At 42.5% G+C, this 144,179-nt stretch overlaps 7 protein-coding genes across 19 annotated transcripts; 5 read left to right on the forward strand and 2 right to left on the reverse strand.

Annotated features, from left to right (window-relative positions):
- The first annotated feature begins 12,689 nt into the window (after positions 1 to 12,689).
- Positions 12,690 to 51,844, forward strand: palmdb (palmdelphin b). Of its 2 annotated transcripts, XM_024000175.2 has the most exons (8): positions 12,690 to 12,908; positions 25,696 to 25,747; positions 27,436 to 27,516; positions 29,180 to 29,310; positions 37,806 to 37,920; positions 48,855 to 50,967; positions 51,101 to 51,192; positions 51,324 to 51,844. In XM_024000175.2, the coding sequence occupies exons 2-8, from the start codon at positions 25,703 to 25,705 to the stop codon at positions 51,402 to 51,404; spliced, it is 2,658 nt and encodes an 885-aa protein (XP_023855943.1). In that variant the 5' UTR covers positions 12,690 to 12,908; positions 25,696 to 25,702; the 3' UTR covers positions 51,405 to 51,844. The 2 variants fall into 2 exon arrangements, with proteins under 2 accessions (XP_023855943.1, XP_023855944.1); XM_024000176.2 differs by lacking the exons at positions 12,690 to 12,908; positions 25,696 to 25,747; positions 27,436 to 27,516; positions 29,180 to 29,310; positions 37,806 to 37,920 and adding an exon at positions 42,945 to 43,025.
- LOC111973036 (palmdelphin) lies at positions 38,162 to 40,777 on the forward strand. 2 transcript variants are annotated; one of them, XM_024000181.2, is made up of 3 exons: positions 38,162 to 38,570; positions 38,700 to 38,837; positions 39,455 to 40,777. In XM_024000181.2, the coding sequence occupies exons 2-3, from the start codon at positions 38,735 to 38,737 to the stop codon at positions 40,675 to 40,677; spliced, it is 1,326 nt and encodes a 441-aa protein (XP_023855949.1). In that variant the 5' UTR covers positions 38,162 to 38,570; positions 38,700 to 38,734; the 3' UTR covers positions 40,678 to 40,777. The 2 variants fall into 2 exon arrangements, with proteins under 2 accessions (XP_023855949.1, XP_070302796.1); XM_070446695.1 differs by lacking the exon at positions 38,162 to 38,570 and having other exon boundaries at positions 38,648 to 38,837.
- A 641-nt stretch (positions 51,845 to 52,485) lies between the features above and the next one.
- frrs1b (ferric-chelate reductase 1b) lies at positions 52,486 to 79,878 on the reverse strand. 4 transcript variants are annotated; one of them, XM_024000180.2, is made up of 17 exons: positions 79,817 to 79,878; positions 79,585 to 79,633; positions 58,442 to 58,643; positions 57,933 to 58,087; positions 57,589 to 57,683; positions 57,226 to 57,379; positions 56,847 to 57,029; positions 56,557 to 56,655; positions 56,221 to 56,371; positions 55,684 to 55,797; positions 55,374 to 55,489; positions 55,081 to 55,167; positions 54,124 to 54,221; positions 53,946 to 54,004; positions 53,596 to 53,739; positions 52,965 to 53,032; positions 52,486 to 52,864 (listed from the first exon to the last, which is right to left on the reverse strand). In XM_024000180.2, the coding sequence occupies exons 3-17, from the start codon at positions 58,641 to 58,643 to the stop codon at positions 52,772 to 52,774; spliced, it is 1,818 nt and encodes a 605-aa protein (XP_023855948.1). In that variant the 5' UTR covers positions 79,585 to 79,633; positions 79,817 to 79,878; the 3' UTR covers positions 52,486 to 52,771. The 4 variants fall into 4 exon arrangements, with proteins under 4 accessions (XP_023855948.1, XP_023855946.1, XP_023855947.1 ...); XM_024000178.2 differs by lacking the exons at positions 79,585 to 79,633; positions 79,817 to 79,878 and adding an exon at positions 78,938 to 79,015; XM_024000179.2 differs by lacking the exons at positions 79,585 to 79,633; positions 79,817 to 79,878 and adding an exon at positions 73,480 to 73,570.
- On the forward strand, positions 79,312 to 103,214 carry LOC111973033 (glycogen debranching enzyme). Of its 2 annotated transcripts, none has more exons than XM_024000174.2 (32): positions 79,312 to 79,400; positions 79,893 to 80,046; positions 81,124 to 81,334; positions 82,015 to 82,184; positions 83,230 to 83,433; positions 85,782 to 85,963; positions 86,117 to 86,228; positions 86,474 to 86,600; positions 87,335 to 87,678; positions 88,222 to 88,409; positions 90,374 to 90,497; positions 91,623 to 91,786; positions 92,703 to 92,804; positions 92,996 to 93,151; positions 93,508 to 93,658; positions 93,861 to 93,985; positions 94,307 to 94,419; positions 94,606 to 94,740; positions 94,956 to 95,086; positions 95,320 to 95,456; positions 95,752 to 95,885; positions 96,072 to 96,247; positions 96,437 to 96,539; positions 96,754 to 96,979; positions 97,292 to 97,403; positions 97,511 to 97,646; positions 97,816 to 97,928; positions 98,147 to 98,358; positions 98,724 to 98,821; positions 99,642 to 99,729; positions 102,453 to 102,586; positions 102,752 to 103,214. In XM_024000174.2, exons 2-32 carry the CDS (start codon positions 79,965 to 79,967, stop codon positions 102,867 to 102,869), a joined length of 4,608 nt encoding a protein of 1,535 aa, XP_023855942.1. In that variant the 5' UTR covers positions 79,312 to 79,400; positions 79,893 to 79,964; the 3' UTR covers positions 102,870 to 103,214. The 2 variants fall into 2 exon arrangements, with proteins under 2 accessions (XP_023855942.1, XP_023855939.1); XM_024000171.2 differs by lacking the exon at positions 90,374 to 90,497 and adding an exon at positions 91,033 to 91,156.
- Positions 103,215 to 106,929: 3,715 nt separating this feature from the next.
- On the forward strand, positions 106,930 to 115,287 carry LOC111973038 (putative ferric-chelate reductase 1). Of its 6 annotated transcripts, none has more exons than XM_024000185.1 (16): positions 106,930 to 106,980; positions 107,490 to 107,673; positions 107,854 to 107,987; positions 109,304 to 109,401; positions 109,609 to 109,768; positions 109,942 to 110,136; positions 110,390 to 110,491; positions 110,709 to 110,853; positions 112,241 to 112,348; positions 112,468 to 112,580; positions 113,943 to 114,029; positions 114,224 to 114,315; positions 114,412 to 114,470; positions 114,598 to 114,735; positions 114,817 to 114,842; positions 114,966 to 115,287. In XM_024000185.1, the coding sequence occupies exons 2-16, from the start codon at positions 107,490 to 107,492 to the stop codon at positions 115,050 to 115,052; spliced, it is 1,728 nt and encodes a 575-aa protein (XP_023855953.1). In that variant the 5' UTR covers positions 106,930 to 106,980; the 3' UTR covers positions 115,053 to 115,287. The 6 variants fall into 6 exon arrangements, with proteins under 6 accessions (XP_023855953.1, XP_023855952.1, XP_070302797.1 ...); XM_024000184.1 differs by having other exon boundaries at positions 106,944 to 107,018; XM_070446696.1 differs by having other exon boundaries at positions 106,944 to 107,018; positions 109,307 to 109,401.
- A 187-nt stretch (positions 115,288 to 115,474) lies between these two features.
- Positions 115,475 to 118,130, forward strand: eif1b (eukaryotic translation initiation factor 1B). Of its 2 annotated transcripts, none has more exons than XM_024000187.2 (4): positions 115,475 to 115,673; positions 116,220 to 116,383; positions 117,057 to 117,158; positions 117,947 to 118,130. In XM_024000187.2, the coding sequence occupies exons 1-4, from the start codon at positions 115,643 to 115,645 to the stop codon at positions 117,989 to 117,991; spliced, it is 342 nt and encodes a 113-aa protein (XP_023855955.1). In that variant the 5' UTR covers positions 115,475 to 115,642; the 3' UTR covers positions 117,992 to 118,130. The 2 variants fall into 2 exon arrangements, with proteins under 2 accessions (XP_023855955.1, XP_023855956.1); XM_024000188.2 differs by having other exon boundaries at positions 115,492 to 115,673; positions 117,951 to 118,130.
- An 18,489-nt stretch (positions 118,131 to 136,619) lies between these two features.
- neurod6a (neuronal differentiation 6a) lies at positions 136,620 to 140,056 on the reverse strand. The gene is made up of 2 exons (XM_023999467.2): positions 139,880 to 140,056; positions 136,620 to 139,398 (listed from the first exon to the last, which is right to left on the reverse strand). Exon 2 carries the CDS (start codon positions 139,392 to 139,394, stop codon positions 138,324 to 138,326), a length of 1,071 nt encoding a protein of 356 aa, XP_023855235.1. The 5' UTR covers positions 139,395 to 139,398; positions 139,880 to 140,056; the 3' UTR covers positions 136,620 to 138,323.
- Positions 140,057 to 144,179: the final 4,123 nt, after the last annotated feature.

A 144,179-nucleotide genomic window follows, 5' to 3' on the forward strand; every position in this document is an offset into this window, starting at 1 on the left:
TGATCAAAACAATCTTGAAGCGTGGATTCTGATTGGTCAGACCACCATTGAATAGTCCTTAGCACGGGTACTTCCCGTTTGAATTTCTGCCTACAGGAACGGAGGAGCAAAATGGAAGGGGAGGGCCTTGTAGGCCGTGGCAGTGGTCGAGTGTTTTAGCAGCGCGAGTACTACAGTTAATATGTTGATAGAACTTTGGTAGCGTTTTCCTCAAATTTGTTTTGAATATGAACACTCACGCACGTGCAGACAAACTAACACACACAAACAGACACACAGGTCCCTAATTAATTGTGTTGGCTGTAGCAGGGAGACTGTGCCAGAGCTCTCTATCTGACTCAGCACCAACAGGCCGGAGATGAGATGGCATGAGATGGGATTGGATGAGAGGACAGGACAGAAGGGGGGAGGAGAGGAGGGGAGTGGATTCCAAATCTGACTGGACCTGTCACACTTCAGTGAGCCTGACCCCATTCACCCTCTCTCTTTCTCTCTCTCACCCTCTGACTTTCGTCCTCTGGTCTCTCCCTTCCAATCTCCCATTCCTCTCTCCCTTTTCTCTCTCTGCCACCTTCTTCTCCATGTTCCTCTCTTCCCCTCGTTCTCTCTGCTTCTTCTCCTGCAGCATTCCTCATCTCCCTTTCTCTCTCTGCCTCTCTCTCTCCCATTTTCCCTCTCTCCATTGCTTCTCTCTGCCTTCTCTCTCCATTTCTCTCTGCCTCTCTCTCTCCCATTTGCTCTCTTTCTAATTATTCTACGTCATCCTGTTCCACGTTCTCTATCACTTCTCCCACTTTCACGTCTCCTCTTTCTCTCTCTCTCTCTCCTCTCTCTCTCTCCTCTCTCTCTCTCTCTCTCCTCTCTTCTCTCTCTCTCTCTCCCTCTTATCGGCCTTTTCTCTCTCTCTCGTTCTTACCCCTCTCTTCTCTCTCTTCCTCTCTCTCTCTCTCTCTCTCTCTCTCTCTCTCTCTCTCTCTCTCCCTCCTCCCCTCTCTCTCTCTCTCCTCTCTCTGCTCTCTCTCCTCTCTCTCTTCCTCTCTCTCTCTCTCTCTCTCTCTCTCTCTCCTCTTCACAGTAGTATGTCACCTGACATTTTATTCTGCACTAAACAAACCCACTCTGTTGCAGGCAGTGTGCACCTGACATTTCTTTCTGTAGAGCCAAACCTTTCTCCAATTAGCAACACAACACAACACCCTTTGTTTGTGTGAGATGGCTGAACAAATGCATTTCTGCTGCCACTGACAAGCCTGTCAAGTCTCCTGACTACACCCATCTAGCAGGACTGTTCAGAGGTAAAAATTGCTTTGACGACAAGTTCGACCTTCACTTGTTGTTCCGACACTCTCTGTCATTTGGGGTTTAGTCTGTGAGAGGTGCGTGAGACAAGAAAGCAGAGTGGGAGTAGATGAGAGAAAGGTGGGAGAGAGGAGAGAGGGGTGGAAGAGGAAGCAGGGTGGCAGAGAGAAGAGATGAAAGGAGAGAGTTGGAGAGATGAGAGGAGAGAGGTGGAAAAGAGGAAGAGGAGAGAAGGTGGAAGAGAGGAGATGAGAGAGATGGTAGAGAGAGAGGAGAGAGGAGAGGTGAGAGGAGATGAGATGAGAGAGGTGGGAGAGGGGAGAGGAGAAGAGGAGAGGAGAGAGGACAGGGAGAGGGTGGAAGAGATGAGAGAGGAGAGAAGTGGCAGAGAGTAGAGGAGAGATGAAGTCATCAGTGTGTGAAAAACTGCAGCCTCCATACTGTAGCTCTCCTCTCCACTCCCTCTCCTCTCCTCCCCTCCCGTCTCCTCTCCTCCTTCTCTCTCTCCTCTCCTCTCCTCTCCTCTCCTCTCCCTTCCTCTCCTCTCCTCTCCTCTCCTCTCCTCTCCTCTCCCTCCTCTCCTCTCCCTCTCTCCTCTCCTCTCTCCTCTCCTCTCCTCTCCTCTCCTCTACTCTACTCTACTCTACTCTCCTCTTCTCCCCTTACCTCTCCTGTCCTCCCCTCCCCTCCTGTCCCCTTCTCCTCTTCTTCTGCTCGTATCTCCTCTCCTCTCCTCCCCTTCCCTCCCCTCTTCTCCGCTCCCCCTCTTCTCTCCTTTCCTCCCTCACTGTAAACTGTTTACATCAGATCAGAGGCTCTGACTGTATCCTTTTGGATATACTGCCATCTGGGTTTATATTGTATCAGTCCTGAAATGATGCACTGCTGATGCTTTAGAAACAAGCCCCATGAATTCTTATCATTGGTTGGACGGTTCTAGGAATATTCAAGTCAACATGAAGTTGATTACGTTTTTGAGATTTTTAATTTTAATTACTTGTATTGAGCCTATGTACATTAGCAGCTTTAGCTAACATTGATGATATCCGCAATCCAATGTTATGTAATTTTAAATGTTAACAGAAGCCACGATTTGCGAGACTTTCTTTCAAAGTAAAGGAATGCAGACCACATACAGGCCAAAGAACGAGTGGATTGCCAGATTGGGTGGGTTGCCAGGTAATTTCCCCCTGTTGGTCACTCATTCACTCCACTGCCAACGCACATCACAATTAGTCTGTAATGCAACTAGCGTTGGAATCCTGTCTCCATGCCTCTCCAAGCCCCCCCCCCCCCCCCCCTCTCCAGGCCTGAGCCTGAGGGGGGGAGGAACGGCCTCATAATAATGGCTGGAACGGAGGAAATGGAATGGCATCAAATCATGTTTATGATGTTTTTAACACCATTCCACTGAGTCCACTCCAGTCATTACCACGAGCCCGACCTCCCCAAATAAGATGCCCCCAACCTCCTGTGCCACACACACCCCTCCCTCCTCTCCCCAAAGCCCAGAGCAGACAGACACGGAGTTAAATAAAGCCCCTGTGATTAAAGAGGGCTCAAAGAGAAGATTACATTTTTATTGAATGATATGATGATGATATAGATACATTACAATATCTAAGTCACCTAATAGTCTGATAGTTTAGATTTTCCACAAGTGTATTGAATTTCCAAGATGTAATAAACGGGTTTCTTCTTCCCTTGTTTTCTTTTTTATGACAGGATTGTGGGTATAAATTAAGATTTAACTCTTATTATCAGAGAAGAACATATTATTTTACATTATAAATATTTGGCTTCGGTACACGAAAGAAATTGAGTAGATAAAGAAATCGAATGGCACCCTATTCCGTACAGAGTGCACTACTTTTGATCAGATTCCCATACTAAAGTAGTGCACTTTAAAGGTAACAGGGTGCTATTTGGGATACAGAGTGGCGCCACAGAAACCCATCAGACAAATCTAGGAAAGAATGTCCGACAGAGGAAAAGGAGAAAGGCAACCCTCCCCTTCTATTCACACTCTCCCATTGAATGGTGGTTTACCTCGGGTGCCATGGCAACAGCATGGTACCTTTTAGCATAGCACATCTGATGACTTGATCCAGCTTTAGTATTGGTTAACATAAACACTGAAATAGCCATTATAACGCCTTATAAAGCAGTATAACATATTTAACCTCTCCTGGGTGTATTGCTCTGATTAATAGGCTATTCCCTGTGATCCAAACGCAGTACAGGGCCCTCTAATGCATCACTCACAGAGAGTGTGGTCTGTCTGTCCGGCTGTCCATCAAACGTCCGCCCGTCAACCGTTCGTTCATCCGTCCGTCCGTCCGTTTGTCTAACTACCGTCCGTCTGTCCTTCTGTCCGTTTGTCTGTCTGTCCATCTGACAATCTGTCCGTCCATCAACTGTCCTTCTGTCCGTTTGTCTGTCCGTCCGTCTGTCTGTCCGTCTTTCAGTCCGTCTGTCGGCGAGATGGGGCTCCATTCACATTTCTCTCATATCACTGGTGACGAACAGTAGGCTAGATAATAGTGGCATCCCCAAACAATACCCCAGGACTAGAATGTGGAATGCCTCTGTACTCAAAAAAAGAGATGGATGGCCTGATTCTGTCACTGTATTCCGTCGCTGACCTCAGAGGGATGAGAGGGAGTCTCCGACAGCATATCAAGTACAATACATTGTTGTACATATTGTACATACCTTGTCAATACGTTGCTGTTCAATAGTCCTTCAAACGCTTCCACACACATGCATGCACGCATGTGCACAATGATAATATCTTCATCCTTTCCACTGCTGTCCCCTACAGTGGGCTGTGGAAGACTACACTAGAGAGATACTGGGGGCTGTACTGCATTCTTCTTTAAGTAGGTCAGGTGAGCTCACTCATAACTACACAGCCAGTGTATAATGAGAATGGCGGTCCAGGAACGCCTGACCAGTCAAACACATCACTGACTGACCAACACCATTTTGTGCAGGGCAATACATTGTGTCACCCAGGTATGTAATCCTTTTCCAAGCCAGAACAGCCCGTAGGGCAGGAGACTAACTCCTGTTTCTGTAGCGTGACGCAGCTCGATATACAAGTACTCACCTTGGACAGGACACTAGTAAACCAGGTAAGTGTGACAATGAAGATAATGTGAAAATGTTATATTTTTTATGTATTGAGTTATTGCCTCGTATTGAATATGCAGAAGAACCCTTTTGTAAGCCTGCAAGGAGACTCAAGCATTGACTCTAGCAGAGACTGATCCCCCGATAGCACATATGATGTGAGCGCAGCGGTCAGTCTGCTTGACCAGACTATTGTGACTAAGGATCCAGGACTGTAATTGACTGGACTATTGTGACTCTGGATCCAGGATTATAATTGACCAGGACTAATGTGACTAAGGATCCAGGACTGTAATTGACTGGACTATTGTGACTGGATCCAGCTATAATTACCAACTATTGTGACTCTGGATCCAGGATTATAATTGACCAGACTAATGTGACTAAGGATCCAGACAATTACCAGACTATTGTGGACTCTGGATCCAGGATTATAATTGACCAGACTAATGTGACTAAGGATCCAGGACTATAATTGACCAGACTATTGTGACTCTGGATCCATGACTATTGACAACAGCCCATAGTGGGCACTGTTGATCTGTCTATTCCCCTAGGTCTCGCTCTCTGTGGCACCAGGGTGCTTTGACGTGTCTTTGTCTCTGAGATGCTGGAAAACAAACCAGCAGTAGGGGCTGGAGAGCTCTGGAGTGCACTCGCCCATCCCCCATTCCTCTCTCTTGCACATCAACTGAGAAAGTACTATTCCGCTGTAAGTGTGTGGAGTTGGGGGTGTATGTGGGCGGGCATGACTGGGAACGTGTGTGAGTGGCTGAGTGCTTTCGTGTTTAGGGGATGGCAAAGAAAGAGGTTGAGCTTTTAAAATACGGTAATCCACCAGAAACCGTAATACAGAAGAACCGATGTACATGTGAATTCATATCTGTTAATATTCAGCCATCAGTTTTTATCCACACGGGATGAAGAGGTCAAGGAGATAAAGAAAATGAGAGAGTGATAGATCTAGTGACAGTAGCTACATGACTCGGGCTGTTTCCCAGAGTAGCCCACTAAATGATCGCCACCAGACTCTTCATCAACCATCTCCCTGACCACCTSATCAAGCCATGAACTGTCTCCCTCCATCTTTGGAGGACGCATGAACTCAAAAGACTTGACCTCTTTTGGTTGACCTTTACTATAGCTAGGATACTCATGATGATGTATTGGTTGTTTGTTTTCTGCTTTTGAAGCGCTTTGTGATTGCTATGAAAAGCGCTATAGGAATTGTATAACGTATTATTATTATTAATTATATCTGGTCCCCTGGCTGTCTCTCCACTGAGACTTGGCTGTATATGATGTGGTTGATTGTAAAAGAGAGGGGCGTAGAGAGGAAGGAGGGAAAGAGAAGGATAGAGGGACATTAGTTCCCCTGGCTCTCTCTCCAGTGTGACTTGGCTGTGTGTGGTGTGGTTGTCAGTGTTCAGCTGTCCTGCTCTCCTCCCATGTGAGATGTCTTTCTCCCGAGGGAGCAGCAGACAACAGAACAGATGACCAGTGTGCTCTCCATCCGCCCATCTCTCTCTTTACGTATGTCTCTCTCAATGCCTAGCATTTGTTCTCCTTTATCTTTTTGTCTGTCTGTCTTTCAGTTTATTGCTGTCTCTGTTGATCTCTCTCCCTCCCTCTCTCTTTTTGTCAGCCATGAAAGTGTCTAAGAGTCTTATGTATTTTTCCATTTTACTAGCCACATGCACCTGCGCATTGACAGGCCAAAGGGCTTGGCAGCGAACTCATTATTCTCTTTATAGCAAGAAGGTATTAGCAGAGACTGAATGCATTACATGACAGTTATTTATATCAGCTGGTGCTTACTCGCAATCAATGTCATTGAAGGCAGTGCAAAATGCTATCTCATTGAGAAGCTGTCCAAACCACAGCAAGGCAAAAGGATGATGTGGGTAAGGCCTGTAACAGGTGGAAGGCAAACAACCACGTAACAAAACACTGGCAATGTATTAGAACACAGCTGCGTGACATTTCTACATTTCGTTCCTTAACAAGACTTTTCCACTTGTGTTTTGTTTTCCATCTTCAAACAGGAAACAATGTCAGTTCCTCCTTCGAACACAACTGATTGGTTGAGTTGTATCCAGGGTGAATTTGTTTATTTCATGGCTCCCCACGACAGACTGTGTGTGGGAGACCCAAATGTGCTGCTGGTGATCCGTCCAGGGAAAAGACAGAACTCTAGTCAGACCCCGACCACAGATTGTGCATGTATTTCTAGTCATAATAGAGTGAATGGGGAATATGTCGTGTTGACGAGGGTGGCGTGTTCGGAGGCGAATGTAGTGGTGGAATGTCCCACACTTTCCCCCTTTCTAGTTGTCTGTCTGCCTGTCTGCTTCCCTCTCTGCTTGCCGGTCTCCATCTGCCTGCCTGTCTCTCTCCCTGTTGTTACACTTACTACCTGTCTCTCTGCCTTCCTGAATGTCTGCCCTTTCTCCCTACCTTGCTGTCTCTTTGGCTGTCTCTCTCCCTGACTGCCTGTCTGCCCTCAGCAATGTGTCCTCTCCCTCATCTGTGTGTGTGGGGGTGGTGGTGACCAGCCTGCAACCTGTTAGTGCATTCTGTCCCTCTTAGCTAAGGCCCTCAGGCATGTGTGGCTCTGGTGAGAGCTAGATCAGCAACGACCTCCTCCTAGAGAGTGACATCATCAGAGAGTATGCGGACACTGTCATCCATCCTTAGTCAACAACATCTCTTGAACTCACACACTGACTTGTTGAAACTTTTGTGTTCAATTATTGAAGATTTTGTATTGGATACAAACTACACTTCTGGGTTTCTCACCTTAGGACACAAAATGCTTACTATTACATAATAATATATTGCTTACTTATTGTAACACACCATCAAGAGTAAATCCAATAAGCATTTCTACTAGGATTTTTACTAGGATCATTTCTTCTCTGTCTTCTCTGCTTGTGAGAGGAGCTAGCTATGTGCAGGACCTATCTTTAGATTAGAGCTAGAAGAGTGAGTTGGAGAGGGTTCAGCTGGTTGCCATGGATACATTTTATATCTGCCTGAGGCTCCCAGGGCTGTAGTTAGTGTGAACGATGTGTGGATGTGGTGTTGAGTACTGCACTCTGTGAACAAGAGTTTATATGTAAAATTCCTCAACTGGTATAACAAGATTATTGGTGAAAGCAGATCAGTTAGCAGTTAACAGTTTGTGTTAACAATGACTGTAGGTGTAGTTGTGGGCGGCGTGTCCAACATTTACTGGCCGATTCAAAAACATTTTACCCTTACGGGAAACCCACATAATTTCACATGTGGAAAATCACATGATTTCACGTGTTAAATTACCACATGTTTTGCACATGTAAAATTGTATTTGACATGCAAAATTTCACGTGAAATCATGTGAAACCATGTGGTTTTCGAACACTTCACATGATGATATTTTATATGAAGTTTCACATGTGGATTTTCACTTGTGATCACATAACCTTTCACATCAGCCCCACCTACATGTACAGATGACCTCAACTAGCCTGTACCCCCGCACACTGACTCGGTACAGAGTTAATTTGATTTGACATGTGAAATCATGTGAAACCATGTGGTTTTGGAACACTTCAAATGTGATGATATCAAGTGTATATTTTTCACATGAGATTTCACAGGTGATGCCCTGCAAACAAAAATCAGTCATTAAGATGTCCTTGAAACATCACACAGTTTTCAACTTACATATTTGGTTACATTGAGTATGTTCATTTTTACAGTATTTATTATTCAATATGTGAAGAGGTTAAAATGGGATTTGAACTCTCAACCTCTTGGTTGACAGCATTCCGATCTTCCTGCTACACCACCATTTCTGGGTCAGTAACTCATTTCACATGCATTCCTACACTTTGGACTTCAAAGTCATTCTCGGATAAAACATGATAATATTCTCCACCATTTGACAATTATACAGAAAACACTCAAATTGCTGAAATAAGTCAATTAAATCAATGATGAGAGAATAGTCAGATTAACTGAGAACTAAAATAGCAGTGCAGATGTCACTCTTTTGCTAAGTGCAGAGATGTATTATAGGTACTGAATGTGGAGAGAACTTCTGAGAATGCTATTGACTTTGTGATGCAGCAGAAAGATCAGCGTATCCCAAATCCAGAGGTTGTGAGGTGAAATCCCACGGGGAGTTATATTGTACAAGTTCAGCACTAAGTGTTCACGTCAAATTGGTTAAAGATTTGTACACTTTTTTWAAAAGCTAAACAGCGTATCACTTACCTTAAAATATTGTGGGGAATATTYTATAATGGCGCCGGAGGGGATGCCTGACGTTTTATGTGTGCCTGTGCTATTGTGCTATTTTGTTTGTTTTTTCACATTGTTTGTAATTTATTTTGAACTTATTTTGTACTTAATGTTAATGCTACCGTCTCTTAATACCAAAATGAACTTCTGGATATCAGAACAGCGATTACTCTCCTCCAACTGGACGAAGATTCTTTTCTTTAATGAGTCCGAAGCGAAGGATATACTGCTTTCTGAAGGAACCGGCCCAATCCCCGTAATTTGCGTGAAGAAAAGACGGAGAAAGACGAGGGGCGTGGGTGTGTGTCTAATATTATTATTAATAATGTCTAATATTAAAGAAGTCTCGAGGTATTGCTCGCCTGAGGTAGAGTACCTTATGAAAAGCTGTAGACCACACTATCTACTAACAGAGTAGATAATGTACTCATCTATATTAGCCGTCTATTTACCACCACAAACTAATGCTGGCAGTAAGACCGCACTCAACTAGCTGTAGAAGACCATAAGCAAACAAGAAAATGCTCATCCAGAAGTGGRGCTCCTAGTGGCCGGGGCATTTAATGCAGGCAAACTTAAATCCGTTTTACCTCATTTCTAGATGCAACCAGAGGYYAAAAAAACTCTAGACCATCTTTACTCCACACACAGAGACACATATAAAGCTCTCCCTCGCCCTCCATTTGGCAAATCTGACCATAATTATATCCTCATGATTCCTGCTTACATGCAAAAACTAAAGCAGGAAGTAGCAGTGACTCTCTCAATACTGAAGTGTTCAGATGARGCGGATACTACGCTACAGGACTGTTTTGCTAGCACAGACTGGAATATGTTCCCAGGATTCATCCAATGGCATTGAGGAGTARARCACCTCAGTCATTGGCTTCATCAATAAGTGCGTRGACGACTTRGTCCCTACAGTGACAATACGTACATATCCCAACCAGAAGCCACTTTCAAGAAGCAGGACACTAATCTGGACGCTTACAAAAAATCCTGCTACACCCCCTCAGACGAACCATCAAACAGGCAAAGCGTCAATACAGGATTAAGATTGAATCGTACTACACCGGCTCTGACACTCGTCAAATGTAGCAGGGCTTGAAAACTATTACGGACTACAAAGGGAAACCCAGCCGCGAGCTACCCAGTGACGCGAGCGTACCAGATTAGCTAAATGCCTTTTATGCTCACTTTGAGGAAGCAACACTGAAGCATGCATGAGAGCACCAGCTGTTCCGGATGACTGTGTGATAACGCTCTCSYTAGCCGATGTGAGCAAGACCTTTAAACAGGTCAACATTCACAAGGCCACGGGGCCAGACGGATTGCCAGGACGTGTGCTCCAAGCATGCGCGGGCCAACTGGCAAGTGTCTTCATTGACATTTTCAAACTCTCCCTGACCGAGTCTGTAATACCCACATGTTTCAAGCAGACCACCATAGTCCCTGTACCCAAGGAAGAGAAGGTAACCTGGCTAAATGATTACCTCCCCATAGCACTCACGTCGGTAGCCACGAAGTGCTTTGAAAGGCTGGTCATATCTCACATCAACAGCATCATCCCGGATACCCTAGACCCACTCCAATTTGCATACCGCCCCAACAGATCCACTGCCCTTTTCCACCTGGACAAAAGGAACACCTATGTGAGAATACTGTTAATTCACTACAGCTCAGCGTTCAACACAATAGTGCCCACAAAGCTAATCCCTATGCTAAGGACCCTGTGACTAAACACCTCCGTCTGAAACTGGATCCTGGACTTCTTGACGGGCCGCCCCCAGGTGGTAAGGGTAGYCAACAACACGTCTGCCAAGCTGATCCTCAACACTGGGGCCCCTCAGGGGTGTGTGCTTAGTCCCCTCCTGTACATCCTGTTCACCTTACAACTGCGTGGCCCAACACAACTCCAATACCATTTCATTAAGTTTGCTGACGACACAACAGTGTTAGGCCTGATCACCGACAACAATGAGACAGCCTATAGGGAGGAGGTCAGAGTGGCAGTGTGGTGCCAGGACAACAACCTCTCCCTCAATGTGAGCAAGACAAAGAAGCTGATCATGGACTACTGGAAAAGGTGGGCCGAACAGGCCTACATTAACATCGAAGGGGCTGTAGTGGAGCGGGTCGAGAGTTTCAAGTTCCTTTGTATCCACATCACCAACAAACTATCATGGTCCAAACACACCAAGACAGTCGTGAAGAGGGCATGACAACACCTTTTCCCCCTCAGGAGACTGAAAAGATTTGGCATGGGTCCCCAGATCCTTAAAAGGTTCTACAGTGGCACCATCGAGAGCATCTTGACTGGTTACATCACCGCCTGGTATGGCAACTGCTCGGCATCTGACCATAAGGTGCAACAGAGGGTAGTATGTACGGCCCAGTACATCACTGGGGCCAAGCTTCCTGCCATCCGGGACCTATATATTAGGCGGAGTCAGAGAAAAGCCCAAAAWATTGTCAAAGACTCCAGTCTTTGTATATAGCCTCTTTATTGTAATTTTATTATGTTTTACTTTTGTTTATTTGGTAAATATTTTCTTAACTCTTTCTTGAACTGCACTGTTGGTTAAGGGCTTGTAAGCATTTCACGGTAAGGTCTACACCTGTTGTATTCGGCGCATGTGACAAATAAAGTTTGATTTGAAAACCCCCATACCATTTCATTACTCCCCTTACAAAAAAACTTGTGAAAGTTTTCACATGTTGAGCTGACATGTTTACATGTGAAAACAAAAGAGAAACATGTGAGGTTAATTGTTCACATGTGAAACCATTAAACAACACCTTTTCACATGTGAGGAGAATAACATGTTTTCACCTCACATGTGAATTGTAATTTCATATGTAGAAAACTTCACATGTGAAATAACATTTTCACTTTCACATGTGAAAAACTTTTACGTGAAAATGTACCTCTCACATATGAAATTGCAACATTCACATTTGAAAATAGAATTTTCAGTTTTCAAATGTTGTCACGTGTCATCTCACGGTATCCCATGTTGAAATGTTGCATCCCCATCTTGTCACATTTATTTCACATGAGATCATGTTTTCACGTGCTCAAATGTTTTCACGTGTAGCTTCATGTTAACACGTCACATTTACATTTCACATGTTATCACATTAACTTCACATAAGATCATGTGATCACGTGATATTTATTAGTTTTTCCTTGCTAATATTTTGCTGTCATTGCTGTAACCGAGTTGAGCTGGTTACACTGACCCCTCTCTCACTTTTATTACAGTTTGTATGTTCTGTTACACTAACATGAGTCTGGTATCTATGTCATTGTAGGAGTGTTACTGATGGAACACCATGTTGTATTGGTCCCCTACTACACTAATGGTAGTCTGGTCAGTGGCCACACTCAGACAGGACTCCTAACAACACAGCAGAGCAGAGTCTTTTGAAGCTCATTTTGGAGTGGAGTAATTTACTAATTGTGTGTCAGCACTGATGTCTGTGGATGTCCATCAGGGGCAGGAACAGCTGATCACACTAACATAGGGGCAGAGGGGTGAGGGACAGACTCACACTGACTGAGTGAAGAGGTTTAACATGTACCATTTATCATTGTGTTGCAGTAGTGTTGTTGAGATTGTATACAGTGTCTGTCTGTGTGTCTGTCTGTCTGTCTGTCTGTCTGTGTGTGTGTGTGTTTGTGGATGTGTGTGGTGTGTGTGTGTGTGTGTGGTGGTGTGTGTGTGTTGTGTGTGTGTGTGTGTGTGTGTGTGTGGTGTTGTGTGTGTGTGTGTGTGTGTGTGTGTGTGTTGTGGTGTTGTGTGTGTGTGTGTGTGTGTGTGTGTGTGTGTGTGGTGTGGTTGTGTGTGTGTGTGTGTGTGTGTTGTGTGTGGAATTGAGCCATTGTTTTGGCATTGGTATGCTGGCAGGCACATGGTTGAGCAGCTCCACTGTGACGGCTCATATGCAGCTGAGGGGCTGAGAGAGAGAGAGACAAGGAGCGAGAGCAAGAGCGAGAGCGAGCGAGCGCGAGCAGCGGCATTCCACTAGTCAGAGCTAACCCTATCTCAACCCCCAGCCTACCTGCTATCTTCTCACAGACAGTGATGCAGGATTCCACCACACTGTGCTGAGAGTGAGCTCCTTCTGCTTCTGACACACCACACAACACATCACACAACTCTCTTCTCAGCCAAACACAACCGGTGAGTCTCTACCTTTTCTGTGTTAGTTTTTCTGTGCTTATTGGGCTGTTCATTTTTGGCTTTTTGCTTGTTTCTAGTAGAAGTAGTAGCAGCATGTTTTCTGTGAGTGGACTTTTGGGATGGCTCATACTGTTAGCATCATAGGATTGCAACTGGTAGTATCCTGATTCTGTTCTTCAGTTTGGTTGAAATATAAAGACAACACAGCCTAACTGTTTCTCTGGTTCGTGAGGTGGCTAGCTAACTGCACTGTTGTTGTTCCTGGTATAAAAAGATCATGRCAAGGGGTCTCTTGATTGAGTAATCTTTTAATCTGTGTAATCCTGGACATTTGTGCTCCGCTGTCCGATTCTCCCCATGGGGGGTCTCTCAATCGTCTGTCAGTCTGGGCAMTAAGCAAAACACTTTCCTTTCTAGACACAATCTGAAAGCCCGAAGAGTCACCCTCGAACTAACTAACTGGACCAGATGTAACTAACATAGTTCCTCTCCACTTAGTAGTTTAGTAGTTTCTCTATCCATTTACTACTGGATGGGAGTGTCTTTACGTTTTAGTTAATGCTTTGTGGATATTGTCCATGACATGTACCCAGACACAAATACACTAAGAAAACATTAACACCCACACACACGCAAATGTGGCAAACAAACACACAAATCACCTCCTTACTCTGTACACCCACATACTGAATCTCATCACCGTAGAGAGATTCTGTAGTTGAGTGAAGAAAATGACTTCATGGAAACACTATTACACGGATTTTGGTACTGTTCTCATAGCCCAAAGAGCTATGAGGCCGTCATTGTAAATAAGAATTTGTTCTTAACTGACTTACCTAGTTAAATAAAGGTTAAAAAATGGAGGAAGGAAAGAGTGGTGGTATTCATGCAGGTTGAGATGATAAAGGGTGTACTGTAGTGTAAGGGACAGTCTACAGCCAGTGGTAAATGTACAAACAGTGTTCTTCATACTAGTTAACACGACATGTTGAAGCTGCAACATGCAACTTTTTGGGCAAACCCGACCAAATTCACATAGAAATGTGAGTTATAGATATYTCATTCTCATTGAACGCAAGTCTAAGAAGCGGTAGATCTGTTCTATGTGTGCTATTTTTATGCTCCCCATTCTTAAGTTCATTTTTTGCGTCTTTTACTTTCGGTTTGGTACACCAGCTTCAAACAGCTGAAAATACAATATATTTGGTTATGGAAAATATATTTCACAGCAGTTTAGATGGTACAGTGATTCTCTACACAATGATTGCTGATTTGGTCACATCAACTGAAACTATTCTAATTTTAGCAAGCAGAAAATGGCAGAGCGATTCCTGCATATTGCACCTTTAAGTACAGTACATTCTTAGAAAAAATGGTTCCAAAAGGGTTCTACCTGGAACCAAAAACGGTTCCTCAAAGGGTTATCCTATGGTGACATCCGAAGAATCCTTTAAAATTCCAGATAACACCTTTTTTCTAAGAGTGTACAGTACGCTACTGTATATGGGTCAGTGTATCGCCAGTGGATCATGTAAATATATCTACTGTATGTCCAGTTTCCATGCTAGAGGCAGATGCTAGAGGAGCTAGATTGGGAACCCTAACCCTTAATCCAGTGATCAGATTAGGGATGAGAGATTACAAGGTGTGTCTCTCTGGACTGTGACGGTGGCCAGTCTGAGATAGCTGGGGATCAGGTTATTGTGGCTAGAACACATCATTTAATAGAACACGCCTATCTCTCTCCTAACATTTATTCCAATTGAATGTATTATTGACCAACATGGCTGACATGATCTGCACATTCTAGAGCTTTGCAGGTCTATGACATCAACCTCTCTAGTGGATTATAGGACCTCTATGAGTCAACTGGCCTCTCACCATGCAGGCCCATCTCATTAGAGAATGTCAGTCTGTAACTATGGTTATACATCATTATAGAGGCATATAACTATGATTATAGATTATTATAGCGGCAGATAACTTGACATATTCGAATGAGCCCATGCTACACTGGACAAACAGTATGCTCACAAATGGGGCAAAACTCTAATTTAAAGGAACTTATTGTTTAACATTTGACTAGCTGTGTGCTTTGGTTACAGGTGTTCAATGTGATAATATACTGCATAGCTATTGTACAGACAATTAACCATTATGATATGATTTATAACAATATTTGGAAACCTAGTGGTACCACATTGCCAATAWTACTGTATATTAGCCAATTGTATTACATCAGATGTCTCCCTCCCTGTGGTTGCCGTATCTGATTGGCTGAGTAGTGACCAAGGGGTTAGGGGTTAAAGATCAGTGTGTACATGAGTGACATGTCGCTGGTGCTTTGTCTAGATCCTCTGTGCTCTTAGCAGCTACGTCACCTGCTGGAAACCTTCACCTCAAACAAGCCGCAACATACATATGCTGACATACACACACTCACACACACTGTGACTTGCTGGTAACAGTACAGCTGTGAGAGAGGTCTCTATTTTGAGCCTGGCTGGATCAGGGTAGAGAGGAGCACGCTATAGTGCCAACAGGTGGGGCGACGCTAACCGCCTCGACCTTCTGTAGCCTCCCTCTCTGTCCACGCTAGCTGTCTTGTCTTAGCTCCTGTAGGCTGCGGCTTCAGGTTATGAGGACAATAATGAAGCATGTGTGTGTTTGTGTGTGTGTGTCTCCCCAATTGGTAACGTGTGTGTGTAGGTGGGTTGAATGAGTGTGTAGGTGGGAGATGYAGGGATGCAATATAGGCCAGTGTGTATTTGCCGAAGGATGTTCATCTCCAGGTTGTGTATGTGTATGCTGGAGACATGTCTCTGTTTCAGCATACTGTATGTACAGTACAGTGTATGTGAGGTTACAGCTGTGACTAACACTGCACTCCTCTTCAGTCCCATATCGCCACCCACTCCTGCCTTCTCTCCATTTCCCAGTGTGTCTAATTCGCTGGTTATATAAGATCCATAGACATTGTGTATGGCAGGWTTTACATAAAGATCCTATAATTCAATAGAATTATTCAACATAATTGTGATTCTAGTTAATTCTATAGGCTTGCATTTCAACTGCTCCCATTACAGGCCTGAGTAGCATCGTCACATACAGATATAGCATTCTATAGAGCGCATCTCTGACAGGTCACATGGTCAGGAAGAATTCAAAGGCCTAATACCTATATGTGTCAACGCCTAATACCCACTTACACTGTGGGATATGTTTAGTCTGGACTGGTTTTCAGGGCATCGATCTGATAGCTAGTTAGGCTGAAACCAATCTGGTAGCCTAATGGTAACCTAATTACCAATCTAATATCCTACCCAGGCTAGGGCTGCAGGTTATCTGAAAGAACTACACTGTCACTGGATACTGGGGCCCAGAGTTCATCCTGGTCCGGTCACGTGGTCAGGGAAAACAAGTCGTGATGGAACACTGGTCCAGATATGAGTTATATGCTATAGAACAGGAAAATAGACCTGGGACACCAGGTGGGTGCAATTAATGATCAGGCAGAACAGKAATACTCCAGACCTCCAAGCACGGATTAAATACCTGCTATAGAGAAGAAACTGTTCCTGATATATGTTGAAGGTTATTAGGCTACAGAGGGGTCGGCGTCAGAACGTCTGTGTCTGATGTTGCTGCAATTAGTGTGGAGCACGGCAATAATTACGTTGAGAATACACACACTTTCACACACGTGCATGTGCGCGGACAAACACTCTCACACACACACTCGCACAAACGRGTGTACATACATGTAGGCACACTGGGCAGTACGTGCTGCATTGTTCATGTGTGTATGGAATGCATATGAAGTCTGCAGCCTTGTGGTATCATGATGTATTATATTTCATAGACATAGTGACAAGGCCCAGTTAAAGGTGGACACGGTGACATTTGAGTAATCCAGGTGCTAACTGAAATGTGAACTTCGCTACCACATAAATAAACTTTCTGGGTCATTTGACATGAGACTTCTCACTTTACCTCATATTTTGGGGATTTCAATTCATATCTGGAATATGTAGATAACATTCCCTATAATTGTGGATGCTGACATTCACAAAATGCTTCAAAATAGTGTCTAAAAGAATTGAACTCCTAGAGAAAATACATTTAAGCAATAGTGCATCGAAAAAAGGGTCAGCTTTAATAACAATCTGCAATGAACATAAGGGGAGACAGAGAGCTGGTTTCAAGCGCAGGGCGCAGCAGGTGTTTATTGCAAAGGACCACAGAAGGAGGCATGTAGCTGGGTCCAGGGGCAGGCAGAAGGTCATACACAGGGGGTCCAAAAGGGCAACAGTACSGGCACGGAAAAGGCTAGTAAAGTAGTCCACGAGATCAGGTAGATCATTCACAGGAAAACCCAGTGCTCTGAAAGACGTGTGTCACAAAACAAACAATACCTCAGTGATGGGATGCAAAGAAGTGAACTAAATAGTGTGGGATAATGACATACAGGTGTGTGAACAGGTGATTAGAATTCAGGTGATTGGGATCTGGAGAGTGAGCTGAGTTCAGGGAATCTAGGTGTTTGAGGGTGTGAGTTGGAAGCAGACGTTACAGTACCCCCCCTCCACGGGCGGCTCTTAATAGCCTAGGAAGCTGAGCAGGGGGCCTCCCCCAGGGGAGTGGAGCTGGGTGGTCAGGACAGTTACTTTGGAAAGCCAGGATCATGGCTGGGTCAAGGATGTCCTGGACGGGGACCCAGGACCGTTCTTCGGGTCCGTACCTCTCCCAATCCACCAGGTAGTGGATGTCACCCAGGTGCTTGGAGTCAAGGAGGGCTCGGACGGAATAAGCCGATGCACCGCCAACGTCAAACGGAGGGGGTGCGCCACAGGAGGATGGAGAGGGCTGTAGCTCACAAGCTTGAGAAGGGACACATGGAAGGATGAGGAGATCCGGTAATGGCGGGGCAACTGGAGACGGTAGGTGACAGGATTGATGCGGTGTGTTATTTTGAACCAATGAACCGGGGACTGAACRTTTTGCAYGGGTCACGAAGCCGGATGTCCCGGGTAGAGAGCCACACCCGTTGCCCAGGGTGGAAGTGTGGAGTAGGTCGGCGACACCGGTCAGTGAACCGTTTCTGGGAGAGGGAAGCGTGATGGAGGTGCCGATTTGCGGTCTCCCAAACCTGCTTGCTCCGTCGAAACCACTCATCTACGGCAGGCACAGTTCTGGGCTCTGTCTCCCATGGGAACACGGGGGGTTGGTATCTTAGGACACTGAAAAGGAGTGAGATGGAGTGAGGAATGCACCAGGGAGTTCTGTGCGTACTCAGCCCAGGCTAGATAGCGACTCCACTCGTGTGGTTGGTGGGTGCAGTYATGGCGAAGGTACTTCTCTATTTCCTGATTCAGGCTTTCCGTCTGCCCGTTGGTTTGGGGATGGTAWCCCGAGGATAGGCTGATGGAGACCCCCAGTCGGTCGCAGAAGGCTCGCCCCACCCTGGAGACGAACTGGGGTCCCCGATCCGAAGCGATGTCTTCCGGGATCCCTTACAGATGAAACACCTGTTGGAACATGGACTCAGCATTTCCATGGCATTAGGTAGATGCGGAAGGGGGATGAGTCGGCACATCTTCCATTACAACTAAAATAGTCATGAAGCCCGAAGAGTCCGGCAGATCTGTGAGGAAATCCATGGCAATGTGGTACCATGGTCGGTGTGGTGTAGGCAAAGGCTCAAGCTTACCGGTAGGTAGTTGGCAAGGGCTCTTTGCCCAAGCACAGACGGGACAGYAAATAACGTAATCTCAGACGTCGGCTGTTAGGGATGACCACCAGAACTTGTGTGTCAGTAACTCTGTGGTTCGGGTGATTCCGGGATGGCCAGAACTCAGCGAGGTATGGCACCACTGTATTAGTTGGTGTCTGACGGACGCAGGTCTTGCCTGCAGGGGTGTCGGGAGGTGCTGGGTCATGGCGTAGGGCCTCTTGGACAGATGCTTGGATTTCCCACTGTATGGGTCCCACGACAGAAGCTGGAWGGGCTCGGGAGCTGGGCTGAGGAAGTGGCGTCAAATAGACYGGATAAGGAATCAGCCTCCACATTTTTCTTGTGCTGGTGAAGTTGAATCGGGTGAAGAATYCCCAGCGAGCCTGTCTGGGGTTGAMCTCTTAGCACTTCTTAAGTACTCCAAATTGCGATGGTCGGTAAGGACAAGGAATGGGTGACGAGCTCCCTCTAACCAGTGGCGCCACTCTTCAATGGCCAGCTTAATGGAGATGAGCTCTCGGTTCCCAACATCATAGTTCTTCTCATCGGGTGACAGTTTCTTGGAAAAGAAGCCACATGGGTGTAATTTGGGAGGTGTCCCGACCCGCTGAGAGAGAACCGCTCCCACGCTGACCTTGGATGCATTCACCTCCAGAACAAAAGGAAGGGTAGGATTTGGCTGCCTAAGGGTGGGTGCAGAGGTGAAGAGGCGTTTCAAGGTCTCAAATGCATTAAGGGCGGTGTCAGTCCATTGGAGAGTACGGGTTTTTTGACTGGTGAGAGCTGAGAGGAGCGGTTGTGCTGTTACAGTTTCGGATGAACCGGCGGTAGTAGTTGGAGAATCSTAGGAAACATTGTAGTTCCTTTACGGTGGTAGGTTTGGGCCAGTTAAGCACGGCCGTGACTTTGCCTTCGTCCATGTTGACCCCTCCTGGTGTCAGCAGAAACCCTAGGAAGGTTACCGTAGTAACGTGAAAGGCGCTCTTCTCAGCCTTGACATAAAGATGGTGGTCCTGTAGGCGTTGGAGGACCTGTTGCACATGKAAATGTCTTCGCAAGGGAGTGAGAGTAGATCAAGATATTAATGTACGCGATAAAGAACTGGRTGATCATGTCCTGGAAAACTTCATTCATGAAGACTGGAAGACTGCGGGAGCATTGGTGAGACTGTAGYGCATAACCAGGTATTCGCAGTGACCCCTAGCGGTGATGAACGCCGTCTTCCACTRATCCCCACTTCGGATATGGACCAGGTTGTAAGCACTACGTAGGTCCAGTTTGGAGTAGATGGTAGCCTGTCCAWCRTTTTCTAGTGCAGCCGGAATCAGAGGAAGAGGGAAGCGATTCTTGATGGTAAGGTCATTGAGGGGTTGGTAATCTAAGCAGTGACGGAGACTACCATGCTTTTTMTTTACAAAAAAAGAAACTGGATGCAGCCGGAGACGTGGATGGACGGATGAATCCCATTGCGAGAGCCTCTCCTATATAGGTGTCCATAGCCTCATTCTCAGGGATGGACAAGGGGTAGGTCCGACCCTTAGGCGGCGATGCCCCAGGAAGGAGGTCGATCGCGCAGTCCTCCTGGTGATGAGGGGGCTTGATGGACGCCTTTTTCTTGCTGAAGACACTCAGGAACTGGGCATATACAGMTGGGATGTGGGTTYGAATGGCAGACCCCGATCCTTCTATAGAGGTGGCTCGACAGGATAGACTGAAGCAGTTTTTAAAACAAGCGGGAGACCATGACAGGAGTTCCCCTTGCCGCCAGGAGATGGCAGGGTCGTGAAGGCTTAGCCAGGGGTGAGCAAGGATGAGGGGTTCTTTAGGCGAAAACAACACCATTAACTTAATGACCTCTGAGTGAAGGAGGTCAATSTGAAGGGTGGTACTTTCGGTCATGCGAGTCACAAGACCAGTTCCGAGAGGTTGTCCGTCCAGCGCATTAATCCTAAAGGGAGGATTAACAGGGATTAGCTTGACCCTTAACTGTTGTGCCAATTGTTCATCAATGAAATTTCCTGCAGCCCCCGAGTCCACTAGTCCCTCCACTAACTGAGTGACCCCATTAGCAGAAAGAAGAGCCAGGATCCCAAACTGCCTTCAGGTAATATTCAAAAACGTAGAGATGCTTACCCGGGCAGAAGTTGAGCAGTCYTGGTCACCCCTTRGTGGAGGGKAAATTGGACAGCTATTGAGTAGGRGGTTACTCTTYCCACAATAGAGGCACAGGTTTMTARGTGACCTCCGGCGTCTCTAGGCAGYCGTGAGAGGGGCACGGCCGAGTTGCATGGGTTCGGGGCTATTGGACCGTGGTGGATGAGAGAAAGGCGTGGAAGACTCGCAGGCCATGGGCAACTGTATAGGTCTGCGGTCCACCAGTAGGTTGCCAATGGATATGGACATCCGGGTGTATTGGTTTAGATCTGTTAAATCTCATCTGCAGGCCAGTTCGGTCTATAACTCCCAATTAAGACCCCTCCGGTAGACTGTAAGGAAAGCTGGTTCACTATATCCACTGCGGGCAGCCATGGTARGGAACTCAAGGGCATACTCAGTGGTGGATCGACGGCCCTGCTGCAGCTCACATAACAGGTCCCCTTCGTGACGACCTGAAACTGAATGGTCGAACACCTCCTTGAAGAGGGCGTGGAAACGTGATTCAGAGGACAGATCAGAACTTTGAGRGGCCCACAGGGCTGTGACCCAATCCAGAGCTTTGCCTGTGAGTAGGGAGATGACGAAGTCCACCCTGTCTTTGTCAGAGGTGAAGTCAGCAGGGTGACGGTCTATGTACAGGTTTTTCTGCATGAGAAATACTTGACATTTCCCTGGGGAGCTGTTGTATTTATTAGGCATGGATATGGGGGGAGATGAACAAGAGGAAGCTGTGGCACCTGATATGGGTGAAACAGGAGGTTCAACATGAATGGAATGGCGAAGGAGGTCGTAGAGTTCATCAATTTGTCCCTCCTGTCGAGCCAGACGAAACTGCAGCTCCGCTGAATCCATCTGTCATTTTTGGTGAGGTATTCTGTAATGAACACAAGGGGAGACAGAGAGCTGGTTTCAAACACAGGGCACAGAAGGTGTTTATTACAAAGGACCACAGGAGGAGGCAGGTAGCTGGGTCCAGGGGCAGGCAGAAGGTCATACACAGGGGGTCCAAAAGGGCAACAGTGCCGGCAGGGAAAAGGCTAGTAACGTAGTCCGGGAGATCAGACAAAAGGTAGATCATTCACAGGAAAACCGGCGCTCTGAAAGACGTGTGTCACAAAACAAACAATACCTCACAGTGATGGGGTGCAAAGAACTGAACTAAATAGTMTGTGATAATGACATACAGGTGTGTGAACAGGTGATTAGAATTCAGGTGATTGGGATCTGGAGAGTGAGCTGRGTTCAGGGYATCTAGGTGTTTGAGAGTGTGAGRTGGAAAGTGGGCTGGAKAGTGAGCTGCGTTCAGTGGACCTATGCGTTTGAGGGTGTGAATTGGAAGCAGACGTTACACAATCAGATGCTTTTGGAAAGCTGGATACTGTAGATAGATGGATAGACGGACGGACGGACAGACAGACAGACAGATAGAGTGCCTTCGGAAAGTATTCAGACCCCTTGACTTTTTCCACATATTGTTAAATTACAGCCTTATTCTAAAATAAAAATGATCCCTCAGCAATCTACACACAATACCCCATAATGACAAAGTGAAAACAGGTTTTCTAAATTTTGGCAAATGTATTAAAAATAAAAACAGAAATACCTTATTTACATAAGTATTGAGACCCTTTGCTATGAGACTCAGAATTGAGCTCAGGTGCATCTGTTTAATGGATAATCCTTGAGATGGCAGTGCATGTTCGAGCAAAAAGGCCATGGGGTTGTCCGTAGAGCTTCCGAAACAGGAATTGTGTCGAGGAACAGATCTGAAGAAGGTACCAAAACATTTCTGCACCATAAAGGTCTCCAAGGACACAGTGGCCTCCATCATTCTAAATGAAAGAAGTTTGGAACCACCAAGACATTCCTAGGCTGCTGCCGCCAAACTGACAAATCGGGGGAAGGGCCTTGTCAGAGAGGTGACCAAGACACCGATGTCACTCTGACAGAGCTCCAGAGTTCCTCTGTGGAGATGGGAACCTTCCAGAAGGACAACTATCTCTGGAGCACCTCCACCAATCAGGCCTTTATGGTATAGTGGCCAGACGGAAGCCACTCCTCAGTTAACGGAACATTACAGCAAAAGGCACCTAAAGTTTCTCAGACCATGAGAAACAAGATTCTCTGGTCTGATGGAACCATGATTGAAACACTTTGTTCTGATTGCCAAGCATCACATGTGAAGAAAACCTGGCACCATCCCTACGGTGAAGCAGGTGGTGGCAGCATCATGCTGTGGGGATATTTTTCAGCGGCAGGGACTGGGAGACTAGTCAGGATCGGAAGCAAGATGAACGGAGCAAAGTACAAGAGAGATCTTGATGAAGTCCTGAGTGCCTGGAGCAGGTTCTCTGACTGGGGCGAAGGTTCACTTCCAACAGGACAAAGACCCTATGCACACAGCAAAGAACAATGCAGGAGTGCTTTGGGACAAGTTCTGAATGTCCTTGAGTGGCCCAGCCAAGAGCCAGATTTTGAACCCGTCGAACATCTCTGGAGAGACCTGAAAATAGCTGTGCAGCAATGCTCCCATATCCAACCTGACAAAGCATAAGAGGATCTGCAGAGAAGAATGGGAGAAAACTCCCCAAATACAGGTTGTCCAAGCTTGTAGCATCATACCAAGAAGACTCGCGGCTGTAATCATTGCAATAGGTGCTTCAGCAAAGTACTGAGTAAAGGGGTCTGAATTTTTATGTAAATGTGATTTTTAGTTTTATTTTTATAAATTGGCAAAAAATAAGTTTAAAGTGGTTTTGTCAGTATGGGGTATTGTGTGTAGACTGATGAGGATTTTTCTTTCTTATCCATTTGAATAAGGCTGTAACGTGACAAAATAATTACACAAATGGGCTGTAGATAGATAGATAGATAGATATAGGAATGGTTTTAAATGAATGGAGCCCTGCCATAGACATGTGGGAGAGGAAATCTGTCCTTCGGCCTGTGAGGATATCTGGCCAGATACTTGGCCATTTAGCCATCTGTCTTCAGACGGAGAGAGAAATTAAGCCAAGGCCTCCACACACCTTATAAATCACACATCATATTTCTCTGGTTTCAACACGACTCTCAGCACCCGTTATTTCTATCTTAAGTTTCTGTGGTTTCAGAGGGAGCTTGCTACTAATGTGCCTTTTGAATACTGGGACACTATTTGCAGTTCCTCGGTATACATGAGACTAAACCAGTCCAGTTCAGCTCTAATTTCTGCACAGTTTATTATGACAGTCATATTGAACATTGTCTATTGTTACCAAATGATGCAATAGTAGGTATAATACAACAATAACCATATGTGCTCTCCTTTTCTTATACAGTAGTAATGGCTGGAAATAAAATAGCTATGTTTGGCCTGTGAGAAAGTCACTCAGTGTTGATTCTATTTAAATCTCTTCAAGGACACTAAATGATTGTTTTAACATCCCTTCCCTTTGGGGCATGTCAATTAATGTATTTCTAGTATATTCTATTATTCTGTCATTGTTTGTTTGGAACTCAATGCCATTGGAGGCTGCTGCCCTGCCTTTCAATGGAACATGTTGTCAGGCAGCCATGCTATCTGATCCTGGCTGGGTCCATAGCTCAGGGATGTTATTTGAATGCCCCCTAACCTTGGAGTCCTGCCCTGACCTGCTTGAGGAAATATATATCCTGCCTCCTGATGTGTTGATTTGAAGAGGGACAGAGTGAGCTGACTCCGCACAATTAGTAACAGATCAACATTAAATCACATGTGATAAACCCAGAGCTGAGCTGACTCATGATAGACAGCATGCAGGTAGAGCTCACAGCTCACTTTATCTTGAGGGGGATACTTTAACAATAAGGTAGGAGGGGCTGTAGTACATGACGCAAAGAGATGTGCCTGGAAACAGCTGCTCAATATGACACTTTAGTAGTTTATCTCTTTAAACACCCTATGGGCCGGTTTCCCAGACACAGATTAAGCCTAGTCCTTAAYACTAAACCCAGAGGTGCCTTATTGCTTTTATAAAACGGTTACCAAATATGACTGAAGTTTTTCCTGGTCAGGTGACATGGTGAAGAAAAACTCTGGGATCTTGCTATAGTTGATCATACAATGATGTCACGTCTCGGCACAACATACTTACTTTACAAGTTATTATCATCAATCCAACTTCAATTCAGATTGAAGTGTCACATGGACAAAAGCTATATTTTCCCCCGTTAGTTTACTACATAACAGCACAACAGCCTTGGGGTCAAGTTAAATACCTCATAGGTCATAGTACAACCTGTCAGTCTCTCTCTCTGTTTGCATGGTGGGTGCCATGTCCTCTTTATCTGCAGTTATTTACCGTGATCACATCACGGTGCATGTAAAAAATCTAGTAACGCTATGTCAGATTCCATACACAGCCCAGAGAGGCGAGTGTGTCTGCCTAACTGCCTGCCCCATCCCTTTTTAAACCAACCCCTCGCCTGGATAACTRTGCCATGTGACGTGTCACAGAGACATGCCTGTTATCCCAGTTGGCCTTGGTTTGGGCTTAGCCCTCGAACCCTTCCTGGTGACACACACCCTCCTTCACAGGCTTCCTCACACATACTCCCTCCCTTCCTCCTCAGACCCAGGCCCAAGCAGATACACTCCTGTCACATGCTTCCAGGCCAACTCTGTTCTGTTCTCTCCAGCCTGCTGTCACCATCACATCACTGCCTTCTGTCTCTGTCACAGACCCTGCCAGGCCAGGCATACTAACTCTCTCTATCTTTCTCTTTGTTTATGCCCCCCCCCCCTCTCTCTCTCTCTCTCTCTCAACCATACATACACACAGACACATGCACACACATGCGCTCTCACAAATTCTCTTTCTCTCACACTCTCCTATACACTTCCGGGTAACGCTCTCGCTCCTCTCTGTGTTTCAGGGTCAGTATGGAGGAGGCCGACCTGTTGAAGGAGCGGCTCCAGGCCATAACGGTAAAGCTACAAAACAATACATCTTTATTGTTCCATTACACAGAGACAACAGACATTTGATAATTTTTTGCTGTCGCAGTACCCAAATGATTCTATTCATGTGAAAGAAAGAMTGGTGTTTCTGAAAGCTACACATTTGAATAGGTCAGAGGCATTTATGAAGCTATTTGTGTTGTGATGATTCTGCAAATGAGAATGGATGGCAACGGTATCTAGTAGCTGTGAAAGAGAGCTAGGAAATCATCAGGATATCTTGTTTTAGAAATGAAGGTCAAACACTTAGTGTCAGGAAGTGAGAGTAAGCTCATCACTTCAGTTCAGTATGTAGTCTAAGAGATCTATAGACCTGATCTCTTTCCTAGTCTGATTTTCCTGTCTGGCTGTCTTCACGCTTCACTGATTTSAGGAAACTTGCTTCGCTCTAGCTGTGCATCCACAGAGCTAGCTGTCAGTAGACTAGACTTCATCTGGGATATCCATTCTCCCTGGGGCTTAGTAATACAAGGATCAAACATGGGACTATTAATAGACAACAATATGTCTGACCACCACACTTTACATTACAGATGTGTCTATGCAGTTATATCTTTTCTACAAAAATGAAGACAGACAGGCATTATTTCTCTTTGATAATGCTTACAACCATTAGAAAATAAGCATTACATCTTCTGATCTAATGTATGAAGTACTGTGTGGTTCTACACACCCAAAATATGATGGATTAAAAACAACCCAATTTGGGTTCTTTGGTAACACAGCGTTGGATGAATATTGGACAGAACACACGGTGGGTTATTTTGACCGAGCTAGTTGGAATTCCTGAATAACCCAATATGTTGGGTTTTTGGGATTAAGTAAACATTGGTTAATTTAAGCATCAGTTGGGTCTTTTTTTGTTTCATGCTTGGTTCACATAGCAGCTGGGTCTTTTTTAATGTAATCCTTAGGTTATTTTCAGGAGACCTGGCTTATTAGGGGTGTGGAGTTCAGATAGATCTTATTACACCTCCAGGCTTCTGATCTCAAGAACCCAGCACCAATAACCCAGCATCAACAACCCAGCACCAATAACCCAGCACCAATAACCCAGCACCAATAACCCAGCACCAATAACCCAGCCATCAAACAACCCATCACCAATAACCCCATCAACAACCAGCACCAATAACCCAGCACCAATAACCCAGCACCAATAACCCAGCACCAATAACCCAGCACCAAGAACCCAGCACCAATAACCCAGCATCAATAACCCAAACCTGCTCTTTTTAAAGAACAGATCGCAACGAAGTGACCCAACGCCTGTACCCAGCAGTTGGGTCAACCAAACAATCCAACCATACAGGGTAGGCCTATACGCATAGGGGCGGTTTCCTAGACAGAGCCATTGAAATAGTGTTTAAGTGCAGGACTAGGCTTAATCTGTGTCTTGGAAACCAACCCAAAGGGTATTTATAGAGAGAAACTGCTAAACTGTTATATTGAGCAGATGGACACTGTGGACAGGTTGTATCTGACTTGCTATGATGTCACAGGCATCTCCCTGCTTGATTGGATACAGTGGGGAGCTGGGACCTTCCCATTGGTTGGAATAGCCATGACTAGCTGTAGATTAATTTAAGTCTATGAAATGACAAAAACAGGTGGAATCTCTCCATTGACAAAGCCATGCTTGAATGTCTTCACAGGAGAAAAGAAGAGTCCAGGACGACATCGCAAAAAAAAGGAGACAAATTGAGGAGGAAAAATTAAAACTCCAATGTTTGAAGGTACGTTTTAGTACAAACTGTAATTTACAGTGCACTCGGAAAGTATTCAGACCCCTTGACTTTTTCCACATTCTGTTAAGTTACAGCCTTATTCTAAATTTTCCACATCAATCTACACACAATACCCCATAATGACAAAGTGAAAACAGGTTTTTAGAAATTTTGGCAAATGTATTAAAAACAAAAAACATAAATACCTTATTTACATAAGTATTCAGATCCTTTGCTATGAGACTCACAATTGAGCTCAGGTGCATCCTGTTTCCATTAATAATCATTGAGATGTTTCTAGAAACTGGATTGGAGTCCACCTGTGGTAAATTCAATTGATTGGACATGATTTGGAAAGGCACACACCTGTCTACATAAGGTCCCACAGTTGACAGTGCATGTCAGAGCAAAAACCAAGCCATAAGGTCGAAGAAATTGTCCGTAGAGCTCCGAGACAGGGTTGAGTCGAGGCACAGATCTGGAGAAGGGTACCAAAAATGTTTTGCAGCATTGAAGGTACCCAAGAACACAATGGCCTCCATCATTCTTAAATGGAAAAAGTTTGGAACCACCAAGACTCTTCCTAGAGGTCGCCGCCCAGCCAAACTGAACAATCAGGGGAGGAGTGTTTTGGTCAGGGAGGTGACCAAGAACCCGATGGTCACTCTGACAGAGCTCCAGAGGTCCTCTGTGGAGATGGGAGAACCTTCCAGAAGGACAACCATCTCTGCAGCTCTCCACCAACCAGGCCTTTATGGTAGAGTGGCCAGACAGAAGCCACTCCTCAGTAAAAGGCATATGACAGCCCGCTTGGAGTTTGCCAACAGACACTCAAATGAAGATTCTCTGGCCTGAATGAACTCTTTGGCCTGAATGCCAAGCGCCACGTCTGGAGGAATCCTGGCACCATCCCTACGGTGAAGCATGGTGGTGGCAGCATCATGCTGTGGGGATGTTTTTCAGCGACCTGGACTGGCCGACTAGTCAGGATCGATGGAAAGATGAAAGGAGCAAAGTACAGAGAGATACTTGATGAAAACCTGCTCCAGAGCACTCTGGACCTCTGATTGGGGTGAAGGTTCATCTTCCAACAGGACAATGACCCTATGCACACAGGCATTTCTGGAGAGACCTGAAAAGACCTGTGGAGCGACCTTCCCCATACAACCTGACAGAGCTTGAGAGTATTTGCAGAGAAGAATGAGAGAAACTCCCCATATACAAGTGTGCCAAACTTGTAGCGTCATACCCAAGAGGACTTGAGGCTGCAATCACTGCCAAAGGCACTTCAACAAAGTACTCAGTAAAGGGTCTGAATACTTATGTAAACATTATATTTAATTTATTTTTTATACATTTGCAAAAATGTCTAAAAACCWGTTTTTTCATTGTCATTATGGGGTATTTTGTTTAGATTGATGAGATTTAAATAAAATATATTTTTTTAGAATAAGGCTGTAATGTAATGTGGAAAAGGTCAAGGGTTCTGAATACTTTACGAATGCACTGTATATTGTTAAAAACCTAGTGTATGTGCATTTTATCTGAAGTCAAAAAGAATGGAATGGAATTTAAATATCAACGCGGTCATTGGGGACACACACAACAGTTGTTGAGTTACAACACTATAGTTCATGGTGTAACATAGTCTATTGATGGTTTCCCCAAATAGAAAAAGGCCCTTCGAGAGCAATGGCTGATGGATGGGCTGAGCCCTCAGAGTGAGGAGGACCAGGAGGCCACCAAACTACAGGCCCAGGGCGACCAGGAGCAAACCCTATTACTGCAGAGTAACATTGACAGGTACATCTTAGAATGGGATGAAGTGTGTGTGTGTGTGTGTGTGTGTGTGTGTGTGTGTGTGTTGTGTGTGTGTGTGTGTGTGTGTGTGTGTGTGTGTGTGTGCTGTGTGTGTGTGGTGTGTGTGTTAGTGCGTGTTCTTATACACATCTAGATGTGTATAAGAGACAGATAAACAGTAGGCCGGAGCGATTAAGTGAAATCTTACTTTTATTCAGTTATTAAACAACTAATTGACTGACGTCGATTTAATTACTTGAGAGAAATTCCATAGAGAGAAATCATGTCAAGCACGTGAGACATCGCATCAAGAACGAACTGTGGCACGCTGTAGGGAGTTTTTAATAGGGAAATATTCAACTTAGTTCAGCGTATAAAACGTGGTTAAACCCATTAACGAGTTTTAAACAATAAGTTAGGTAACAATCTGATTCCTTAAAGTAGTGGAAGACTATAGTACACTCTAGGAAAAAAGGGTTCCAAAAGGGTTCTTTGGCTGTCACCATAGGAGAACCCTTTTCGGTTCCAGGTAGAACCCTTTTTGGTTCCAGGTAGAACCCTTTTTGGTTCCAGGTAGAACACTGTTTGGTTCCAGGTAGAAGTCTTTTGGGTTCCATGTAAAACCCTCTGTGGAAAGGGTTCTACCTGGAACCAAAGGGGGTTATTCAAAGGGTTCTTCTATGGGGACAGCCAAAGAACCTTTATAGGTTCTAGATAGCACCTTTTTTTCTAAGAGTGTACAGGAGCCACGTGTACCATTTGTGTGCCTTCCAAAATGTTCTTTGGGTGATTGAACGTGGTACAAGTGAGACGTTGTATGACGTCTTTATATTCAAAAGCATGTCATCTAGATGTTGAGTTGATCAACCTATATACCATGACATCTCATGATTTTCTCTGTTTAACCAGAAACGGGTCATGCTTCTGGTAAATCCCCAATAGCACATCTGGGATAGGTCCCACTATTACGTCAAAATGTTCAAGCCGAGATAAAATACTGGGGCCTTTAATTCCTTTTACAGCTTTCCCAGACTATGTTGCTAAATCTATAAATAAATTACTCTAAGACTGATTTCTGAGTTGACAGTTTTCCTCAAAAGGATATGCCCTTTTCCCTTTGGTATTACAATACCTTTATGGATACAAAAAGAGCAGCAAATTTGCCATTAAACTGTTTAAAGTTTTGAAGAAGAGGTCTGGCAGCTGTGTAACTGACTAAAATTAAAGGAAAGATTTTGTTAGTCACAATTTCACCTTCAGGATTTTTCAAAAGGTTTCAAGCACGTGTTAATGTGTTGCATTTGGGGCTCAAACCATAAACCACAGAGAAGGACGTGTTTGTTCTCAGATATACAGGAAGCTCATTAACAATACGAAGATGTGGTCAAATGCTAAAAAAATACGAGGATTTAAAATTTGGAACTCACAACTGAAGGGACAGATTATCGGGAGAATTTAGAGGCGACGGTTCCTTAGAAATCTTCCCATCATATACTGTACATTATCTATAGAAGACTGGTTCTCTTTAACTATCAAATCTAAGCTCCTGCAACATATTCTGAATTTGCTCTTCTAAAGGCAAATYTATATTTTTTAAATACCGTCTTTGTCTTTCCGATTTTTCGATTGCCGTCTCACAGCTCCTGCAATGCACCTTAAAATCAGAATGTCCCACCAAGACAACAATTCTCACACATGTAGTGAATTTCCATGTACTGTTTCGAGACACTAACGGAATTACTCCCACCCACAAGATTCATGATGATGTCCTCTTGGCAATCATTGGTCAAACTATACTTCAATTTTACAGACAGAAGTAGAAGTTCATTTAGTTCTTAAGTCTGTTTGGGCTCCGTGTCTGTCTCAGTCATCTGGGACTAGATCATCTTCTGAGTTGTATTGAAGACCATCTGCCTCAGAACAAAGATCTGGATGAGGATGAAGGCCATCCACATGGGTCGGTCCAGCACAGCCCGATTGATGTSCACCCAAATTGTTTTGTCCAGCGCTGAGAGGCACCTTCAATAAAYCATTACAGTACTTTACTTTAAATAACATAAAACATGTTTTGTTTTGCATTGAAATGTCTTGAACTGTCCACATGAACACTTTTGACCAGCCAGAGGATAWAACCTGTCATGTGCTACAATATATTTTTACCCTCTCTCTGACCCTATAGTAACAGAAAGTTCATGTTTGTTCTCTTGTGGATTCCTACAGCAACAGTGTTCGGGCAGATATTGTTTCAGGTACATGTGGTACCTGTGAATTTCAGTAACAGTGTTAGTGCTGTTGAAAACATCCTGTGGTGTGCCAGTCCAAATAAAACATACACCCCTGTGATAAATGACTACTGGTCTGTCGAGTTGATTTCACATTATGAAAATAACTCACTAGCTAAACTAAACTCAGTTGGTAGATTCTCTGTTCTCTCTTCCCTAATCCTGTCTCTCCTAGGTATGTAGATGATGCATTTCTGTCATCATAACTATGTTACTGTTCATCCTTTATGGCATCCATGTACCACAGGGGGGGGCATAACAATTATGTTCTCTGAAAATGTTGTTTCATCTCCCATTCATATCATTGCATATTCTGTTTACTTGATGTGACTGATTTAAACTTACTTCTTTCATTGTGGCCATCTTCCTTCATTGTGATGCCAGAATAGTGTCTCCTAAGAGAGAGTCATTTAAAATAATCTTGAACTGAGCCATTATAATATCAGATATAGCTAACGTTACTTACAACCAACAACCATATTTGTCACTAACAATAATTACTAATTCCACACAAAATTTGTAGGCCACCATAACTTGTTATCTGCCAAGCTGTAGCCTTAAATATAAGTCTATTGCAATGAGCTATTTACCACTCAAAATATAGAAAGCTAAATATCTTGGTATTAAATCCTACCAGAATCTATGAGGGCACAAGGCGAGACCCAGATGCAGACACGGGAGGCAGCTGGTTTGAGTCTTGATATTTATTAAACAAGCCAAAAGGGGTAGGCAAGAGAATGGTCGTAGACAGGCAAAAGGTCAAAACCAGTTCAGAGTCCAGGAGGTACAAAGTGGCAGGCAGGCTCAAGGTCAGGTAGGCAGGTACGGAGTCCAGAAAACAGGCAAGGGTCAAAAACCGMGAGGACTAGCAAATGAGAATAGAAGCAAGAGTACGGGAAAAACACTGGTTGACTTGAAAAGCATACAAGATGAACTGGCACAGAGAGAAAGGAATATATACARCAGGGATAATAAGCGACATCTGGAGGGGGTGGAGACAATCACAAGACAGGTGAACCAGATCAGGGTATGACAGTACCCCTCCCTGTAGGGACTCCACCTGGCGTCCTACTTGGGCGCATACCTGGTTGACCGGGGTGTCGGCGATGAGGGCTGGATCCAGGATGTCTCTAGAGGGAACCCAGCACCTCTCCTCCGGGCCGTAACCCTCCCAGTCAACCAGGTACTGGAAACCCCTGCCCTGTGGTCGAACACCCAGAAGGCATGTTACCGTGTATGCCGGATGGCCATCAATGGCAACGGGGGGGGGGGGGGGGGTCTGGGGACAGAAGACAAAGGACTGAGACACGGGCTTAATCCTAGACACATGGAACGTAGGGTGAATATGGAGGGTACAGGGTAACAAGAGATGGACAGCAGTGGAACTAAGGACTCTAGAGATGGGAAACAAACCAATGAAACGAGGGGACAGTTTGCGGGACTCTACGCGAAGGGGCAAGTCCCGTGTAGACAGCCATACCCTCTGCCCAATGTGGTAGTGGGGAGCTGGAGTCCGGCGGCGGTCCGCTCAAGACCATACCTGGAGTTGCTCTTGAGAAGCGCTACCCTAGCTCTTCTCCAGGTACGTCGACAGCGGTGGACGAACATCTGAGCCGAGGGTACGTTGACTTCCAGTTCTTGTTCTGGGAAGAGTGGAGGTTGATACCCCATGGAGCACTCAAAAGGGGAGACTCCCGTGGCTGAACAGGGAAGGGTGTTCCGGGCCTACTCCACCCAGACCAGTTGTTGGCTCCAGGTAGTGGGATTGGTTGAGACCAGGCATCTTAGGGTGGTATGGTTGGAAACCATATCCACCAGGAGTCCATGGATCCTGAAGACGTGCWGCACCATGAGCTGGGCCGTTTCCTTGGCAGAAGAAAGTTTGGGGAGAGGGATGATATGAGCATCCTATGAGAATAGATCCACCACTGTCAGAATGACGGAGTAGCCATCAGATGGGGGAAACCCAGTGACAAAATCCAGAGAGATATGAGAACAGGGACGATGAGGGACCGGTAGTGGCTGAAGACCAGAAGGAGCTTGCCGTGGAGTCTTGTTCTGGGCACACACCGTGCACGCGGCGATGAAGGCAGAGACATCAGGAACCATTGTGGGTCACCAGAAACGTTGTCGGAGGAATGCTAGGGTACGGCGGGAACCGGGATGACAGGTCAGCCTGGAGGAATGAGCCCATTCCAGGACCCAGGACCCCATTACAGGACTGAGTTAGGGACACAACAACCAGTTAGCCAGGCCCCCTTCAGGTCCAGGCTGGGAACATCGAGCCTTGCAAACCAGGATCTTAATACCACAACCCACTGAGGCTGCAAGGCATGAGGCAGGGAGAATGGTTTCAGAGACTGAGGGTTTGGCACAGGAACTGTATAGGCGGGAGAGGGCATCAGGCTTCACATTCTTGGAACCTTTGCGGTAGGAAATGGTGAAGTTAAATCTGGTAAACAGGAGAGACCACCGGGCCTGCCTGGTGTTAAGGCGCTTTGCTGTACAGAGATATTCCACATTTTTATGGTCGGTCCAGACCAGGAATGGCTGTTCTGCTCCTTTCAGCCAGTGCCTCCACTCTTTACTGCCAGGAGTTCTCGGTTGCCTACATCGTAGTTCCTCTCTGCAGGATTGAGATGATGAGACAGGAAGGCACAGGAATCAAGCTTTTGGTCCTGGGCAGATCACTGGGACAGGATGGCCCCCACTCCAACATCAGAAGCATCCACTTCCACCACAAATTAACGGGATGGATCCGATGGGTGCTGTGGTGAACCGATGCTTCAGGTCCACAAAGGCTCTGTCGACAGCTGGAGACCATGTGAACGGTACCTTGGGAGAGGTGAGTGCTGAGAGGGTGGCCGCCAGGGTGCTTTAACCCCGAATGAAACGGCGGTAGAAGTTATTAAACCCAGGAAACGTTGCAACTGCACCCTGGACGTAGGTTGAGGCCAATCCACCACTGCTTTCACCTTCCCAGGATCCATCTGAACATTGCCCTCATCAATGACATATCCCAGAAAGGTGATAGTAGAGCGGTGGAACTCACTTCTCGGCTTTCACAAACAACTGGTTCTCCAGGAAGCGCTGAAGGACCTGTCTGACATGAAGAACATGTTCTTGGGCAGACCGGTGGGGGGGGGGGGAATCAGGATGTCATCAAGGTAGATGAACACAAAACGGTTTAGCATGTCCTGGAGCACAGCGTTTACCGGAGCCTGGAAGACAGCGGGGGCGTTGGTGAGTCCAAACGGCATGACCTGGTACTCATAATGTCCACTGGCTGTGTTGAAGGCTGTCTTCCACTCATCTCCTTCGCATATCCCGAACCAGGTGGTAGGCTTTCCGAATGTCCAGCTTGGAAATAATGGTGACCCCCTGGAGAGGTTCAAAAGCCGAGGAGAGGTAGGGGGGTAATGATTCTTAACAGTCATTTAGACCCCGGTAGTCAATGCACGGATGCAGTGTCTTGTCCTTCTCCACAAAGAAAAACCCTTCCGCTGGCAGGAGATACAGATGGACGAACGGCCCCAGTAGCCATAGACTCCTCTATGTACTCCTCCATGGCCTTGATCTTCGGCCCGGATAGAGAATATAGCCTACCACGAGGCGGTGTGGTGCCTGAGACGAGATCAATGGCACAATCATAAGGCCGGTGAGGGGGAATAGAAGTAGCCCATGCCTTGCTGAAGACCTCCAGGAGGTCGTGGTATTCTGAGGACTAGCAAATGAGAATAGAAGCAGGAGTACGYGAAAACCACTGGTTGACTTGAAAAGCATACACGACGAACTGGCACAGAGAGACAGGAAARACAGGGATATATACACCAGGGATAATAAGCGACACCTGGAGGGGGTGGAGACAATCACAAGACAGGTGAAACAGATCAGGGTGTGACAAGAATCAACAGTTTAGTGTGGTTGAACAGCTTCCCGCACACAAAATGTACGCCATGGGAGAGGAATGTACACAACACAGCGACAAGAGGGATAGAGATAGTTTGTGAGGTAGCTCTTGATAGTTGTAGCAGTCTTGAAAATGCCTTATCTACTTTGAAGAACTACTAAAATAGTGATTTTGTCAGAAAGCTCTGCAGCATGGGCAGCTGTGGCAACCCAATGATCATGGGCTAACCTTTTCGCTAACCAAGAGGAACTTGGCTCGTTGAGGAGCACAGAGATAGCGTTAGATGGTTGTCTGGTAGTCTTGCTACTACTGCCTCAGAAGAGATGAGATGCGAAGAAATGAAATAATAAAGTACTTATGTGAAAAATAAGTAATATACATAACAAAAATATTTTATTTAAGTAAAGTAATGTGAATAAATGATGGTGAATAAGTGCTAAGGAGTGATGGTWGTCACTACATCATGGGGGTCCTTTCAATTGCTTTATTCTGTGTTGTTAAGCGACAATGGAATGTTTTCAATGTTTTGGCAATTGAATGTTCTAAATATTTGGCTTTGGCATTTCAATTAAAAAGCTACAAAAATAATTCCAAGGTCATATTTCAGAATGCATTTAATGTAAAAAAAWAATAATAATAATCGAACGGTGATTTAAAAAAAAAAAACGAACCGAAACTGAACTGACCTCAAAAAGCACAAATCGCTTGGCACTAGTGTGCTTGTGCGTTCGTCCATGTTTGCTTGTGTGTGGCTGAGTGCAGTGCACACATTCACGCGTTAGTGAGTCAAGAGCATACGTTTCTAAGTCAAAGGGCAACACATGAGATTTTCAAACGCTTTCCCTTTCTAGCCTGAGCTACTATGAGTGGGAAACGATTGGAAGGATTATACCGAGATGGTGCTCCTTAACCCACTGCTTAACCCCTGTGAGAGGCTTTGTGTGTCAGCCAACGGTCGTACAGTCTTCCCACCCCAACCACTGTTACGTAACAACCTGTCTACTGTGCTTATAGCCCTGCCTGCTTAAACCAACCCCCTTAGAGAGGATTACTCCCTCAGAGTCAATGCAGATATATTTAAGCAATAAGGCCCGGGGGGMGGGGGGGGMGGTWTATGGCCAATATACCACGGCTAAGGGCTGTTCTTAAGCACGATGCAATGCGGAGTGCCTGCAACTCAGCCCTTATCCGTGGTATATTGGCCATATTTCACAAAGCCCCGAGGTGCCTTATTGCTATTAGAAACTGGTTACCAATGTAATTAGAGCATAAAAAATAAAGGTTTTGTCATACCCATGGTATACCGTCAGATATACCATGGCTTTCAGCCAATCAGCATTCAGGGCTCGAAKCACCCAGTCTATAATAAGTACTTTAAGAGAGTAATAGTACCATTATGCAATAACAATACTAACTTCTTGAGAGTATAGAGTGTTACTCTCTAGTGTTATAGTGTTAGTGTATATAGCTTTTAGTATAGCTCTCAGAGTATAGCTGTAAGTGATAATATGTTCTATCAGAGAGAGGCACTGTTATATTTTCTGATGGTAGAACATTAATAGAGAGACGAGTGAACTGGAGGGACCCGTCTGTTGTCTGTCCTGCCATCCTGCCTGCCAGCAGTGATGTGATGAGATGGGCTCTGAGCTTTYTTCACTGGACCGTATCAGAGTTGTGTGATAAAGCTATGTCCTAAATGGCACTCTATTCCCACCCTTTGGGTCCCGGTCAAGAGTAGTGAATAGGGTGGCATTTGGGACGCAGACAAAAGCGCCAAACCAATCTAGAGAGAAATCCTCCTCATCACCTGGACAAAACAACCTATCAAGGATCAGGATGAGGGTTCAGAAATAGACTTTGACCCCTGACCAAAACAACCAGATTTAGAAAAACACATAAACAGCCTGTTAATATTCACCTTAATGAGAGTTTGATTGAATGTAAAATATTTAAATATTGGATGCAAGTTAAATAGTCATGTTTTTCTATTTGATATGAGCCAAATACGGAACATATTCAATGTTGTTTTGATTGACATCCAAGCCGCATACTGATAAACACAAATTCAATCAAGCGATCTATCTCTATCAAAGAACAAGCATAGTCATTGCATATGTAATTTACATGCTAAGCTATAAGTGACCGACTACCAATGATTACAGTTGCAATGGATAAGGTAATTTCCATGCAAATGTCAATTTGTTTTTCCGATTTCCATATGAATACCGCTGCTTGTTGAGTGATTACTGTCTGTTTGGACTGATTGCGGCTGCTAAGCTGCTCTATGTTTTGCACCCACTTTACAGAATGGAGACGGAAATAGAGGCTCTGGAAACACAGGAGCTGCAGATTTCAGCCAACGAGGAAGTGATTCTGAAGAGACTGAAGGAGGTGGAAAGGACTGCAGAGGACATCATCAAGGTATTGCTCGTCTAATACTAACATTAGACCATTACTTTGTGCTTATAATGTAGGACTTGTATTTATATCCATTATTCTGGTTCTTTGGAGAACAACAAGGGTTCATGGGTATTAGGCCTAATGCTTGAATCTTGAGTTTGCAGTGTACTTGGATTATCATTCTCATCGTTGGCCTTACACATCAATGGGGGGATGGATAATGTGTAATAATCTGTGTCTATGTCCTTTATGTCTATGAGTCATGGCTTCATTCCAATGAAATGAAGGATATTAATTGAATATGCAGGTAGTGATTTGTGATAAAAGTCGTTTTTTTCACCAAGAGATTTCTGTGAACTGACTGTGTGGGTGTGCGGCGGATAGCAAAGGTCTGCTTTCAGAGGAAAAGGTGATGCGAAATGGAAGGCAATTATATTGATGGAGGGCAGAAGGTGCCACTGTTCTAGTTGCATGTTTTCTGATTCCTTGGATATGGTGTCTAATCAATAACCCGGAAACTAAGACCCCTCGAGACGTTTGGAAATAATCACTAATTACTAATTACTTCTTTTTCACCTGGCTTGTTGTGATTTTCACATCATCCTTTCAGTCGGTTTTGATTGTGAACACCTGTATCTCCACACAGGAGTTAAATGCCGAATACCAGGCAGGTAAATACTTTTGTTGCTCTTGGTGTTGTGCTTGTCTTCTTAACATTATTTTCCTATATTTATTCCATGTTAACATCTTCTGGTGCACCTGTTGGCATATGTGAACTGACTGGGTTGTTATCTTTACAGACCCGATACAATACGTTTACGCACCGATTCCAAATATGACAGATTTCCAGATGCCAAGGTCCATCACACCTACCAGTAGACCACTGAGGAAAATAAAAAATCCACAGGAAGGACTTGATGGTGAAGAACCAAAGCAGGGTATATAAACAATATACAGTATTCTGTATGCGATATCTGGCCTATGTTATTTAGAGTGAATATTTGTATACACACAATGAGTGGCCACCTGCACTCTTTTATAGTGCTTAACACAACATTATGTCATGTCAAACGTCCGTAGGTCTCAACAAGCAGGATAATGGAATGAATAGATACCTGCGCACTGTCGAAGACATAGAAAAAGCAGGATGATATCTGGAATTATTAAGCACTTCACCTGTACATCACAGTGAATTCTTATGTGATATGGGCCTTTATATGATCGTTCTCTGTAGGTGACTCATTTGGATTTCTAGAACACGGACTCAGCTTGAATCAGGCCTTGACACCTGCTGTTCCAATTATGCCGTTTCAAAGCCTGTCATTTAATATTTTTAGCTTGGCAGAAATTGGATAAAAAGCTGTTTTCATTTGTCAAGGAGCTATACTTTGATTATTGATTGAACACATAAATACATGAAAACAGTGTACAGACAGGAGTTATAACAGACTGTACATATTTGTGGTACATTCAAAATACATTCAGCATTCAGTATATGAATCATACACATTGTGTTCTAGTTGTTGTCCATCCTATGTCCTCTCTCTCTCCGTAGCTATGTTCGCCATGGAGATCAGTGTAGAGAAGGACATGAGAACAGGAGAGAGCCAAGTCGTGTCCATGACCACCCTAACCCCTGAAGAGTTCCAACAGAAGGGTGTGAAGGTCTACGATGATGGGAAGAAGTCTGTCTATGCCCTACGCCCGGAGGGACAGGTGACCCGGAATGGGGTGGGGTTGGGCGAACTGAGTAACGTTGAGGTGGAGGCGCTCCTGCGCCAGGCTGGGGATGCAGAGGTCCCCACCGAGGTCCAGTACCACAGGCCCGTCTATGCTGCTCCTTACACCAGCAGGCCTTCAACCCCTGCATGGAAGCCTGAGCAGGGACACGTCAGCCCCAGTCCTGGTGAGCCCAATGGTCATCGGACCTCCATTACAACCCCCCATCCTCAAGCCAGCCCTTTCCAGATGCTTCCAGAAGCTCTGCCCAGAGATGGAGCCCAGAGCAGGGAAGAAGTAGCCAGCTCTGCCCCCTCTCACATTCCAAACATCCACGCTGACAAGCATCTAGTGCAGCCTCAATCACCTCCCCATCAAGGTTTCCAAACTTGCCAGAGCCTCACCAATGGTAGCAGTGGTATAGGCCCACACCCAGATAAAAACAGACCAGCTATCATTGCAGTCCTGAGTTCAGGAGAAAGCCGCACTCCCATACCGCTGATAGAGAATACTGTGACAGATTGGGACAGGCAGTCACCAATCTACCCCAACTGTCGTCAGTCTCCATTCTACCCCAGCAGTCGACAGTCARCATTTTACACCAGTGACAGTGGTGAGTCCTCCTTCAACATCATGAACACCTTGCCACCTGATCTGGACTCTGAACCAGTGACAATGATCTTCATGGGCTACCAGAACGCAGCAGAGGAGGAAGATGAGGAGAATATCCAGGCCGAGCTGGTCGTCATCGGAAACGGCGATGATGATGAAGAAGATGACAACAACGTACCCTCATACCACCCCGAGGGGTACCGAAGCAAGATCTTCCAACCCACAGCCAGATGCAACAACAACACAGACTATACTGCAGATTCCACAAACTCTGAGAGTCTGCTACACCGACCCACGTTCACCCACAAACCTGGGAAGCGCAGTTCCGACCCAGACCAACAGCCCCTGGCCATAGAAGTGCCCACGAGCGCAGGTATCAAGACGGGCAAAAATAATTACTGCTGCTTAGGGGGCTGGGGCTCTTCAATCCCTCTCATCAAATGCTAACCTAGTCTCTCATCTACTCTAACAACCTAACACTCTCTCTCTGATCTTGTGAGCCTTTGAGATCACACGCAAACACTGTGGCTTCTGCGCCAACCTACTCACATCCCAAGCATGTACGGCATTCTCTAACCCGTGGACCSTACGTTCACCCTCTTTTGTCTTCCTTTAACAAGATAATAAGGCACAGTTTTAGAGCGGTTACCACACCTGGCATTACTTTATGTGGCCTTATTTGAACTATAGTCAACTCTGACAACTGAATGGAAGCTTTTAACTGTTTTGAATCGAAACAATATCGGAGAGATGTTGTCATGTAAATCAGTGTATTACTAACTTGTTTTTTTTAGACTTTAGCTCCATCCAGTGGCCGTATTGCTGAACACATCAACATTTGCTTGGTCATGTTCTGGGTACAGGTGTACTGAATGCCAAAGATGATGCTGCTGCTTGTAAGGAAAGGCATTACATTTCTCAAATGAGATGTTCTTTATTTTTATATAAGATGAAGTGCTTGGTCATTTCTTATGTATGTGTGTGCTATCTAACTTAACTGTTCTGCTTAATGCCAAACTAATTAAAACTAATTCGTCATACTATCCACTGGTTGCAGTTCTCTCTTTGTCATTTCAGACTACAATTTCACAGCATGACTAAACTGCTGACTAACTGACTTATACCGCCAATCCTACAATACTCTTTCAATATAATTATTTACCTGACTTCAAAGGGTGATCACTTATATATCACCCTTTAGTAATGTTTAGTTTTTTCCTCCTCCCTGAAACTCACTCTCCATTGTTGTGTTGCATTGGTACAGACGTTGAACTGTGTTCCATGTTCAAGGTAATGTTCTGTCTATGCTGGTTTCTTTTGGGTCTCTATTGGCAAGCATGTCGTTGGGTACTTCTTCCTAATCCATCTGAAAAGCCAAGACTTACGCTGGGGAACATGAAGTGGCAATTGCTTGAGAAATACTTACATAAGCCTTTTCTTACCATTATATAAGCTACAATTTCGATGGAAAAAATCCTTCACCCTAAAAAAAAAAATTGTAAAGAAGAAATCTTAGAGACAGCAAGAGAATGCACTAGTATTAAATATGGATATTCACACAGGTTGTTCTTCTTATATCATGGAAAATCTTCAGGAGACCATTTTATATTACTGGGTTTGTGGGATGATTGACTTTAATTTAGGTGAAAATCAAGATTCAGTCAAAAATATTTAACTTAAACATTTTCCATTTTTCTTATCCACAGCTTTGAAAATGAGAATGGCAAAGCTAGGGGGAAAAGTGTAACCGGCAAAGTGATTGATTCCCGTCCCTGACGTTACTATTCTGTGAAGAATAAGGAACAGAAAAGAGTGGTCCTATGGAACAGAGCTTTTCTACACACTATTTTGCTCATCAGTTACAGAACTTCTTCTAAGAGACAGACCACTGACAAGACAGATGATCAGAATTGTATTTATATTATCATGGAAGTGCCAAGATGGTCTATGAATGTGTGAAATCGAAAATGTCTGTATGTCAATCATGCATTTATGGTATGCCTGTGTTAAATTTATTAGTTGTAGTATTCAATCAGCAACAATATTTATTCAAAGACATTTGCTGATCATTTCTAAAATGGCTGTGAAAGTGTTTTAATGCCAAAGTGACTGACCTTTTGCTGCTGTCAGTGCTTTCACAAAATCTACAATGAGGAATTAATTCCTGAATTATTAATGCCATTGGTAATATTGCATACTAAATTGGAAAATAAAAATGTGTTATCTGAATAACCAAAGAAAATGAATAAGAAAGACTGGGCATAATAACATTGACATGATGTTTTTTTATCAACATGTTATTTCTATGGTTGAGAGTTTGTACATTGATTGACCATAGATTCAGTGAAGGGATTGTTATCAATTGAAATAGTCAGAAAAGCATATCTGAACTCGAGATACACGCAATCATCAGTTCAAGTTACAGCACACTGGACAAACCTTAGGAAAGACAACCCGAGAAGGTTAGAAAGATTAGAACTTGAACAGTAAGTTCCTGGTTTTGACTAAATGCGTCACAGGGTTATCATAGTACAAAACATCAGCATTCTCAACGTTACTCACAGCAGAGAAGTCTTGGGTACGCTCTTTATGAATATGCGACACTGTGTGTGTGCAAGGGAAAAGGAGAGAGAGACCATCTCTTTGCACCATCCACACTGCTCTGCTATTGGTTGCTTCCCCTCTACACACATTCATAATCAGAGTTCTAGTCTCTGAGGCTACAGAGAGACAGAGCGCCAGCTTAACACTGCTAGCCAAAACCAGTCTACAATCACCTGCTGGACTGGCATAAGGTAGGACCGCAGCAACAATAACACAGACAGAAGAGTTTTTCCTTTGTACGGAGTACTGACAGGGACTAGAAATACCAGCTGGTTTTATAGAACAGAACTGTTATTGCATGATGTAACTTGTATTGGTTTGCTGCAATTGTCTCTTGTAAAAGTCTAAAAGGGTTATGATGGTGAAAGGGCATCGTATAGATAGTGAACTAGAAGTGGGTGTTGAATTGGAGTGTGTTACAGTGTGTGAATGTGTGATGGTGCGTTAGATTAGGTATAGATCCGCTGAGGTTGGTCAAAGACAGTATAATTGTTGTAATACAGAAAAACAACACAGCTACAGGTAGAACAGAAATATATTATTACAATCTGAACAAAATCAAGGTGTTCTGACAATATATTTTGATTACATTCAAATGCTCATATTTGATATTTATATTTGACTTTGGACTGTATTAGACTATAACTAAATACTTGCTGAATGTATTGATGACGCTCTGGTCATTTGAGGGGTTTTGGGGGTTAAATTTAAGTGTGGAGAAAGAGAATGCAAATGTTTTAATTTGATCTTTTACTAAAACTTCTTCTTCAATCATAAAACCTCTGAATGGAAAGATCATCCTATCTATTCATTTATTTTCCATATTTGCAAATAATTATTTGGTGGGTGCTTATATTTGTCCTTTTTCACAAATGTACAAGTGTTTATTAATACTTGTGTGAATTGGAAATGTGATTTTTGCATATCCCAACTCTCCCTGAGTCACAGCCAGGGTCAGCAATTATCAACGGCGACCCTGGAGCAATTAGGGTTAAGTGCCTTGCTTAAGGGCACGTCGACAGATTATTCATCTTGTCGGCTCAGGAATAAAAACGACCAACCTTTCGGTTACTGGCACAACGCTCTAACTGCTACAGGTACATCAACAAGATCAAAATGAAGAAATTTGTTTGTCAATTTCATAAAAGTCACATGCACACGTGCACTGCAAATGACATGGGTAAAAGAATAAGAACTCATCTCTCTGTGTTTGCCTGAAAGCAGCAACAGGTGTCCTTGCATGTACGGCATGCATTTCATTACACATGCGTTACATTGTGCTGTCTGGGAGTCAGATAGAGATAAGAGTTTTAGGTACTCGACTATGCAGATAGCGAGTTGCTGAAGAGGCCTCCATCATCACCACTCCATCTAGTCATTCCAGCCTGGGGAGATAGCCAGGTGCGCACCACACACACACACACACACACACACACACACACACACACAACACACACACACACACACACACACACACACACACACACACACACACACACACACACACACACACACACACACCACACACACACACACACACACACACACACACACACACACACACACACACACACACACACACACACCCTCTCTAACCTCTACTATAGAGGCTGTGACTCTTACAGCTCTAACAAGTCCCGTTGATAAATTAAAATGATAATGACATCACCCTCACTAGCTAGCAGTGCATAGCAACAAAAGCTCCAAATGTAGTTCCATCCAATTAGAACGTCTCTACTATTGACGTTTGTAATAGTGAACAACTAGCAGTGTAGAGTGTTCTCAAAAGTGCAGAAACACACACATGTATTAATTACACAATCTCCGGCAAAAAATCACATACCACATTTTCCCGTCAAATTAGAACGTCACTACTATTGACGTTTGTAATAATGAGAATTTGACCTATCAACACCAGAGGACAGACTTCATGTTCTTACTGTTCAAACGTTGGGTATTTCAATATGTTAACCTCGGACGAGATGAACATTGTCAACGTTGGGTATTTCAATATGTTAACCTCGGACGAGATGAACATGTAAACCTTGCAGGGCTCAAGGTTTCTTAGAAATATTCTATCACACTAGTTTCCTTCAGGCCGTCCTCAATGATTTCCATACACTAGATGACTCATAGGGGGGCACCGTGTTGAAGCCCCGTCATTGTAAAAATATCTTGGAAGCTAAATGCATTTATTCATGTCTACATTAGTTTCTGCCACATTTATTCTATTACACACACTAATGCATACTTTTAAATTATATTATATGAGTTAAACCTGAAAACCTAATGTTACTGTCCCCATTAAAACAACAAAATACTTAAATACAATTATGATTTTGACTTTAAACATTTAATCAAAATACTGTAGAATTCCAGTGACAATATGTCCGACCGCTCAGTTCAAAGCCTCTTAATGGACAATACATAGCATGGGCAATTCAGGGTTTATATACATCATTGGTCATACTCCATGTTTCCAACCCGCCCACGCACACCATGTCTCTTTTCACCGAGCCTGTTCTGTTCCCGAACTTCACAGCTACTGTTCCTTTCGTATAGAGAACAGCCTTGAAACTAATAAGCAGAGTGTACAACAGCTTTCTTGCCAAGCATCCTGCCTGCTGCAGGCACTTACGAATGACGCACACGCAAGCGACTTCAGAATTCAACGTGGCATTTAGCTAATGTGTCATTTGGATGATGCTTCGCAAGCTGGGAACACCAAAATACAAAACACATCACAAATGTCACATGCAGCTTTCAATCTCATTCCCTGCAGGAAATATCTCCATGATGCCACCATTCAGGCCAAAATCAATCCCATCATGACCTTGGTCACCTATTGAGTGGCTTGCTAAAAGTCCATGGCTTACACAGGGGCACTCAATGGCCACTCGGTGACTGGGAGTGCACTAGGACACCACCATAACATGTAGCCACATCCGTGATTAGGAAGTAGCCTGAGGAACAACCATCTCCAGCATCAACCTCATCACAATGGCATTTCTGCCAATAAAGTGCCCCTCTAGTTATTTCAACATGGGTACCATTCACTGATCAATACCTCCGATCAGTTATCAACACGGCTGGGTATTTCTCCCATCGCACCACACACAGTCACTCAGAGTCCATGTTAGGTGTTTGTTGTGAAGAGTGTATTTTGATTTGTCTGGACCAGTAAGATCAAGATGATCTCCTTCTGGCTCATCTGTTGGAAGCTTCTGGTAGGTACCATAGGATCATGCACATTTGATTTTATTTCTACGGATATGGTGTTCTGTTCCTTTCTAACACATCAGTTCTGTCTCTCTTTCTGTGTGCTTGATGCTAATCATCACATTGACGCTGCATTATTTATTGCATACAGATACTTAGGACACAACAGCTCATGCCTGAGAGCCTGTAAGGCTGTGGTGGAAGTGTGTGCACTAGCTGAGCTGAGCAGAGCTGTGTGCTAAGTGGTATGACTACTGGGGGTTGCCATGGTGCTCAGCACTTCTGTCTTATTTTGATTGGACTTAATAGATTTTTGTGTTTGGCTTGATGATGTGTCTATTTCAGACCTTGGACAGAAGGAAACTTTGTTTTATCCATCTTTGTCCCGTTGTATTGTTGCAGAGGATTGTTTGTGTAGCATTTGTGTGGGATTAGATGGTTAAAAATGATGATGGTGACAGGAAGAAAAGAGATTCTGTCGTGGTGCTGTCAACCAGCGGAAATACCTTAAGCCCTGTATCACCTCTGTTGTTTGTAGCTACACAATACAGACTGCATTGAACTAGCTATCTGGTTCTGATAAAGCAGGGATAGGGAAATATCTGGGAGATGTTGTTTAGCTGACAAGGGAGGTATGATATCATATTGTTGTGCCTTGCCAAATTATTCCACCTAAGAAATATTTTGAATGACTAAACTATTATCTCAACACATTCACGGGGAGAAGAAATATAAAGTTATAAATATTTTATGCTATTTCACAAAATATGCTTTGAATTGGTTTATCTGACATATTGTCAAAACAACCAAACAAAACAATCCTGACAATAACAGCTAATAACAGTCACAATTAAAATCTTGTTTCACAGTGTTTTTTGTAGCAACAGCTCTATAACAACACAAAGGAATTTGCCTACAGTGACAGTTGTAAAGAAAGTCATAGGATAGATGAGGATTATGGTCTCATTATGAATGACTGTTGGCAGTCCTTGCTGTTTGGAGCTGTTAAATAGTCCGAGCTTAGGTGTGAAAGAGGCTACAGCTCAGTGCTTGATGTGAGCCTTTCTCTGGAGTTGGGCTTGGCAAAGACTCAGGCTGAACATTTATGTGGTGGTTTCCCGAATAATCTCCATTGAATGTGCTTTTCAGTCCAGGATTACGCTTAATCTTTGTCTGGGAAACCGCCTCAGGATGTACAACACATTTTACACAGCGGATAGGATACAAMAGATGCTTTTGATTAGCTTGTCTGATCATAGATGCAGAACCGTGAGTGGAATGATGGAGTTAAGATGAGAAGGAAAACACTGTTTCCCTGATCAAATCAAAGCAAGACACCTGACTTGCGTGGCGTCATGGAGACGCTGTATATTCCACTGAAACAGTCAGTTTTGGTGTTGGCATCTAATCAATCCCTGTGTGGTGTGTGAAATGTAGGTGATAATGAATCACCATCCGTATAATTTTTTTCTAAACTATACACAGTAAAGTGTGGATAGCATAAATCACAAATGTGACATGTAAATACTGTTTGAGAAAATAGTTTATTTTCACAGCAATTTCAGAGCACAGAACGAATTTCAAATTCACCACTAACAGTTTAAATGAAAACATTTTTAAGAATCATTACATTTCTAAAAGCAAATTAATTCATTTCCTCAGGTTAATTGACTGGAAATGCATGTGTTGTGTGTTCAGCTCAGCCTGTCACGGTCTTTCTATCTAAGTTTTTCCCTCGTTATGACACCAATCAGCAGTCAGTTTCCTGTCTCTCCCATGGTGGTGGTGCTGAGCGGCGGCATGGGGACACCACTACCCCTGGGCATGCTGGGGGGGGGCGTCTGCAGGTGTACACACACAGAAACAGAAGTAATATATAATACACACACACACACACACACACAACACACACACACACACACACACACACACACACACACACACACACACACACACACACACCACACACACACACACACACACACACACACACACACACCAACACACAAGCTTTAGCAGGGGAGGTAAGAGCTAACGGACTACAGGGACAGACCACCACAGCACAGCGTGGGCGACAGTCAATCCTGCAGTCTTATATAAGCCGGAGCCAGATCCATCTAATTCAGCTGGTACGACTGGTGTTCTTGCTCAGCCTCACTGTGGATTAACCCAATTTGTCAATTCACTGCAATAGTAAACAAACAACTTTGATGAGTCCACCCCTCTGCAATTACATGTGATCCTCTCTGTTTTGTTTTCAATGTGTTTGGTACAAATTGTAAAGTGGCCATAGATGGGAAAAGACAAAGATAGGAATTGCTTGGATTGGTTTCTTATGTGTTCCACAGGATTCAGATAGACTCTGTAGAATAATGTTTTCTGCCATTTTATGAACATATTTCTGAGTGAATACCAACCCCTTTTACCTAGATCTAGAATCAAGCAAAACCTCTTCATAAATTATCTGCTGTCTGTTCTGTGTAATATACTGGTCACTGTAATAAGGTTTATTGTTTGGCTGAAAGGAGCTGTGTAGAAAAGGCTTACCTATCACTCGGGAAATAAGGGGACAATTTAATATAACAGAGACATTTCAACTAAGTAAGAAGGGGGAGAGAGGGAGAGGAAGAACAAACAAATCTAAAGACTAGAGAAAGGCTACAGAGAGAAAAGAGAAAATGATTTTCATATACAAAGTGCCAAACTCAGCGATACTGCACTCAGTGAGGGTATAACATGTAACACTGTAACAATTCCCAATCTCCCTTACTGACGGGTGAATACATTTTCATTTATTTCAGAGAGCTACCGCTGTGGCAAGTGTGACGGATGGTAAAGAACTGAACGAAGGRTGCAGTAACCCTCAGAATCACAATCCAAACGAACCCAGATCCTTCTCGAAGGCAGTAACCATGGAGACCAGTGAACAAACGGAGATGACCAGCGTAATTGCCTATGAAAAGGAACTCTCGCTCACTGACTCAACTGAAAACAAAAAGGGCTTAGGAGGAACAGAAGAAGAACAAGTCTGTTTAGAGGCGGACTCACTAGAATCCATAGGAAAGAAAGCGTTGCTAGAAATTCTAGCAGATTTACCAGCTAGTATGATCGATGAGCTTGACGGCTTAGGAAACGGGCACTGTACAGGTAACCCATTTCGAAAGGAGGCTTTGTCTAGCCATGAAGAACTCAACCGAAATGAATCCATCACTTCGTCTGTCTCTGACACACCGTCCAGTGTCGACAGTGTGTATGAGAACGAAGCTCATCGTAAGAGACAGGACACCCAAGAACTAGAACAGCCTGAAGATACTGTGTCCAACCCAGAGGATGGTGAAGATGGTGAGGATAAAGACACAAAAGAGATTCAATATGGCCCATTAGAAAACTACATCAGTGATGTCCCAGAGGAGTCTTTACTAGAACAGTTCATCAGAGAGGAGGTTCTGTCGGATGTCTCCAACGAGTCCTGTCATGGTCTGGACCCAGACGAGGTGGATGAATGCCTGCGTGTTGAGATAGCTGAGGCCTCCTCAGACGATGAGAGTGAAGATGGAGCAAATAAATGGAGGGCGATATTTTCCTCCTCGATCAACCATGAGGATGATGATGACTATCTGGATAGCCTCCAACTGAGTGCACAGGATCTCTTCGTCCAAAAGGTTGAAGCGCAAAATGTTGACAACCATGACGATAACGAGGAGGAAGTTCAAGTGAAGATACCAAAGGAAGAGGAACTGGAAGTATTGGAGCAACCAGATTACCTCACTGGTATTGCACAGGAAGTGACATACAACCCTGCAGCACTGCTCCAAAGCCTGTCCAAAATCTCTGAAGACGAGGAGGGAAATGGCAATGGTTCAAGGCACAATACATCTTGCAAGGCAGATCCCAACAAGAAGCTTCCAAAGGACTTCTGCGTTATCCAGGAGACCAAGAGTGAGAACGTCAGCACAGAGCATGTAGATTTCCAGCTGGCRCGGAAACAGTGGAGGGAGATGGAAGAGCAGACCAAGAACTTGGTGCTGTCACCCACCACAAAGCAGTGTGGGCCCCTCACGGGCAGCCACAGCTTCATGTACACTCCAGTCAGGAACATTGACAGGCCCAAGACGAGAGATACGAGCCTAGAGAATTTGGCTATGGGTGGAGCTGAGTATCCCCACACCCAGTTCAGCCCCTGCTCAGAGGACTCAGGCCTGGGCGATTCCAGCTACAGGTCCCCTTATGAAGAATTCCCAGAGACCTCCATTGAGAGGGAGATCCGCCTGGCCATGGAGAGAGAAGACAACTTTAAGCGAGACAGGGGTTTCTCCAATGGGACGAAACCTACAGAATGTGCCCAGACAAATGCCAAGCCAGTCATCTTGCTCCCAGCGAAGCTATGTCAGGAGGTTGACGAAAAGAGGAAGACGTTTGAGAGTATGGAGGATGGCAGCTGCAACATACCCAGATCCAAAACTACTCCATCATTCATTATTACGTCTTCGCCGGCAAAGGGGCCACTGAAACACGATCTGCCTGCCAACAGCATCATTATACTAGAACCGGAAGGAAGTCCAAGACATGGCTCCAGAGACACCTCCAGAGCTAACGAGTGGCACTCGGATGAGACCTCCAATGCCAACTTCATCATCCTAGAGACATCCAACCTGATCATCAGGAGCGCCTCAGAGTTCTGCCTGAACACGGCCTGTGCGCAGCAGGGCCAGGAATGCTCCTCAACGTTCCTCAACAACCCCTTCTTCAAGCTGCGCTCCAGGAGCCAGCTGTCATTGGTGGACGAGGAGATCAAGATGGTGAAACAGCGCGAAGAGGAGTTGAAGAAAGAAAGAGCGAACATCTATCCAAAAGGGATGTACAACAACACAGGCCTAGTGGCCGAGAATCTCATGGACAGCTTGTCGTTTGAAGGTAAGTTTATACAAAGTTTGTCTCATATATTTGGTCAGGAAGAACTTCTGACCCTACTCTTAAACTAAGCAGGAACATATTGTGCTTATGAATATCAACCAATTGAAAACATTGTGTCTTGACCATATTTCAGCTGATGCGCCACTGAAGTGTAAGTCTTCGCCATCATCACCAATGAAAACTGCATACAAGATGGATCGCTCAGCCCTATCCTGTGATCACAGAGTAAGTGAACCAATATTGTGTTGTGTTATCATACAACTACTGTAGTCGAGTGTCAATATTGCGTTTGATGTAATGCATAAATATCATTGAAAGAAAGCCACAGGAGCTCAAATCAGGTGATTGTCTCTCAGTTTCCTGAGGTGTACGGAGCCGGAGGAAGGCGTAAGAGCGCCTTGGCGCTGCGCTGGGAGGCTGGGGAGTTTGCCGAGTGAAGAACAACAGGGTACAACCCGCAGTCACTGGTGAAAATATTGTCTGTCCACTTTCAGCTGAGTTAATAGACTTAATGCAGTGCTGCAAACTCATGTTTGTTTCATGTTGCGACATTTAACCACACTTGCTGCTTCTGTAATGTTATCGATTCTCTGGTCGAAGTGCCAGGAAATAGTAGTGTGTGTTCGCCCGCCAAGATGCCTGAATGTTAAATGAATGTAATAGTCCACAGATGCTAACATTTTATGAAATTTTAATGTGAGCAAATCTGAAAACATATTTTGGTGTATTGTCTTGCTAAAGGAAAGAAGCTTATATTTATTGTACTTTCGTACTGTGTTTTCCAGAAATATTGGTGTGGGCATATAACATACTGTATGATACAATACTATAACATGTAACTTGTATCAAAAAATATATTCAATCAGTTGCTGAAATCTGAGATATGTTGAACGGACATTATACACCATGTGAAATCATGTTTGATTGAAATACATTTTTAACATTCCCTTAAAGCTGGAATCCTTAATGGTGAAACCACCACATCCGTTTGCGATATTTTAAAAACAACAATAGCGGTGATGGGCAGCCAGTGGCGCCGTTTCCCTTATTACGGATTCCATGTTTAAAATAAATCAAATCCATTTCCAGAATCAAAAGGGATATAGTAAAAAAAAAATGCTTATAAAAAATAAAACTTTTCTATATTGTGCATTTCCCTACAAATGTCAGATGTTTACAATTTTCAAAGAAGGAAAATGTTTCTGCTTTTAAATAATTATTGAGGCAGAGTATTAAACAAGCTCCATTTTTTGAGAATTGCCATTTAACGCTGATAATTGAGTTCATGAAACAAAAAAGAATTGACATTGTTTCATTAAGTATGTTTGTATGCTTACTTGTTACTGTTTTGCTTATACAAAAATCACCAGTATTGCTTGCTAGCATTTTAAATTGTGTAAGGAAATTACCTAAAATAAGAGAGAGGCCACTTTATTACATTATTTTTCAGGTGATTTTCCTTGTATTCTTACTGCAAGTGTTCAATAGATTAGTGCAACAATAAATACCACGTATGAATACATTTGTTCAAAAGTCTTTATTTTAATGTCAGGGGGAATGATTTATAAAGAGTATCTTAAGATGATGTAACATATTTATTCAAATAAGCAGACAGATTTTGTTCTTAAATACAAATGTTGTTCATCCATTTACCATTTTTTAAGGACACGTTTTAATATGTTCAGTGGAATCTTAAAAAGGCAATGGCAGTAGTGTGTAAAAAAGAGCAACATGGCTTAAGTAATACAAAATACATACTATTATTGGCTACAATGACCCCTAACAAGGAGTATGTGATTCCCAGTCACACATTTCTTATGGTGTTTAGGAGAACAGACAAAAATCCAACATTTCCCACGAGGAACACAGCCAAGACAATCTTTTTGAATCGAGATACCTGAAAGAAATAGAATCAGTGTGGACAAACTTATTATAAAGAACACTTCTCAAAAATATATCCAAACCATATATAGTTTATACATTTGTTTCAAGCTTACCTTTCTTTGTCTCTCACTATCCGAGTGAGTAACCAGAATCTTTTCTTCATCCTCAGCAAGAGTCCTCCCTGTACAGAGGTTAGAGATTTACCACAGAGTTCCAGTATTCAACAGAATACATAGAGATATTTGGCTTTCTGTGTGACTACTACATCCCTGAAAATAACAATTGAATATATATTTAAACCTTATATACACACATTACTGTAAGAGAAATACGTATTACTGCAATCAAGGAAGACATCTCAACAAGTGAAAAAWTATTTTACATACCCACATCAAGTCTGTCGTTATAAAGACTAGTGTTTTTTTGTTGACATTTAAACCGGCTTAGCATTCCTGCCCACGCACCAAACAATCTGTTTTCAATTCTCTTCTATGCTTAATGGAATCAGACTGTGTAATTGATTTGTTCCCTCCAAGCAAAACAACATTGATTATTAAACAGTCAAATAATTGCATTGTTATAAGGTCTAATTCAGCGGTTCCAGAACCAGGGACATATTAAAAGTTAACAATTGTTGGAAAGGATAGGAAGTGGGAAAGGAAAGAACAGCATGGAGAAGGTTGTCATTGTCAAGAATAATTTACACTTAAAAAGATTTACCTGAATAAATCAAAAGAAACCAACCTGTTACGATGACTACTTTACTGTGGAACTCAAGTAGCAGGTCTACCAGGACTCCCCAGACTACGCAGCCTGCCAGGACACCAGTGGACCAGGGGCCAGGGAGAAGCAAGGCCTGCTGCTGAATACCCAGGAAGATGGCCACAACTACAACAGGAGAGATACTGGGGTTATGATTGACAGGGTAGAGAAGGTTATTGCAATCACTAGGTTTGGATACACCATTGTTGATGTTGCAGTCATTGTACTAAACATTGCTTTTATTGTTGGCATCATTATCCGTATATAAAGATAATAAACGTCTTCATCATCATGTCAACATTGTTATGTTAGGATTAAGATTAATCTCTAACCTGCAAGTACCCGTGCAATAGAGCCTGTTCCCAAATGCATCCAGTTGAATATGTACCTTCTGTGGAAAGACAGTAAAATACAGCACAGTTGATTCCTGGATCCTGCTACACAATATAGATAGCTAACATGTTTGACGGAGCTCAGAAACTGATCACTGTAGGGGGCTTTAGGTTGTACCGTGAGGAGTCTGTGGCGGGTCTGAGGAGGGCCATGATAGGCTGGATAAAAGATAGAGCCATGACAGTACAGCCCAGGTAAGGGTGGGACCCGGCATGCTGATGGAGACAGCGCAGAGCAACAGTATTACAGAACAGAATTAGACACAGTAGAGGTGAACAACACTATAGGTATCTGAGCAAACACTAGAACAACACTACAGGAACCTCTGAACAACAGTGCAGTAACACAACAGAGGAAGATAAGAGAGGAGAGGATCAAATCGATGGATCCAGAAGTCCCTGTAAATAACAGGAATTGAATTGAATCTCAAAATAAAATATATATATCTTGGAATTTTTGGCAGGTATATATAATTGTAATTAGTCTTCCAGCTGACTCTGCAGCACTTGAAGGGAAGGGTGACCTCTAAATGGTCACTGAGGGGAATAGCACCAAAATTAAAATATATATTTTGGCAGGACGCAAAGTGGACAAACATTTGACAAATTAAAAGCCTTCCTTAAAAAGATAAACAGGTGCAGATAATTTCAACCATCGATCAATGTCACTCCAACAAATGATTGTTCTCCCATACATGCTTTCGCTGAAGGAATGCTAATTATTCAGCTTTMTAAGTCAGTGATAATTGGTTACTTGGCTCCACTACAGCACTCAACATTCTCTCTTGTCCTTCTCTGTCCAGCAGGGCCAGAAGGACTAAGGCAGACAGACAGCTTGGTGGAGGAGGCAGCATGAAGAAAAGGGAGAACATGACACACAGCTGCGTGATGATGATTCAGTTCTAAGATAGAATCTAATTTCTTCGAATGTCTAAGACACACACACAGGCACTCAAGCAGCTAAATTATAACGACACAATATATGGCCAGCCAGAAATACAGACAGACAGATGGAGTGACTGACTGTCAGATGTGTAGCATGTGGTGATGACCGAGGGAGGTATTCCAGTCTTACCCTGCTCCAACCACCTCGATAGATGAAGGGTAGTGAGAATCCCACACAGGTAAGGAGCACGGTCAGGGTCATCAAGACTCGGTGCACCTGTAGAGACATTCACAAAATCATCATCATCATCATCATCATCATCATCACCATGGTGAAAATAGGGTTGAAATAACACTCGTTTTCAGGAGGAAATTGGAAAGATGGTGGTTTGAGCATTATCTATCACTAACTCATCTCTGATAACAAGCCTTAGAATTAACCAAATATATTAATCAAGACAGAATACTTTAAACAGACTTTACCTGAAACCATAGCCTGCATCCAAATAGTCTTGTTTCTGGCCAGTCGTGTTTGAAGTAGCGTGCAATGATGACCCCTGTGGTCACTGTCGTCATCCAGGCCACAAGCATAAACACACCTGGGGATACAGAGGGATATACACTCAGTTCTCTGTGTTTGTGTGAGCCAGACATATACTGAAACAAGTGTATGGAACTTAAGTGTTAAATGCGTGTTATATTAAGTAATGAAATGTATGTCTTTGTTGCAACACTTCCTATTCAAACATGTCAGGTCATAAAAGGCTTATCTTTCTGTAAACTACAGGCTTACCATGGAACTTAATGAGCAGGGAAGACCTGGAGCCAGCTAGATTCTCGGGAGGACCTGTGATGACTGTCTGATGAGTGGATATCAGAGGCTGCCGGTCATGTCTATAGATCACACCTTAAGATGGATGGATGAAGATAATGTCTATCTCTGGCACCAACACTAGATCCAGCACTGCCAGTTAAGCATTGTGGTAAATAGATGTTGGAACTATTTACCAATGTTTTATTATTGGCACGTGATTCACACATATGTGACTACTGTACTAGATAATCACAGCTTAAACCAGATATTCCACGTACAAAACAGCAGTGAGCTCGTTCAAAACACTTGGCACAGCTTAGCCCACACCTGAGTCAACAATGAGGGGTTGAGGTCAGGAATGTTTAATCTAACCACAGTAGATGTCAAGTTCAGTACCAGCATCTACAATATATCTGGCACAATAGGAATAATCAATAATATGTATGAGACCATAGTATACGACCAAAGGTTGGTAAACAAATAGGAAAAGCATTACATAAAGACACATGGTCATACCATCTTCAGCCCTCCCGTGGGCTATGAACAGGAAGTAGCTCTGGTCCAGGCTGAACCTGCTCTCAATCTGACGGGGGAGGAGTATGTCTCTACGGAAACGACACTGAATGGCCCCATCTGCCAGCCGCCAAGCGTTGTCTGAAAGAACATTCTAGAGAGAACACAAAAGGTCATAGGTCAAAGATCAGTTAGGTACTAGAGAGGTCAATCTATGAAACAACCATCTAAAACAAACAAGCAACAAACAAATAACACAACAAAAAAAACATTCAAAGAGTCACAAAACTATTATTTCATATTTTTATCAGAACTTTGCAAAACATAAATTGTGTATACCTCAGAGGCCAATTCAGGGTGAGTTCGGCCAGAGACATAAGCAGCATTGATGTCCACACTGTCCCCATCTCTCACACACAGGTATACATCATCATTCCCCTACACATAAATACAAAACTCAAATGAGTTACAATTATATTGTAAGGCTTCATAAAACAAATCTCACTGTGCATATGCCATATTGAAATACCACAGATAGTAGCCCTAGATTTGGCATGTCATTTAAGTCCACACAAGCTCCAAGTGGTTATAGAATACTTCTTTGGTAGTCTTTCTGGGGTCATACCAACCATCCATTTGTCCAGCGACAAGGCGAAGGACAGGTATCCATCAGCTGGTCCACTGAGCTCAAACAGCACAGTCCGCTCCTCTGGAGTGAAGGAGAGGAAAAAGCACAGGGGGTCTCTGCCTGGGTCGCATCCCACAGGGTCACGCAGACAGGACTTACTCCTACCACAACCCTCTGAGCTGAACTGAGGAAGAGAGGGAGAGAGAGGGAGAGACAAAAAGAGAGAGCGAGAGAGAGGGTTAAATTCTCCATCACCCATCATCACCACCATCACACATAATCATCATCCACAAACTGTCGGTCAGTGTAAACATTATGCTGATTCATRCTCAGTTGCTTCTGTCTATACTTAGAGAAAATCCTGGTGGTGAGTGACTCACAGGTCTGGTCAGCGCAGACAGAGTTGTGGTCACAGCAGCAGTAGTGGTGGAGGGGGTGGGGTTTGGTGGTGGAACCCCAGTCACTCCATTCAGAGACACCACCGGCCCTGGGATCTGCACCCAGTAGACTTTATACTTCTGCACCACTGTGGCCCTGAAACAACAATATAATGATATTATTATTATTAAGTCATTTAGCAGAAGATTTTTTTTATCCAAAGCAACTTACATAGCTGTCAGCATTGATAGTGAGTAGTGACATTCTGATTCAGTACAACAACATCAACAACACATTAGCAATAGAATGGAAGAATATCACATTTAGCGATTGGCATAATGAGAATAAAGGAGATAATTACGCACATAAATTGGACACCGGCTGGGGGGTTATTTGGAGCCTCCCACACGGCCTGTATCTCTGTCTTCTTGGATTTGCTGGTGTGGCTTACTGCAGATCCCTTCAAAATGACAGGGTTGCGTATCATACAATAAACTTCTCTTACACAGTACTAACTCCATTGAGGTGTGGCTGAGACAAGTAGCATCTTGTCTGTTTTACTAATGATATGGCTGGTGAAGGTTGTTGAAGACGGCATGATATTCAAACGCAACCGAATAGTAATTCCAGACAGCCAGAGCTTTACAATACTTAGCTTGTGTTTCCAGCAATCATGTAGTATATAATTGAGGTTGGGTAACATCTCTACCTGTGTGTGGCCACAATGTAGGAGCTGTGACTCAGAAGGGTTGAGGAGGCTGAATGATCCAACAGCAGGACCGTCCGGGTTCCCAGCATCCCTCGCTTCAATCAGGAAACCTTTGAAGGAGATGCTCCCAGATGTGGGAGCAACCAGTAAGGTCACTGTTAATAGAAAGAAAAACACTCAAGACATTTTCATTTTTCCATTGTCCCAACCCCCCGAGACACACAAATACACACACCCACAAAGGTAGGAGGAATGGGTAAGATACAGTGCAGCGCCCCCGGGATAATTTTTGGGGTTAATTAACTTGCTCAACGGCACACTGGCAGGAGATGGTTTCTAGAATACAAAACTTTTTCAGTTAAATATGCTCTTTGAAATATTCCAGGGATTATGCATGAGAATTAGCTATTTTGCTAACTCGGGCACATTTACACCAATGTGAACACTAATGTTGATATTGAACAGCAATATCCCTATATAAAACCAGAAACAAATATATAGTAGGCTACCTGTGATATGGTCACCAGGGCTGAATGTGTGTTTGTCCAGGGTGATGTTATAAGGAGCAGGTTTAGAGCTGGAGTCATGGCCATGCTGTGGTATCATATCTCCGCACGCCTGAGACACTTTTCCATTGGGGAAGCCAGAGGCTGTCTTTATTAAACACCCAGCCACCACCACCACCACTAACAGGAGATGTGGACCCGGCATCTGGAAAGACAAGACAGAGGTTATAATGAGTTTGTATGAGGGTTCAGGGTCTTAAAACATACTGTAACTGACTAATGGCATTTTTGGTCATGGGTAGACCTATGCTTATTCTGCTTCTCAGCTAGCTTGCATTTTTAAAAACATTTTATTATTTATTATTTTTACAAAAGACAAAATGATTCTTAGGCTACTCAATAGCTTACACATATGCCTACAGTATGGCGCCAGAGAGGATGGAAAACCATATTGACTTTATTTGATGGCGCTTCATAAAGAGAGAGTGGGAAGAGGAAAATGCTAGTTGACATCCGATGTACAATTGTGTGAGGATGTGGCCTATCGCCATCCCTGCACAGTGTGGGCATTTCATTAGGCCTAATTAGGCTAATATCTCCCTTTATACTCCTGCTACTGCACCGATTTGATTGTCTACATGTTACTTAATCTAAACCCAAATGTTACCTATTATGCTGGAGGATTACCCCAGTATTTATAACATCATCGCAATAGCCATTGTGGTTGGAGATATGCTAGGAGTCATTCACCTTCACCTTACTTTGTTTGGTTCACGCTCATATCAATAATTGCTCTTACACTAGCATTTGATTTTCAAGGTCAGCCAATTATGCCTTTTGCAGTCTTTAAAAGCCAAGGAATTTCTAACTGTATAAATGCAAATAGATAGCTCATTGTGAAAGAATGTTTGGCGTGTCCAATAGAGAGCAATAGTAATGGCGTTTTTTTGTAGGCACTAGCTCTGTCATGGTTCATTTTAGTGATGCACGATATGACATTTTTGTCCGATACCGATATTTTCCTTTAAAAAAACAACAATACCGATATTTAAAATTTTAATGGCCTTTTAGGCATTCTAGTACAGTTAAATAGTTACACACACACACGGACGCAGCGGTCTAAGGCACTGCATTTCAGTGCAAGAGGTGTCACTACAGTCCCTGGTTCAAATCCAGGCTGTATCACATCCGGCCGTGATCGGGAGTCTCATAGGGCGGCGCACAATTGGCCCAGCGTCTTCCGGGGTAGACCGTCATTGTGAAATAGGAATTTGTTCTTAACTGACTTGCCTAGTTAAATAAAAATGTCACACACAGAACAAAAATATATTTAGTTGGCATTTACGTATATCCCCATTACCAGTAAAACATAATCAAAACCTATTTCTTTCACTTACTTGCTGTGCTGTTTCATTGTTCAGTCGTTTCATTCTCAACCAGGATTTCTCATTTTATGGAACGCCGTTTGGGTCTTTGCGTGTCAAATAACATTATTTGACGTGTCAATTAAGCTTGTTGACCAATCAGGACCTGAATATGACTGCACGTCACATTTTAACATTTTAACGCATTCATACTTTTTTTTAGATAGTTATTACACATTGATTACACTTCATATGTCATAACGATTCATCGATACGTATGCTATGATGCTGGTACAGTTGTCTCGCGCACCAACAGTGCTGGTCCTTAAAAAAACCTTGCTAGCACATGGATGCAAACAATGTTCTTCTCCAAAAACATAGCAAAACGACAATCTGTTTCAGTAGCTATAGTTTGCTAGCTAACTATATAGCTAGGTGTAATCATCTAAAATAACCCGGATTTATAAGACAGTTCTTATTTGATTAATGGTGGGCGGACCCATCTATGTGAAGCTAGCCACAATAAGGATTAGCCACATAGTGGACGTTGCGGTTAGCCTTCAAAATAAAAGTCATCGACAGTAATGCAAATTAATACAAATAGTATAATTACGCCATAATTGAATAGATCATGCTAAACAAGGTTGGAATGTTGTCATATAAAATCAACAAAAGACAATTTGTTAATTTGACAAAAATCTGTTGAAATCACACTGGATGTATTATACTTTAGAATTGCATTGGGGGCATACTTATTTCATTGTACAGCCTTACCTATGGATTGTGGATCAATGACATGGGGTATCAGTCTACTCAGTGACACCCAGAGAACATTAGCATCGTAGCTCTTATTGCGGGACTCTGAAACAACTGAATTGAGCCACATTTTTGTCAACCTGTGTATTGTCAACCTATATGTACAGATGATGGTGCCGGAGGGTAGGGTTGCTGTCTTATTGGCTCTCAACCAATCCTGCTATTTTGTTAGTTTTTTCGCGTTGTTCGTAACTTGTTTTGTACATAATGTTGCTACTACTGTCTCTTATGACTGAAAAGAGCTTCTGGACATCAGAACTGGGATTATTCACCTCAAATTGTACAAGGAGTTCTTCTTCAATGAGTCAGACACGAGGGAAATACTGCAGACACCCAACCAGGCCCAAACCCCATGATTCGCTGGAGAAGGAAACTGAGATTGAGGCAAAAGATCAGGGTGCCTTGCGAGGATCAGGCGACGAGTGACTAATCTGCCCTTGCCTTCCGTTCTGCTAGTGAACGTTCAATCGCTGGAAAATAAATGGGGCGAACTGAAAGCACGTATATCCTTCAAAATGGGACATTAAAAAAACTGTAATATCTTGTGTTTCACCGAGTCGTGGCTGAACGACGACATTAACATACAACTGGCAGGTTATACACTCTATCAGCAAGACAGAACAGCAGCCTCTGGTAAGACACGGGGCAGGGGCCTATGCATTCGTGTAAACAACTGCTGGTGCACGATATCTAAGGAAGTCTGAAGGTTTTGCTTGCCTGAGGTAGAGTATCTCATGATAAACTGTAGACCACACTAACTACCTAGAGAGTTCATCTGTATTTTTCGTAGCTGTCTACATTCCAGCACAGAGCGAGATTGGCACTAAAACCGCACTAAATGAGCTGTATTCCGCCATAAGCAAACAGGAAAACGCTCATCCAGAGGCGGCGCTCCTAGTGGCCGGTGACTTTAATGCAGGGAAACTTAAATCAGTTTAACCAAATTGCTATCAGCATGTTAAATGTGCAACCTGAAGGAAAATAATTCTAGACCACCTTTACTCCACACATAGACGCATACAAAGCTCTCCCTCGCTCTCCATTTGGCACATCTGACCATAACTCTATCCTCCTGATTCCTGCTTACAAGCAAAAATGTAAGCAGAAAGCACCAGTGACTCAGTCTATAAAAAAGTGGTCAGATGAAGCAGATGCTAAACTACAGTACTGTTTTGCTAGCACAGACTGAAATATGTTCCGGGATTCTTCCGATGGCATTGAGGAGTACACCACATCAGTTACTGGCTTTATCAATAAGTGCATCGAGGACGTCGTCCCCACAGTGACCGTACGTACAGACCCCAACCAGAAGCCATGGATTACAGGCAAAATTCGCACAAAGCGAAATGGTAGAGCTGCTGCTTTCAAGGAGCTTATAAGAAATCCCGCTATGCCCTCCGACGAACCATCAAAACAGGCAAAGCATCAATACAGGACTAAGATCGAATCCTACTACACCGGCTCCGACACTCGTCAGATGTGGCAGGGCTGGCAAACTATTACACACTACAAAGGGAAGTACAGCCGAGAGCTGCCCAGTGACACAAGCCTACCAGACGAGCTAAATAACTTCTATGCTCGGTTTGAGGCAAGTAACACTGAAGCATGCATAAGAGCATCAGCTCTTCCGGATGACTGTGTGATCACGCTCTCCGCAGCCAATGTGAGTAAGACCTTTAAATGGGCCAACAATCACAAGGCCACTGGGCCAGACGGATTACCAAGACGTTTAATCCGAGCATGCGTTGACCAACTGGCAAGTGTCTTCACTGACATTTTCAACCTCTCCCTGTCGGAATCTGTAATAGCAACATGTTTCAAGCAGACAACCATAGTCCCTGTGCCCAAGAATACTAAGGTAACCTGCGTAAATGACTACCGACCCGTAGCACTCACGTCTGTAGCCATGAAATGCTTTGAAAGGCTGGTCATGGCTCACAACACCATTATCCCAGAAACCCTACTAGAACCACTCCAATTTGCATACTGCACCAACAGATCCACAGATGAAGCAATCTCCATTGCACTCCACACTGCTCTTTCCCACCTGGACAAAAGGAACACCTATGTGAGAATGCTATTCATTGACTACAGCTCAGCGTTCAACACCATATTGCCCTCAAAGCTCATCACTAAGCTAAGGACCCTGGGACTAAACTCCTCCCTCTGCAACTGGATCCTAGACTTCCTGACCTGCCGCCCCCAGGTGGTAAGGGTAGGTGAAAACACATCCGCCACGCTGATCCTCAACACGGGGGCCCCTCAGGGGTGCTTGCTCAGTCCCCTCCTGCACTCCCTGTTCACTCATGACTGCATGGCCAGGCTCAACTCCAACACCATCATTAAGTTTGCTGATGACAACAGTGGTAGGCCTGATCACCGACGAGACAGCCTTTAGGGAGGAGGTCAGAGACCTGACTGTGTGGTGCAATGACAACAACCTCTCCCTCAACGTGATCCAAGACTAAAGAGATGATTGTGGAATACAGGAAAAGGAGGACCGAGCACGCCCCCATTCTCATCGATGGGGCTGTAGTGGAGCAGGTTGAGAGCTTCAAGTTCCTTGGCGTCCACATCACCAACAAACTAACATCGTCCAAGCACACCAAGACAGTCGTGAAGAGGGAACGACAAAACATATTCCCCCTCAGGATTTGGCAATGGTCCTCAGATCCTCAAAAGGTTTTACAGCTGCATCATCGAGAGCATCCTGACGGGTTGCATCACTGCCTGGTATGGCAAATGCTCGGCCTCTGACCGCAAGGCACCACAGAGGGTAGTGCTTATGGAAGAAAATCCCCAAATCCAGATGTGAAAGTTGACACAGTCATACCCAAGATGACTCAAAGCTGTAATCGCCGCCAAAAGGCCCTTCTACAAAGTATTGACTCAGGGGTGTGAATACTTATTTAAATGACATATTTCTGCATTTCATTTTCTATAAATTTGCCAAAAATTCGATACATTTCTAAAAACACTTTTTTACTTTATCATTATTGGGTATTGTGTGTAGATGGGTAAAGAAAAATATTCAATCATTTTTGAATTCAGGCTGTAACAAGTACAAAATAAAGAAAATCAATTACGGGTCAACATCTAAATATTGATCCCAGCGTTGATCAAAGCTCAGAATGCTCATATTTTTGATCTGACTGAGTTCTAATCGCGCCTGCCTCGTTGAGAAAGAGTGGAATAATAAACAGTGGTTTGTTCGTTATGTTCGCCTGCGTCCCCTGGATTTGCCTTTTTAGCAGCACATTCACCCCTCTCTTAAACGGCGAACTCCGCACTCTCGCGGCACAGGTCGAGGGAAGCGCTGAACGAACTACCCTAGATCACAGTCGGCTCAACAGGCAAATAGTCTAGAAGCGACTGTGTTTTGCAAGATGCCAGACAAAAGGCAATTTTAAAACCGTCCCACGACTCCTGATGTGTCTACAGACATCCCAAACAAACAAAAAACAACTCTCGGAGAATGAGTGCACAAGTAGTAAATAGTCGCTTATAGATATTTCAGACAGGTGGGTATCTGACGGCAGAGACTTCTATTAAAGTAATGTTGAAGGGCTCTGGCTAGTATTACTTAGCCAGCTAGAAGGATGAAGTAAGAAGCAAACTTTACAGAGAGTAGGCTACTGAGACAGACAGTGATGTGGAGCTCAGTGGAGAGGCTGAGGCAGGCTCCAATGCATGCAGGAGGAAGCAGATATAGCCCTTGGTTCACCCCAGACTTGACTGCCCTTGACCAGCACAAAAACATCCTGTGGCATTCTGCATTAGCATCGAATAGCCCCCGCGATATGCAACTTTTCAGGGAAGTCAGGAACCAATATACTCAGTCAGTTAGGAAAGCTAAGGCTAGCTTTTTCAAATAGAAATTTGCATCCTGTAGCACTAATTCCAAAAAGTTTTGGGACACTAAAGTCCATGGAGAATAAGAGCATCTCCTACCAGCTGCACTGAGGATACGAAACATTGTCACTACTGATAAATCTACGATAATTTCAATAAGCATTTTTCTACGGCTGGCTATGCTTTCCACCTGGCTACCCCTACCCCGTCCAACATCTCAGCACCCCCTGCAGTACCCCTCGCTTCTCCTTCACCCAACAAATCCAGACAGATGATGGGCTAGACAATCTGGACCCTCTCTTTCTAAAATTATCCGCCGAAATTGTTGCAACCCCTAATACTAGCCTATTCGACTTTGTGCGAGTTTAGCGAAATGCTTGTGCTTCTAGTTCCGACCGTGCAGTAATATCTAACAAGTAATCTAACAATTTCACAACAACTACCCTATACACACACAAGTGTAAAAGAATATGTACATATAAATATATGGATGAGCGATGGCCCTGCGGCATAGGCAAGATGCAGTAGATGGTCTGGAGTACAGTATATACATATGAATCAAATCAAATGTTATTTGTCACATACACATGGTTAGCAGATGTTAATGCGAGTGTAGCGAAATGCTTGTGCTTCTAGTTCCGACAATGCAGTAATAACCAACGAGTAATCTAACCTAACAATTCCACAACTACTACCTTATACACACAAGTGTAAAGGGATAAAGAATATGTACATAAAGATATATGAATGAGTGATGGTACAGAACGGCATAGGCAAGATGCAGTAGATGGTATTGAGTACAGTATATACATATACATTATATTAAGTGGCATTGTTTAAAGTGGCTAGTGATACATTTTTGATCAATTTACATCAATTTCCATTATTAAAGTGAGCTGGAGTTGAGTCAGTATGTTGGCAGCAGCCACTCAATGTTAGTGATGGCTGTTTAACAGTCTGATGGCCTTGAGATAGAAACTGAAAAACAGCTTCTCAGTCCCAGCTTTGATGCACCTGTACTGACCTCACCATCTGAATGATAGCAGGGTTAACAAGCAGTGGCTCGGGTGGTTGTTGTCCTTGATGATCTTTTTGGCCTTCCTGTGAGATCGGGTGGTGTAGGTGTCCTGGAGGGCAGGTAGTGTTGCCCGGTGATGCGTGTGCAGACCTCACTACCCTCTGGAGAGCCTTACGGTTGTGGGCGGAGCAGTTGCCGTACCAGGCGGTGATACAGCCCGACAGGATGCTCTCGATTGTGCATCTGTAAAAGTTTGTGTTTTTGGTGACAAGCCAAATTTCTTCAGCCTCCTGAGGTTGAAGAGACGCTGTTACGCCTTCTTCACCACGCTGTCTGTGGTGGGCTGGACCATTTCAGTTTGTCCGTGATGTGTACGCCGAGGAACTTAAAACTTTCCATCTTCTCCACTACTGTCCCGTCGATGTGGATAGGGTGGTGCTCCCTCTGCTGTTTCCTGAAGTCTACGATCATCTACTTTGTTTTGTTGACGGTGAGTGTGAGGTTATTTTCCTGACACCACAGTCCAAGGGCCCTCACCTCCTCCCTGTAGGCCGTCTCGTCATTGTTGGTAATCAAGCCTACCACTGTAGTGTCGTCTGCAAACTCGATGATTGAGTTGGAGGCGTGCATGGCCACGCAGTCATGGGTGAACATCACATCTGCTAACCATGTGTATGTGACCAATAAAATTTGCTTTGATTATATATTTTTTTGATTCAAACTCTCTTTCGTATCATCTGAGATCCCCAAAATTGGAAAGCTGCCACGGTCATCCCCCTCTTCAAAGCGGGAGATACAAAAGATCCAAACTGTTATAGACCTATATCCATCCTGCCCTGGCTTTCTAAAATCTTCGAAAGCCAAGTTAACAAAACAGATCACCAACCATTTCGAATCCCACCGTACCTTCTCCACTAGGCAATCTGGTTTCCGAGCTGGTCATGGGTGCACCTCAGCCATGCTCAAGGTCCTAAACGATATCATAACCTCCATCGATAAAAGACAGTACTGTGCAGCAGTCTTCATCGACCTGGCCAAGGCTTTCGACTCTGTCAATCACTGCATTCTTATCGGCAGACTCAAAAGCCTTGGCTTCTCAAATGACTGCTTTGCCAACTACTTCTCAGCTAGAGTTTAGTGTGTCAAAACGGAGGGCCTGTTGTCCGGACCTCTGGCCGTCTCTATGAGGGTGCCACAGGGTTCAATTCTCGGGCCGACTCTTTTCTCTGTGTATATCAATGATGTCGCTCTTGCTGCTGGTGATTCTCTGATCCACCTCTACGCAGACGACACCATTCTGTATACATCTGGCCCTTCTTTGGACACTGTGCTAACAAACCTCCAAACGAGCTTCAATGCCATATAACACTCTTTCCGAGGCCTCATACTGCTTTTAAATGCAAGTAAAACTAAATGCATGCTCTTCAACCGATTGCTGCCCGCACCCTTCCGCCCGACTAGCATCCCTACTCTGGACGGTTCGGACTTAGAATATGTGGATAACTACAAATACCTAGGTGTCTGGTTAGACTGTAAACTCTCCTTCCAGACTCACATTAAACATCTCCAATACAAAATTAAATCTAGAATTGGCTTCTTATTCCGCAACAAAGCATCCTTCACTCATGCTGCCAAACATACCCTCGTAAAACTGACTATCCTACCGATCCTTGACTTCGGCGATGTCATTTACAAAATAGCCTCCAACACTCTACTCAGCAAATTGGATGTAGTCTATCACAGTGTCATCCGCTTTGTCACCAAAGCACCATATACTACGACCTGTATGCTCTCGATGGTTGGCCCTCACTACATATACGTCGCCAAACCCACTGGCTCCAGGTCATCTATAAGTCTAGGCTAGGTAAAGCCCCGCCTTATCTCAGCTCACTGGTCGCCATAGCAACACCCACCCGTAGCATGCGCTCCAGCAGSTATATTTCACWGYWRATCCCCAAAGCCAACACTTTCTTGGGCCGCCTTTCCTTCCAGTTCTCTGCTGCCAATGACTGGAACAAATTGCAAACATCTCTGTAGTCTTTTATCTCCCTCTCTATCTTTAAGCATCAGCTGTCAGAGCAGCTTACCGATCACTGTACCTGTACATGTACACAGCCAATCCGTAAATAGCACACCCAACTACCTCATCCCCATATTGTTACTTATCCTCTTGCTCTTTTGCACCCCAGTATCTCTACTTGCACATCATCATCTGCACATCTACAACTCCAGTGTTAATGCTAAATTGTAATTATTTCACCTCCATGACCTTACCTCCCTACTCTTCTACATTTGCACACACTGTACATAGATTTTTATATTGTGTTATTGACTGTACATTTGTTTTTGTGTAACTCTGTGTTGTTGTTTTTGTCGCACTGCTTTGCTTAATCTTGGCCAGGTCGCAGTTGTAAATGAAAACTTGTTCTCAACTGGCCTACCTGGTTAAATAAAAGGTGAAATAATTGTTTTAATATGTTTTTTTAAAGCAGGGAGACAGAGAGAGAGAGAGTGGAAGCAAGCACAGAGAGAGAGAGAGAGAGGGGTTGGTACAGTGGTTCCCAAACTTGGGGTCTGGGCCCCATTTGTGGTCCCCTGAGAAAATCTGCACTAATCTCATCAAACATGTTAGGAACATAAAAAAGATATGTTTCAGTATGAACATCTTCCCTATAGGACTACATTAAAATGCAATCAAAATGCAAACAATAGAGTTCTAAAAATGTCATGTTTTTGTTTCGTCGTTGATGCTACGTGTCAGTGTGAATCATTTATCATATTTCCCCCCTTTCAAGGGTATAACATTACAATTGTATAGATAGGCTTTGTGGTTTTTTGTAAATCGACTGAAGTGAATGAACCTAGAGCAGCCAAGGTGATAATGGCTGGGGGGATTTTTTCTGGTTTTTGCTGTTCTCCAAATAGCATTGTAACGTTTTTTTGTTATTTTTTGTTATAGAAATGCAGTAAATTAACTTAAAACATATATATATTTTTAAAGTTATTCCTTCCGGATCTCACTAAAACTCAAACCCTAGTTATGGCCCTCGCACCAAACCAGTGTCTACATATCTGAAAACAGAGCATTTCTATGAGAAGAAAGATCCTATAAAATGCTTCTCTGTCATCACGGGGTAGGATTAAAAGCAATAAGTGTTTTCAAAACCTGCAATGAGTTTCTAGCAAGAGGGTTCTGGCTTCGCATGATATATAACTTTTTTATTTTTTACACAAAACATAGAAAATGTACCGTTTTCAAATATGTCGACATTTGTTTTGTGATGGAGATGACCAATAAGGTTGAAAAGTGATGGAATTGACCTTTAAAAGGAAAAATCTACAAAATATTTATATTTTTATATTTTTTTCATTAGTCTACTGTTGATACAGTCACAAAATGTTTTGCAATGCAGCAGTCAAGTTTTCAAGATATAGGACTTTCAAGAAGCAACGGGTAATTTACCTCATCAGCCTGTTACAGATAAAGAAAAACTGAGCTGGTTGTCACAGATAACAACAAGGAGTATTCTCATGACTTGCCCAAGAATGTTCTCTTGAGGAGCCTACTCTTACTCCTTAAGGTCCAATGACCTTATATGTTAGTTTCAGAGGTAGACTGGCTCTGGCACACAAAAACTCTTTCAAAACATGAATTGATTGTCAATTGCAATATGGTTCTAGAAACATAAAGCCCTTTACTTTCATATTACATCAAAATAATTTCACAAATGCAAAATATACACTTACTGTACACTGTTCTAACCGGCTTTATCACAGTTGCAGCCGACAGTACTTATCCATTTACAATATGCTTCTGGTGACCTTCTTCCATTACGGTGTGAATAACTTCAGAAAGTATTTACAAGCCCTTGGCTTTTTCCACATTTTGTTGTGTTACAGCCTGAATTGAAAATGGATTAAATTGAGATTTTGTCATTGCTAACCTACACACAATACCCCATAATGTCAAAGTGGAACTATGTTTTTAGAAATGTGTATAAATTAACACAAAATTAAGTGCTGAAATGTCTTGAGTCAATAAATATTCAACCCCAAACATAAATAAGTTCAGGAGTAAAATGTCACATAATAAGTTGCATGGACTCACTCTGTGTGCAATAATAGTGTTTAACATGCATTTGAAGAATTGTTCAGCAGTCTTATGGCCTGGGGGTAGAAGCTGATAAGGAGCCTTTTGGACCTAGACATGGCGCTCCAGTACCGATTGCCGTGCAGTAGCAGAGAGAACAGTCTATGACTTGGGTGACTGGAGTCTGACAATTTTTTGGGCCTTCCTCTGACACTGCCTAGTATATAGGTCCTGGATGGCAGGAACCTTGGCTCCAGTGAAGTACTGGGCCATACGCACTACCCTCTGTAGTGCCTTACGGATGGATGCCGAGCAGTGGCCATACCAGGCGGTGATGCAACCGGCCAGGATGCTGTCGATGGTGCAGCTGTAGAACTTTGAGGATCTGGGGACCCATGCCAAATATTTTCAGTCTCCTTAGGAGGAAAAGCTGTTGTCATGCCCTCTTCACGACTGTCTTGGTGTGTTTGGACCACAATAGTTTGTTGGTGATGTGGACACCAAGGAACTTAAATCTCTCGACCCGCTCCACTACAGCCCCATCGATGTTAATGGGAGCCTTTTCCTGTATTCCACAATCAGCTCCTTTGTCTTGCTCACATTGAGTGAGAGGTTGTTGTCCTGGCAGTCTCTGACCTCCCTATAGGCTGTTGGAGTCGTACCTGGCCATGCAGTCGTCAGTGAACAGGGAGTACAGGAGGGGACTAAGCATGCACCCCTGAGGGGCCCCGTGTTGAGGATCAGCAGGGCAGATGTGTTGATGCCTACCCTCACCACCTGGGGGCAGTCCGTCAGGAGGTCAAGGATCCAGCTGCAGAGGGAGATATTTAGGCTCAGGGTCCTTAGTTTAGTGCTGAGTTTTGTGGGCACTATGGTGTTGAACACTGAGCTGTAGTCAATGAACATCATTCTCACATCAGTGTTCCTTTTGTCCAGGTGGGAAAGGGCAGTGTGGAGTACGATTGAGATTACTTCATCTGTGGATGAGTTGGGGCGGTAAGCGAATTAGAGTGGGTCTACTATCACCACAAAGTGTATCACTACAGAGATACAGGCATCCTTCCTAACTCAGTTGCCCGGGAGAAGAAGGAAACCGCTCAGGGATTTCACCATGAGGCCAATGGTGACTTTAAAACAGTTACAGAGTTTAATGGCTGTGGTATGAGAAAATGGAGGATGGGTCAATAACATTGTAGTTACTCCACAATACTAAACTAATAGACCGAGTGAAAAGAAGGAAGCCTGTACAGAATAAAAATATTCCAAAACAAGCATCCTGTTAGCAACAAGGCACTAAAGAAATACTGCAAAAAAAAATTGTTGTGCAAGCAATTAACTTTTTGTCTTGAATACAAAGTGTTATGTTTGGGGCAAATCCAATACATTACTGAGAACCACTCTCCATATTATCAAGCATAGTTGTGGCTGCATCCTGTTATGGGTATGCTTGTAATCGTTAAGGACTGCAGAGGCAAAATCACAAAGAAAAAGCTGGTTCAGTCTGCTTTCCACGAGACACTGGGAGATTAATTCACCTTTCAGCAGGACAATAACCTAAAAACACAAGGCCAAATCTGAACTGGAGTTTCTTCCCAAGAAGACAGTGAATGTGGCCGAGTTATAGTTTTGAAATAAATCTGAGTGAATATCTATGGCAAGACCTGAAAATGGTTGTCTAGCAATGATCAACAACCAATTTGATAGAGCTTGAAGAATTGTTTAAAAGAATGATGGGCAAATGGTGCACAAGCCAGGTGTGGAAAGCTCTTAAGATACTTACTCTGAAAAACACAGCTGTAATCGCTGCCAAAGGTGATTCTGACATGAATTGATTCCCTTTACTACTTATGTATTCAAGATAAATAAAACACTAATCTTTCATATATATATATWTTTTTTTACAAATGTTACAATTTTATTCCACTTTGATATGAGTATTTTGTGTAGATCATTGACAAAAAATGACAATTAAATCAATATTAAAAACACTTTGTAAAACAACAAAATGTGGAAAGTAATGGGGTGTGGATAACGTAAACCCACCCCATTCCGTACAAATGTGCGCAACCGCAACATTCAAACGAGGCTACAAAGAAAATTAATGGGACTGTAGCGACTGTGTTGACTTCAAAATCGGGGGTGTTACATCGTGGCGTGTCATGTCGTAACGTACAGCACGCATACAGCAACTATTTCTGTGTTACAATCTCTCTCCACCAGGTGTAGCACTTCGCTCATCGTTTAAAAACAAGAAATGTACAGTGACGGGGTAAGGGGGGATACCTAGTCATTTTTGCGTCATCATTGCATGCGATCATCATTCTCAAAGCCGCTGTTTACTTCTAAGATCACTTTTAGCACCGCCCTAAAAACCCGATTCATATTCGACACAAACCTTCAAATAGGTATGTAATGACACGTTATATAAACTCTTTATAGTGTTTTATTTACATTTTAGAGGCGATAAGGTGATAAGTTGGACAGATCGAGTGAAAAAAAGCAAACTTCCCACACAACATCTCTCCTTCTTACTATCACGCATTAGTTTCGCTTCCCCACCCATTTTTAAAAAGACCAGACGGGGCTCATTGCCTGCTTGAATTATGCAGAAACGGGCAGCGTTTAGGTCATGTAAATGATTCTGTTGGAAAGGGGAGAAATTGTGCTTTACAATGGTATTGACAGTACAGTTGATCTGGAAGTATTACGTTTTTGGGGCGCTAAAATAAGGGCAATTGTACGGACCAAGGCGATGTACGAGTTTACGTTACTTTCTGAAGGCACTGTAGCTAATTAGCACTGGTGGTTGCCTGTCTTCCGGTTGTTTGTCTTTCGTAAACGCGCGCTCTAACCCTAAATAAGGTGTGTAGTAATTTAACCTTTTTTTWATGTATTATTATTTTTCGATGATATGAAAGATACGTTCCCAAAACTGGAACGCAAGCGACCCGTTTTTATTGTTCAGAACAAGCATCGAAGCTCTTAACAAAACTTCCCGCGCCAGAAAATACTATCAACAATATGCGCTAAAGGTAGTTAGCGTCTATGAATCGGTTAGCTTACCATTTAACTTTTTATTATTATTTTAAGACAAAAACTAAAAAATACTGCTCACACTCACAACAGTAATAGCTTATGGTGTTTTCTTAAGACGGTGGGAAGAGAAATGTTAATCGACTTCCCATTTACAGTTAGTTGGTTCTATCAGTCTGCTGTAGATGAAGAATAACTGAACTATGGTTGTTACAAAAACGAGTATTCTCATGACCAACTGTAGTGGCTGTTTGAAACACGAGTTTACTGTTTTTCTAGTTATAGCCTACAGGTCCCAGTAGGGTACATGTAACAATGTATTCCAACATATAAATATAAATTGTTAGACAAATACATAATGCGTAGAGCAGTAGCCTACAATATGTAGGAAGGGGACCAATTTTGCCTTGGTTATTGAACCTTCTTTTTACATCTATGCATTGAACTCACTGTCAATAATAGGCCTAATTCTAACAAAGCTACATTTGGCATTGAATATTTCTTCAGAAAATCTCATTCTATAACATAATTCTTGATCAGTGAATCCATTGTATTCTAAATATGCTTGTCATTGACAGCCCAAACAATATTGGCAAATAAGACCAAAGCAATGATTAATTTGGGTAAAACCTGAATGTGGAGGATGGGTCATACTAACCTACTGTGCTTACCTGCACACACACCACTGTCAAAATAAATATTTTCTTCTTGAGTGTGTTCTCCAAAACTAAAGAAACCAAAACATTTCGCAATGCTCTCTTATATACGATTTAGTGTGAAGAACAGTACCTATATTACCTATTGCAGGACAGTAAGAATGTTTATCTATTTCACGCTTTAAAATCTTTAAAAATGTAATTGAGCTTACCTTGTCTCACTCAACTCTTGAAACCAAATTCAAGTCCGTCGGCAAATCGCCAGCGAAAAAGGGGGCTGTCCTTACTCAAAGTGAGTGTTGATTGGTTGAGGATATGTAAAGGTCAAGAGTATCTATTATATTGACAAGAGAGCCGAGTGTCCGCTTGTGATCAATGAATGACGGCAGGCGAGATCAGGTAGGACCATTCAAACCAATGAGAGGGCAGATAACCATTTGAACAACAGGCACAACCTAAGTAAGACCGTGTCTCTTAGCAGTTCATTCTTGTTCTGTATTCTGATCATGAAGTATTGTAGTCTGCCTGGCTAACTCGTGCTCGCACGTCAGCTTCGCTGAGCAGTGCAGAGCTGTTGGGAAAGAAATTGTCAAGGAAGTGAGTTTGTGTTTATAAAGGACCCCCCGCCCTTACCTACCGTCAACCAATCATGTCAATATGGCGCCCTGCGCATTGTTACAACATTTGAGAGACGCATAGAGATGCTGTAAAGAGCTCAATTTGGCCTGGCGTGCCTCGATGCTCCGCGATTGCGTCACACCATCCATACGGTGTATCCGACCACATTTCATATGAAGTTTTTTAATTTAAAAAATGTTTWAAACATTTTTTGTATTATTTATTTATTCTTATTTTTATATTACCAATGTAGAAAAATCGGGATACATACAATAAGTACATAAATAGACAATGATAACATATGCTAGAGTGTACAACAAATTACAGATTATACAAAGACCTTAAAAGAAACACACATTCATTGTTTTAACAGCTTTCTTATTAGATGAATGTAGAATGATCTTAATGTACTGCTCGAATTCCTTATAGAAACCTCGGAAGAGGGTTTTTTTTATTAGTGAATTTACATTTATGAATATGAAATTTTGCCATTAGCACAATTAGATTTATGAGATAAAATTGTTTTTCTTTATCTTTATTATGGTTTAAGGAAACCGAGCAGCACATTCTCCCATAACAAACAAAAGTCATCAAGAATATTGACCCTGCATACCACTGCTGGCTTGCTTCTGAAGCTAAGTAGGGTTGGTCCTGGTCAGTCCCTGGATGGGAGACCAGGTGCTGCTGGAAGTGGTGTTGGAGGGCCAGTAGGAGGCACTCTTTCCTCTGGTCCAAACAAAAGATCCCAATGCCCCAGGGCAGTGATTGGGGACACTGCTCTGTGTAGGGTGCCGTCTTTCGGATGGGACGTTAAACGGGTGTCCTGACTCTCTGAGGTCATTAAAGATCCCATGGCACTTATCGTAAGAGTAGGGGTGTTAACCCCGGTGTCCTGGCTAAATTCCCAATCTGGCCCTCAACCATCACGGTCACCTAATAATCCCCAGTTTACAATTTACAATTGGCTCATTCATCCCCCTCCTCTCCCCTGTAACTATTCCCCAGGTCGTTGCTGCAAATGAGAACGTGTTCTCAGTCAACTTACCTGGTAAAATAACGGTTAAATAAAAAAAATAAAAAAAATATTAACAATTTTAAAACTGTGAATATCTTTCCATAATTGTTTTACATGTAGACAATGCCAAAATAAATGCGAAACCGTTTCTGGATGATCAACACAAAAAGTACAATCAATGTTAATGTCTTTTTTGAGTTTCTTCAGGTAATGATTCGCAGGGTAATACTTATGGATCATTCTGAAAGAGACCTCTTTGACCTGGTTAACAAGCAAGTATTTGTGTCTTAATAACCAGACTTTTCCCCAACAGATATTAGTGAACAATATATTCCAGTAACTTGTGACATAAGGAATGGATACAATATCCCTTTGAAATAAAGCACGTATAGATCTGTTGTTCTGAGGGAGCAAGGAGAAACATATTTTCCCTATTGGAGAGTCAACTGGATTAAGCGAGGGTAGGTCAAGAAGGTGAGATCTGGCTACACCTCTAAATAACATGAGAGTTTCAGATGGAATAGCATCAAAGACTATGGCGAACTCTCTAGGTTTTACAGGGATATTGTAATGAGATAAGAATTCCTCATAATTGAGTAACAATCCTTCTCCGTTAAAAAGTTGACTCGCCAGCAGGATATGATTATTGAACCAGTTCTTAAAAAATAAAGACTTGTTTCTATACAAAATGTCCTTATTGTTCCAAATGAAATACCTATGCGGGGYAAAATTATGTTTATATATTAACGACCACGCTATGAATACTTGTCTATGAAAAGCAGATCATTTTGCAGGAATCTTATCAATGTTATAGCTACAAAGGAACATAAATTTGAGGCCACCAAAACGGGAGAAGATAAAATGAATTGAAGTTGGATTCTTTAAAAAATGGTTAGCCCAATTTATCTTAAAAGTATTATTCAAAGTAGCAAAATCTAAAATTTCGACTATACTGAGAGATAAAAAATACTTGAGTCAGTTATAGAACCCATTGCCCTTTATGGTTGTGAGGTATGGGGTCTGCTCACCAACCAAGAATTCACAAAATGGGACAAACACCAAATTGAGACTCTGCATGCAGAATTCTGCAAAAATATCCTCTGTGTACAACGTAAAACACCAAATAATGCATGCAAAGCAGAATTAGGCCGATACCCGCTATTTATCATAATCCAGAAAAGAACCGTTAAATTCTACAACGACCTAAAAGGATGCAATTCCCAAACCTTCCATAACAAAGCCATCACCTACAGAGAAATAAACCTGGAGAAGAGCCCCGTAAGCAACCTGGTCCTGGGGCTCTGTTCACAAACACAAACAGACCCCACAGAGCCCCAGGAAAGCAACACACTTAGACCCAACCAAATCATGGGAAAACAAAAWGATAATTACTCGACACATTGTAAAGAATTTACAAAAAAAACTGTGCAAAATAGAATGCTATTTGGCCCTAAACAGAGAGTACACTGCGGCAGAATACCTGAACACTGTGACTGACCCAAAATGAAGGAAATCTTTACTATGTACAGACTCAGTGAGCATAGCCTTGCAATTGAGAAAGGCCGCCAAAGGCAGACCTGGCTCTCAAGAGAAGACAGACCATGTGCACACTGCCCACTAAATGAGGTGGAAACTGAGCTGCACTTCCTAACCTCCTGCCAAATGTATGACCATATTAGAGACACATATTTCCCTCAGATTACACAGACCTACAAAAAATGTGAAAACAAATCAAATTTTGATAAACTCCCATATCTATTGGGTGAAATACCACAGTGTGCCATCACAGCAGCAATATTTGTGACCTGTTGCCACAAGAAAAGGGCAACCAGTGAAGAACAAACACCATTGTAAATACAACCTATATTTATTTTTTCCCCCTTTTGTACTTTAACTATTTGCACGTCATTACGACACTGTATATATACATAATATGACATTTGAAATGTTTTTATTATTTTTTAAGTGTAATGTTTACTGTTCATTTTTATTGTTTATTTCACTTTTGTTTATTATCTATTTCACTTGCTTTTGCAATGTAAAATTATGTTTCCCATGCCAATAAAGCCCTTAAATTGAATTGATATCTCAAGATAGCTATGCATATTCATGTCATGAGGCTAGTAGCATAGCATCTCTCTATTGAATACAGGTGGTTGACGTCAACAATCCTCATCGATTATTTAAAAAATTATTACAATAATGATATGTTTCCACCAATCCAAAGAAAGGATGAGCGGGAGCTACAGCCCGCTGCCACTTTGTGGACAACGACTCACATTTTTAGGGCGGAGAGATATGTATCTTGTCAGTATATCCACAATATTTGCTATGGTCTACGCTTGATGTGCATTCCCGGTAATACACTCGTATCCTTCATGGACCTGCTTGTACATAAAGCATTCTGCATTCAGGCCGCAAAGGCATACTTTAAATCCTTAACTAGCTTTAATGGTGAGAAGGCGGAAAAAAATGGAAAAATATGCATGGGGTGAATTCGGAAAGAGTGGGACTTCATATAAACTGGGACAGCTTAATCCTGACGTGTTATTTTTCTTGGTCTGAGGAGAAAAATCTAAACTATTGTTGCTAAGAAACCAGAGTAACCACATTATTGCAGAGAAACCACATTATCAAAATCACATCACTTCATTGGTTTGACATCCTAGAGAGGGGCGGAGCAAGCTTCAAACAGGAAGCTCACTCCACAAAGCACACAGTATGATCAGTGACATTTTTTTTCTGTTAGATGTTTAAGTTATAAAAGGTCATAAATAAGCTACTGTGCAAAATTGTGATGTAAATGTGCATACATGTACTGGTGCATCAAAATACAAAAAAAGTTGCCAATATTATGTTTACATTTTATAATTCAGTATTTTTTTTGTGTTGTCCCCCTATGCCAACCATAAAGTAGGACAGCATGGAGTAGCTAAAGTGGGACAGTCTTCTAGGCTTTTCCAATAGAGCAAGGAGATCCAGTTTACATTAGGGTTAGGCAAGGCTCATGTTCTTGTACTATATTCTGTTAATTTTCTTGTAGTACTGTTATTTGAGTGAATTGTATTCTCATTGGGGTACAATTAGGATTATAATAATGATGTCCCAGTATATCAAATGCCAACTGATTATTATTTTTTTGACTCAGTGTACACAATTGGGTGTGTCATGCCTCCTGTGAATATGATGTCAAAAACATGTTTGTGTGTGTGATTAGGTAACATCTTGAGTATTCCAGAAATTGATCATGTGTTGGGCTAATGTGTTGGATAGATGTCGAAAGAGGTTACAGAAGACAGAAATGCAAAACGTGTCCCACTTATTTTCCAAATTCACCCTACTTTCTTTATTAATAAGCACCATTTTCCACCACCATTTTCTGACCATTTAGAATATTGCACACTGTCTTCATCCAAGGGTGTGGATCATCCAAAATTGTCCAAAAAGTGCAAGCTTGTAAGCAAAGCTAAAGGGATTGCAAACGTGTTAGCATAAATAGTCCAACCAAAAAAATGTTTTTGAAATATTACCTAGCATTTGTATTTATTATGGAAACCGTTTACCGTTTAATAACCAAAGGAAGCAAACAGAGCAAAACGAGAGTTTCTATTGGACACATTCAGGTAGGTCCCGCCCCGTTTTGTTCCGTTTGCGTCACCGATTCTGTTGCAAAACTTTTCCTCTGTTGCAAAACGTTTGGCACAGAAACCGTTTACTCCAAATGGAACAAAGTTTTGCAACGAAAACGAGAGTTTCTATTGGATAAATTCAGGTAAGTCCCTCCCCGTTTTGGTTCTTAACGGTAAACGTTTCATGACGTAATGAATACACCCCTGATCCTGCGCAGTGAGCAGTGATGCCAATTTAGCAATTTTGTTGCTAGATTTGGCAACTTTTCAGACTACCCTGGCAACCTTTTTTTTTCAACAGCACCTAGCAACAAATTTAGCTACTTTTAAAAATGTATTTGGAACTTTTAGCAACTTTTGAAAAGTGACTCAAACGCTCAAACGCACACTCAGTCACAACACACGTACCTGGCTGCAAAAGTGCATTGTGAATGACGTCAGCAGCAGGCGCTCAGCTCGTARACTGGCAGCAGCAGGGCAGCAGCAATTTCAGCAAATTGCAAATCATTGTTGGCTGACTGCAGCAGCAGTAGTAGTGGTTCGACGTGCCAAACCCAATGAATATAGTTGGTCACGAATGTTTGATCTTGAACAGAACTTACAACATCAATCAACATCTCTRAATCAAAATTGTACAGCCAGAAGTACAGAAAAGAGTTGGAGTCTGTACCTGAACAAATGTCAAATCATATTTTTTGCAGAGATGGCCAGTCAATTTGAGTGACGTTATTGTGTATTCTACGTAATGACGCCGTTTTACGTTATCACGCAATGGCATCACAACGTCATTTAGCAACAAATCAACCTGCATCTAGCAAGTTACCCTGAAAATTWGTTGGCAACACTGGCAGTGAGCACACGGAAAAACAAGGTGATTCTCTATCAAAGAAACATGTTACTATTATGTTGCAACTATTGTAACGTAAAATCGTTCATAGTTACAATGTGTCGTTTCTTCTACCAGGGCTGAATATATAAATAGAAATCTATATTTCAATACAGCCAAACAGTTTTGGTGTTGTTTTTAGTAAGAGATAAACTATGATTTAACTTACTTTTGATGAATGTGGACCCCAGGAAGAATTGCTCCTGCTTCTTCAACAGCTAATGGGGATCGGAATAAAAATCATGAATGTGTGTGAACAGCAATAAAAGCGACATGTATAGGCCTATAGTTTTCCTTACGTTTAGAGAGAGACATTTATGAATAGGCTACCGTGGACAGTTATGTACATATGAAACCCATGTACACACATACATGCACGTAGGCTAGCCTAGTGTATTTACGTTATGCTGCAGGATAGCGTGTTCTTTCACACGGTGGCGTTATCTCTCATGACTTCGGTCTCTCCCCCTATTGAAGTGAGTGTCATGTAGGAATCTGGGGGCACCGCATCCTGCTTGAAAAGGACACCCTAAAAAAAGGAACGTCAAAATGGATCGAAGCAGACAGACCAGAGTACTGTTCCTGAATGACATGGAGCGACTAGAGAGGACTCTGTTCCGACTAGAGCAAGGTATGTAGGCAGGCAATGGCCATTCAAATCCTGGGTAAATTCACATTTGCACTGGCGAATAAAAAAAACTACTGGGTATAATTTGTGTAACGTTCCAACAGGAATCTGTTTCAAAAACTTCGTAAAGTACAAGGATGCCAACAAACAACGCATACAAAAATAGCATGATCAATTCACCTAGCTAACTAGCTGCAGAATAGGCATCAACTAACCACGTAGCTTATTCTTTACGTTTGTCCATAGACTACCAGAGTGAGGACAGACATTTTTCGTAATTAACGTGGTGAGTGAAAAACGTAATTAAATTGCCCACTGCAGTATCTTATTCTTATTCTGCCGCTATACAACTTTGTATGCGTTGTTTGTTGGCAACCGTGTTATTTACGAAGTTTATGGAACAGATTCCTGTTGGAACGTTACACAAATTATACCCACCCCCCAAAAAACAAATGTCTGTAGAAGTCCTGCGAATTATAGACTATTGGAAGTTTGTCATTATTATACTTTTTTTTGTTGTAGGGTGTGATTCAGCTCAACATTGCTATCTTGCTTTTATTTTACCCCCAGCAGGGATATTATTCCTGCTGTTGAAAATATAGACATTGAAATGCACATTTAGTTATTGGGAGAGTGGTAGGCTACAGCATGGGCTGAACATTGCTATGCATTTGACACTTGAGTGAAGTAGCCTATCTTGAAATATTCTAGTGAAAAGTTTGCAGCTATAAATAGCAAGGTAAAAGGCCTTGTGTTCTCTCAGTGGCTTAGCTGTACTGTTTCTACTGTTTGGCGAGATCAATCGCTTGGACGGGCATCACTTCAGACATTGGATTTGTTTTTAAACTGAGTTTTAATGCACATTTGATTGGCAGGACACCATAACAGCTGCCTATGTGTTTTCCAAGTTGACATTTTCACATTAGGCTGTTATTAGTTCACATCAAATCTAGTCATTGTCCAGGGTGAACCTTTCTGATTTCACTGTAGACTCCAGCAGTGTTTTTAGTACATATCCTGCTTGTGTGTTACTTGTTATTATGTAATGATAATGACATACTATTATTATTCTACCATCAGGCTTTGAGCTCCAGTTCCGGTTGGGGCCCACTCTGCAGGGGAGGCATGTGCAGGTCCACACTAACTACCCTGCGGAGGGAGAGAAGTTTGACCGGCTTAAGTTCTGGCCTCTGCACTGGATAAACCCAACAGGGAGAGAGGATGACTCGGACAAGTACTGCAAACTGGACCTGCAGGTGGCAGGGTCCTACCAGTATTACTTTTGTGCTGGGTAAGAAAGCACTGTTTCTTGTTCAGAAGGAGTGTACACGCATCTAGTTATTTGCAGGTGCAGGGTACAAGATAGATTCCCATTCACTGTTCTGTGTGCAGTACTTTCATAGGCATTGAATCAAAATGTTGTACTAGGTATGTGGTGGTGGTAAGCCAGCACTGTTTATGTGCTGTTCTTTTTGATTTCTGACATCTAATCCCGTGTGGCTCAGTTGGTAGAGCATGGCACTTGCAACGCCAGGGTTGTGGGTTCATTCCCCACGGGGGGACCAGGATGAATATGTATGAACTTTCCAATTTGTAAGTCGCTCTGGATAAGAGCGTCTGCTAAATGACTTAAATGTAAATGTAATCATGATGTGTTCGATTGAAAACAAGACATTTGAGTCGCAATGTAAACTGATGAATCACAGTTAAATCCCTGTCTGTGACCCCAGTGAGATATGCAAGAAACTTATTTCCATGTCATGCCTCACACTTGTACAGGTTACCCACTTGCACATACAGTGAAACAGGACTATATAAGCACCCCATAATAATAAATATTATTATTAAACAAACCTACAGGTGATTTTGGGGCTCAACCTCAATAGTCAACCCTTTTATCCCATACACGTTATGCTGTTGATTGAACTCGTTGCCTGTTGTATTGCCTGATGTGGTCTGTGTGATTCCCAGGACTGAAGAGAAGACTGGTAGTGGCTACATAGTGGTGGACCCAGTGCTGCATGTGGGTGCTGATAACCATGTCCTACCCCTGGACTGTATCGCCGTTCAGACATACCTGGCCAAGTGCCTGGGGCCTCTGGACGAATGGCAGGACAGGCTCAGGGTTGCCAAGGAGACCGGTGAGGGACAGAATGGGATACCATAGCCAGCTGGCCAACAATCAGAAGCATGGCTATTGTCTTCATCAGTATAAATGGGTGTTTCTTCTGCTCGGGTTACGTGGTCAGGAAAAACTCCTGTTCTCAATCATAAGTGTCACACTGTCACATATTTAATTTATTTAAATTGCTGAAGTAAATATTATTTTTTGATAGCACAGCAATTGTTTTTGCTCAATCTTTTTTTTATTTATTTTTTATTAAACATTTTCTCCCCAATTTCGTGGTATCCAATTGGTAGTCGTTACTGTCTTGTCTCATCGCTGCAAGTCCCGTACGGACTCGGGAGAGGCGAAGGTCGAGAGCCATGCGTCCTCCGAAACACAACCCAACCAAGCCACACTGCTTCTTGACACAGCGCACATCCAACCCGGAAGCCAGCCGCACCAATGTGTCGGAGYAAACACCATACACCTAGCGACTTGGTCAGCGTGCACTGCGCCCGGTCCGCCACAGGAGTCGCTAGTGCGCGATGAGACAAGGATATCCCTGCCGGCCAAACCCTCCCTAACCCGGACGACGCTGGGCCAATTGTGCATGAGCCTCCCGGTCGCGGCTGGCTGCGGCAGAGCCTGGGCTCGAAACCAGAATCTCTTGTGGCACAGCTAGCACTGCAATGCAGTGCCTTAGACCACTGCGCCACCCGGGAGGCCGTTTTTGCTCATTCTTAATCATGTGCCTGCAGTTCAAAAGTACAGATACTAACAAATACAGAGTTCATCTTTATTGGTTCATTGTGTAGATTGTGCTGTACAAAGAGTTGTGGTTTGGGGGATAATCACACAGTGGTTGAGATCTGTTTGGTTATACTGGTGGTCATTGACCCATTCTAATATCTGCAAAAATATTTGCAGTGTTTGACGTTTCTTAATATCTATCTGTCTGTTCAGACACGCATTGGGTTTATTACAAAACATGTAACGTACCTATAGCATAATTCTTACTGTGTGTTCATAGATTCACATTTCTTATTCATACATTTTTTATCTAAACTCTCTCTCCCTAGGTTATAACATGATCCACTTCACCCCGCTGCAGAAGTTAGGGATGTCTCGCTCCTGCTATTCTCTGGCCGACCAACTGGAGCTCAACCCAGAGTTCTCTCCTGATGGGAAGAACTACACCTGGATGGATGTGGGCAACCTGGTGGAGAAACTGAAGAAAGAGTGGAATATGGTCTGCATCACTGACGTGGTCTACAACCATACAGGTATTGTTTTAGTATATAGTGCACTACTATAGTCCCTGGTCAAAAGTAGTTAACTATTAAGGGAATAGGGCATCATTTGGTGCACTCTACACATGAGCATCGGCTCACACTGTCTCGACACAGTAGGATGAATGCATTCCCATTTTGTGAATGGTGGTGTGGTAAGCTGCGTAACATACCGCACGGATACGTAACATACCTATCCATGCTGCCATTTATAGATACAGAGACAGGGGATCTCATCTCTAAGCTCTTCAGAAGATAGTGTTCCATGAAGAGTTATGACTGTGACCTTCTGGGTACTATTCCCAAGCCACAGGGAAGGCTTGCAGGACTGACTGATAGTAAAACATGGGTTAGCAAAGTCTCTTCTCAAATAACCTGGGTTTGATATAATATATAACTTTGCAGAGGCGATATGTAGTAGCTCCCTTTTTAAAATAGCCTTAATACTCTTCAGAATCTTCAGGACAGCAGGTGGCTTTAGTGTCCAGAATGTTCAGACCTTTGAAAAGGACAAATGCATACTTCACAAGTTTAGAATCCAACACATAACATAAATATTTGCAGTGTTATTTTTTTGTGGGTGTTTTACCACCTTTGTCTCCCCAATTTCGATCTTGTCTCATCGCTGCAACTCCCCACCGGTTTCAGGAGGTGAAGGTCGAGTCATGCGTCCTCTGAAACATAACCCGCCAAATCGCAGTTCTTAACACCCGCCTGCTTAACCCGGAAGGCAGCCGCACCAATGTGTCGGAGGAAACACCTTTCAACTGACGACCGAGGTCAGCCTGCAGGTGCCTGGCCTGCCACAAGAGCGCGATGAGCCTAGTAAAGCCCACCCTGCCAAACCCTCCCCTAACCCGGACGACGCTGGGACAATTGCGCGCCTCCCTTTGGGACTCCCGATCACGGCTGGGGGTCGATCCCGGGATCGACCCCGGGTCTGTAGTGACTAGACCGCTGCGCCACTCAGGAAGCCAAATACAGGGTGTTTTTATACAGCAAAATAAACAATGTTACCCAAGAGTCCAGCTTAAAAGGAAATGCATGTATATTTATCGAAATTGTATCATGCAGGGTCATGGTGACTCATGCCCTTCTAGTAGTGTAAAGGCTGTGACAGAGAAACTGGTGCCAGGTTGTAGTGGACTTTGGCATCCACTCAAGTATGGTCAGCAGGACTACTCCCAAATGCATTAGCCAGTATGTGAAGAGAGAATTGTAACCTTTACATCACGTGTTAATGGACAGAGGAAGATGGTATGTGAACAGCAGGTTATCCTATATCCTTACTAGAGGTACACAATTAAAATACTGATTTAATAACCAAACATGTTCGACTTCTTGTCACCAAACATACATTTGATAAAATCAATGATAACAACCATTGTGATAACAATACAAATTAATAGAACAATCATGTGCTGGATGTCCATAGCAACGGAAGCACTTGACGATGGCCAAGATTAAAGGTGAAAGTTTAAGCACTTAGTCATAAATTGAAACGTAATAATGTCACAGAGAGCGCACAGTCAAACAACCACATTTATTACAATCCAGTATTAGGCAAAAATGTAATCAGAAGCTCAGCTTCACACATTGTGCTGCAGACATGGAGGAGCCATGGTTATCTTTCCACCCCTATCACAAGCACCAATAACTAATGAAGGTGTGAACATGGTGTGGRAACATTTTAAACCCCCCTCACTCAGTTGCCTTTGAAGACACAGGATGCATCCCAAATGGCATCATATCCCGTGCACTACTTTCTGGTCAAAAGTAGTGTACTATATAGGAGATGGGGTGCCATTTGGGACACAGCGTGTGTCATGGAGTGATTGGCTGCTTCATTGCAAAGGGGAATACTTCAATCTGACCTTCAATGTGAACAGAGGCTAAATGCTGACTGAGGAAACTGAGACCATGATGCAAGAGCCACAGCTGCCTCTGCAATGTTTGTCCTATGTAAAGGGCAACAGTGTTAGGGTGCACTGCACAACTCCTACCCCTTTAGTGTTTCTAAGTTTATTGATCTCTGGTACTTAAGTACGACCCGCAAATGACCATTCAAGCAATGTTGAATGTGCTCCAAAAATGTCTTATTCCATAACATTGGAGAGAATTCCCTACTGGGGTTAGATCKATTCTTCCTCTGTCATTTTTAACAACTGTTACCTTATTTCCCTCCTATCTGTGAGTAAGTGGTTGTGGCTGCACCTACCCACTGGGCACACACTGGCTGAATCGACGTTGTTTTTGCGTCATTTCAATGAAGCGTCMTCTGTGCCCGGTGGGTATGGCTACAACCTAGTAACAGTTAGTAACAGCCCCTTCTCTCTCCCTAGCTGCTAACAGTAGGTGGTTGTGTCTACACCCTGAGTGTGGTTATAATCTGGTGAACTCGCCTCACCTGAAGCCAGCCTGGGTGCTGGACAGGGCTCTGTGGCACCTCACCTGTGACATCGCAGACGGGAAATACAGTGACCATGGTGTTCCTGCTCACATCGAGAATGAACACCAACTCCACGTGAGTTGGTTGGGTTACCCTTCTGTTTTGTACTGTATTGAAYTAGGACAATTGTCAATTCAATTAATAAAGAGATATTTTGAGTAACCCTACTTTCAACCCAAATGTTCCTCGTGGGACAAAGTTGGATTGATTGATTGCCTCCTCTTGTAGATMCTGCGAGGTGTCCTGTGGGATGAAATCTACACCAGGACCAAGCTGTGGGAGTTCTACCAGGTGAACGTGGAGAAGGCTGTGGAACAGTTCAGGAAGCTGCTTCAGGCAGGTAAGGGCTACCAACCACTCAGGATTTGTATTTCAGTGTCATTACATTGAATTATGTTGAATGGGGTGAATTAMGTTTTTCATATCTCTTTTGAGCCACCCCAGGAAATCATTTGAAACAAATGATTTGTGTTCCAGATATTGTGCTACCACTGTTGAAGTAGCAATCAGCTCACACTAAACATCTGGTGCACTAATCTAATCTAATCTTCTTCAGTTTTTTTGTGTTTGATGTTTTCTACCCAGGAGGCAAAGCAGTGAAATTAGAGAATGAGGATAAGAAGCGTCTGAGGATCCTCCCGGACCCCCATTGTCGACGCTTCGGTAACACCGTGGACATGACCTCAGCCTTGGAGACCTTCATACCCAATGGGTGGGTCCGCTTTAGGATACTCCATTACAGAGAGCACAGAGGGCTAACATTAATAATATGCATGTCTATCTCTCCTGGCTCAAAGTGGAGGAGAGATTAACTTCACTACTACTTGTATTTGTGAGAGGTATTGTCATGTTGAGTGTACCAAGCTGTCTGTTTGAACTACTGAACTACTACACCCATGCATACCCCACAAGACATGCCACCAGAGGTCTCTTCACAGTCCCCAAGTCCAAAACAGACTATGGGAGGCTCACAGTACTACATAGAGCCATGACTACATGGAATTCTGTTCCACATCAAGTAACTCATGCAAGCAGTAAAACTTGATTTAAAAATACACCTTAGGGAACAGCGGGAACTGTGAAGCAACACAAACATAGACKCATGCATACGAACACACAATACTATACGCACATGTACACATGGATTTTGGATTGATCACCCCTCTTGTAGCGTATGCTACCTTCTATAAGACAATTACTTTGCTTGTTAACCCATCTTTTCGTCCGCTAAGACACTTTGCAAGGGTGCTTTAAACCCATTTCAGAGAAACAGGAATTCTTTGAAGCATTGATCCCGATTTTATCTTCAGATGGGATTTGCTTTGTCACCACTGTTGGGTCTACAAATGCTTCTGTGCCACTCATATAGTTACATTTTGCTACACCCGGCATAACATCTGCTAAATATGTGGATGTGACCAATTAAAATWTGATTTTGATTTACAGCAATGAGCCCTCATCCATCCAGGAGTGTTGTAACTGGTTGAGGAACAGACTGGAGGAGCTGAATGTGGAGAGCTATAAGGAGATGCACTACCATGAGGAACAGGCCACCAACTGCATTGTGGGAAATGTAGTGTACGAACGCCTTGCAGACCACGGACCTAAGTTGGGACCTATCACCAGGAACCATCCAGTGGTGTGTGGATATTTCACCTTRCCGTTTGAGGACAACTTGACTTTTGACCAAGAAATGCAGCTGATGAGCCAGACAGACAAAGCGTGTCACTTCCTGGCCCACAACGGCTGGGTGATGTCAGACGACCCACTGAGGAACTTTGCAGAGCCAGGTCAGCTGATAGTTCTGTTCTAACTATTTCTACAGACCGGTRGAGTTAAACAGATAGAACATGCTCAGTATTCACATACTTCTCTTTGAAAAGTTTAAGGCCCTTGGGTATTTACTGACCACTTGTTGTGAAAAAATGTAGTGCCCGAGTGGCGCAGCGGTCACTGCATCTCAGTCATAGAGACGTCACTACAAACACCCTGGTTCGAATCCAGYCTGAATCACGATGGGTCGTGACTGGGAGTCCCATAGGGCGGCGCACAATTGGCCCAGCTTCGTCCGGGTTTGGCCGGTGTAGGCCGTCACTGTAAATAAGAATTTGTTCTTAACTGACTTGCCTACTTAAATAAAGGTGAAATAAAAACATTTAATTTATGGTACATTATGGTACATGGTACATTGTTATATCCATTCTATGCCAGACGATAAAACGTACTTTTCCTTGAGAAATGTGACTATTTTCTAACATAAYGTTTAGATATCATTGATTTCAACCCGACTAGTGTGATGGTGTGCAAGTCCCCTGTGTCCTCTCTGTCTCTAGGCTCTAACGTGTACCTGAGGAGAGAGCTGATCTGCTGGGGAGACAGTGTGAAGCTGCGTTACGGTGAGAAACCAGCGGACTGTCCCTACCTGTGGGCCCACATGAAGAAGTATACAGAGATCACAGCCCAACACTTTGCGGGCGTGCGCTTGGACAACTGTCACTCCACTCCTCTACATGTGGCCGAGGTACAGTATGCTGATCTGACTGTAGATGCACCATTCATAGCTACATATCCTGGTGAATATTTTCAGTGATACTCTTAGGGTGTGTTCGTAAATTCACTTTGGCTATCTACTCCGATTTCAGAGCACTCTCGTCCAAGAGTGCGAGAGCGCAGAATAACTGATGAATTTACGAACATGCAACACCCGCTGAATATGACCGGTGTCAGTAAACGTTGGCATTTTTTTTTTTGTTGCATTGTTTACATCTGTGAGCTTGTGTGGCCTACCACTTCACGGCTGAGCCGTTGTTGCTCCTAGACTTTCCACTTAACAGTAACGGCACTTACAGTTGACCGGGGCAGCTCTAGCAGGGCTGAAATTTGACAAACTGACTCGTTGGAAAGGTGGCATCCTATGACGGTGCCATATTGGAAGTCATAGTACGCTGAGCACGTGATAACTATAAAGCTCCACTCCACATTTAATTCTAAATGTCTACTGCTTGCTTAATCAAATTTTTCAACTAGGCTATAAAAAATAATGTTGCATTCTATCCATGCTGGCTTTTGCTGGCTACCTGAGACATAAAACAAATAGGTAGGAGGACATTCAGACTACATGAATAAATTGCTGACAATCAGCCTAAATGGGTAATGCAAGCACTTTAACTTTTGTGGTTTTTATTCGACACTTGGATTTTGCCAAAAACTAAAAAATTGTTACGTCATTATGTTCAGCTGTTTTTACTGATGCAAGATAGTTAAATGGAAATGCACCCTAGCAGGAAATTGTTGCATCTATACTGAACAAAAATATAAATGCAACATGTAAAGTGTTGGTCCCATGTTTCATGAGCTGTTGCCAGAGAATAGAATGTTCCTTTCTCTAACATAAGCTGCCTCCAACGCCGTTTTAGAGAATTTGGCAGTACGTCCAACCGGCCTCACAACCGCAGACKACGTGTAACCACGCCAGCCCAGGACCTCCACATCCGTCTTCTTCACCTGCGTGATTGTCTGAGACCAGCCCTTTTGCGGGGAAAAACTCATTCTGATTGGCTCCCAGGCCCATGGCTGCGCCCCTACCCAGTCATGTGAAATCCATAAATTAGGGCCTAATAAATGTATTTAAATTGACTGATTTCCTTAGATGAACTGTAAATCAGTGAAATTGTTGCATATTGCCTTTATATTTTTGTTCAGAATATTTTCTATATTTTCTAACTTTCTAATGTAGTGGGGGGAAAAACACTGGACAAGTTCATGGAAACATACAGTAGCTACTATTCTTGGGCTCCCGAGTGGCGCAGTGGTCTAAGGCACTGCATCTCAGTGCAAGAGGCATCACTACAGTCCCTGGTTCGATTCTAGTCCCACAATTGGCCCGGGTTTGGCCGGAGTAGTCCGTCATTGTAAATTTGAATTTGTTKRTAACTGACATGCCTAGTTAAATAAAGGTAAAAAAAGAACATCTTATTTGTATTGCTCGGGGCAAAGCTTTCTGAAGYTATATTTTAAAGTTTTCTAGATTTCAAAATGGGGTTCCTATAGTCTCAGAAAATGTGATTCTATTGGCTGTTCCTGCCCTTGTGCATTCAGAAAGTATTCAGACCCCTTGACTTTTTCCACATCTTGTTACGTTACAGCCTTATTCTAAAATGAATTAAATTGAATTTCTTTCCTCATCAGTCTACACACAATATCCCATAAGGACAAAGTGAAAACCAGGTTTTTTTTTAGAGATTTTTGCAAATGTGTATATATCTTTAAAAAAAACAACGGAAGTACTTTATTTACATAGGTATTCAGTATGTTAAAATAGCTAGTGTCAAATAAATATGTATGTAGTATTCAACAAAACAATTGAGCCCCATGTAGCCCTTAATGTTATTATGTAGGGTATTATGACACTTCATCATGCATATTAAGACTTTATGAATGCTACATGTCACCACTCTAAGTGAAGTTTTACCTTGTGCTCTGTAGGCGATGCTGGCAACAGCCAGGGCGGTCAGACCTAACCTCTATGTGATAGCTGAACTCTTTACGGCCAGCGAGCTGATTGACAATGTGTTTGTAAACCGCCTGGGGATTACCAGTCTGGTCAGAGGTACTGCTACTGCCTTATTGTACTGTKAGACTGTGGGAACTGGACTGATGCATTCTGACTGAGCATGATGCTAAATGTGTGTTCTTTCTTTCCTTCTCTRTCTTTCTTTCTTTCGATAATCTTATTCCACTCTTCTGCCACGGGCTTACTTTGAATCTGACATTTTCATCATACTTATCCTGATCAAATTCTCCTTCATTAATGTATATCTTTACTACCTTTCCCAACACTACTCTCTCCTCCTTTTCCCACCATTAACATTTTGTTGCATGGTAATTGACACTTTGCATGTCCCCCTCCCCCCCTCTGTGTGGGTTGTTTTTCATATTTTCCCTCTTTTCTTGCCTAGCCTATACCCCTTCACATCTCTTGTCTCATATCTAATCTCTCTTTCTAAATCCCCTTCTTTCCTCTGTTCCTCCTATCTTTTCTCATCTCTGTCTGATTTCCCCCCCCCCCCCCCCCAACATGCCTTTCCTGCATTGTGTGCCCTGGCTTTGGCCTGTTGTGGTGTGGGTGGCTGTGCTGTGTGTAGTACATGCTGGAGAGAGCTCGCGAGCTGAAGCCTGACCTGTATGTGGTGGCTGAGCTGTTCACGGGCAGCGAGGAGCTGGACAATGTCTTTGTCACTAGACTGGCCATTACCTCCCTCATCAGAGGTAAGAGCCTGGGAAATGTACAAATGGCACATAATCTATAGCCTGTCTGCCAGTCTATTTGTGCAGTCTCGCCAACTCCTTGACAATGAGCAATGGAGTTGACGATCACAAACAGATCTGAGACCAGCCTATACATCTGATAGAAAAATACATGTTTTCTGTTTTGCTTCAACATTTTTCATGGATATGTGTTAGTGAAGTTGGTTATTGGCTTTGTTCATGGTATGAAATACCTTTTTATAAAATATTGATACACAGGAAACTGACTGAATCTGCAATTGATTGTCTCTTGGCTAAAAAAGTACCGTTGGTGGTAATATTTGAAGTAAACTGAATTCATTCACTGTTTAAATCAGCCTGGGTTATTTGTTTTCTTATAAATGACTGCAATCACCATATTGGCTATAACCATTTGCCTGTTCTACAATAACAATATAATCTGTCTCTCTCTCTCTGTCTTCCTCAGAGGCTATGAGTGCAGGAGACAGTCATGAGGAGGGCAGGCTGGTCTACAGGTTTGGTGGAGAGCCTGTGGGCTCGTTCGTCCAGCCCAGCCTCAGACCTCTGGTGCCCTCTATCGCCCACGCCATGTTCCTAGATGTTACCCATGACAACGAGTGCCCTGTCCAGGTAGTTTGCAGTATGTAGTTGGGGTTACCCATGACAAGTCCCCTATTCAGGTAGTGTACAGTATGTTGTTACCCATGACAACGAGTGTCCTAATTAGGTAGTATAAAATATGTCACTTGGATTTGTCAACATGCCTATTTATACCGAATTAAAATATTAACACAACATGTAAAGGGTTTGTTTCAGGAACTGACGTAAAAGATCCACATTTTTTCCCATATGCACAAAAAGCTTATTTCTCTCAAATTTTGGGCACAAATTTGTTTACATCTCTGTTAGTGAGAATTTCTCCTTTGGCAAGATAATCAATCCACCTGAGAGGTGTGGCATATCAAGAAGCTGAATAAACATGATCATTACACAGGTGCACCTTGTGCTGGGGACAAAAGGCCACTCAAAAATGTGCAGTTTCATTACACAACACAATGCCACAGATGTCTCAAGTTTTGAGGAAGGATGCAATTGGCATGCTGACTGCAGGAATGTCCACCAGAGATGTTGCCAGATAATTGAATGTTGAGTAAAGTCTTTGCAGATGAGCAGGGACCCTGGGAATTTTTCTTTTGGTGTTTTTCAGAGTCAGTAGAAAGGCCTCTTTAGTGTCCTAAGTTTTCATAACTGTGACCTTAATTGCCTACCGTCTGTAAGCTGTTAGTGTCTTAACGACCGTTCCACAGGTGCATGTTCATTAATTGTTTATGGCTCATTGAACAAGCATGGGAAACAGTGTTTAAACCCTTTACAATGAAGATCTGTGAAGTTATTTGGATTTTTACAAATTATCTTTGAAAGACAGGGTCCTGAAAATGCGATGTTTCTTTTTTTGCTGAGTTTATGTAGTAGTGTTATTGTTGATCGATGTTGTGACTGTTTGTTGATGGTGTTATTTATTTACTATTCCTCTTCTGTGTTGTAGATTCGCTCTGCGTACGACTCCCTCCCGAGCTCTGCTATCGTCTCCATGGCCAGTTGTGCCACAGGCAGTACTAGAGGATATGACGAGCTGGTCCCTCACCAGGTACGAAAAAGGGCCATGATTATCAAAAGTGTGTGTGAGCATGTTGTAAAGTGAGTTCACTTCAAAGACAAAACTGTAAGCTAAAATCTCTTCTATATTTATCTCGTCTATATTGAAACTGCTGACAATGTATGACACGGGCAGTGTTTAGTGCTACGTTTGATTCCAACTTCCTGTGTGTTCTTGTGCAGATCTCTGTTGTGAAGGAGGAGCGCTTCTATCCGAAGTGGAACTCGGAGGCCAAGCCCTCCTCTGCAGGAGAGGTGAACTCCCAGAGTGGTATCATCGCTGGGAAACTGGCCCTCAACAAGCTGCACCAAGAACTGGCCTCTAAGGGCTTCTCACAGGTTAGAGGGACTTCTAAGATCCACTCTGAGACATGCACTGGGCACATAGCCATGGGTACGGATGGGCAGCCAGCAAATGTCTTTCGACTATTTTCCCAGATCCAGATTTAGCCTAAACCTGGACTATAAAGCATGCTCAATACAGAATCTCTATGGAAAGTGCTTTCTAGTCCAGGACCAGGCTTATTGAAAATGGCCATCCAGAAACTGGACATGGGGAACTAAACTGAATTCCTCAGCAAGGGACTTAACCTGAGAGAAGCAGTAACACTTTTGAGGGAATATTGAATTGTAGAGTTGCAGAGTAAGTGCTTCTACTGAAGAACACAACAGAAGTGTGTGTGTGTTTTTTGCAGGTCTATGTGGACCAGGTGGATGAGGACATAGTGGCAGTAACCAGACATTGCCCCAGCACACACCAGTCTGTGGTAGCTGTGTGTCACACTGCCTTCAGGAACCCCAAGACCTATCAATATAGACAGGAGGTTCCCCCCATGTGCATCCCAGGTACAGTACCCCAGTTTCCCTCAATCCTACTCCTGGAGAGCCACAGCCAAAATAACAAAAGCCAGAACTACTGTGGCTCTCCAGGAACCAGATTGAGTATCACCGCAGTAAGCTATCTATCACTAATCATCCTGATATCACTTCCTTTAGTAGTTTCCATGAAAACCCAGATCAGGTCAGTGTCAACTGTGTTCTCCTGCAGGTAAAATAGAGGAGGTGGTACTGGAGGCCAGGACCGTGGAGAGGATCGCTGGGTCATACCAGAAAGACCAGAAGAGCATCAATGGTCTGCCTGACCACACATTAGAGATCAGAGAACACATCCAGGTAACACGAGAACAGCACCATGGAATTACAACTTTACACCCTGGTTTAGAATACTAGTTGCAACCTTATCTCTCTAGTCTATCATTCCCTTCTATTGAAAGAAGTGGGCCAGGATTTGCTCAGGTCGCAGTGTTAGCAATGTTTGTTTTCTTGTTGAATGGTTATGGTAGTCTCATACACACTTGGTAATTTACAGAGTGTAGTGTAGCACAAAACAGGTTTTGTTCTTGGGTCACTTCAGTCTAACCACCTGTATATGAATTCTACTTAATTTGTAAGACACTGTTGGTGTGAACACTTTCTACTCCAACTGTCTTGCAGCTACATGACAGCAAGATTGTGAAACAGGATGATGTCATGTGTAAGGGCCGCAGTGAATTTGTCCAGGAGATTGAATTCGAACACCTCAGCCCTGGTAGTGTGATAGTGTTCAGGTAAGAATACACTGTCCTATTGAGGTCATTTCAGGTGCTGTATATATCAAGCGTCTAGGAGTAGGAGTCTACCGTGTGTCCATACCATATGCATTTATGATCGGAAAAACCAAAACTGACCCTAAATCAGCACTCCTACTCTGAGTCATGCCTTACGAGTCTGTAACACGTGTTCTTTGTCCCCAGGGTGAGTCTGGACCCCAAGTCCCAGGAGCTGGTGGGGGTTCTGAGGAGACACCTGGTCCAGTTCAGTGACCATTACAAGACGGGCAGTATGCCTGACCACAACGCCCCAGCCATACTCACTACTCCGCTGGCAGCGTACGTATACTCTAATTCTTTCACTTGGTAAATTGATGGTTACTTTTGTAAGGAATCTCAGCCCATWTCTCTGCTAATATCTGACCCATGCATTGCAACATAAGACATGTTAACTAATTAAGCAACTGCTGTAAGACTTTTTCATAGGCTGTCTTCCACTGGTAAATGTTAATCCAGCCTACTGTTAATCTTCCTACCTGTCTGCTCCCTCCCAGTATTATGTCCAAGGTGACCCTGGCGGACATGAACGTGTTGCTGTTCCGTTGTGACGCTGAAGAYCAGGAGGACGGTGGAGGCTGCTACAACATCCCTTCCTGGATGAGTCTCAAGTACGGAGGCCTGCAAGGTACAAAACAAGGAGGGGGGGGGGGGGATCTGGCTTCAGGAAAATCATGACTCCTATTGCATATTGCAGTGTTAACCGTTTTGTGCCAGGAACCGTAAAACTATGATCTTCCATTTACCAGTCGGGACCGCCAAGCTACCCTTCCTCCTTTTAGGGACTAATTACATTGAAATTGATATGTATGCATGATGAGTTTGTTTGTCAGATGTWGTAACCTCTTTTGACACTCACAGGTCTGATGTCGGTGATGGGGGACATTCGTCCCAAAAACGACCTGGGACACCCCTTCTGTGACAACCTGAGACAGGGAGATTGGATGATCGACTACGTCAGCAACCGGCTGGTCATCAAGGGAGGAGCACTGGGCGAGGTAAAACATGACAAACCTCTCAAAAGTAGTGCACTACTGTTCATAGGGAGTAGGCTGCTATTTGGCACCCAGATCTGGTCAAGATAATGTCTATTCCTTTGGGTCCACTCAAATGTTTTTGAGAGCCATGGTGATTCTTCAATTGGAACTTTACAGATCCTTACCAAGCCTTACCACTCATYGACTCAGCATCATTGTTGTATTGCATTGATTATGTCTATTTAGCCTGCTAACTGGCCATAGACGCACACAGTTTTGCCGTTTTTAATTGATATGTCTCTTGTTGTCCCTTCAGGTAGGCAAGTGGTTCCAGGCGATGTTTACCTATCTGAAGCGCGTCCCTCGCTACCTGGTGCCATGCTACTTCGACTCCATCATTGTTGGGGCTTATACCACCGCCTTGGATATTGTGTTCCATAAAATGTCAAAGTAGGTTGAATAACAACCAGCTATTCCTATTCATAAATGAAATAGAAACATCTGAATTTGTAGTATTTAAAAAAAWATATATATYTGTATATATATGTTCTGAATGAAATATGAAACTTGTAATCATTCCTCAAACTTCTAAATTCAGCTTGTCATCTCTGTGTGTTTGTCCTCTGGTTCTCTAAGCTTCATCCAGACAGGTTCCACCCTGGTGAAGCAGTTAGCTCTGGGCTCAGTACAGATGTGTGGAGTGGGCCTACACCCCGCCCTTCCCCCCCTGGCACCCACGCTGAGTGACGTGCCCTACCGTCTCAATGGCGTTACCAACGAGAAAGAGCAGTGCTGTGTGTCACTGGCTGCAGGTAAGGCATTTCATTAAATTCAATACAACTTTATTCTGGCCAATTCCTACTGGGGAACAGCCAATCAGTCTATAATCTTACAGACATACAGATACATCCACACACTTTAGCACCCTCTCTTTTTCTCTCTCTCTGTCTGTCTCTGTGTGTGATACCGGTTGGCTAATGGTTGTCTGTCTGATGTCACAGGTCTTCCTCATTTTGCGGCTGGGATGGTCCGTTGCTGGGGCCGGGACACATTCATGGCACTGCGAGGTCTGATGCTGGTGACAGGAAGACACCTGGAGGCCAGGTACGTGTCACATTCTCCAGTAGAACATCGGTGTCCTATCTGATGAATGGGTATATATTTCAATTAAAGTATGACAAAAAAAGTAACAAACTCCAGTACACCTGTGGTCTTGGATGCTGCCAAACAATTGAATGGATTTCACACCAGTGTTTTGTTTGACCTTCATCAGAGTTATAAAGATGAATCCTTGAATTTCTGTCACTGTTTTCCATAGAAACATAATCCTGGCGTTCGCTGGCACCCTGAGGTATGGCCTGATCCCCAACCTGCTGGGACAGGGGACTGGCGCCCGCTATAACTGCCGTGACGCAGTATGGTGGTGGCTGCAGTGCATCCAAGACTACTGCAACATGGTGCCTGACGGAGTCAACATCCTCATGTGCCCTGTGTCAAGGATGTACCCCACCAATGTGTCCCAGCCACAGCCCGCTGGAGCCTGGGTGGGTACACACAAACTCACACACACACAATCCACAGCCCGCCCGCGCATGGGTAAGGGGCATGGTGGTCTCGCTTCGTCACCGCAAGACTTAGAGTCTGGCTCATGAGACTAGGGCATGTCGGGGGTCAAACAGCTTGGTTATAGCAGCCTATTGAGATGTCATACTCTGTGTAGATCTGACGATACAGTCCAAAAAAATTTGCTTATTGTTAGAAGTTCAAACAAGCACTTTTAGACAGGACCGTTAGTAATTTAGTCATTCCTTAATGTCTGCCCATATTAAATTGTTTCTGTGATGTTAACTCTGCAGATCCAGCCCCTGTATGATGTCATTCATGAGGCGATGACYTGTCATATGCAGGGGACGAAGTTCAGGGAGAGGAACGCTGGACCACAGATAGATCGCAACATGACCGATGAAGGCAAGATAAACACGCACACACACTTTACACACACATGCCCATCTAGAGGTGTGGTTGATCAGCTATTTACGTGTTTTATCATACCGATTTTTGTCTTTCCCTACCAGGGTTTAATGTTGAGGCCAAGGTGAATGAAGACACTGGGTTTGTCTATGGAGGAAATCGTTTCAACTGCGGGACATGGATGGACAAGATGGGAGAGAGTGACAAGGCTCATAACAAAGGAATCCCAGCTACACCTAGGTACTGTTTTCCTCTCCTTTGGTAAAGAGTTGCTTGTCTTCACTCAGTCTAGGACAAGCCTACATATCCATAATAATCTATTGTTGTATGTGCAGTGCTTGTTCTTTTTTTCCCCTTGAGTTAAGTGTTTTCACAAGGGTGTGCATGTTTGTGCCTGCGTGTCTTCCAGGGATGGCTCTGCAGTGGAGATAGTGGGTCTCTGTAAGTCCACAGTGCGCTGGTTAGTGGACCTTCATACGCACGGCTTCTTCCCTTACGCAACCCTCACCATCCTTAGTGATGGTACGTTCTGGAATAAACCCAAATCTTCATGTTTTTCCCAGCTTTCTCCAATCCTCAAATGTAATTTTTTTTTGACCATTATGACAATTGGGATACTACTACTTAGTAATTTCAGATGTTGAAATCTGTATTTTAAACAATAACCTCACTAGAATTGTAAAATTGCTGTATTTTTTTTCTTGTCCATAGTGAAGCTAGACATATCTGTTCTCTTCTAGGTCGTAACATCTCTGTGCCCTATGAAGAGTGGAACAGAAAGATCCAGGAGAACTTTGAGAAGATGTTTTACGTGTCTCACAACCTTCAGGACCCCAATGAGAAACACCCAGACCTGGTGCACAAGAGAGGCATCTACAAGGACAGCTATGGGGCCTCCAGTCCCTGGTGTGACTACCAGCTCAGGCCTAACTTTGCTATCGCCATGGTGGTGGTAAGCACTGTTCCTTTTAACTGCCTCATTAGCCTTGTAACTAATGTCCTAGCGTCCTGTCCAAGGAATGGACAACATCAAACTGCCTCATGCTAAAGAAGCAGGAAGATAGGCCCCAACTATATGGGCCGTTCTGGCACTGATGAGGCTAACCTACTTACCTCATCGGTGTTGTAAAGACTAGGCTAGTCAGTGCTCTGGTTAACCCTAACCCTCTCAATGTGTACTGAGGTTACCAATGTATTTGTGTTGAACATTATTTGAGTCTTGCAAACCAATTTACAAAGATGTATCACTTTTACAAGTTGTCGTCTTAGGTCAAGTATCTCAGCTCTGTGTGTACCTTCTCTCTCTGTGTTCTCCAGGCTCCAGAGCTGTTCACAGTGGAAAGGGCCTGGGAGGCACTAGAGATGGCAGAGAAGAAGCTGCTCGGCCCCCTGGGAATGAAGACGTTAGATCCAGAGTGAGTGGGATGCTTCATCCATACCCTCATTTACAGAAACACATTCACTCTGTTGCTTTATTTAGACAGATCGGCACTGCAGAGAGGTTAGAGGACAGATAAAGAGGATCAACAGTTACGAAATTGGTGGCGTATCAGGGATTCSCTCCGAAGTAGTCTGGAGACCTACTAGACTAGACCAATGGTGTATACAAACCCTGGATTTCTGATGCTATGTATTGGCCAATGAGAGGCTTTGAAGCCACCGGCCACCGCATTGGTACTCCTCACAAGGAGCAGTCCTCCGTAGGAAAGAATGGTATTCTATAGTATTCCAAATAATTATTTGTATTTAATGTATTTAAGAATGCATTTGTTGTAGTGGGGACATGCAGTAACGGTAGTACTCTCAAAAAATACACCTTTAAGGTAAATGTTTTATCTATCTTTTTTATGTTCAGTTCACATCATTTTAAAGTGTTTATTACGGTGTCTGTAATATATTTAGCGAAAATGAATGTAGACATTAGCAAATGCATTTTTATAGCTTCTCAAATCTTTTTTTCAGTGGTGGAAGATTAGAAAAATGGGTGTGCAGGGCTTCAAAAGAGCGCCCCCTGTCCGTCATGTAGGGTTTACACACATTAGACTAGACCAGGTTTTCCCAAACTCTGTGTAGTGTTAGGGGAAAAACCAAAACGTGCACCCCTTGTGGTCCCGAGGACTGAGTTTGGGAAAAGCTGGACTAGACCCAGTTCTGGCACCACAGTCATTCTTTATCTCATTCTTGTCCTCCGTGTCCCACAGTTAACATTTTCTCTCTTTCTTTCCCCTCATAAAGTGACATGAAGTACTGTGGTGTCTACGATAATGCTCTGGATAGTGAGAATTTCAATGTTGCTAAGGGCTTCAACTACCATCAAGGACCTGTAAGTACATTTATTGCGGCCCACATAAACATTAGTCAGTAGACAGGAACTTAATGGGGATTGTATGGTACCTATATGGTAACCATTATGGCAGCATTTCCCAAACTAGGGTTCGTGTTCCCATGTGGGGTCGACTGATTTGAAAATGAGGTCGCCAGAGAAACTTGGTTCATAGAACCGCGGTTACGTGAGTAACCTCTAACATCTGCTAAATGCTGTTGTGACAAACAGAATGGTTCCTGTTTTCTTCCTACAAATGTAGCTCTAACTTTTGAACGGTTGGAGCTATATGCTGTTATGACCACATTCCTGACATGGACGTTCTGTATTCCTCCACGATCCTCAGAAGCCACGCAGGACTCGTTAGTGGACAGGACCAGGCACCAAATCAATCTGGTAAAAAAGAACATTGAAAGCAATGATGACAGGGATTGACATTAAGGTCTGAAAGGCACTTGCCCATCGTGCAAGACAAGAGAATTTTGGGGTTTCCKGAAAATTATGACCAATTGCCCGAAAATGAAAATTAGACATGACCAGTGGAAGCAAAAATAGCCCTGTAGCATCAAATATCCACCATATTTTACAGTATATATTCTGCATATGCTTCTGTTTTTCAACACCAAACCCACCACTGCGTGGCCAAAGAGCTCTATTTTCATGTCATCTGACCATAGCACCGGTTCCAATCCAAGTGCCAATGCCGTTTATCAAACTCCAGGCGGCGCTATGGTCAGATGACATGAAGAAAAAAGCTCTTTGGCTACACGCACACCAGTTGTGTGTTTGGCGTCTCAAAAAGGAAGCATATACAGAAAAGTACCTCAAACCTACAGTAAAATATGGTGGTGCATCATTGATGTTATGGGGCTATTTTGCTTCCTCTGGTCCTGTGGCCCTTGTTAAAGTCAACAGCATCATGAACTTTACCAGGAGATTTGAGCCAAAAAACCTGGTTTCCTCTGCCAGGAGGCTGACACTTGGCCACATGTGGATCTTCCAGCAAGACCATAACCTCAAGCACACATCAAAATCCACAAAGAAATTGTTAATTGACCACAAAATCAACATTTTGCAATGGCCATCTCAGTCTCTGGACTTGAACCCCATTGAAGATGGCGGTCCATAAGAGCAGATCAAGGATATGGAAAGATTTTGTATGGAGAAATGGTCTAAGATCCCTCCCAATGTGTTCTTCAGCTCCTAAAATTTTTCGGAAAAGGCTCAGTGTTGCTATCCTCGCAAGGGGAGGGTGCTGGAGTATTAAACTATATTTTTTAGATTTTGTTTTATTACTTGTTAAAGAAAATCTCTTTCTCTGAGCAATTGTATTAGTATGACATAATATAAGGGGGAACCAAGAAGATCAGTACTGGAACWATTTGTATTTTGGTTGTTTTTTTGGTAAAATAATTCTCACTGCAAGCTGACTGCCATGAATTCCATAAATTATCTTTCGATGGGGAGGAACCAGAAAGATCCGTTTTAGGCTACTAGAATTATTTATTTACACAAAAAACTCAATCACCTGCCGAATGGTGCAACCTCAAAGCAGGCTTAATTTATGTGACTGCTCAGTTCACTTGCTTCGGGCAATAGGTCAACCCTTAATGTCAATACCTGGATGTTCTTTTCTACACAGAAAGTAATCAGGTCGACACTGGAAAGTGATGTTTTAAACCATAAAATTATGGAAGCGGGGTACAGAAGAAATCTTTCCCTATTGAAAGCAGTTCAGCCAAGCCTGAATTCAGGCGATAATGACACAAAGTAAAAAAAAAAAAAAAAAAAAAAGGTTTTGTATTGTAACTGGATAATAGCTCCTGTCTAAATGTTGTGAATTATATATATTCATGTCATAGTCACCAGTAAACTCTATTAAACCCAAAAGTTACTTGAATGCTAACGATGGCTAGCTATTCTACCAGTCTGTCTTAATGAGTGTTAGCATGCTAATAGCACACCATGTACACAAAAATATATATATTTTAAAGGGGTATGCAGTAGGTTGATAACGATATCACCAGAGTATGTTGTATCAGACATTTCAAATAATATGTCAAACTAATGAGAAAACAGTCATTGTATTTAATTTTAAGAGAATTAACCAGATTTAGCAAGGCAACGTTGGGGCTAATTTGAATGGGCTCCAACAGCAGATTTAGGGGATTTTTACATCCATCCCAGTACAACCCACGTGACTGCAGTGAAACATCACTCTGTGAGGGCTCCTAAACAACTTGCCTGATGATCTTTTGAATTTCCCAATACGTTTCTGATGCATTTTAGCCACTTCAAGCCGTACTTCCTTCAGATTAAGATTCTTTCAACGTAATCTGACTGATTTGTAATAGACTGTCAAGGCCCCAAATAAAACAGTTACATTGGCTGCTGATTGCATCACTGTTTTTGCATGGTGGGGTCGCACTTTTTTATATTTTTTATATATATATATATATATATATATATATATATATATATATATTTTTTTTTTTTATGTTTTTACATTTCACCTTTTTATTTAACTAGGCAAATCCGTTAAGAACAAATTCTTATTTACAATGACGTCCTACACCGGCCAAATCCGGACAACGCTGGGCCAATTGTGCACCGCCCTATGGGACTCCTAATCCCGGCCGGTTGTGATACAACCTGGATGGGGCCAATAAAGTTTGTGAGCCCCTGCATTATGGTAACCATAAATGTGTGTTTCCCTCTCCTAGGAGTGGCTCTGGCCAGTCGGCTATTTCCTACGAGCCAAACTGTACTTTGCCAAGAAGATGGGGCCAGAGATATACGACAAGACTGTGTTCCTGGTGAAGAATGTCCTCTCTAGGCATAACATCCACTTCGAGAGGTAAGACACAAGTACAAAGACTTGTTAGGTGACTTCAAATACTATAATGTTCTCAATTGTTTTAACAACAATTCAGGTGAAAGACTTTTTAATAATTGTTTCACTTAATTGATATGATTGATTATAAGTGTCACATAATCAATATTGTCTTTTATCACCCACCAGATCGTCTTGGAAGGGTCTACCTGAGCTGACTAATGAGAATGGCCAGTACTGTCCCTTCAGCTGTGAGACTCAGGCCTGGTCTATCGCCACCATACTGGAGGTTCTGCATGATCTGTAGATGGAGAACATCTTATTTTCTTTTGCAGTTTTCAAAAATATTTCCTTTATGCAATATTTTCGTGAAGTCCTTTTAACCATTATCACATACCATAGCTAGAACAATGTGGCTATCTCTACAAAACTGCCTTAAACAACATAAACCCCTAAACCTCTTTGTTACATGTTGATATAATGTCAATGTATGTTTTCATAAATGTGGATTGCATGTTCATTGTAGTCAATACTTATTTAATTGCTTTAAAATCGGTTAGACTATTCAGTACATTCAGAAGTACTTTTTTCTTAATTCTGCATTCTCATTGCTGCAGGGGTGAATTGTCCCTTCTTCCAGTTCTAAATGCTGTCTCATACTATATATATATTATTTTGTCCTGGTGACTGATGAGATGTTAAACTGTGAATCAGAAATATGAATCAGATCCACCACAAGAATATGCTTCACATGCTACACCACCATAATAAAATAAAAAATACCAATTCCCATTTTTGTTCCAGTCCAAATTTGTGTGGATCACACCAGTAGAAATAAATCATATGAAGTAATCCTCTCTTGCTGTTTTGTGCATTGTCATGATTCACCCCCTCTTTTCTGCAAAGTCATGGTTCACTTATCCCATATTACTGGAAGACCTCACCCCCTACGGATTCTTACTGTACATACTGGAAGTGGCATTGCCCAAAGTACTGACATTTTTCCCAATTAGCTGTGTAGAAACAAAGGAGACTCAACCAACAGCACAGTTTCAGTGCCACTCACATCCTGGCTTTCTCAATGATCCTGTCAATATTAATCATTACAGAAAGGAAAACACTCTTGTATAATTCCAGTCATCCTCCTTGGTACCTTTTTCATAGATTGGTGGTAAATTGTATTCGGGCATTTCAGTGAAATTATTATAATGTTCTACCTATTGTTGGGAATAGCAAGGGACCCACTTGGCACAGATGTCAGTTCAACGTCTAGTTTCGATTTACATTTGGTTGAGTTGTCAACTTACATATATTCAAACAAAAATATCATCCTGTCATTGGATTTTGGTTATTTATTTAATAAATTACGTGAAACAACGTTGATTCAAACAGTTTTTGCCATATAAAGTTCCATCTTCTGTGGACAGTTTGTCTTTCTAAAGCCTCGGCTCCAGGCTTCGCTCACGTTGTCTTTATTGCCACTAATGGGAAGGGTGGGTGTTTCAGCACATACAGTGCATTCGCAAAGTATTCAGACCCCTTTTTTCCACATTTTGTTACGTTACAGCCTTATTCTAAAATTGATTCAACTGTTTATTTTCCTCATCAATCTACACACAATACCCCATAATGACAAAGCAAAAACTGAAATCACATTTACATAAATATTCAGACCCTTTACTCAGTACTTCGTTGAAGCACCTTTTGCAGCGATTACAGCCTCGAGTCTTCTTGGGTATGACGCTACAAGCTTGGCACACCTGTTTTTGGGGAGTTTCTCCCATTCCTCTCTGTAGATCCTCTCAAGCTCTGTCAGGTTGGATGGAGAGTGTTGCTGCACAGCTATTTTCAGGTCTTTCCAGAGATGTTCGATCGGTTTCAAGTCCGGGCTCTGGCTGGGCCACTCAAGGACATTCAGAGACTTGTCCCAAAGACACTCCTGCATTGTCTTGGCTGTGTGCTTAGGGTCGTTGTCCTGTTGGAAGGTGAACCTTCGCCCCAGTCTGAGGTCCTGAGCTCTCTGGAGCAGGTTTTCATCGAGGATCTCTCTATACTTTGCTCCGTTCATCTTTGCTTCGATCCTGACTAGTCTCCCAGTCCCTGCCGCTGAAAAACATCCCCACAGCAAGAWGCTGTCACCACCTTGCTTCACCGTGGGAATGGTGCCACGTTTCCTCCAGACGTGACGCTTTGGCATTCAGCCAGTCCAAAGAGTTCAATCTTGGTTTCATCAGACCAGAGAATCTTGTTTCTGCCTTTTACTGAGGAGTGGCTTCCGTCTGGCCACTCTACCATAAGGGCCTGATTGTGGGAGTGCTGCAGAGATGGTTGTCCTTCTGGAARGTTCTCCCTGTTCCACAGAGGAACTCTAGACCTCTGTCAGAGTGACCATCGAGTTCTTGGTCACCTCCCTGACCAAGGCCCTTCTCCCCCGATTGCTCAGTTTGGTCAGGCAGCCAGCTCTAGGAAGAGTCTTGGTGGTTCCAAACTGTACTTGGGGACCTTCAATACTGCAGAAATMTTTTGGTATCCTTCCCCAGATCTGTGCCTCGACACAATCCTGTCTCGGACCTCTACGGACAATTTCTTCGACCTCGTGGCTTGGTTTTTGCTCAGACAGGCACTGTCAACTGTGGGACCTTATGTGTGTACCTTTCCAATCAATTTAATTTACCACAGGTGGACTCCAAGTTGTTGTAGAAACATCTCAAGGATGATCAATGGAAACAGGATGCACCTGAGCTCAATTTTCGAGTCTCATAGCAAAGGGTCTGAATACTTACATAAGGTATTACTGTTTTATTTTTAATACTTATGCACACATTTCTAAAAGTCTGTTTTTGCCTTGTCATGGGGTATTGTGTGTAGATTGATGAGGTAATTTTTGTATTTAAACAATTTTAGAATAAGGCTGTAGCATAACAAAATGTGGAAAAAGTCAAGGGGTCTGAATACTTAACGACGGCACTGTATGTCCTAGGGAGAATCTCAATTGCATACTCCTCACGCGCTCTCCACTTTCCTCCTCAAAACCCATTGGATAAGAACGCAAGAGGTCCCTCCCCTCTGACCTTCTCTAATGAATTTTGAGAAAGAGGCGAGCAGAGGGGACACAAGAAGTAGGCAGTTGAGATTCTCCCCTAATCTAGTTCACCAGACACTTCCTTTTTAATTGTCCAGGACAGCATCCAAGTAAGTCTGCAGCGCAGAGTGAAGAGTAGCCTTCCACCTAGTGGAATAACATCACTTACCAATGGTAACATAGGCCTGCTATTGGAAGTTGGTATACAGTGAACAATAACATTATTTCAACAATTTATTCTCAATGCCCTTTAGTGTTATATTATGAGCTGATAGTAGATACATTTAAATGTATGTAAGCTTGAACAGATACTGTATATAAATATGTAACATGTCCATCTAAATAGTTAATTAAGTATTGTATTTATTTTAAATGCTTTTGACTGTATTCTTGTAATAAAGTCCTTCTGAAGCCCTTTAAYTTGGGATGATACCATGTAGACTAGCTTTGAAGGACAGGCTCCTTCACTAGAGACATCATTGGACTCTTTTTAAATGTGTATGAAAGTTATTTATTTAGAGCAAGTGTAATTGTATATTTTGTATTCATTCATCAACATTCAAATCCTTCCATAAACAGTGCTTACTATAAGTCCCAACTGCCAACAGTTAAATTAAAATAAATGTCCAGTTAAAATGTCACTGTTAAAAGTTTGTATATAACTSATACCCAAATAAAGTTGTTGACTTGTCCTATTGTTGTATTTGTGGCCAAAGCTTAAATTTGAGAAAAAAACACTTATAAAACCACACCTCAATCGCAAACAGTTTTAAAGCTGCTTGCTATTTCCTCAAAGAACATGATGTCATATTAGCTCATTGGCTGAGCTGGCTAATCAGCGGTCCACTCACGTCTATATTTTTAATGATGGTATAATCCCATGCTATTCTGTTGTTGGGGTACGCCTACACCATTCCAACACAGAAAAGCAGCATTTTAACATACTTAATTACCATTTTCTGGAAGGAAAACTATTTCACTCATATTGTAATTAATTATAATTCATATTTCATAGAAATCTGGAAACACTGGACAGTTACTTTAAGTATTTAAATTGTCTTCATTTTTATTGGCTTAGTTTTGCATGGCAGGTAACACTTCAGGTGTTTCTGATTATTTAATTGCTCAAGCCAGATAGAGCAGCAATGGTGTTTTCAGATTGTTCTATATCAGGGCTCTCCAACCTTCCTGGAGAGCTACCATGCAGTACGTTTTTGCTCCAACCCTAATCTACTGCACCTGATTCTAATAATGATCTGGTTGATTAGATGAATCAGGTTAGTTACAACTGGGGTTGGAGTGAAAACCTACAGAAGGGTAACTCTCCAGGAGCAGGGTAGGAGACTTCCTGTGTAGTGTGTCTATGTTTGAAAGGCGAGCTTTTGTTTTATCACCTAATAGGCCTACGGACAATCGATTTGGTTATATCTTGCTCTTTTTGCACAATTAAGTATTTCTATGAAGTTGTATCCTCAGGTTACTTGTYTTACATAATTAATCTCCTTATACCCATATGTATAGTAGCAACTTGTCTTCTATAAGATGTAGTGTTGATGTAGAAAAAAATGTATTAATGAAACAAACTGTTCTGAGCCAGAACTAGCTGTATTTGTGTAAGTGTTGTAAAAACACTTTGGTCTCACAGGGTTAAGTGCTTAAGGCCACGGCCGTACTTGTCACGCTGGTATCCAGAACGGAGGTCATCTCTGTCTTAACGTTAACCGCACACAAGGCACTAAACTAGAAATTCTGCCCTCACCCAACTCCCTAACTTGTCGACTCTGGTACGCCACGCTCTCCATCAGTAGCCGGTTCTTAATTATTTTTCGGTTTCATTTAATCTAGATGGATCGATACATATTGATCATTGCGTATATTCTGCGGGTCGTGCGGTGCTACAGCTCCGGAGAGGTGACTGATGCGTGTGACGATATGGCACCGCAACACTTCGTAACCGCACAGCAGAGCCCTGCTCCATTCTTTGTCACCGCTGACCGGTCCAGCTTCAAGGAGGGCGATGAAATCACAGGTGAGAAGTCATGTCATATTTTTCACGCAGTGATCTTGAAGACTCACCACTATAGTTTTTATTAATGTTATGGTTTGGCTGTTGCGGGTCTCTTTTAAAAGTAGATATGGCCTGAATCTGTCTCCATTTTCTATGGTGATGCAACTGGTGTTTTAAATCAACTACACACTGTGTTAACAGTCCGGCTCCTGGCAGATTCCACTCCATTCATTGGGTTCATGTTACAAGCCAGAGCAGTTAATGGAAGTAGTCCTCTGGGAGTCTTCACTGTAACAGGTGGAGAGGCACAGCTCCTCACCTGCAACGGYCAACCTGTGAGTCTATTCCCATAGAGATTGCAAAATTTAATTCTGTCTTCCCACATGGTCTATAGCCTGGTTTGCTGTTATGAGAGCTACAGTATTACATAACATTGAAACAGTAATGTTTATTTAACATCTTATAGCCCTAAATGTATTTGAGATGTAAGGAAAAACACTATTTACAAACTAATCAAATATCCTGTTCCTGCATGGGTCTTCCTGCTACCCCAAACCCACTAGCCTACATTATGTAGTTTACTCATGAAATCTGTTTTGGGCCATTTGACCCCAGGAAGGCAATATTTTTTGGCATCTCTGATTGGCCTGGAAATTTTCACATAGGAACTTAATTTGGGAGGACATATTTATTACAATATTTTGGGAGAAAATCATGAGTATTTTAGGCCCTTTTTAGTCCTAAATATGCTTCCTGTAAGACCCTATGATTGGTGAACCATACATGATGCAGTTATCTTGGTGTCATTATACTCCTAATAGTAATCTAAATATGGATTATGTCAAGATTCTGAAATCTTTTTTCACATTGAATAAATTAACATTTAAAAAAATCTATGAATATCTCAAGTACCCATATATATATATTTTACAATATACTCTTCAAATGGCTCAAATTTCCAGTGGGCTCCTTCTTTTGAAGATGATGCCAGTTTTTTATAGATATAAATTGACATTATAGGTTAACCACAGCCCTCCTTTAGGATCACACATTCAGCAAATCACTAGCAAAGGGAGTTCCCTTTTAACCAATATTTCCATTCACTGTGTTGGTGGTGCTTATAAAATGTATCATAATTTAGAGGTTGCACCACAAGTCTGAGGTGTGTGTGTGTGTGGAGACCAGGTTAAACTCTGAAACCTAGTAGTAGCAGGGACCTTTATAAAAAAAATAATAATAATCAAAACAAGGCTTACTGAATTGCAGTAAGCCTAAAACTGATCTCTTGTTCATCCACGTTGGTGAAAGATGGACAATGCATGGGAGCCGGGCAAGTTGAACCTGCTGTGGTTGTCCCGTGGAGAGTGCGCTCTGTTTTCTTTAGACATGCATCTTTTGGTATATATTTAATGTTAAATGAATGTAAAAAAATGACACCATGTCTATATAATGTACGATTCATAGGGTCTTACAGGAGGAATGTATAGGTCTAAAATGGTCACTGTCATCATGGTTTGATACAAAGGTAAAAAGAATATAAAACATCCTTTCTAGTAAGTGTTCTGGTAATTCTCACGTAGTAAATCTGAGATAACAGACATATTTTTTGGACTTCCTGGTGTGGAATCACCCTGTTGCGTCCTGTTCCCAGAAGTCTGCAGTTTCTCACACGTCAGCATCAGCTAAATTGTCCATCCAGGGAACATGGAGGGCCCCCACATTAGATGGCTTCAACGCTATCCAATTCAGGTGATTCATCCATCCTGTAGCTCCTGAACCAGAATGTTCAGTACTTGTACCCTCAAATCTGGTTTCCCAGACACKGATTAAGCCTAGTCCAAGACTAAACAGCACTTTCAATGGAGAATCACCATTGAACATGATTTTTAGTGTAATACTGTGTCTGGGAAACCAGCCCTTGATGCTATTACATTGTTTTACTATTTGTTCTGCCAGTGCGTCCTTTGTAATAGGTTTCTCCACCTTCTGGGTTGGCGTGAAAAGTTATCCAGTCACGTTCAGCGGCACTGCTCCAACACCAGCTAACAGCACATCCATACCAATCACCTCTACCACCTCCGCCTCATCTACAGCAGTATTTCCATCGCAATCCTCAGTACGTATGGTGTTGGATAATAGTATTTGAAACATCTCTTGTCTTAACAATGTATCACAAGTAACTGACTCTCTGACAATATTGCCATATTAGATTTTCAAACATATATTTATAAGAACTTACATCAGTTGTCCCAAGTGCTTTACAGTAAGATTGATTTATGTTTGCAACAGTTGTCCATCTCGAGTGCTGGATGTGGCAGCAGTAAGGTCTGTTTCAGGAAACCTCTGAACTGTGACCCTGGGGTCAGCCCAGACTGTTACTTCCTATCTGCTATGACCTCTACCAGGGATACAGCCATCCATTTGGAAATGACCGGCCCTTCAGATGGCTACATCGCCATCGGCTTTTCAGATGACCAGATGATGGTAACGCTCACTGCCTTCAACCTGCCCTCATCTAGCCTGGTACTCCTAATGGTCAAACAGGTTTGGCATGACAATGCCCATTAGGAGTTGGCAAGACTGAGCTAACAGATCTGTAACCAGGCTATCCCTCAAACAATTTTCAAACTAAACTTGTTATTTTTTCATTTATATAAGAGTAACTGGACTGAATGTCTCTACATTTAAATGAGCAAATTCAACAGATGTGACTGATTTCTGTTCCTCTTCTCATAAGGGAAATGATAATATCTTTATTTGTGGCCGGGACAGTAACGGGATCATCCAATTGCAACATGCCTATTCAACAGGAAGAAAGCGGCCGGACATAGTTCCTCTGGTATTGCACTTCTCTCACACTCGCTTGTTATTATGACATGAATGGCGTACATGTTTACATAAAGCCTAATAGGGTTGGGGTCCATTCCAATGATTGGGACTGAAATTTATTTTCTTCCTGACTTGACTGAATCTAAATGGAATTGACCACAACCCTGATGCTTAATAAATCCTAAAACAATCGGTATTGATGCAAATGTTTCTTTGTCATTTTGTAGGGAAATGTTTCTGATGTTAAATCCTCAATYAAGGATGATATCATTAGCTGTTCCTTCACGACTAGGAACCCCATCTCAACTCAGCGACTGGTACGGTCCAGTTCCCCCTACTACCTCATGTTTGCTCACGGACCAACCAGTAATGGTAGAGTATGAGGACATGGTTGTATCCCTCTTCCATTTGATTTTCGTTTTGATTTTCAGATTGCTATAACAGATTTGTTATCTAACAAGGATTATGAACTGGTTGGTTCGAACAATGAGTGCTGATTGGCTGAAAGCCGTGGTATATCAGGCTGTATACCACGGGTATGACAATTTATTATAACTTCTAATTACGTTGGTAACCAGTTTATAATAGCAATAAGGCGCTTTGGGAATATGTCCAATATACCAAGGCTAAGGGCTATCCAAGCCTTGTCATGCGGAAGACCAGCCTTTAGCCCTGGTACAGTGCATTCGGAAAGTATTCAGACCCCTTTCATCACATTTTGTAACGTTACAGCCTAATTCTAGAAAGTATTAAATTTTTTTCCCCTTATCAATCTACACACTACCCCATAATGACCAAGCAAAGTTTTTTAGAGATGTTGGCAAATGTATTAAGTAAAAAAACCTAAGTATTCAGACCCTTTGCTATGAGACTCGAAATTGAGCTCAGGTGCATCCTGTTTCTATTGCTCGTCCTTGATATTTTTGCAACATGATTGGAGTCCACCTGTGGTAAATTCAGTTGATTAGACATGATTTGGAAAGCAACACACCTGTCTATATAAGGTCCCACAGTTGACAGTGCATGTTGGCGCAGAACTCAAACCATGAGGTCGAAGGAATTGTCTGTAGAGCTCCGAGACAGGATTGTGTCGAGGCACAGATCTGGGGAAGGGTACCAAAAATGTCTGCAGCATTGAAGGTCCCTAAGAACACAGTGGCCGCCATCATTCTTAAATGGAAGAAGTTTGGATCCACCAAGACTCTTCCTAGAGCTGGCAGCCCGGCCAAACTGAGCAATCGGGGGAGAAGGGCCTTGGTCAGGGAGGTGACCAAGATCCCGATGGTCACTGACAGAGCTCTGGAGGTCCTCTGTGGAGATGGCAGAACCTTCCAGAACGACATCCATCTCTGCAGCACTCCACCAATCAGGACTTTATGGTAGCGTGACCAGACGGAAACCACTCCTCAGTAAAAGGCAGTTGACAGACCACTTGGAGTTTGCCAAAACGCACCTAAAAGACTCTCAGACCATGAGAAACAAGATCCTCTGGTGTGATGAAACCAAGATTGAACTCTTTGGACTGAATGCCAAGTGTCACATTGCGGAAGGGGACAACTTAATACATTTTAGAGTAAGGCTGGAACCTGAGATTCAAGGTATCTGAACTTTCCCGAAGGCACAAGTACCACAACCCCTTTGGCCTTATTGCTTAATTATAATATTTTGGGCGGGGTATAGATGACGTCAAGCCAACATACGACACACATGAATGCTGAACTAAAGTTATTATATTTCTCTTTTTGGTTGACTTTCACAGGGGAAATTGGGCATCATACAGGCACCTTCATTAGTGACACTAAGATGGATATTTCCAGACCTCAGGTCATCACCAATGCAATCCAGCCTCCTATTATCAAAGCACATGGTAATGTTACTGTTGTCCTAGTGAGGAGAGTTTGCATGCATAACCTCTAACATTATTATCTTTTTATTATAACTACAGATACTAGTGTATTGATGACTGGTTACCCTGTTGTCCTTCAGGTGCCCTGATGTTGATAGCATGGATGACCACAGGTAGTCTAGGAATGATCACAGCCCGGTATCTCAAAGGTGTGGCCAAGGGGAAGGAATGTTGGCAAGACGTTTGGTTTCAGGTGAGTTTCTGTTACACTAACACATTGGGTACAGTATAACGGCGTTCGATTGATCGCCCGCCTTATCTTGAAATGTCTCCACCTCACTGCTATCGAATTGGTACCTTTTACTATAGCATGATTGGCTAAGTGTGTCAAGCGGGCTCTCGCGTATTTGTGAGGCCGAGATCCGGGAACTCCCAGTCGCAGACATCTGAAGCTATACTGTTAAGCCAGCACATTGACATGTGTCACATTGGCACGTCTAGATAACGTTTTCTTTATCTATGGGTCAGGATGCAAAGTGTGGGCCCTAGGCATGTGAGAGGTGTGTCGTGAGTTATGAGAATACATCTATAATCCAACACTTTCTTTTTGAGACGAGGCACCACACCCTGGTGGGGTGGTGGGACAGGATAAAGGAGGCAATTAAGACATGGATTGTGTGCCATTCAGGGGGTGAATGGGTAAGTGCCTTTGAACAGAGTATGGTAGTAGATGGCAGGTGCATCGGTTTGTGTCGAACTGCTACACTGCTGGGTTTTTCARGCTCAACAGTTACCGTGTGTATCAAGAATGAGCCACCATCCAGACAACTATGGGAAGCATTGTAGCCAACATGGGCCAGCATCCCTGTGGAACACTTTCAACACTTTCAACACTTTGTAAGAGTCCTTGCCCCGACGAACTGGGGCTGTTCTGAGACAAAAAGCACAACTCCATATTAGTAAGGTGTTCCTAATGTTTGGTATACTTGGGTTAACTTAATCTTTCTATGCAAAATACTGAAGACGTGTACGTGAAGTGCATTTTTTAAAWTAAAATGTTATCTAGAATAAAAATGTTGCCACATCAAGAATTACCTCTGTACACGTTTTGAGAATTTATCTAGTAACACACTTTGAATGACGATAGATGAGAAATTAGTTGAAAAGTCCAACTTTCGGGAAAATGGCAGTTAAAGACAACTGCTGAATTTAGCCAATCAATCGCACCTATTAAAACATTCACCATCACTACAAAGTAAGTTACTATGTAAATATTACAGTTTGTAATGTTCTCTATGTAATGGGCTTTTAGATTGTGATTTAATGTAMTGAGCTTTGAAATTTTTCWAATTCATAACATTGACAGTATGATAAAACAAAAATTACAGCTTGAATTTGTTTTCTAATATTAAAAGGACCAATGCAAAATGAAATTTCAACCTGTGGTGCCTGAATTTCCCTTGTTGGAAGACTATTTGCGTCACGGGAGGATGGTACATTTCTCATTGGAGTTGAGAAAGTTTAAGAACTCCTGGTCTAGATTGTATTAGGTGGATAGTTCTTAGTACTAAATAATGATGCCACATTATGTCCTCTTGGCTTTTATGTTCATCAGGCACACGTGTTTCTTATGACACTCACTGTTGCTGCCACCATCATTGCCTTCATTTTGTCCTTCTCACATGTTAGAGGCTGGAGTGGGGTATGTATCAAACATTTTTTTATTGCGCCTATACATTTAAAACAAACGTCAGTCTTAATAGCCAATTTCTTCTGAATGAAGTTGACAAATGCTGGCTAGCCTACAGTTTTCTTACTCAAACAAACCTACTTCATTATGGAAGGCTCAGATAATTGAAATGGTTGAGACACTTTATGAGGCCAGTGTGTTCATAGGGAGCCCATCCTGTGTTGGGCTGCGTCGTTATGATTCTGGCCTTCTTCCAGCCGATCGTTGCCATGTTCCGATGTGGATCTCAACATCGCTGGTAAGGGATCCATAATCATACCTCCTGTATGTGAGTTTGCTTATGTGTAATAGTTTATAGACAATGTGCCATATTTTCTCCATGTGTCTTTCACAGGCTATTCCTCTTTAATTGGTCGCATGCTTTAAATGCAGTGGCGATAAAAGTTTTAGCTGGTAAGGAACTGATCATAATATATTTTATTTGCATAGTACAAAATGTTTTTTATTTTCTCAGTCAGTATCTGTCAGACGTTTGTAGCGCTATGGATATGTTAGTAATTGTGTTCACATTTTCTTCCAGTGGCGGCCATATTCACTGGGTTGTCGTTGATTGACAGCTCTGAGGATAAGTGGCTTCTGAAGGTGATGGGTGGTTTTGTTGGATGGGAGGCAACACTGTACATCCTGCTAGATGTTCACATGCGCTGCAAGCACAGTGGTGAGTGAAAACAAATATACATTTTTGTTAAATTTCGCTTTTCAAAAATACTACATCAATTATAACTATTTTTTGTTCTAGATAATGAAGAGGGTGCTTCTGAATCGGTAAGCTGAATCCTACCATTGAATCACATTGTCAATATACTTATTGTATTAGTGATTTGTAAAGTGACACATTCTTAACTATTCTGTTACGGCGTGAGTTTTACTTTTCATTTCTCCCCACAGGCATACAAGGTGTTACTACTGGTCCTGTTTTTCCTCGGAAATATGGCCTTTTTGGTGGCACTACTTGTTGGAATTGGCATGTCATGAAGAGCTGCTGAGCAATGGACAGATCTGTCATGATATTTCTATATAGCTCACTTTGACTGTATATTTGAAATTTTATAATGTTGTGCTCTGATTCATACCAGAAATAAGTGTGATACGTTTACACTGGATGATAAAACGGTATTTTAAATTGACTTCAACCATAATGTTTAAATTACATGTATATCATTATTAATACTGTCAGTGACTTATAATAAAGTAATTGTTCAAAATGTAATTGTTCAAAATGTAATTGTTCAAAATGTGTAAAACTATTGTGCAAACTATGAATTTCCTATTTATATTCACTAAAGTTACTGGTTAGGCAACGTCCCTCCAACAAGGTGGATGGCAGTATTGAGTCCAAAGATTCATTGTGTTCGATGCTTGCTAGCACCAACGACGAAGTCGAACAAACGCAAACGGATTCGAATACTGTTTTGTTCGAAGCCATTTTGTCAAGGATACGAGGCGTGCGCTGAGGTTGCTTTTGTCGTTTTATTTGAGCTACTTTGTTAAATAATACTCATATAAATAGGCACGGCATTACATCGAGGTATTTCATCTCCACAAAGTTATCGTCCTAATATCGCATGTCCTCTATTCAGAACCTCAAATCTTTTGGTAAGTTAAAGCGCAAATTCTAGCCAGTTAGCCTTTCTAACGTTAATTGACAGTAGCAAGTAACGTTAGCAAATGTACATTTGACCATTCTTGACTTGATGGTACAATTTAGCCAAGGCTGTTTTGAAAATAAACAATTTAATGAAATGCGATGGCCCAGCTAAATTATTGTAAGCTAGTTGTATAGCTAAAAGCTGGCGCTAACGTTGGCTGGCCAACTTCCCATGGCAACTAAACMGTTAGCTACGGTCTGTGTAACTTACGCGTTAACGTTGGTTAGTGATGTTATCCATGTTTAAGCTTCTATCGTGTTGTCTAAACGGGGCAAAACGACCAGTCACCTAGTGAACGTTGATTCCAAGCTAGCTAACCATCTAATAGATTACAGTAGCCAGCCAGGACGAAAGTGGTATTTCTTTGTAAAATACATTTTTTAGAGGTATTAACAGTGCATTATATTTGATATGACACCCGTCACCGAATTTAGCCTAGCATGAGTAGCTAACTAAACGCGGAGAATTGTTTTCTCCCCCCTTCGCTTTTCAGATCCCTTTGCTGATGCAACCAAGGGTGACGACTTACTCCCGGCAGGGACAGAAGATAAAATCCACATAAGGATACAGCAACGAAACGGACGCAAGACCCTAACCACTGTTCAAGGGATCGCGGGCGATTACGACAAGAAGAAGCTTGTGAAGGCCTTCAAGAAGGTGATGATGCGGTCTCGACGTATTTAAGTTGTATTTTTGTTATGCACAAGTACAAAGAATCTTAACTTGCAAGCCCTAGCCTAGTTAAATATTAAAGTATAAGAAAACAAACGAGGAAGCCATATAGTGTCAGTACCAAATGTGCAGAGATACTGGAGTGTTGAGGTATGTGTAGGCAGGGATTAGCGTGAGGACTTTGTTTACATCCATTTGTAATGACAAGCAACACTCAAAGTGCATGATGCTGAACCGCTTTGGCCTATGGCTATTACCCTTTGCAGAGTGAAATGTATTTGCAGCATCAATGTCAGTTTTATTCCATAAGCCACCAGTTATCACTGGGGCATTTACTGCCCCCCCCCCCCCCACACACACACACGAGGATGTAGCTAGCTAGTGATTAAAAGGGGCTTTGGGCTTGTTCTAGTCAGATGGTGATGCACTGAATGCTAATGGGACGGTTACTTAGCCACATGCCCCTCTCAACCTCTCGTGTCTTATTCTGTTATTTAAATGGTCATGTTTTCAGATGTCTCAAATTGGAATGGGTTACAAAACAAATACACAAGACAGTGTTTGTTTACTAATTCATCAACTTTTCATGCCAATGTCAGCTAATTTACACAAAGCTAAGCATGTTGTGATTTACTGGGGTTGTCTCTGTGCCTGACAGAAATTTGCCTGCAATGGTACTGTGATTGAGCACCCTGAGTACGGTGAGGTCATCCAGCTGCAGGGAGACCAGAGAAAAAACATCTGCCAGTTCCTCATGGAGGTAAGCTTCTTTCAGATGTGTGGTTGTCTTACCTACACTTGTTGAATGCACTGATTGTATGTCTCTCTGGATAAGTAAATGCCTTCAAGTAATCAGATGTTAGATACTTTGTTGCATTTCACACAACTTGGTCACACATATACTCTATAGTACTTAAGCATAGTCTAAAATGAATACTTAACAGAAAACCAATAGAAAAACCAAACTGTAGTGGAGCATTATAAAAGTTGTGACAATGTTTTGATTCTGAGGTAGAACTTCACCTAGAAAGAACCTGGTAGCCTCTTAAAAATGTTAAGTTTTTTAAAGGGTTGTCGGTGGTGCAGAAACTTAKTGCTGAAATCTTTAAAGGGGTAATTCACCCAAATTATAAAATTACTAATTGGTTTTCTTACCCTGTAAGCAGTCTACGGACAAGGTATGASAGCAATCCAAGATTTTGTTTATTTTCCCTGGCACTGTTTCCACCTGCTAAGGTTTTTGCATTTGTGACACAAATCCCACTCAAGTCATGGGACCGATATTAACATTTTTCTGCATCATGTCCAAATCATCTGGAAGTATCGAACAATCGATTTGTGAAGCTCAGTCATGTATAGATGTTCTTACCATGATGTGTGAAAAATGCTAATATTGGTCCCATAACATGGGCTTTTTTCCCCACATACTCTTGGCTCTGTAGTCACTATGACTGTAACCTACTGGCTGTTGTTCCTATCGTTAGTGTGTGCTGTGGTCTTACTGTTATTGTGTAGCCTAATTTGTGTCTATTTCCCCCCCCCCCCCAGATAGGCATTGTCAGGGAGGAGCAGTTGAAGGTCCACGGATTTTAAAGTAATGCTTTTGCTTCAAGACCAGGACCTCATCAGCTTTTAGACTTTTCCGTTATGTATTGACCAATAAAGTTCAGCCGCATGTCTGATGTAAAACTCTGAGGCAATAAAAACACAATGTCACATTTTTTAAAGTMCATACCACAATCTCGGCTCTTATTCACACCTTATCCTCCATCTCTGATCTGATTATAGAAACATGTACAATTGTTGAAAATGTAAATTAACTCCCAATGTCCTGTATGTATGCAAGATTAACTTCAGCACACCTAAGCATGCAGTGTTTGCCCATTGTGGCCTGTAACAGATGGGTATTGGGTCTGACAGGAGTCCAGTGTTGGACTGTAACCTGGCCAATGTTTTTCTTAACATAACTGCCCAGTGAAACATCTGCATGTAAAATGGTGCTGTCAGCAAGCGGTCTTATCAGAGGTGCACAATTCCACTGAGCCACTTCTTGTCATCTATGCAATATCCTAGGTTAGAACCGCTGGTTTCAATTTTATCAGACCTTCTGCACAGCTGTAGAGTAATGGATGGATACTCTTGGTCATGTTATTAGTCAGTCAGAGCTTGATGTGTTGTCTGCTTTTCTGGATACCCTGGTTAAACCAGATTAAACGCTGCAGCGTTAACCAGCCTGTATTGGGGAATCTGCAGCAGAACAGAAGGGCCCTAGCTGCACTATTAATTTGTACAAATCCCACATGTAGCTAGAGCCACAGGGTAATCAGATTCTGGGTTCGGTGTACGAACAAGCAAAGGAAAAGTGAGTGACTCGATCGATGCCTCCCTGATGTCTCTTCCATGGACAAACCTAACAAGTGCATTGTGTTCATATTTGGCCCAAAAATAAAATCTGTTTMAACTGTATTTATGATATTAGGGAGATCATTGTGTTTTTTTGCCTCAAAGAAAATACTTATCTAAACTATCTCCCAAGATGGAGAACAATGCACAGGTTAACATCTGAATAGGGACCAAGTTGTAGTATGGATTTGGTGACGGGAAGTTAGTGGTAGTGATTGGCGTTTCAAGTCTTTTCAGTGAGCCTGCTTATTTGGCTCTGTTCATCTAAAAGAGCTGTTCATTTGGCTCCCAAATGGCTCTTTATTCAGTAGCGCTTAAAAATGTACCTCAAACTGAAAAAATGGCTAATCTACAAAGTTGCATAATGTGTGTGGACCTGGAAATGTCTCCTCACTGTTGCTCCRGCAGTGAGGAATTACAATCTTCAGAGAATGTTTATATCATTTATCTGCAGATAATTGTCTGGAACTCTAAAAGCAGTAGCAACAGTATGCAATCAGGGAGCCAAATGAATGGCTTTTTCACTAATGTGATTCGGTTCCCGACATTCACCAAAAAGCCGGTCGTTTGCGAACGACCAATCACTTGTTACTTGGTAGTTGTTGAAGACAAATCGCTAGCATACTTTGATACTATTGGAATTGGTCATAGCTTGGAACCAAACTGAAATGCTATGTATGCCTTTTGTTTTACTCCACAACAGAATGGGAGCAGTTTATTTTGGGTTACCAGGCTACCTTTTTTTGGGGGGGGGGGTGGATTTTTGATGACTGACATTCAGGATTACAGTATAAAATCCCAGGGCATTTTAACACCTTTCTCATCTTAATCTCTAGTGCCTAATCTCAATTCTGTCAGTGAAATCACATGAGGTTAGTTAGCTTGATGCCAGGGACTCCGGTGAGCTAGAGCCAGGCTATGCTGCTTGCAATTTATGGAGAAAGTATGGTCAAGTGTAATTACCGATTAAACGGCSTATCAATTAGGCCCTCTTTTTCTTGTCAAACTATAAATGTAACATCTTGGCAACCTATTCCCTATGTAGTACACTATCAGGGAATAGGGCTGTTAGAATGTTTAATTTTGTTACTACAAACTACAAAGCAATATAATGGGTTTTATTATAGCCTAATCATGGATCTCAGAGATTTGTTGCTAAATGTTTTTTTTTGTAAAAATGCAGTAAATGCAGTTTGTTTTATGACTATTTGATATGGAAAACCATGCCCTATATATGTAACAAACCCTTACTTCCTTGCATGACAAAATACTCTGTATTTACCTTTTATTCATTTAATTTATCATATCAATGACCCTGAACAGTTTTAATACAATATTCTCTGTATTAACCTTAATACTATAATACAATCAGGTTACCATCTATGTTTGAGTTGCATTAGCCCTATTTCCTCTCATATCTACAATTGACTGACTTGTTWTAAGCATACTGTATATGACCCAATGATAATATCTTCTAATCATCTTCTAATGACAAATGTAATTGCACAATACATTGTTTGAATTTGCCATGTCTGTTTGTCAGCACAGTAGTAACCCAACACTAGGCCTAGGTCAAAGCTCTGTGCTGGAAAAACTTGAAATTGTCCCTTCTGTTTCTCGTGAATTTCCTTTATTTTTCGGCTTCGGACCAGCGTAACTTTTCACTTAAAACATAGATGTTGTGTTTAATTTTGGTTCACCTCTGGTTCTGTCATACTGTGCATTGGCCTCCATTCTGGAGCTCTAGCCTTTAATCGGGTTACTTCTGGTCTCATCCACAGCCAGTCTCCTGACTGTCCTACAGGGTCAAAACATGCCCATAATCCTCTTAAACAGGCTAGAGGAGACGTGTGTGGGGAGGGCTGTGGTAGGGAATGACTGCTGCCTGCCAGCCAGACCATAAGAGGAAGAGATTCCGGCTGCCCGTGGACAACAACTGCTAACTGTGATGCTGGCTAGACTATGCTCTATTGCAGCTATATGAGATGTTGTTTTGTGCAAATTTGAAGCGGAGGCTTACTTTAAATACAAAAAATTCTAAAAGACATTTGTCCACTCCTTTGAAATGTACTACAAGAGAGTATTTTTCCACAAAAGCCATCTCATTAACAAACAAGCATAGTTTAGGTTCCTCTCTATACTTTACAACAGGGGTTTTATGTCTACTTTCTGATAACAGAGACACTGGCTCAATGACATATATACCGAGGAACATCCTGAAAGAATATACTTTAACTCTTTTATTAGGGGTACTCTATCAGAAGACACTCCCCATCAGTAGCTATTTTGGAATTCCATTGTCTCTTAACCATCACCAGCTGTGGTGTCTGTCGACTTGTTGTGCCTGCCAGACAGTTAAGTCAGAGTGAAATTCACTCCTTTCAGTCTGTGTGTGAGTAGTCTCTCTTGTCAGACTCAGGGCATCCTGCACAGTGCCTGTGAGAAGAGACTAGTCAGTGAGCTAATAATCGTCATCAGTTGAGTTGTGAGACCGCAGCAGCAGGAACAGACGGTGAAGGGAGTGTTGCCTCGGAGCCCCAGGCAACCCACCGTCCTCCCTGTGACACTCTATTAATTCACCCTAGAAGACGACAGAGAAATGGGCAAAGTTAATGATGGATGTCTTATAGTCCTCACCAGGCACTTGTTCTCTCTCTCTTCCATACGTACTATTAATGACAACAACATTTATGTCAGAATGCAAAATGCCTCAATTGAATTTTGCCTTTTTATTGTAAGCGATTTAATTAAACTTGCATTTAACAACAATAATAATTGAGATTGTGTTGAGATATTTCAGACATAAAGGCGCTGAATGCTAATGCATATGCATTTGGTAGAGGTGTCAACCACATGTAAAACAACACAATTATTGGGTACTAGATTTGGCAGTCAATGGCATCTAGTGTTCTGTCGGATATTTGCTAGAGGCAAATGCAGATGTTTGTTTTTTTACTTGATTGATTTGAACACTCCCTCCTAATATCACATTCCTTGCCTCCTGAACATTTCACAGAAACGTTTGCATTTCAGTCCATTTCATTGCAGATGCATAAGCCTACACATGATCAGGGTTATCAACAAAAGCATAATTAATGAAAAGCATGTGCACTGAAAAATATCAAACCTACGATGATTTGTTTGTGTATTACTACCTTAAAATGTTGTGCCAGACTCTAGAAYAAAAAWAAWAKWWWTTCAACTCCTGCTGTTAGATGGCCTGTAAGTCTTCGTGCTCATGCCAACTGTATGTATAGGCTGTGACCACCAGAGGGGGTAAGGGAAAGTTTATGTCACCTCTTACCTTAGCCTGGATTGGTCCTTTAGTAAATTGGCATTGTTAACGTTAATCTTCATCAACAGATGCCAGAGAGCCAGAAGTGAGAAAACAAAAGAAAACGCCCCATAAGTTTCTATTTCCTCTTTCATTTCATTCCTCTCCTTTCATCCAATATTTCTTTATGTGTTTGGTTATTGCACATCTGTGCATTTATTTTGTAGCCCCTGGGGTTATTCTCTAAAATCTTAAGCCTATACCATCTGTCTGTTCAAGCAATTAGTCTGTGATGCTGTTTATCAGAAGTATCATCAAATGTGTGTTGCAAATGAGTCCTGTAGCTGTTCCACATTATCATCTTTGTAGTAATGCATTTTATTTCACAGACAGACAGTAAAACCACTTAAGCCTAGTGGGCCTTTATAAAGTTCATATTACCTAAATCCTGCTCCCTTGAGGAGACTACCGGTGCTAGACATCAATATTGTACTTAATAATTTATGCAATCACCAGACTCAGGTGCATCTGTAATTGATGCTCCTCACATCTGGAGTGTGGCTGTGTAACACTGTGATCATAACAGCTGTTCAGGTAACCAACAGAATGCTATCAGGCTGACAAACACTCAGTGTGGTTGTGTCAGCTAGTGTTATGTGTTATGTTCTATTSTTTGGACATTATGAAGTTTGTTCTATTGTTTGCATGGAGTTTTGCTAAACTATAACCTAAGCCAGCCATCATTCAGTATTCAGTAAGCCTATTCACTAGTTTGAAGGTAGTGAGATTGTTGACAACTTGGCTAAATCCAATGACGTCAGCCTATAGATGCAAATGCACTGTATGTGCAACATCAAATGGACACCAAAGCTATATTACGTAGCTATATGTACAAGCTAAGAATGTAGCTCCTTACACACACTTAGACCTGTTACTGTGCATGTTCTGTGCCAGGCTGGCTGATTTAAAGTGTATCATTATTTATGGGTATAACATGTGCAATGTTGAGAAAGAGAACTCTCAGCAGAACACATCTGGCGCAAATAAATCTCATGGTATTACTGGATACGTGCTGGTTCAGGTTCAGTACCAGTGGTTTGCATTTGGCTCTGAGTRAAACAACTCCTGTCTAGTTGAATTTATTTACTTGTCATGTCTCTTGCTCCCACCAGATGGCGATGTTTAATTGATAAGCATTAGCAGTCAGGGGAATCATTGGGAGGCCATCTCACACATTTTTATTTGTAGGAGACAACTTCCTCTAAAGCATTTTCCCCTGTTTATGGATGATGTTGCCTTTTATCATATACGTTTATAGCTTATATTTCCATATGTACCACAAATTAATGATTGAACAAATAAATTAATATTTTTTTTATATCATTGATTAAGCAGTATTCCCCAAGTCTGTGTGTGTGTGTGTGTGTGTTACAGCACAGAATGGATAATGTGTGTGCGCGCCCACTTGAGGAGCTGTGCCAAGACACATAAAGTGATAGTCAGTAGAGACACAGTGGTAGTGACACTACTGAGGGAGCCAATGCAGGCAAGCAGCCTCTGCAGCTAATAGCACTAAAGATCCCCAATTAAAAGTGGAGACAGGGGACTAGGTGTTTTCATTGGCCCGTGAACACTGTTGCGGTCGCTGCCAGAGAATGGTTGGGTTCYGTTATGTTGCAATATGTTCCTCTGAGCATTCCATTTAAGAGATGAGAAGTAAAGTAGGCCTGTGAAGAATATTTTGTGTGTATGTACATTAGGCAAACTGACCTCTCACTCTCTRTCTCTCGACAGAAAATGTAGGCTGCCTGAATCTGAAATTAGGAAGAAAAAAGAATATGCCAACCGTTTTTCATTATTACCTTAGTCCACTTGTTGTGGCAGCTGTGAGGTGTGGTGTTCAGATGTCCCTCCAACGGTGGGAGTTACACAACGTTCAAACACGCGGTATTTTCTCAAACACCTGTCACTGCGGTAGCGGCGCTCAGCGGGGGTCGTTCTACTTTGTGAGCTTTCTTCCTCACACTTCTTGAGTAAGGTCTATATGCCGACAGGAAGCCTACAACAACAAAAAAACAACCGATCAAGTTTTGTTTGAGGATAGTCTTACACAAACTATGTTGAGTCATAATAAACTTCATGTAGGTAAGCCTTAGCCTATCAGAGATTCAGCACCACTGACATCGACGGCGTCGGAATAAAGAACTTCAGCACCACATAACAGTGGACAGCTGCCATCTAAGGCGAAGTCATTCCCCACTGAGAGAATCCCTAAAAATGTACACAACAAAGCCTAACCAAAAGAACTAGAAGCCTGGAAGAAGAAGGCTCCCCCACGAATAGCTTTATTGATATATTGTGAACACCAACTTGTAAATAATACATTACAGCTCAACAAAATACCTCTCTATTTTGTTATTGAACTCCCAGCTACACTTAATGTCTTATACAGTAAAACTCATTAAATGTAGGGAACTAAAACATCTCTGACATGAAGGGGTTTGGGTGGTCAATGGGTTTGTACATTAGTGGTAAATGTTTCACCCAATGTATTTAAGCTCTGTTCTGCTCTGCCATCTTTACTGCCATCCAGTCAGCCCCTTCCCTTGGAGCAGTCCAAAAATATTTCAGTTGCTAAAAACAGATTCCATCCCTCCTTTATCGTTCTATCGCTCACACTCTTTTTTTGGTCTTACACTTCCCCCTCTGTCTTTTTTGGCCCTGTCAAACTTTTAAAAAGTGGACCAAAGTGATTTTAAATAGCATGGTGCATGACTAATGACAGAAACATGTTCGAATCATTGCAGGAGAAGTCCTTGGAAGACAAATGAATTTTCAGCAGAATAATTAACTTAATTAACAAATTTGCATGCATATTCATCAAGCTATTGAAGTCTCTCCAGCCTGGCTTGATGAACACTGCCGTAATAACCATCTAATTTACATTCTGCCATCCGACGCCATTTGTAGATGAAGATGAGACAAAAAAAAGTGACGTACTCACACATACTGCACACTTCTCTTAATGGATCATCCACAGCCTCAGACTGATGTATAGATGTTGTAGATATGTATGTCACACATGTTATAGATTCACTAGTGAAATCTATCTTGATGTATAGTGTAATGGGAGTTTCATCCAGAGAATGTCTCTGCTACTATCTGGGCCCGCTGTGTGGTGCCTGGTCCTGGGGTGCGGGACAGGAGGCTGTAGCTCCCCTAGTCCCCCTGCCTCAGCTGCTCTCCTGGGTATAATGTTGGCAACGGTCCCTGACTCATGGTTCTCCAGGGCCTCCAGACTGCGGCGGGTAGAGGCTGGCATTCCCCCTGCCGTCTCTGCAGGGCAATCTTAAAAGGTAGCAAGGTGTGACGGCACAGACTGGCAGCTTGGCACGTGTGGTGCCCGAGGATACCAGGCAGCATTCCTGCAATCAAGCAGCTCCATGGCTGCTCCACCCCCCACACGTGTGTGTGTGTGGTTGTGTGTGTGGTGTGTGTGTGTGTGTGTGTTGTGTGTGTGTGTGTGTGTGTGTGTGTGGTGTGTGTGTGTGTGTGTGTGTGTGTGTGTGTGTGTGTGTGTGTAGGTGTGTGGGTGGTGGGTGGGTGGGGGGTGTTGTGTGTATTTAAGACTGTATACAAATTACTGTGACACCTTCAATGACGTCTAGATATGTATTGACATACTGAAGGCCTTTTCTGTGTTTTTGTATTGCCTAATGGTCACACAATACTATATAACTGTGTATGTGCATGTGAGTGGTTTTGTTTTTGAGCTTGATGTTTGTAATCAAGCACAATACCACACCATAACCATATCTATATGTCTGCTGCTCTCTGACACCCTTAGGCCACCACACACACACACACACACACACACACATACACACACACACACACACAAAACCCCTATCTTTTACTATGATTTCAAAACAAAAAACTTGAAGTTTTTGAGGTTGGCACATTTCCAGGCTATGCGGGAGAGCGAAATGGCATCGGTAGAAAAACTCTCAAAAGCCTCTCAGAAGTTTAGGCCATCATCCCGTTTAGGCTATCCTCCAGAGCTGTGCCACACGGTGCCTGTTTGATGGTGGCACAGACAGGAAAGTTCTGAAGAAAGTCCCAAACCCACTGAGGGAATTTGATTACCTCTATTTATTATCCTCCTTCCTCTGAGTGAGTGATGGAGCCGCTAACCATCTGTCCTCTGTTTCATTTGCATCGTCAACACCTGCCTGCATGTTTATCGCTCACACTTTTTTTATTCATCCTTTTTTTATTATTATTWTTTTWTWTTTTTCTCTTTAAAAAGACCACTTTAATGGAATCAACAACAACAAAAAAATGGGTTGAGAGGAGAATGGATTTGTTGCCGGGAGTGATGGGTGGTGTGTGTTTGTTTCATTTCCACAATAATACTGTGTCTTTGAACATGAGGAAATAATTGGAGGTAATTACTTTAAGTTTGTGCCAAAATTAACACAAAAAAAACATTTCTCTGACAATGGAGTTAAAGATAAACCTGATATAAACCACATATACACATAGTAAACAAGGAAATCAGCCATGGTGCTTTAATTACATTCTGGCATTGTTACCATTGTTGTAAAAGAATGATTAGCAATGGCACAAACATGTAACTCTGTCTGTCGTACACAGTACATTTCATAATTATAACAGAATTCCTTGTCATTACATTTGTTTATAATTGTAAATGTTTCTTTGTTTCCTACGTGAACGAACCTCAATCCTCTGTCGATTGGTGAACAGTTCACATTCTGTAGACTATGGACTTTAAGATCCTTATTGGTGAACATCTTTAGCCTATTGCAGTCTTTGTGCTCCCTCTGCTCCTGTCTTTCCCAGATGGGTGGTGTCTGGGCCTGCAGAGGCTGTCGGAGGCTCTGCCTCTGTGTGTGTGTGTGTGTCTGCCTCTAGTGCCTCTGTCTGTGCCTCCACTGGTGATACATTGACTAGCATGACATTTTGTTGGACCACGACCAAACGACAACCCTATTATTCTTCCTCCCCCCCACCCTCCACTCCTCCACCCATCATGTACAGACTGCGGACCCCTCAACCCTCCCCCTCTTTGTTTCCTCAGGCCTTCCCCCCCCCCACACACACACACACACACACATGCACAAACACACACCTCCTCCCCCTCCCGTATGCCTCCATGGTGGGGTAGACAAGGCAGCAGCAGTGAGGCATGTACACCAGTGGAATCCTGGGATAGTAGTGGGTCCCCCAGGAGGGCATGGTATAGTGAAGGAGGGAGATGGCACCATGCCAGAAGGAGAGTACCATGGTCCATCGCAGGCTAGCATCCCCTATAGATTACTGTATATGGTCAGGGTAGTTGTGTTTGTGCACTGTATGTTGCATTGGAGGAGGAATATGTTTAGACCCAATGTGGTGTTGGGAGTGGTGTTTTTTTATTTATTTCACAGGTTGGCTCTTGCAATTAGATGCTTATGAAAAACAAGATATAAAAATTCAGCGCTATATCTTACAAGGTACCACCACCCCCTTCACAACCACCCACACATGTGCACATGCAGAAATGTGCAACATATGTGCAGGCAACAACTCCTGCAAATCAGCCAACGCTGTGTGAGAAGAGAGAGAATAGGGAGAACACAACCTGGTGACTATTTGTTCCTTGACAATAAGCAAAGCTCAAATCAAGTAGTTAGTTTACAACTGAGATGGATAATACTGCTTCCTATCAGTCTAATTTGAACAATAACACATATAGTATGGTTCAATTGATCTGTAGAAGGTCTTTAGAAATGCCAAATACTACTGTTCTATATATAGGAACAACCAAAAGGTTCTGTATAGCCTACAAAATTGTTATATTTTGGGTATCATACATATTCAACCCCTTTGGATTTCAATAAATTGTATTGTGTTACAAAGTGGGATACAAAAATCTGCAAATAATACTTTGTACTTCTCAAAAATGAAAGAAAAAGGAAACGCTAATCTACTTTGAATAGATAAGTATCCACATGCTAGAAGAATAAAAAATAGTATTTTTGAGATAGTCCAAGGGCAAAAATGTGGTGTAGACATTTGGGAGGGGGGACGAAGAGTAGACGTGGGGCTCGGGGGTCCTCCCCCAGACATTTTTTTGAAATGTTAAAACATGTTTCCTGCAATTCTACACAGTTTGACATGACTCATTATGCCTCTCTTGAGGGATATTTTGTGCGGTATATGGAGGTATATGGAGGAAAACACAGTATAAGTGTAGGGATAGGTAGAAGGCCCCCCAACCCCCAAAAAATCTGTTTTTAGGTAAAAGGAAAGGAAAGGAAAGGGGGATACCTAGTCAGTTGAATGCCTTCAAATAAAATGTGTCTTCCAACATACAGTACCAGTAAAAAGATTGGACATACCTACTCATTCATGGGTTTTTCTTTAATTTTACTATTGTCTACATTGTAGAATAATAGTGAAGACATCGAAAATATGAAATAAAACATATGGAATCATGTAGTAACCAAAAAAGTGTTAAACAAATCAAAATATGTTTTATATTGTTCAAAGTAGCCACCCTTTGCTTGAGGACAGCTTTTCACACTCTTGGCATTCTCTCAACCAGCTTCACCTGGAATGCTTTTCCAACAGTCTTGAAGGATTTCCCACATATGCTGAGCACTTGTTGGATGCTTTTCCTTCACTCTGCGGTCCAACTCATCCCAAACCATCTCAATTGGGTTGAGCTCGGGTGATTGTGGAGGCCAGGTCATCTGATGCAGCACTCCATCACTCTCCTTCTTGGTCAAATAGCCCGTACACAGCCTGGAGGTGTGTTGTGTCATTGTCCTATTGAAAAACAAATGATAGTCCCACTAAGCGCAAACCAGATGGGATGGCATATCACTGCAGAATGCTGTGGTAGCCATGCTGGTTAAATGTGCCTGGAATTATAAATAAATCACAGATAGTGTCACTAGCAAAGCACCATCACACCTCCTCCTCTATGCTTCACGGTGGGAACCACACATGCAGAGATCATCCGTTCACCTACTCTGCGTCTCACAAAGACACAGCGATTGGAACCAAAAATGTCAAATTTGGACTCATCAGACCAAAGGACAGATTTCTACCTGTCAAATGTCCATTCCTCAAGTCTCTTCTTATTATTGGTGTCCTTTAGGAGTGGTCTCTTTGCAGCAATTTGACCATGAAGGCCTGATTCACGCATTCTCCTCTGAACAGTTGATGTTGAACTCTGTAGAGCATTTATTTGGGCTGCAATTTCTGTGGCTGGTAACTCTAATGAACTTATCCTCTGCAGCAGAGGTAACTCTGGGTCTTCCTTTCCTGTGGCGGTCCTCATGAGAGACAGTTTCATCATAGCGCTTGATGGTTTTTGAGACTGCACTTGAAGAAACTTTCAAAGTTTTTGACATTTTCTGGATTGAATGACCTTCATGTCTTAAAGTAATGATGGACTGTCTTTTTCTCTCTGCTTATTTCAGCTGTTATTGCCATAATATGGATTTGGTCTTTTACCAAATAGGGCTATCTTCTGTGTACCACCCCTACCTTGTCACAGCACAACTGATTGGCTCAAATGTATTAAGAAGGAAAGAAATTCCACAAATTCACTTTTAACAAGGCACACCTGTTAATTGAAATGCTTTCCTGGTGACTACCTCATGAAGCTGGTTGAGAGAATGCCAAGAGTAGGCAAAGCTGTCATCAAGGCAAAGGGTGGCTTCTCTGAAGAATCTCAAATGTAAAATATATTTAGATTTCTTTAAAAATGTTTTGTTACTACATGATTCCATATGTGTTATTTCATAGTTTTGATGTCTTCACTATTATTCTACAATGTAGAAAATAGTAAAATAAAGAAAAACCCTTGAATGTGTAGGTGTGTCCAATGTTTTTTACTGGTACTGTATTTGTTTTAGGAAAACAACTAACTTCCTGCATTTCAACACATTTTGCCATGTGGCTGAGAGAAACATTTGCAGTTTTAAAATGCTATTCTGCAGATTTTGTAGTTTTAAAGCTAATTTCCTGCAATTTTACACATTTTGCCATGTGGCAYAAAGAGAAAAAAATWGCTATTTTATAGCTCATTTCATGCTATTCTTTCGAAGACAATTTCCTGCTGCTCTACACATTCCTCCTCACCAGCGTCATGATCAAAGTCTCATATGCAGTATATCGTTTGGTCATTGTGCTGCCACAGAATGAATTGTGAGCAAGGCCTCAAAAAAGCTTTATATACCAGAGCCGCGAGAAAAGTTCTATATATTATTGAAACAATGTTGCGATTGTTTGTGAGAGTGACAACAGGTGTGGTTCCAGTGGGGGAAATATTCTATTGGGGAAAGGTTCCTGTGGGGGTTGCCATGGAAGCCAAGAAGGGGAGTGAGGTGTGTGTGTACTCAAACACACATGCATGTGGGGGTCTGGGAGAGGAAGTGTGTCCATCTGATGAATAGGCCTGAACTCAATTTTATACACTAATTGTAGTCCCACCCATTCATTTCTAATGACTGGCCATTTTTAACCATCAACACCACAGGTGTACAAAGGTTAAATAAAACCCAAAATAAATGTATTTTGTCTGTTCAGATGCCCTGTGTGGACAAAGTCATGGAACGTTATGACAATCAGATTAAATGAACTACATTTTTCAGAAAGAAAACTTGTAAATCGGTCCAAAGCACAGCAGGAGGGTTAGAGTAACTGTCCAGTGAAAATATCACTTTTACAAGTTCATATTCTGTAAACTCACACCCAAATAATGCTGTTGACTCATCCTATACTCATATTTGTGGCAAAGCATAAACTGGAGAAAAAAAGCTTCCAAAACCTCAAACTTGTAACTCCAAAAGGCCATTTAAAAAATGCTTGCTATTTCCTCATATAGGATGATGTCATCCTCCAGAGGAGGAGGATGAGCTGGCCAATCAGCGGTCTACTCACATTAATATTTGGAATAACTGGTACACGGTCACACCATTCTGTTGTTGGGGTACGCCAATACCATTCCAACACAGAAAAGCAGCATTTTAACATACTTAATTGCCGTTTTTTGGAAGGAAAACTATTTCACTCATATTGTAATGAATTATTCGTCATATTTCATAGAAATCTGGAAAAACTGGACAGTTACTTTAAAGGTCGAATTTGGGCAAAAATGATCAAATAACATCTTTAAACTGTATAACTGATCAATGCACCATAATATCAGGTCATTTATTGCTTAAAAACAAAAACTAAATGGATGAATAAGATATTTGGCTACAGAAGTGCCATTTCTTACCAATCTCTACAGCTTCTGTCTACCAAAAAATCCTGTCAATTTGGCGTCACATACTGGAGCAGTTTGCTGGCTAGCTACAAGTGGCTAGATTAGCTAATGGACTAGCTATGTCGATTGCGGTGCACATAACCAGAATGACACTTTGATGAACCCCCAAAGGCACACCCCATTTCTGTTTGAAAATTGAGAAAGAGGTGTTGGACCGGTTATCATGCAAAAAGTTGACCGTTAAAGCACATTTTCTGCAACTCTACATATTTGGCCATTGCTTATGACGTTTTCAAATGCTATTTGGGGGTCCCCAACCCACCAAAACAAATAAAAAATAAAAATATATACTGTATATATATTTTTTATTTATTGGGTGGGACGAATTGACCTGTTCTGAATATTGGGGGGGGGGGACATGTTCCCCCATTCCCTGTGGCAATTTCGGCAATGGGTTAGTCTCTACGGGCCCGATTCAGACTTAGGAAATGTACGCCTTTCCTACGCAAACATCAGTAGTTGGTATTCAGACTTACKGTATGCAGGTGCTTAATGGGCTTTGTTGGCGTGGTTCCCTTGCATGTGGTGAATAAATGTCATTCAACCACTGAAAACCCTCCCACTTGCTGGCCAACATAATTTCTTGGGGAGTTTTTATTCAATAGGGTTTTCTGTACATTTTTTAAAAGTCATCCCTTTGAATTTGGTGTACCTTTCATTTGAATTTTCTCGACGGGTAGGTTGTAGGTTATTGTCCTGCTGAAAGGTGAATTTCTCCCGAGTGTCTGGTGGAAAGCAGACTGAATCAGGATTTCCTCTAGGATTTTGCCTGTGCTTAGCTCTATCCCGTTTATTTTTATCCCCCCAAAAAACTCCCCCGTCTTTGCCGATGTCAAGCATACCCATACCATGATGCAGCCACCACCATGCTTGAAAATAAGGAGACATAAGGCTTTGCATTTAGGCCAACATGTTTATTCCTTTGCTGTGTTTTTCTTGCAGTATTARTTTAGTGCCTTGATGCATACAGGATACATGTTTTGAAATATTTTGATATTCTTCTTTTCACTCTGTCATTTAGGTCATTATTGTGGAGTAACTTCAATGTTGTTGATCCATCCTCAGTTTTCTAACATCACAGCCATTGATCTCTGTAGCTGTTTTAAAATGACCAATGGCCTCATGGTGACATCCCTGAGCAGTTTCCTTCCTGTCCTGCAGCTCAGTTCAGAAGGACGACTGTATCTTTGTTGTGTCTGGGTGGTTTAATACATCCTCCACAGCATAGTTATTAACTTGACCAAGCTTAAAGAGATATGCAATGTCTGATTTCTTAATGTTACTCATCTACCAATCACTGCCCTTCTTTATGAGGCGTTGAAAAGCTCCCGGGTCTTTGTATTTGAATCTGCTTGAAATTCAATGTTTGACTGAGGGACCTTACAGATGTTTTATCTATGGGGGCCAGAGGAAGGGGTAGTCATTRAAAAATCATGTCACTTATTATGTGAATTGTTAAGCCAACTTTTACTCCTGAACTAATTGAGGCTTGCCTAAACAAAGAGGGTGAAATACTTATGCAACAACAATATTTTAGCTATTACATTTTTTATTGATTTGTATAACATTTGTATTTTTTTTWAAACTTTGACATTATAGAGTATTTTGTSTAGATGAATGACAAAAAAAAAATCACAATTAAATGGTAGAGCTGCAACTGCATATGTGGCCTTGTAGCTGAAACAGAACAACGCTGTAGCATTGACAGTGAATTCTGATAAAGGATGGATAAGTCAAGGTTAAATGCGTTACACCAATGCAGATTTAGGCCAGCAACCTTTTGGACCATTTCAGTGGGCTAACCGCTGGACTATGCAGTGGCCATACTGTTCAGAAGTAGATGAATCTAGCAGCAGTCTACTCCTATATTGCACTAGATGTGTCTTTGTGTGCTAAATTAGCGCAGAATGAAACTGATGACATTGTTCAGGGACTTTAGTTCATTAGCATTTTTGTGCTTAGCATTAGCAGATAATATAAATGGCTCTAAGTGTCTGACAACTCCTTTCCAAATGACTGTTAATGTGGCCCTGATTAGCCTGTGTCTAGTGCAGACAAACTTCATGCAATTTGTCCAGATACGAAGAGTTCTTACATATTTAATCTCTGGTTCTCTAGTTCTACTAATGGTTCTCTAGATGGATGAGGTCAATGGTTGGGCTATATTCTCTCATTCCACTAGACTGAACTGTAACTCGTTTGAACTGTAACTTGTTGGAAGTGCAAAGGGATGTTGTACACAAAAGTGACACCCCCAGATACAGAAGTTCAGATAATATACTGAAGAAGTCTATAGTTAGCATATTTGTTTTACACCAAAGGTGTTGTCGCTTTCTGTTTTCATACACCATGCCGAACATCCCAACATGTCATATAGATCATTCCATAACATTTCAGCCAATACAACAATTGTAGGTCTACCATACCGTATTATCGTATAATTCTGTTCCATTTTATGTGCAGACATTACTAGTTAGGCCTACCTCTCAGTAGTATTAGAACCTAAGAACCCCTGATTTAATTTCCCTGATGCCAAAACAAAATGTGAGAATGTGCCAAGTGTAGAAATAGGGGGAGTTCTTTTACGGACCAGGACCAGGAAGGGTGCCAAGCCGACACCAATCTAATATTTAAACGAGTTATTGGCTGCCGATGTGGTGCAACTTCTGTTAGGAGGATCACCTGCACCCACCACCTCTCTAAGGGCACACACACACACACACTCACAAACACACACATACACACACCACCTCTCGGAGGACCTGCTTTTCTGAAGGGCTTAGCTCCTTAAACCTTCTAATTAAAACAAGAAATCCCTTCGCCAAGACCCCCACTGCAACCCACCCAAAAAGATTATTAGGAATTTAATGGGGGACATTTTGCATCGCACACCATCTGAGACCCTGGACTTGTGGCAAAATTGTGGGAACGGTGACAAAAAGCGAAGAGAGACAGAGGGAGGGAGAGAGATGTGGAGAGAGACATGGGGGGGATACAGAGAGAGACAGAAAGAGAGAGAGAGAGATGGGGATAGAGAGAGAGAGAGAGTGTGTGAGGGGTGAGAGAAAGAGAGGGGGACATCTCTGAGCCAAGTAGAAGTAGAGGTGAGAGGAGTGGGCCACCGTCATGGAGCCCCACACAGATAAATCAACATCACAGGAGCACAACTATGTTTTCATTGTAATTACGGGACGGTATTATTAACAGGCTATTCATTCAGGAGGACGTTTCTCTATAGAGGTACTCAGGTGTCTTCGCTTAACCACCCAACACACACACACACAACACACAACACACACACACACACACACACACACACACACACACACACACACACACACACACACACACACAGAGCTGTCCGTATTAAGGGCATTGATGAAAGGCTGATATCGGTTAGCTGGCTTTAGGTCAATAAACCCCTCTTCTACAGATCCTAGGTCAGCCCTCAAATGTAATAACTGAAAACTGTCCCAGTTTCCATTGGTAAAGAAAGAAAGTGAAGTGGATGTGGATATGGTAGGCTTTTCTCAGCCACATTTTACAGTTCATCCCTATAACACCTTTTATATAGCATAACACACATCAATCTTGAAGTTGTTAATGCAGTAACTAAGTGACAAAAAAGCTTGGATAGATGTAGTACACATTGGGATTTTTCTGCTCCTTTGTGGGCCTCTGTCAGGAGACAGTTTTGTCTCCTGAAATAGGAACATATGCTGTCTGCTAGGCTCTTTCTCTCTTCATCATGTGAAGTATCACCACTTTGGGTTATATGACACTTACATATGCAGCCCAAGAATTACAAGCTCATCAAATGCACTTGTTAATTCACAGGTATCATTTTTGCACCAGTCTGTCAAAAGCTAGAGGTGTTCCTATTTCATTAGTACTAGATATTAGCAGGTAATGGCTGGTACTCTATATTTCATTAGTACTAGATATTAGTAGGTAATGGCTGGTACTCTGTATTTCATTAGTACTAGATATTAGTAGGTAATGGCTGGTACTCTGTATTTCATTAGTACTAGATATTAGCAGGTAATGGCTGGTACTCTGTATTTCATTAGTACTACATATTAGAAGGTAATGGCTGGTACTCTGTATTTCATTAGTACTAGATATTAGCAGGTAATGGCTCATATTCTGTATTTCATTTTACAGCCTTTGTAGCTAGTTCTTAATTTTTCTTCTTTGGAAAATGTTTGTTAATAAACTTAATTATCTTCAAATATGCATTGGTTTTCAATTGAAAGGTGCAATATTTGACCCAGCGATAGGCCTACTACACATCTTGCCCCAGAGCAGAACTATCAGGGAATGCGCCATTCACAAGTAGGCTAAACTAAAATGTAGCGATTATGTTGTGACCTAAAATGTAGACGACTGATTGGACCTTGATTTACTGTAGTTTTATAGATCTTTAAGGCAAGTGAATTCAAGTAGCCTATCCATGATATCTGAGTGGATACGGAACATGTCTTTTTAACAGAGCTCTTTGAAGGTAACCTGTCAAATCATGTTTTGTATTTGCATGGTCTTGTGCACCCGCGGACTAATTTCTCAGGATGACAATGCACATTCGCCAGGGGATTAGCGCGACCTATAGCCTACGACGCTTCCCAGCAAGCTTCTGATCTGCAGTCTGTCGCTATCTGGCTGAAGTCCACGCAGTTATAGCACCCAACTTGGCGACATTTATGGCACAGGCTTACAATGGACGCATGCCCACCTCTCTCTCTCTTTCTCTCTCTAACACACACATTTAGATGTTGTCTTTCTCTAACTGATTTATTCATTAAGTAGAGATACATTTTCTCCCCCCAAGAAATACAAACTATTTTCGGGTGAATAAAATGTATCAATTTCTGTGGGATTTTTGGACATAGGCTATTTGAGGTTGCCAGCCTATAATCGAAAGGTCAAATGGGTAGTGTGGACAGTATAATTATGTTATTCAATTACATTTGCAACTAAATATTGCTTAATAATACGGTCAAATGAAAGCATGTCGCATGATTACATTGATTGTGTGACTAACAATGAATTCAGGTAGGTTCGTTTCATAAACTCTGAAATAGAATATTATTACAAAAGCCATCAGTCATTCTTGTTCGATAATGTCTTTGAACGTCACATTATCACTGAAAAACCTTATGCATTGATTTATACATTCGGCAAACACGGAAAACAATGTAGGCTCTTTAATTCCATTTTATTCAACGTTATGTTGTTTATAAAACAATCCCATTACCAGATACAAATTTGAACGAAGGGAAAAACCCAGAAGCGCACTATACCCCCACGAACACTTCATTGAATAATACAATAATTACATGATTGGTGTGTGCCAAATATACATTTCAAATTAAGGCAAGACAGCCTATTAATATAAACGAAATTATTACGTGAYAATTTTCCATAAAGAGATGTTAATAATTTGCCTAACATTATTGTTATAAAAGTATTCCATTACTAAAGAGCTAAAATAAGCTTTATGCCTATAGGCCAATATTTCTAAGATGAGAATTTAGGAAATAAAGTAGACTAAAATTCTCTCCATAGTTGCATATGAATAGACAAAATATTAACATGTAAACAATAGTCCTCGGTACCAAATCGAATGTGCCCACTATATACAAAAATGTGCATTGATTTGTTGCAAGAAATAAGAAAGATAGCGAGTTCAGTTCCAATATCAGAAATGTGTGTAGGCCTATATTGATTAATTTGTCACAAGGCATAGGCTATAACTTGAACAACGAGATAGGCTATAACCTGAATAACGAGATTCATTCCAATGTCATTTTCAGATGAATTTTAAACATGTTATAAATACAAAGGGTTATGTTCCCCCTTTTAAACATCTATTCAGTGACACGTGTATTTCATATTTTATAAATAGGATAACTGTACATTCTTCGATTCATATTTCACTTGATAATTAACACAACGTTTGACACTGTAGAAAACACACAATATGTGAACATTTATTTACATATGTCTACCATCCATAGACAAATGATATCTAGATAAATAAATCCATATTAAATAACTTACAAATAAATACAAGCCTGGCTTGGAACAACTTCTGTAACACTTGAGGCAATGAAAACGTATAGGAATTGTCTGAAGCGTCTTCTAATAGCTCATTTGTTCCAGTTGACTGGTGCCCTACTGACCTGCACGTTTAGTGGGTAATAATAGAGTTGTCTCAGACTGCATGGAGTTCTTTATTGCATACTGTAGTTCCCTTCGCCTTTTATTGCTGTCTTATTTAAGACGTTGCATCACTAGGCCGAACTCCACCATGTCACATTACCCTTTGGATTAATACAATTAGGAATAGAGCATATTCAGCATAAGTATAGTTTGGTATACTACTTCAATGTGTAAGGACATCAACAAATTATTTCCAAAAAGAATGTTCTTGCATAACAATTTGTGAATAAACATAGCCTATCCATGTGTGTCACTTATCCTACTTCTTGACTATTACAGGAGATGTAGTGGGCCTATTAACTGAACGCTATTTGACAATCTCCCAGACCTCTGTTTGTTTCCTTTGCCTGCATGGTGTGTTTTCCCTAAAATGATCCCACTACAAAACGTATTTACCCTCAGGACAATAAACATTCAATTACAATGAATAAGTGACTATACATCAGATGGCCCACACCACAACCAACCCTCTGGGCACAGACGTCAATTCAACTTCTAATCCACGTTGGTTCAACGTAATTTCGTTGAAATGACATGAAAACAACGTTGATTCAACCAGTGTGTGCCCAGTGGGAAGTGCCCAAAATGGGCCAAGTTGTCAGTAATACATGTGTGGGTTCTGTATTTTAGCCTAATTAGGCTACTCCACTATAAGCTGGTCACATTTGACTTTTCTCTTATCAATTATGAAAGGGCGTGTTTAGTTCCTCCTGCATTGGGTAGAACTGGCTGCGGAGGTGGATGTCATAGGGGACATGGATATCCCGGATGTCAGAGGACCCCCGTGACATTGAGTTCTGACCGATGGAGTTGCGACCCGCCACCGCCGCGCAGTACCGCATACCGTAATGACAGCTCTTTCCATAGTCAGCTGGCTCTTCGTGCTTTAGGGAGAATATCCCGTTAAAGTRGATTGGAGGGCTCAGAGCACCACTGTCGAATTGAGGGCTCGAACATTCTGGGGACGTGCTCTCGTAGAAGGACTCGTAGGCACTGCAGTAGGAGCTAAATGGTCTGAAAGGTTTGGCGCTGTCCATGGTGCTGCTGCTGTGGCCTGAAGACGCTACAGCCTCSGTGGAACTGTGATAAGGCGCAGGGTACATAGCGTCGAATGGGGACCTACCAGTGAAAGATGTCTCTCCGTTGTGGTCCGTGATGACATTTCTGGCATTGAGCTGGAGACAGCCCGCCACTAAGTTGGTGGTTGGCTGAGACAGTCCCTTGCAGAGCGCCTGGACAAATGCCAATAGGTCGGGTCTCTTGCCGGTGCTGAGGATCTCCGACAGCGCCCAGATGTAGTTCTTGGCCAGTCGGAGAGTCTCAATCTTGGACAGCTTCTGCGTCTTGGAGTAGCAGGGCACGACTTTGCGCAGGCAGTCCAGCGCGTCGTTCAGCCCGTGCATCCTGCTCCGCTCGCGCGCGTTGGCCTCCTGGCGCCGAATCTTCACCCTGTCCACGCGCCCCTTGGTCATCTTCTTTTTACGTGGGCCTCTCCTCCTTCCTGGTAAACCGTCCACGTCCTCGTCTTCTTGGCCTAGCTCCTCTCTCTCGTCCTCATCCCTCTCCGAGTCTAACTCATCCTCCGTGGTTTTGATGTGGGTCTGGGAGATGGAGATGGTATCGGCTGCTTTTAGGAAAGGTTCTTGTTTACTGACCTTGATCTCGCGCACGCAGTCTAGAGGGAAGTTGGCCCCAAACTGGGTCCCGGTCCCTGGCCTCATTGCTGGCTCATCAAACGGTAAGGTCAACATCGTTCTTCAGCGTGACAGAGGGAAGATACGGCTGATTAGTCAGACGTTATCCGTTATTTTATCATTAGACATTTATTAACATTCTTAGCATTATATTTTACCCATGGCCTTATCTGGACAAATTGACATCCAACCGAATTGAATATTATAGGCTGTAATCATTCAATTTTCTTGAAACATATCTATAAAGGTCTATATCATATAGATGTCTACATATAGATGTCTACATTTATGCATCTGTATGACWTTAGTATACATCTTTACATGATTAGCCTATTACTGGAAATAATCAAATGATAAGGACAGTAGCCTAGACACCCTACCATTAACTAATTCATTAATTCAATTGAGCATCCTTTTAAACCCCAATTATAAACGATCCTTTTGCTAGATACTTTGATTTCAATTCAATTTCAATCCCACAACATGACACCAATTCATTCCTTTTCCCCCCACACTCAGTCTACATGCATTTTCTCCCTCACCTGGATCCTGTGTCAAACAGTGCACATCTTCTCAATAGCCTTCCAGGTAGCTTTACGCGCCAGCACCTTTTTGTTATCGCGATGGGAGATAGCACCAGAGTGGTTCTACTCTCCTTCTTCTCCTTGTCTTTTCTCTCTCTCTCTCTCTCTCTCTCTCTCTCTCTCTCTCTCTCTCTCTCTCTCCCCTCTCTCTCTCCCCCCTCTCTCTCTCTTTGAGAAATGACACCGATGCCAACCGCCGGAGCTGGTACCCATGCCATCTGCTGATGACGTCACCTGGCAGCGTTGGCCACGTGGTGTGGTCTCGAGGGACTGTTGAATTTCTCCCTGATCATCTGGCATGCTTCTTGCTTCTGGGAAACATCGCAAAGCTTCCCTATGGCTTCTTTAGGAACGGGAGGAAACCAGTAGGGACCTCACACAAAGAACAGATAACACAACAGATGCATGTAAATTCCAGAGAATAGATGTATTCCATGTGAATATCCATGTACTGTCTCAGGGCATGGTAATGCGTGGATTGTAAATGATAAAAGCAAAGCAATTACGTGGGAATTAAGGATGTTGTTTTAAGCAATTGTATTGAATTCAATGTTGATGACATGCTATGTTGAATGTACATAAAACATTACATGAAATGCATGTAATGCATACAAGCCAGAAATACCCACTTCAGAAGTTGCTTAGGTTATACAAATGAGTGACAGCTAGAGTGACATGATTGATAGCTCCTGTCTTTTGGGTCATGTTGTCAAGGGCGTTTGCCAATTGGCTGAGTTTGCACTGATCGGGAGATTCCCAAGGCCTCTCCTAAATGTAGACTTTTTGGGAGAGGAGTGTCATAAAAATAATACCCTGCGATTAGCTAGCATTAATATACACTAACACCGGTTATGGATGTGTTGAGTAATACAGCTTCATACCAATAGGCCTCCAGAGGCCAATCATAATACTAGTGTGCCTCATTCCATAGTTGCACACAACATCTTTCAATATGAACTGTTTATTGTTACCGTAGAGTAAACTCAATTGTTATTTGATAACTGAGAATGGAGGGTTGATTGAGATCAAAGGTGTTTTGAGTTTAGTTTATTAATTTCGACCATTTAAATAAAGCAAGCACACATAACACTTGAAAAAGCCATACATGAGTAAAATCATCGAGGATAATCCACAATAACGTCTTGAACTTATTTCCATTGTGGTCCTCGAGACAAGTATTTACATTCACTAGTATTTACATTCTGGATTTAGGGGAAACATTAATATTTGAGTGGTGGCATCTCTGAATCTCTGGTTGGTAGTTGACTAGATGTTTCATGCTTGATTGGTATGTATCAGTCCATGCTCATGTATATGAGTTGACAATATGAATAGCCTGTCTTTATATTTGCCCTATATCCATCATACTAGATTGTTATACCTTTAACCTTTATTGAACCAGATGACCAAGCATTAACACGTTTGTTCCTTATCCTGTGATTTGGGGTTAATCTGGGAGGTGACTTGTACATCTGCCTGTATTCTTCTGTTAATTTGAAGGACATATGACTCCCACGCATTCAAATACCAGTTAGGGACCGAGCTGCCTCCATAGCTGCTTTTGTCCTATCAGATATGATGAACAAGCCAGTCATTTGCTAATCTCTTGTGAAAGATGAAAACATTAAAATGATACGTCTGTTGGTGGTCTGTGGAAAATGAGGGTTATGAGGAACAATTTCACTGGTGCCAATCAACTCAGAGACACCAAGAAAGCCACATGCTTCTACCTAATAATATTTTTATACTCGTTAAGGAGCATCGTAGATTCACTAGTATTTACATTCGGGATTTAGGGGGAAAACTAACATTTGAGTGGGTGGCATCTCTGGTTGGTGGTTGACTAGATGTTTCATGCTTGATTGGTATGTATCAGTCCATGCTCATGTTTATGAGTCTGCACGCCATCACGCACGCAGGCACCACACACACACACACACAACACACACACACACACACACACGACACACACACACGACACACACACACACACACACACACACACACACACACACACACCACACACACACACACACACAACACACACACACACACACACACACCACACACACACACACACAACACACACACACACACACACCTCCATCTCAGCCTGCCTACCTCGGCCCCCTCTATATATGCCTCAGCTGGCGACAAGCTTTCCGGTCCAGTACACACACCAACATCTGATGAGTCAAACTTCCCATTTCAGACTAATCACTTGACTGCACTAATTGCAAATGCAAATATGCAAATTTATATTAATTAATTACTCTGTTAATTAGTTCTCTGGTCTTTTTGGGCCATAAATCATTGTGCAGGAGAAAGGAGAGAGACTAGACCCATCCCATTTCACATAAAACATTTAATACACACCCCAGCTCCGAAATAGTGCACGTGCTTACTTAAATAAATAAAAAAAWATATATATATATAAAAAGACGCTTGCTCACTACTGTTGTAAAGAAGAATAATTAAATGAAGGGGTTGTGATTAAAAAACATTTATAAAAAGGGAACATATCATCCTTTGTATTTATACCATMCTTGGTGTAGAATGTCATCCAGCGTTTTAATTATTAGATGTTTAAGACAGACAGGGTGCAAACAAAGAATGTCATTGAGATCTCTAATAGCATCAAAGGTATTCTTGGTGTCTCTCTTACTGACTGTCTGTTTTATGTTGATATCAATGCTTTAAATATTTAAATGTTCAATTGTAATAGAATACATAAAGCTTGGATACCAAATGTAAAAGGCCCAGCCCTGGAAAAGTGAAGACTTTTCACACTTTCATTTCAGAGCTGTAGTTTGCTTAAAGAGTCTGTTTCTATATCCCTTGTGTGAAAATATTAATTTACTTCTGTCTCAGGTTGAAAACTTGGATAAAAAATAAACAGAAGTGTTGACATACAAAGGTACCCAGGTGTAAGACACATAGCCTGTTAATGGTATGGAAATATGGAGCTGTGAATAATTCATTAATGTTTTAGAAATCAGAATGCTAATTGGTTACCTTGGTGGGAAGCTCTGGTGCAATGGGAACTGTTTCAAAGAAATGTGTGTTTTACTCTATTTGACCAACATTTTTAACATTGTAACCTAATAGTTCGCTGATTATTTGTTGTTAATCTTAATAGTAAGGGGTGGAATTGGTGAAGTACTACGATCAATATCTAACATTCTACTTTAGGCTTTTATAGAATGAGCTAATTTCCTATCTACTGAGGTATTTTCATAAATTCAAACTCTATTTGACCCCATGTCATTTAGCGTGCAAACAACATTTGATGCATATTCTGGCCACAGTATAACATTTATTTTTCATCATAACCTTTCCGTGTTATGCCAGATATTAGGAGGGATTCAGAGGTTTGACTTCCAATAATTTATGAAAATGAAGTATTGTTCAGTTCCAGCAGGGTTGATGTGTCAAATTATTTTACATTTTGTTGCTGAATTCAGCCAACGATGTCACCAAGGGATTGAGACCGGGGAGGAGCAGAGGGTGAGTGGATGCCAGCTATGTTGATTTGAGTGTTGTTAATATCTTTGCCGTGCCAGAATTGGAGATCAGGCCAGGGTTTTCTTCGCTCCAGCCCTTTGGCTGTTAGTTCACCTGAGTTCCTGCAGGATGCATGTTGTGTGAACATCCCTGAGCCACCCTACATCTTACCTCTGGTGGTTATTGCTGTGGGGAGACTGGCTGGCAGAGACTGAGTCTGGGGACTCGGGGACTGGGGAGGGGGGTTTGGCAAGGGATCTGGCTACTTCCATTGCCTCCTACAGTCTCCATACCACTTAAGTCCCCTGCCTCCCCCTGTCTCCTCCTGCCTCCCCTGTCTCCCTCTATTTCCTCCTGTCTCCCCCTGCCTCCAGTGCCTTCCCCTTTTATAACTCTATAATGAAATTCTATACTTTTTGCCATGGGGCAGGGATGAATTTTTTGCTGTTTTATAGCTAATTTCCTGAAATTCTACAAATGTTGCTATCTAGAGCCTTCCAGACTTCCAGGGGGGCCCCAACCCTGGAGTTCGGGGGGCCCAGGACACGTGCCCTGTGTGCCTGTTCGGTAATCCGGTCCTGCCTATATGCAGCCCCCTGCCACTCCCTGTCTCCCCCTACCACCCTTCCCATCTCCATCTACCCCAGTGTACCTCCCCTTGTCTCCCTACCCACCTCCCCCTGTCTCCCCCTGTCTCCCCTGCCTCCTCCAGGTCTCTCTTGACTAACCTGGTAAAATGAAGTTTAAATAAATA

This window comes from Salvelinus sp. IW2-2015, linkage group LG14 (assembly GCF_002910315.2).
Source record: "Salvelinus sp. IW2-2015 linkage group LG14, ASM291031v2, whole genome shotgun sequence".
Lineage (NCBI taxonomy): Eukaryota > Metazoa > Chordata > Actinopteri > Salmoniformes > Salmonidae > Salvelinus > Salvelinus sp. IW2-2015.

Coding starts and splice junctions, on each gene's coding strand:
- frrs1b (XM_024000177.2), bottom strand. CDS start 59,868: ATGAAACGACTGAACAATGAAACAGCACAGCAA. Junction 56,656..56,846: donor TGTCGCTGGACAAATGGATG/GTTGGTATGACC, acceptor ATTTATGTGTAG/GGGAATGATGATGTATACCT. Junction 53,740..53,945: donor TATTGCACGGGTACTTGCAG/GTTAGAGATTAA, acceptor CTCCTGTTGTAG/TTGTGGCCATCTTCCTGGGT.
- eif1b (XM_024000187.2), top strand. CDS start 115,643: ATGTCCTCTATTCAGAACCTCAAATCTTTTG. Junction 116,384..117,056: donor TTGTGAAGGCCTTCAAGAAG/GTGATGATGCGG, acceptor TGTGCCTGACAG/AAATTTGCCTGCAATGGTAC. Junction 117,159..117,946: donor TCTGCCAGTTCCTCATGGAG/GTAAGCTTCTTT, acceptor CCCCCCCCCCAG/ATAGGCATTGTCAGGGAGGA.